Below are 139,077 nucleotides of genomic sequence, written 5' to 3'. Positions count from 1 at the left end.
TATTTGCTGAGAAACTGAATCCTTGGGTTAAGGATTAACTAGACTGACCAAAGTCAACTTCAGTCTCAAGGACTTGCATACTATCACTCACTGAACAACTTGCAAATTCGAGTTGTTGAGGAGTACATGCAATTTAAATGTTGTATTTTGTTCAGACAAATGTATGCAATTTGGAAGAAATCTCACATGTCCTTGCTTAAAACTTACAAAATGTAAAAAAAAAAAAAAAAAAAGAAGTTAAAAAAAAATTCAAAACTTAGGCCCTATTAACCAAGAGGGGCTGACAATTGATTCCTCTTCCCCATCTATTGTGTGGCATAAGGATTATAGAGCCCAAAAGAAGGTCAGGAAGGTTACAACCATGTTAGAGTTCTCCTTTTTGCTGCAGTTCACATAGATATAAGATAGATTTTAAGAAATTGTTAAGGAGGCAAAACAGGATGGGGAGTTGGATGATTTGAGGTTGCATCCACCGTATCTTTTTCAGAGATTTTTCAAGAGTGGATAGTAAAATGTTGTAAAATTAGAGAATATAATTTGTGGCTAGGTGTCACCTTTCGCCGGCGGGTCCGTCCGAGGGGCTCCGCCACTGCCGTGCATCCGTCTCGCGTACGGGAATCCCGTAGCCAGCAACCGTGTACGTCATGCTAGGGGGCGGGTCCTCCTGCTTTTTATCTGATTGGTTCATTATTTGCTTCAGCTGTTTGGCACCAAATTTAAACCCCTTGCTCGCTCTACTCTGAGCCCTTGTGTGGTACATACGTTATCACTGTCTCAGTGTGTTATATTCTGATTTACTGGTTTCCTGACTCCTGCTTTGTTCCTGACTACTCTCTGATCGCTGCCTGGATTGACTTTGGATTGCTTTTTTAACTTTGCCTGTTTGATGCCTGCCTCGACCTTGGACTGTGACCTGTTTATGCTATTGGAGCTTTCCTGCTGTTGTCCCACTATTCCTCCTACGACTACCTGTCCTTATAGCTCACCATTCTGCAAACGTCTCTCGTTGGATTGTTACATTAGGAAAATGGTGTCAAGAACAGGCATGTGGTTTTATTTCCCACACCAGTTTAGAGATATGTACAAATTAATAAGATCCGCTACTGCAGGAGTAACAAGCGAGAATGTGAATTTAGTAGCAATTTCCAGTAACAATGAGAAAAATGATGTCATACCCAGATACAGGGTATACAGAATGGATAGAACAGAATGAGGGTTGACCTTTATGTCTCAAATGTTAATTTGATACAGGGTAAAGAGAAGAGCCTAGACTCTGGAGCCTAGGGTAAGTATAGAATTTAAAGAAAATGGTTGCCTGTATAGGTGTGATATACAGACCCCACTAGACAAGCAAGAGAGTTTGATCATCTGCTAATAGGAGACAGTTTTAGGTGTAATTTAAAGGCAAGGGCATCATTATGGGGGCTTTAATCAACCTGATATAGACAGAAAGACATGCAGGTGGGTCAGGTAGGTATAGTGGGATTGTGTCTTAGACAATTCATAGAACACTCATCAAGGAAAGAGGTTGTTCTAGCTTTCTAATTTACAAGAAGTAGACTCAGAATGTGATGACTAACAACAAATATAAAGCTAAGCTTAAGCAGGCAAAAAACACTTGGGTATGCCAAAGCAAAGAAGAAAATGTAATTTCTTAAACAAAGACGCATGGCATCTACTTGACTGAAGAAGAATGCAGTAACATTTCACCGAAAAAGGTATCAGTACGTCTAACATCTGTAGTTCAGAAAATGAATGGAAACTATGTTAAAGGAACACATTGTTAAATATATGCATGTATATAGTTTGCAAGCAGGGAGAGCTTGTCAAATTAACACTTTTTTTTACAAATAAGTGATGCGGAAATCAAATATAAATGTGATAAAGTGAAGTGCAGCTAATAATTACAAAATAAATCTCCACAATTATTAGTAATTCACTAAAAAAAGGATACTCCTTGAACGCTTTAAACTGTATCTAAAACCTCAAAGGATTATCCTTCCAGTTGGAACTAAAAGGGAGCAAATGGGTGTTCCTGCTTGTTAGGCTCCCCCCGATGATGTCACCACACAAATGCGTTCCACATAAAGCTTCTACAATTTTGCATTTTAAAGCCTTATTTATTCTTTATTTGGGGAAGGTTTTGTGGACAATCACTTTTCTGTATTTAATTTATATTTTCGCCTAGGTATCTAAAATAAAAGACCAAGGAGGCGCAGTAAATATAGCCTATCTAGAAGACAGTAAACTGCAGGATTTGGATGTTAAAATAGTTGACTGGATTGTTTAAATGGCAGAGTAGACAAAAGGTCTGTAAGTAATGGTGTATATTAAAAGGGAGGAACTTGTTACTAGATGGGTACCTCAGAGATCACTACTTGGACCTCAATATTTTTATTAGTCTTTTGGAGGCAAAGGTGGGATAAGTCAAATAAGCAAATTAAAAGAATGCATTTGGAATGGATGAAAAATATAAATAAAGAATATAGCATTACGATACTCTATTATCAGCATGGACAAAAGGTAGAGAATTGGGAGTAATTATTTCTGAGAGCTTAAAGGTAAACATGCAATGCAACAAAGCATTGGAAAAAAGTGAGTGCTGGGTTGTAAAGCTAGAGACATTAGTAGCAAAAGGTGAAAGTTGCTTATGGGATATCTATGGCCAGATCTAACCAAGAGCAGTGTGTACTGCTTTCAGGTTGTTTATGTCAAATTCTGACCCTGCTATCTCGATGTTGCAGCTGGAATCGAGACTCATCAGACCAGGCAACGTTCTTCCAGTCTTCCATTGTCCAATTTTGGTGAGTCAGTGTGAATTGTAGCCTCAGTTTCCTGTTCTTAGCTGACAGGGGTGGCACCAGGAGTGGCACCAGGTGTAGTCTTCTGCCGTGTTGTGCGTTCAGACATGGTATTCGGCATACCTTGGATATACTGAGTGTTTATTTGAGTTACTGTTGCCTTTCTGTCATCTAGACCAGTCTTCCCATTCTCCTCTGACCTCTGACATCAACAAGGCATTTTAGTTTACATAACTGCTGCTCACTGGATATTTTCTCTTTTTCAAAACATTCTCTGTAAACCATCCTAGAGATGGTTGTGCGTGAAAATCCCAGTAGATCAGCTGGTCTGAAATACTCTCACTCTCTCTCACCCTACCTCCTCCGATGACCACTGAACATCTGAAAAAAATGACGGAGCTTCCGGTGACATCCTCTCCCTGATTGGAGGATGTCACTTGAAGCGCCGCCACTTTTGAGGAAGTAAACCAGGAGGCCATGTCTGAGGACATGCAGATGTAGAAAGAAAACAGAATACAGAGAGAGAGAAAGAACAAGTAGATAAGGAAGATGCTAGCAAAACTTGATTCAGTTTCAGCCTCAGTGACCATTAATGGCGACTCCCCTATCATATGGGATTTAGGGTGATGGTCTTCTATGCTGGATTTGGGTTAATCTTAACAGATGTTTGTTAAGATGTAGTTTGATATGTGTGTCATACTAAGGGCTAGGCCATAGATGTCTCTCTGTGACACCGGAGGGGCGAAACAACTTACCATGGGATAAAATTCACTGTTTTTTTTGAAAATCAAAGAACCTCTCCTGGAACTTTCTATGGATTTGAAACATCCCTGAAAACCTCCAAGGACATGGAGGTTCCTGCAGATGACCTATATGGGTTTTGTATAATTAGGGTTTTCTGTGTTTTTTCCTTGTTTTATTTTTTACAAACTGTATTGTATACTCTGTCTAAATTGTTATCACCTTTGTTCATGTTATTTTTATACATAAAGGAACTGTGACATTTGCCAGATTAAACTATAAATGAATCCAGTTTCTATCTCTGTGCTCTAACCGAACTCTACCTTCTGTGAAAACTGGAATAAACCACGTTACTCAATTGTTTTACTTAAATTGGGTTTTATAAATTTTTGATTCTTTCAGTGTGGTATTGGGTGGTACTGAAGCACCCATAAGCTGTAGTCAGCTTAAAACATAACTCGGTGGTGGCAGCGTATTGCCAGTCTGGTGTGGTTTTTGTGGTGTGTTTAAGGGTTAAGTGAGTGACCAAAGGGCTGGTATTGTTAACCCTTGCACATCCACACCCTATGTGTCCGGTTATCCAATAGTTAAACGTGACACACGTCTACTCTCTAATTTAGGTTGGTGTTTTGGTTAAGATTTTTAAAGAGATATATATAGATATATATATATATATATATATATATATATATATATATTAGACTTGGGTACCGGCAGAAAGTTCCTGTTCATTTTCGAGGGCAACAATTATTTGTATTCGACGAACTTCATCCGCCATCATCTTCGCATTCGACGAAATTCGTCCAACATTTTTGTTTTTCAAAATCCAATTCGTCCGTCCAGGTTGCCAACAAGAAATAAATGCATATAAAAAAAATGAATTAAAATGGCAAGATTCTCCTCCTATTAATGTAGCTAAAATGGCTGTCGCAGCGACGTACGAATGGACGTACTAGAATGGACGTTTTTTGTACATTTGTTTTTTTGTGTTTCTTTCGTCCAAAGTCTAATATATATAAAATTCCATCAGCAACTGAGATATAATTTAAATATATATATATATATATATATATATAATTACCGGTATGTGTATCCGTGTGCATATGTATTTGTGTGTGTGTATACACATACATTTAATTGTTATCGGTGCTTACATTGTCCAGGCAGCAGGAGAGTTGGCAGTGGGAGGTTCCAGGTGTTTATGAAATGAATAAATACCATCACCTTCACATCCTTCTTCACATGTGTCTTTCCAAGAAACTATAAAGAAGCCTAACAACACTGGTGAGTACAATCAGTAAATCATCGTCCAGCAGTTTAATATGTCTGTGTTAAAATGTGGTATTATTTTAATGTGAGCACACGGATAAACCTTGTTTGTAGGCGAAGGAACAGACAGTCTATCAAATTATTGAGCCTGATCAAACGGATGCAATAGTTTTTTTATTAGAATGCTGCCACTTTCATTTTACAACATATATGGAATCGGTTACTTCATATCATAAATGTAACAGCATATACATATATATATATATATATATATATATATATATATATATATATATATATATATGTTAAGAATGCCTCAGGTTGCAATGCAGATGTTGGCATGATGAGAGAGAAGGAAGAAGGCAAAAAAAGCAAACAAAGGTAATGTACCTGTAACAAGAAACCTGCCCGAAACAAGGAATAACAGACCAATATGAATACACACTGTTACAGCTTTCAAATTTTCAGACAAAATTGCACAGGCTATTATATTAAGAAAATTCAGGAGAGCTGTCATTTTAAATCATATAAAATCAACATCTAAGTCACCAGTATAAATAAGAAAGTGGCATTTTTTACTTGAATAAGGAATCTAAGAGGGTTTTTTTATTGTTTGCAATACATTTTCCATTACTGCATTCAATTGATCACATTCATTAAAATCCTGAAACATAATCAATACCGGCATTGTTTTTTAAAGTTCTAAGCAAATATTGAACAAAGCAAGAATTCAGCGCTAATCCAATGAATACCATTCAAAGAATAAATATTGGGATTCCATCTGACTATATGGCCATATATTGCTTAGCCAACCACTATGTCAAAGTACCCCAAGTTGGAGTCCTGTCTAATTTTTCGGTGCTATATTGTTTACCAAGGACCTGAATCAGTGGGACTGCGCTGCATTGTGACCTTAAATGAGACAATCAAGCAGTTTAAAGCCTTCTCTGGGCACCATTAATAAGGCACCTGTGTGGCAGGAGATGGCTCAACCATAAGTTGGTCAGATTCCTGGGCTGCTGTTGAATAATAATAACCAATAAAAGCAAGAATTTTGTGCATACCCAGCGAAAACTATTCAAATAACACCTATCTAAGGTATAAATATTGGGATTCCGCTACAGTATATGGCCATATATTGCTTAGCCCGCCACTATGTCAAAGTACCCCAACTTTAACAAGTCCTAAATAATTTTTCATGGCTATATTGCTTACCAGGGAGCTGAAACAATGGAACCGCATTGCATTGTAACCTAAGCATATATTGTTAGTTTAACAAATGATATAGAGTTTGGTACTTGTATTAACTAATAGTAGACACATTTTAATGTATTTTATTGGATACATTAGTATCTTATCTTATAGAAAATAATAATAATATTAATAATAATAATGCATTTCTCATTCCACAGGTGTATGTCCATCATACGACTAGTTCTCCAAACAGGGGATGTTACAAGTGGAACACCTTCCTATGGAATTCGTTATTTCAAATCTATTACTGGCAAAAAAAAACAATAAACAAGCAAAATAACAAAATCAAAGAAGTCTCACAATACGAAGAAGCAAATCACACCACAAAATGGATTTATGTTTCATCATAAAAGGGGTCTCTTTTTTTGTACAGACTAGTATTGGTATAGTTAGTAACTGGGCTATCTTGATATCCTACTTAAATATGGTTTGTCACCGCTACAAGCTGATGCCGGTTGACATAGTCCTATCTCACTTAGCATTTGTTAATATGATGACCCTGTTGACAAGAGGTGTTCCTCAGACCATGACTGTTTTTGGAATGGTACATGTGCTGAATGATGCAGGCTGTAAAGCCGTTATATATTCCTACAGAATAGTGCGTGCATTGTCTGTATCTGTTACATGTCTACTCAGTGTCCTGCAAGCAGTCACTATCAAACCAACCCCAGGGAGGTCCATCGCCAAAATCAAAGATCTCAAGTACTTGATTATGACACTTGTTGTTATCTGGCTTATTAACATGGCTGTGTGTATAGCAGCCCCATTTTTCTCTGCAGTTCCTAGGATCGGAAAAGTCCCTAAATTCACCCTTGACCTGGGATTTTGCCATGTTTATTTTCCTAACCAACTGGGTTACATTATAAATGGTTTTGCCGTCTCAGCCAGAGATTTTACCTTTGTCGGTATCATGATTTTTGCCAGTGGTTTCATTATGCAAACTCTGTACAGGCATCGAACACAGGTTCAGAATTTAAGGTTAAGCAATAGTCGCAATGGGGCAGCTGAATCCAAAGCTGCTAAAAATGTTCTCAGGCTAGTTTTGCTTTATGTCATATTCTTTGGTGTAGATAATATTATATGGATTTACATGTTAACTGTTTCACAGGTACCTTCCATTGTCAGTGATATGAGAGTCTTTTTCTCCTCTTGTTATGCATCCCTAAGCCCAATCTTAATAATCCTATCTAATAAAAAGATCAGAAGTTCCATGAAATGCACACTGAGACAGCAAATAACCCAAGTAGAGATCTATGTATGCCATGTATAAACATAAAACAACATTTTTAAAACTTAACTTTAGGCTAAATGGAATTGAGTGCACAAAGGTCTGCACAAAACTGTCACATTTCATATAAAACCAGAATGGAATCCAGAATTTACCCATTTTACAAGTGTGATATTGTTATGTTCATGTAATCTTCTTTATTGTTAATTACATTTATATTTTTCATTCCTGACATCCTTATGTATTGCAATTTTCTTCATTTTCCACAATCTTACTGAAACACTTCTTTGAAATATGCCTGCCCAAAAATGAACATGGTTCCTGGACTCTACCAGCATTGTTTTAAGACGAGTGTCTACTAGACTTGTGTATTCGTATCCGGGCGAACATGAAAACGAACACGAAGGGTGCGTTTTTTTGTTGTTTAGCCAAAATACCAAAGAAACAAACATGTCGGGGGCAAAACGTACACGAAGACACACAACATTAAGAATCTTTGTGTTTGTCTTCGTTAATCTACTCATCTCCCTGGTCTCTACCCCATCTAGCCTACCTTATCTACGCAGCATCGTAGGGGTTAACGGGAGCGGAAAATCTATAGGTTTGCACGAGGAGTTAAAGGTCCATGCGAGCAACTCTATTTGTCGCCTGCAGTGCCCTCTTCTGGCATCAAGTCTATGGTCGCTCGTACGGACCTTTAACTCCTGGGGCAAGGAAAACTTTGGTCTCACCAGTCGGAGTATCACCGGCAGGAGTTAGAGGTCTGTACAAGCTACTCAATTGGTCGTCGGCAGAGGAGCTCCCTGCCAGTTACCAATAGAGTCGCTCTTAGGGACCTTTAACTCCTGGAGCAGGGAGACCTATGGTCTTCCCAGGCGGAGTTTCGGCACCAGAATTTTAAAAGTCTGTAAAAGCAACTCTATTTGTCACCAGCAGGGGGCTCGTCTGCCATCAACTAATGAAGAGCAGGTGCACTTCATTGGTTGACGGCAGAGGAGGCCCCTGCCAGCGACCAATAGAGTTGCTTGTATGGACCTTTAAAATCCTGGCGCCAAAGCTGCTGCGTAGTGCGTTCCGCGTCAACCCCGTATTAACCCCTTCTTTAAAAAACTGCAAAAATTGAACACGAAGAATGTGCACGAATATTCGCCCAAACCGAACACGTTTTTTTCCCCACAAAGACGAACACAAATAGTTGGGCGGCGCCAAAGCCATTATAGATTTTTTATGATTGCGTAAAGGTCTTATCATAAATATCTTATGGCAAGGGACAAGTTTAAGATGTTTAGCAAAATACAAAATTGATATGTTTATATTGTTATTTCTATGAAAAGGAATGCATTATTAACTACTGTAGGACCGGTGACATGCCGGGTAATATCATTAAAAAATGTCCCCAAAGGATCAATGGCGTACCTGGTCTTTTAGCTGGGACTTTTAGTCTTAGTACCTGGCCACTCAGACAGCTGCAGTGGCATCTGAGTTAATCAGGCACATTGCACCAATCAGATTTATGCCTGTGGTCTTATGTGTCCTGCTCCTGATAACCGCAGCACCCAATGGGGTCACAAAGTTACATGACTCCACAAGACAAAGAGTGTGAGCTGTGCTGAAGGTAAACGCTATGCACAAGGTAGGAAGAAGTGTGAGGAGAGATGTGATGGGACGGAAGGAGGCATGGAAAGCTGGGAGAGCGGGAGAGTGAGAGAAGGAAAGATGTGAGAGTGGGGGACCTGTAGAAAGGAGGGATAGACAGCTGTAAGAGAATGAGTGTGTGTGCATGTATGTAGAAGTGTATGGTGTCAATGTGAGTGTGTATGTGTGTTACACTATGGTTTTAGTGTGTGTAGGTGTGTTACTGTATGAGGGTAACATGTGTAAGTGTTTCATGTTGCTGTATGTATGATGTTACAGTGTGAATGTTAGTGGATGGTGTTAGTATGAGTGTGTGCTAGTAATTGATGTTAGTGTGTGAGTTTTTATATATGGTGTTGGTGTGTTTTAATGCCTCAGATTCCATTTAATATCACATCCTGGCACCACGGTGAAGCAGTGCAGCTTTTGAATGATTGAGCAGAATAAGCCATGGAGATAGAATGAGAAAGATGTTTCTTATGATGCATTGCACACATGATTAAATTCTCACAGCTTTTTCATGCCTATGTTCATGTTTAGTTGGGCCAGCTCCAGAGGCGTATCTAGGGTATGGGAGCTATGGCTCGTGCCATAGGCGCCATTTGAAAGGCGCCAGTGAGCGGCTTTTAAACGCCGTCTTTTTTTTTTTTTTGATGCGGAGGAGAGAGAGGGGCGCCTAGCAACGGCTCGGCGCCCCTCATTCTCCTCCACGAGCCCTCTACCCAGTGTCGTCGCTACAGGGGGGCAAGGGGGCCCCCCTAGGTTAATCCTTGCCCCCCAGGTTAATCCTTGCCCCCCCTGTTGCCCCCCTGCCGAATTCGGAATAAAGTCGCAATGCGACTTTAAATCCCGTCTGTTTATTTATTTATTTTTAATGCAGAGGAGAGAGAGGGTGCGGCCCGCTTAAGATCGGCAGCCAGGGCAACCTCGAGCCCTGCTACTTACCTGTGGGAGGGTCTTCTGTACTGCATAGAGGAAGCGGAACCTAGCAGAGTTCACGTGACATCACATGACTCTGCTCCAGTCCTGCTTCCTCTGTGCAGTACCAGAGAACGCAGAGGGAGGCCGCGCCCTCTGCTGAAGTCTTTGAGCGGCATCGAGGAGCTGCAGTGCAGGTAAGGGGGTGGGGAGGGTGTTTGAATGAGTATGGGTGATTGAGGGAATTAATCTGTGAATGAATGAGTATGAGTATATGAATGAATGAGTGTGTGTGTGATAGCATGGATGTGTAAGTGCTGGAACCTAGGCATGATGGGACTGTGATTGCTGTTAGCAACCACACTCCTATCATGCCAAGTCAGCCAGTACATGCTGAAACCTAGCTAGCTGCCCCCCCTTTTGTATTGATGCTGCCAGCAGTATGGAGTCTGCACATCACTTACAGCCACCCTGTACCAGCATGTACTGGCTGACTTGGCGTGATAGGAGTGTGATTGCTAACAGCAATCACAGTCCCATCATGCCTAGGTTCCAGCATTTACTGGTTGGATGTGTAAGTGCTGGAACCTAGGCATGATGGGACTTTGATTGCTGTTAGCAATCACACTCCTATCATGCCAAGTCAGCCAGTACATGCTGAAACCTAGCTAGCTGCCCCCCTTGTGTATTGATGCTGCCAGCAGTATGGGGTCTGCACATCACTTACAGCCACCCTGTACCAGTATGTACTGGCTGACTTGGCATGATAGGAGTGTGATTGCTAACAGCAATCACAGTCCCATCATGCCTAGGTTCCAGCATTTACTGGTTGGATGTGTAAGTGCTGGAGCCTAACAGCAATCACAGCAAGCACAGTCCCATCATGCCTAAGTACCAGCATTTACTGGTTGCCTGGGTATGATAGGAGTGTGATTGCTGTGTGGGCAGTGTGGACGCCAGGGCTGGCTTTGGGGTGTGATCTATGCCTGTAATTTAGGGGGTTTTAAATATACCTTTTAATGATGTGTTTTTATGTGAATTCCAATTGATCTATGCCTGCAAAGCTGGGTTTTTGCGTTATTCTGTAGACCGATATCTATATATTTCCATACATTATTTGTGTATACCTGAAAATACAGTGTTTGTATGTCTTATTCAGTTGATTAATACCTGGAATGCTGTTTCCATGTATTTTTTAGTAAAGAGTGTGAATTAATGTATGGAAGTTTGGACAGGGGCGCAATTTCAGTGCTTGCCATAGGAGCTATTTTCACTAGATACGCCTCTGGCCAGTTCCTCTTTAGGACCAAATCCCTGTGCCCTTTTCACCTCGCCATATTCCCTTTTTTCTAGCGCTCAGAATGTTTGCTGGGTATGAGGGTAACATGGTGTTCTACAGCCTTAAAAGACAAAATTATTTTTTATAGAAAAAAAACAGAAAAGCCAACTGACCATTCACCACATCAAATACGCAAGCACAGGAAAAGTTGCATTGAAGTCATAAAAGCGTTGGTACTGCGTTGCCCGCTGAAGGTGAAAATGTTATTTTTAGTAAGTATTTAGGGAAGCAGGTTGCAGGGCATATCTGAATGATGTGAATATTTTGTAGTTATATACATTCTGCTGCAGAACATCTTGAATTATTTGATGGTCTATCTTAATCGTTCATCAGTTAATCAACTGTAGTCAGCTTTAATAATAGGGCAAACCATGTTTCACATGACAATATTTACAGTTTTAAAAGCAGAAAAACATATTTTTTTCTTAAAAGCTGTACTATATAATCATCACCTAACCTGAATAAATGTCATTTATTTTTTCTGCATATCTGTAGATTACCTAATTAAATCTATAGCTGTATTGCTTGACAACAGCTATTTAAAATATAAAATTTAAGGCTTCTTGTATATCAAAAATAACTTTTATAAATTGTATTATTATAATAATATGCATTTAATATATAATTAATATTTATATAGTCATGTTATTATTTCAATATTTAGATGTAAGGTAAGGAAGTTTTACTGTACGAAAAGGGTGGTAAGTGGAAGAGCCTCCCATGTGATAGAGGCTGACACAATAAGAGAATTTAAACATGAACGGGAAAGATATAAAGCTACTCTGAATCCAAGACAAGACCAATGGCTAATTAAGGTGTGAGTCTCTATATTAGGCAGACTAGATGGGCCAAATGGTTCTTATCTGCCATCAAATTCTATGCTTCTATGTCAGTTTTTACATTTACTAGGGATTCTATTTTTCTTATACAATAGCTAATTGGATTTTTCATGGCAGTTTTCACGTTCCTTCTGCCAAATCTGCTAGATGTCTCAGGTAACCACAGTTTGTACGATTAGATCAGTCATGGTGTGGCCTTCACTTCCAAAAGGAGAATAATGCGTCTGTGTCAGTGATTGGCTATGGCTGACTGAGCAAATCCCTTTTTTGTTAAATGTTCTACTCATTATTTAGATTTATATATTCCATGCACAAGTGTATATTTCCATTATACCAACGGAAATATGGGATCTCCATCATGCGGATATGTGTTTCAAAGAGGTTAGACCCTACTGAAAATGGTAAGAACTTTTTTTTCTCATCTTTACCAAAAATAAACATGAAGTGTTTAACTTAAAAGTAAATTTATTTTACAAATTTTTTGTGACTAGTCAATCATAATTCTAAAAACATAATGAAAAAAGAATAAGAAATGTATGCATAAAACAGAACAGAAAACTCATAATTAAACAAAGAAAACATTTAAAAATTTGTAGTAACAGTAATATATGTATGAACACAAGGCACAGACTAAATTGTAGAAAAATACAGTAGATTTTTAGATCGATACATATATGTAATAATGTTTTTTGTATTGAATATTGCCCTTATAATAGTATAGTATAGTGTATGTTGTTAAAAAGAATGTTTTTTTCTATTTGCAATACATTTCTTTTTCATCCCACCAAGTACAGCAAAATATAATTTAAATGTATGCTAAGCTTATGTATGAGTTCATGAGAGGCTTCGGCAACATTTTTTGAGCCATACCAATGCTTGCTTATCCTAAAATGTCAAGTATATTCATTTCTTAAGCATTCTTAATCATTTCAAAATATATAATAACTCATTATTTAACTCATCTGCTCATACTTTTGACAATACTGACACATATTTGCTGATACCATTTGTTATGGTTAAATGCTTGTTTTTAAAAAAAACAGCATGAAATAGAGAGTGGCGTATATTATTACTCATATATAGAAATGAAGAATCATTATCTTAGTTTATTTCTTGGATAATTTTCACTGGCGTCAATTATGGGTTGAACAGGATCAATTTTGCTCATATTTTACAAAAGCAGTCAAAAGTTTAGAAAAGCTGACAATGAAGACATCAAACAATGATACATGATACAAGTTTGGACATCATAGAAGACCAGGATTTGAATGTCATTTCCATTGTGTGATTAACTGGTAGACAATTTTATATTGAACCTTGTATTCGAACTTCAAATCTTTTCATGCGAAAGCTTTGTCAAAGCTAAACAATGTTTAAACTGGATCATTGAAAGCATACTTTTTATTATTCTAGAAGGATGTTCCCAAATGTAATTTATTAGCACAGAACAGTTAGACAACTGACTGAAGTCTTCACCCGTACATTATAGCACAGTGTCTCTCATACCTTTTGCCACCTGATCTGTAAGAGATCCTAATATAACAGTACATGTATATGATGAATGGTTTTACAGTTGTTAATGGACTATGGATTAAAACAAATGTATATGCTTACTGCCTTGATTTATCTGGACTGCCTCACGGGTAATCGAAGTTGGAGAGCATCAAAGTTGCTGGAGAAAAAAAAGCATAAAGCTTGTGACATTGTAGGAGAATCAGCCTTAAAAGAGATTGATAATAAAAAAAATTGTAACCCACCTGCATGTAATAAACACAAACATCCATTAGACTCCCCAGAACAGGTGCAGGAATATCAGCGTGAACTTAAAAGGTTTTAGGTTACTGAGATGCCTGAATAACAATGGTCAGATGCGAATGCTTAGGAGATCAAAATACTAGCTACAACTTGTAGTAGCTGTAAAATCTTTAATGAAGACTGTGTTCCAGATACAAAAAGTTCTACGTCTGTAACATCTGAGTGGCTCATTTTCAATTGGAAATAAACTAGGATAATATAAGTCAAAACAGTCTCAAAACAACACTTTGCCATTATTATTGAACAGAGGGCCCAAATACTGGACTTCCCAGGTCAAACGTAAAACATTAGTTAGTGTAAGCTTAAAAATCTGGACCCCATAGACTTTGTTTTTGCTTTAGAAGGGGAATTAAATATACAGACTTGAATTTCATATCTCGAGTGGGAAAAGAAGAGTTTTCGTAGAATAATAAATTCTCACAGTTTGACCATAAACTGTGTCAGAGCGAAAATTCTTAAAGTGAATTTATAGTGGGGATTAGGCATAAAAAGTTATTTTGATGCAAAGTGAAGAAGCAACCATAATTGTCCTGCTTAATAGATGGTTCCATTGGTTGGTACTGGGGCTGACTCCTGCATGTTACACATACATCTAATCTATGATCCCATCAACAGCCATTTTACTTCATGGTATGCCAATGCTGAAATCCCCTGTTGACTATAGGCAACTTAATTAATTTGTATTAGAAGTATTCATTTATTTATGGTAATAATTATAAATGATTACTTTTCCAGGCTGTTAAAGTGTTAATACATTGTATTAAGGAAATATGTCTTGTAAGGAAGCAACTGGAACATTCTACCTAATTGCACATTTCAGTTTAATTAAGATCTCAGAAAAAGAAAGAAAAAATAAATACTCAATGTACCGAATAAATGGTGAGAGGTTGTATCATCTTTTGCGATACCACAGTAATTATTACCATTCATCACCCTTTAAGATGCGTACTTAGTCTTACGTCAATTCTCAAAGGAGCAAGGCCAGAAGTATAAAAATCTGATATTCAATCAAGTAAATTCAGAGGAACCATACGGAAAAGTAAGACACACCTAGAAGACTGAGGTTGCAGGTGAGTTGCTTCCATCTATGTATTGTAGGTTAGTAAATGTTACCATGTACTATCATGTGGTCAACTTTTGGTCTGTACATGCATATTTCTTTCCAAAATAATAATAAAAAGAATACAATAATGCCTCAAGTGTTTAGCAGTAATTTTTTATAGATTTGCCTTGTGATTATGAAGTGGTTTTGCTTTGAGCGACTGCTTACCCTCTTGTTGCAATGGAGGGTCAGTTTTGATTACACAATATTTTGGTTGGATACCTTTGTCATGAACAAACATATTCTAAATGGAACAAAATGGGGCATAGCTAATCTAGAACAAGAATAACATGGTCAATCTAGATGGACCAAATGGTTCTTATCTGCCATCAAAGTGTATGTTTCCGTGTTTAGTGCAAAAAAAACCCACTTATTAGTTAAAGTTATATTTAGAAGTTTTTAATTAATGTTAAAAAAAATAACCTTATCTCTTACATTATTCGTCTATATGTTTCTATAACTATTGGTTAAAGTTCCTTTAAAACCATTGCATTGGTTGCTACAGTGATAAAACCACTTTATTCTCTACTCTTTACATATCCCCCTAAACAGTCTTAGAGAAAAAACTGTTTTGTTGACATATACATCATTGAGTGTACAAAGTTGAGTATTTCATCCAATTTTTCACTCTTTATTTACCTTTTTATCCTATATACTCTTCTCCATGTTTATACTTTTCAAATGTATTTACGTTTAATGTATAATTTATTTAAGTTTATTTTAAAGGGTTGTTATTCGCTATTGAATTTGTAACTTTACATTGTCTTCAAATTAGTACTATTTAAGCCTAATGATCGCTGTTGGCCAGTAGTTATAAAGGAGCTGCAGTGAGAGGAACAAGATCAATCTAAACACATCAAGTTTGTAATGCGATGGGGGAGATTATGTGGTAAAATGACCACATAATCCCAACATAATTTACTTTAGGGTCACTGTTTAGTTTGGGAGTAGATTGGGTAAAAAGCTGCCTTACACTTTTATTTTTTTTATAATAGAAGCAGGAATATCAAATTATACCTAAATTGCATAATATGTACTTAATGTTTGAAGGTTTCTTTAGCGTTCTCTCACTAAGTTACCTATTCATTATCATCTCATATTACAGTGCACCCACACGGGTTGGCGCTTAATAATGCTCAAAATGTTCAACACTCGTAGTTTAGCAAATACACCTTAAAGAATACTTGCACGTATTGAAGTAGCCAAGATCGGTAAGCACTGTGTCCACTGACTGACTGGATTCAATAACTGCTTACTGATTTTAGAGAACACAGGTTTTCACTTAGAAGCAAGAAACTAGGAACAAGTGGAACATATTTAATCATAGATCAGCTATTCTATGATACAGAACCATAGACCATAAATAACATAATGTAAAGGTGCTCTTCTACACGCTTGACTAAATGAAATACCTTTAGAACCAAATCAGAAACATTATTACTAGTACTATCAAATGCACAAACCAAAACTTGGCCTCCATCATATTTTTTGCCCGCAACACTCAAATATTCTGTGAATAAAAAGCAGGAACAGATAGCAGCTGCTTAAGGTCCCCACTGATCTAAGGGGCTACTCAACATTTGTGGTAGGGATATCGAGTTTTAATACAGTATAATGTGTCCTTTTTTGAAAAAACAAGCTTGTGATTGGAAGTTATTTGTTTCATCACGAGCATTACAGATGCCCCCTTTAAATTTTTTTGCTAAGTGCCCCTACAATTCCAGAGTCACCCTGGTTGTTGCTTAAAAAATGAAAAATATTTAATAGAGTGTTATTATAAGGTTTACTTGCTTAACAACTAATAATTGTCTTGTCAAGGTGGAACAGCACCTTTAAATGCAATTGGATAGATTGTTTATTGCTTATTTTCATCAGCTATTTCTAATAATTATTAGAATAATTATAGATATGTTGCATGCATACAATTAAGAAATTTGTCATTTTTAATAAAAGTGAAAATTTACACGAAATCCTGAATTTCTGTCTCCCAACCAGTTTTACTTTGCAGGCAACTGAAACCTAAACATTTTCGCAGTTCAGAGAATGGGACCCTGGCTTATACTTGATATTGTTGGCTTTGTTTTTTTGGACGTTATAGGAATTCCCAGTAACCTGATAATTTTATTTGCATTTCTTCATACTTTTCACATCCAAGGTAGAGTTACCACCGGTGAAATAATTCTTGGTAAATTAGCTATATCTAATCTTCTAGTAATCTCAACTTGGGGTCTCCCAATCACTCTGGAAGCGACTGGAATCCACAAGGTGTATGGTGACTTGACATGCCAAATCAGCCTTTATTTTTATTGCGTAGGCAGAGCAATGTCTGTGAGCATTACCTCATTGTTAGGATGCTTCCAATGTATCTCTATTACACCATCTCCTCGACGATGGCTGCCACTAAGGAAGAAGCTCCTGGACAACCTGTTCACAATCATGATAGTGCTCTGGATTTTCAACCTCATCATTAGTAGCACCAGGCTGGCCTATTCAACAGCTTCTCTTGGTAATGGCACTTCACGGTACATATTGAGTTACAAGTTCTGCTTTGTGGTCTTTCCAAGTTATCTTGTCTACCTGGGCAATGGAGTTATCTATGTGGTCCGTGACTTGTTCTTTTTAAGTCTTATGATGTTTTCCAGTGGTTATCTCCTCTATGTGTTCTACCAACATGGGAAGCAGGTCAAGGGCATTTCAACGTTAAACACAAAGCATGCCGAGATGCGTGCAGCTAAAGCAGTGCTGACTTTGGTCATGATGTATATAGTCAGCTTTGGTCTAGACAATCTATTCTGGATACTCACTCTTTGTACATACCCACTGTCTCCACGATTTACAGATGCACGCATCTTTTTTGATTCTTGCTACTCTGCTATTAGCCCTGTTGTAATTATATTGACTAACAGGAAGATTCAACTAGGCCTCAACTGTTCAAAGAAAAAACAACAGCGTCAGGTTGTGAAATCAATTTCAAACTGTATCATGAGGAAAATGTTTTAGATGTAAATCCATGTAATAAATTTTGTGAAACATAATAAATCTTTTATTGGGAACTTTTACTTTGACTCCCACATATGAATACCGCAATAATGTTGTTCTTTCTCAATAAATGTTTCACCACAAAAAACAATCATCGACTGTCTCTTTTAATAATAATTTATTATAAATAGATTATAAATTATAAGCAACCAAACTGAGTAGAGATTAATCCCTTCTCAAGAATAAAAAGATTATCGGCACTATTCTTGTGAGTTCACGTGTGAACTCTTGTGTTCTTTGGCCCTAACAACATACGTTAATGTAAATTATATATTGTGAGCCTTTCTTAAAAAAAAAAAAATATTGCTCATGAAAGCAAAACTGATTATTCTGTTTATTTGTCTGTGGAGATACCGGTAATTACTGATAATTTGGTAAGTGTATACTGTTGAAATTTTCCAAAATGGATATCTAGCACAAAAGACACAAAATTATTAAAATACCTACTTTTACTATGAGAACCATGATAGAAATACATAGAAATTGTATCAGTCAGTGTGCAATCCTGCCTGTGTCCTGCAAGGCAAGGGTCCGAGTAGCCGGAGCTAAGAAGTTCCCAGGTATGTTTATACATATTAACGAAATTGGCAGATGGAATTGAAATTAAAATTCGTACAAATACGAAAGCACAAGTCTATAAGACAGTATAAAATAAATCTTTACATATGTCATGGAACCATGGAAGGCATAATCACATACATACAAACATACACACATGTACACATGTATGCCTTTGCAGCCACCTGCATTAATTCTGTGGCTAACGCACCCATTGAGGTATTTCATTATTTGACCAAGGACTTCATTTAAGCTTTTTTTGGATGCCTAGTATTATGTAAAAGTACCCATGTAGCATCTCCGGGAAACTCCGGGTCTGAGATACATCGGATAGTTTCCACAACATCTATCCTGATGCCCGTGTAGTCAGAATGGAACGGAAGGGGCCTTGACAGGGATGCAGAGCAGGGCTAGGTCAGGGGGTCATAGAAAGTTCAGTGGGGAGGGGGAGGAAGTGAAGGGGGTATATAAGGATGGGGCTTAAGGGGGTTCGGGGCTTTTTGTTGTGCCAGCATACCCGGTGTGTTTGTCTTCCTTCCCTGTGCGCGCTGGTTTTTTCTCTCTCTTGTCTCCTTTGCAGGTGCGGTGATGGATCCTGCGGTTGAACGTTTGCTGGAAGGTGTGCGGGCAGCGGTGGAGCAGAGAGGAGCAGCGTGGCTGGAGGGTCAGCTGGGGCCGATCCTGGGCTTGCCCGGTGCTTCAGGACGTCCGGTTCGTCGTTCCAGGCCTCCACAGCGGCTGAGTCCCAGTGCCCCGGATGGTCGGAGGGCTGACGGTGGTGGAGCTGACGGCGGCAGGAGTGAGCGGAGGAGCGGCCCGGCTGCATCGGCGGCTGGGGTAGTCCAGACGGGGACCGGCGTACCGGGTGAGAGAGGCCCGTGGCCTGGGTGGTCGCGGCAGGCTGATTCTGGTGCCCCTGCGGACAGCGGGGGTGAAGTGGCGTTGCCGGTCCGGAGCAGGAGGAGCAGTCGGGCTGCTGACGTCAGCCGGACGGGGAGCGGCGTCCCGGGGAGGAGAGGCCCTCGGCCTGCACAGCGTGGGAGCCAGGTCTCACCTGTGTGCTCGGAGCCTGGAGGAGGTGCGTCACGGCACCGTGCGGGTAGCTCCGGGAGCTTGTCTTCCAGCTCGCCGGTGCAGAAGAGGCTCAGGAGCGGCGACGGGACCCATTTGCGGCAGGACGGCCGTGCTCAGGAGGTGCTGCGGCCTGCGAGGTCTGGAGGCCGGCAGACGGCTGGTGCTGCGGCCAGGCAAGTTCGGGGTTCTGCGGATCGGGAGGGGTTGTAGGGGGGGCCTGTGGGGGGTTCCCCTTCTGGTGTGCGGTCTCGGGGGGGTCGGGTGGTTCGACGTCCGGCCCCCCGTGATTTGTCTGCATCCCCCTCCGGTCGGGGGGGGGTAGGGGGTCCAGTCCCTTATCTTCCAGGGGGTCCAGACGGCTTCAGGAGGATTCTAGGTCTGCGGATGGCGTGCAGGGGGGGTCTGACGGCACCCCTTCTTTTTCTGTGCGGGGGGAGCGGGGGTCTCCTTTCTCAGAGGTTAGGGTCGGTGGGGGCAGTATTTCTGGGTCTGCGGCGGTTTCTCGGCGTAGTCCTTCTGTTCGGCGGCTGTCCCGTGGGGCTCCTGTGCGTGGCCGTTCCCCTGTTCGGTCTTTCGGGGGTTTTAGGTCTAGGCGGGGGTCCCGTGAGTCCTTCCGGTCTTGCCGGTCTGGGTCTGTTTCCGTCGTGGTTGCCGGTGCTCCTACTGGTTCGCCGCGGGGGTATAGTCGGTCTCTTTCTCGGTCCTCCGTTAGGTGTGGGAGGTGGGAGGCGGGGTCTTTATCTGCAGGTGTATCCAGGGCCCTTTCTCGTTCCAGGTCTGGCTCAGAGGTTAGACGCCGGGATTCCTCCACATTGCAGCCCAGGGAGCAGTTTTCGGCACGGAGCGAGGCAGCTTCTTCCGGGGTTTCAAGACCAGCGGATCAGGATGTCACGGCTCGGCGGTCCGGCACGGCCGGGGGGTCTGGTGGTGAGTACCCTGGTTTATCTATTCGCGCTGGCTCGAGAGAGCGGGGGGATTGTGGCTCATTTGTGGGGTTGTTGGAGGGGTTGCGTTTGTTGGTGGATTCCTGGGGGGCTAGGCAGCAGAGTGGCGGCTCTGCTGGCGGCGTCGAGCGTGCGTGGGCGCCGGGTGTGGTTGCGCCCGGTGGGGTTGTAGCACCGGTTGTGGGTGCGCCTGTGGCGGTCGGTGAGTCGTCTTCGCCTGTTGTTGTTAAGCCTGCCAGTGAGGGGTTGGCTGGCGGTGCGGCTGGGGATGGGGTTGCGGTTGCGGGGGCTGGTGAGTGTGGTGTGCCAGAGTCGGCGAGACAGACGGCTTACGTCTCTTTTGCGGGGCTTCTTGGCGTTCATTTGAAGTCTGAGGTTAAGGAGAGGATTTGGAAAGGGGAGTACGTGGAGTTGTTTTCTTTGCTTCCTCTGGAGGAGTCGCTGGACTCCAAGGAGGATGACAAGAAGGAGGATAAGAAGAAGGAGGAAGAGGAAAAGAAAAAGCGGTATCGTAAGTTGCCTAAGACGTTTGGGAATTGGCTGCGGGCCTTTTGCATTCTGGCGAGTGTTATCGGGGAAAAAACTCCTGATAAGTGCTCTGCCCTGTTTTGTTATGTGGATGGGATTTGGGAGGCGTACCGCAATTATGGTGGATTGGCTTGGTGGCGCTATGACGAGCAGTTTCGTCAGCGTTTGGCAGCTAACCAGGGCATGCGGTGGGATCAGATGGATCTGCCGCTCTGGTTGAAGCTGATGATGGCCCAAAAGGCATCGCCCTTTCCGGGTGGGGCCGGCGGGGGACAGGGGGCTTCGTCGGCCGCTGGACGTAAGGGTACCTGTTGGTTGTTCAATGACAGCCACTGCAAGTGGGGAGCCTCTTGCAAATTTAAGCATGCGTGTTCCGGGTGCGGTGGGTCTCATGCCCTGTCCAAATGTTTCAAGCGTGGCCGAAGTGGTGCCGGGGGGGGCGCGGCTGGGGCAAAGGGGGGCGACCCCGGTGAGTCACGTCGCGATGCTACCGTGGCTAAGCCGCTACGGCAATAGGGCCGATGCTGCCTTTTTGGATGCGGGGTTTAGGGAGGGTTTTCGGATTCCGTTTGTGCCCAGGGGGGAGCGTTTGTTGCGACGTAATTTGAAGTCGGTAGCGCTGTATCCAGAGGTGGTGCGCGATAAGTTGGGTAAGGAAGTTGGTTTGGGGCGTATGGCCGGCCCTTTCGTGGAAATGCCGCTTGCGGGATTTCGGGTTTCCCCGCTGGGGGTGGTTCCCAAGCGGGAGCCTGGCAAGTTCCGGCTAATCCATCACTTGTCTTATCCGAAGGGGAGTTCGGTTAATGATGATATCGCCAGGGATTTGTGTTCGGTGTCTTATACCTCTTTCGATAAAGCGGTGGATTTGGTGCGGGATGCTGGGCCGGGGGCGTTGCTTGCTAAGGAAGATGTGGAGTCCGCTTTCCGGCTGCTGCCGATTCACCCTGACTGCCAGCATCTGTTGGGATGCTGGTTTGATGGGGCGTTTTATGTTGACTTATGTCTTCCTATGGGGTGTTCGGTTTCGTGTGCTTATTTCGAGAAATTTAGTTCTTTTTTGGAATGGGTTGTTCGGGAGGAGGCGGGTTGCCGGTCCTTGGTTCATTACTTGGACGACTTTTTGTGTGTGGGTCCGGGGGATTCCGGGCTTTGCTTGCATTTGCTCCGTACTTTGCAGTTGGTGTTGCGGTCGTTTGGGGTGCCGTTGGCTGAGGATAAAACTGAGGGCCCGACTACCTGCCTCAGTTTTCTAGGTTTGGAGATCGATTCTGTGGCTGGGATGTGTCGTCTTCCGGAGGATAAGCTGCGGACGTTGAGGGATGTGGTGGCTGAGGTGTGGTCGGCTCGGAAGGTGACTTTGCGGCAGCTGCAATCGTTGGTTGGGCGTCTCAATTTTGCGTGCCGGATTATTCCGGCTGGTAGGGTTTTTTCCCGCTCGTTGTCTCGGGCCACGGCTGGGGTTCGTGCAGCACATCACCGTGTGCGGGTCTCGGCGGCGATGAAGGCGGATTTAGCCGTTTGGGAGGTTTTCCTTGCTCGTTTTAACGGGAAGGTGTTTTTCCAATCCGCTGCGGTCACGGCGGAGGCGCTGGAGTTGTATACGGATGCGTCGGGGAGTGTGGGTTTTGGGGCATATTTTAGGGGACGTTGGTGTGCGGCCCGGTGGCCTGCTGAGTGGTTGTCTAGCCCTCTCATTCGGAATTTGGCTTTCCTGGAATTGTTCCCGCTGGTGGTGGCTTTGATGTTGTGGGGTTGGGGGATGCGGGATCGTTGGGTTGTTTTTTATACTGACAACCTGGCTGTTGTCCATTCGGTAAACTCGTTGTCGGCCCCCTCTCCTGCGGTGGTGCGCTTGTTGCGCTGGTTTGTGTTGTTGTGCATGGAATTGAATGTTTCCTTCAGGGCGCGGCATGTTCCTGGGCATTTGAATGTGATTGCTGATTCCCTTTCTCGGTTTCAGTGGGAGCGTTTTCGGCGGGTTGCGCCTGCAGCGGGCGCGAAGGGCTTGCCTTGCCCGGATGTGATGTGGAGGCTCGGGACCGCGTGCTTGCAGGATGGGTGAGGTCTTCGTTGGCCCCGGCTACGTGGTCTGCTTATGAGAAGGTTTGGGGGGAATGGGATGGTTTGGTGGTTGCCGCGGGTGGAGTGGTGGAGGAGAGGGATGGGCTGGATGTACTCTTGTGGTTCTTGGTGCGCTTGGCAGTGTCGGGTGCCTCCCTTGCACGGGTTGATAGATGCATGACAGCTTTGGCGTTTCGTTTTAAATTGATGGGCTGGTCAGACTTGACTAACCACTTTGTGGTGAGGCAGGTTGTGCGTGGGATCAGGAAGGGTCGTAGAGTTCCGGATTCCAGGCGTCCCTTGTACGCGGCCATTTTGCGGAGGTTGTGTGGGGTCTTGGGGGCGGTGTGCAGGGATGAGTTTGAGGTGTTGTTGTTTCGGGCAGCGTTCGTGTTGGCTTTTTTCGGTGCCTTTTGGGTATCCGAGTTGGTTAGCCCGCGTAAATCGGTGCAAGGGGGTCTGGCGGTTCTGGATGTGGTGTGTGGTGAGGGTGAGGTGTTGGTTTGGTTGCGGAGGTCGAAGACGGACGTCTTTGGTAAGGGGAAGCAGATCCGGCTGCATGCGCTGGTTGGGGATGAGATTTGTCCTGTGAGATATGTACATGCGTTCTTGGAGGTGAGACCGCTGGGTGGTGTGTCTTTGTTGGTACACAGGGATCTGTCCTCCCTGTCGCGTTTTCAGTTTTTGTCGGTTATGCGTCTTGGTTTGGCGCGTTTGGGTTTCCGGGAGTCGGAATTTGGGACTCATTCGTTCCGGATAGGGGCTGCTACGGAAGCTGCGCAGCTGGGCCTTAGCGAGGAGGTGGTGCTGCGTATTGGCCGCTGGGAATCCGCCTGTTTTAGTAGGTATGTTCGCCCTCACAGGTTGGTTTGTTGATGGGTTGCCTTTCGCAGGTTTGTTTTGGTTGGGTATGCTCTCTGTACTTTCGTTCCTTTTCCATTGTTGCAGGTACTCCGTTGGTGGCATGGATCGTCGGCCATTCGCATGTTTACTGGGCCCGAAGGAGAGCCGCAGTTAGGAGGAACGGTTTGAAGCTGGGCTTCTCTGCTGACCAGGTGCATGTGAAGTGGTTTGGTGTGAGGGGTATGTTGTGGGACGGTGTTCTATTGACTGTGGTGAAGTACCTGCGGTTGGGAGTTCGGCCAGATATTGTGGTCATTCACGCCGGGGGTAATGACATGGGGGTTTTGCCCCAGCGGGAATTGGTTTGGAGGATGCGGCAGGATGTGTTACGGTTGTTGGAGCTGCTTCCTGGTGTTAAATTGGTGTGGTCTGAGATGCTTCCCCGGGGGGCTTGGCGCTGGGCGCGGGATGCGGCTGCGATGGAGCGGAGCCGGGGGAAGATTAACAAACTTATGGCTGGTTTTGTTAGGAAGCAGCTGGGCGTGGTGGTGCGGCATGTGGATTTGGAGGGTGAGCGGACGGGCCTTTTTATTGCTGATGGGGTGCATCTGACGGATGTCGGGTCAGATCTGTTTAATTTGGCGGTTGCTGGTGGGATTGAGAAGGCCATTTTCTTGTTGTGTGGGGGAGCCCATCCAGCTTGAGGAGTCAAGGGATGGGCTTGTGGCGGTAGCTTGCCAGGTTGCCGGGGAGTGTTATGTGGTTATTGCCACTGGTGTTCAAGTCTCGGTGGGAGGTTCCTGGCTGGGCGGTTGCTGGAACCTCAGGTGGGGGAGGGGCATCATGGTATGCCCTCCCATACGGTTATGCTTACGGTTCGGCCCCGGTTGGTCCTGGCAAGCTTACGGGTGTTTTATGGTATTTGGGTCATTGCCGTGTTAATGCACCTTTTTATGTTTACAGGTTGCGTGGCAATGACGTTAATAAATTGGCTGTGGCTTTTATTCATCCCACATTTCGTGTCTGTGTTTTATTGGGGGGTGGTTATCTGGATGACATAGCCCGAGAGTCGAGGCTACCCCTGTCATGATGCCCGTGTAGTCAGAATGGAACGGAAGGGGCCTTGACAGGAATGCAGAGCAGGGCTAGGTCAGGGGGTCATAGAAAGTTCAGTGGGGAGGGGGAGGAAGTGAAGGGGGTATATAAGTATGGGGCTTAAGGGGGTTCGGGGCTTTTTGTTGTGCCAGCATACCCGGTGTGTTTGTCCCACCCTCCCTCCCTTTATTTTGTGATGTTTCATGTGGATATGTGACCTTGTTACTAATTTTCTTTGTTTTGTTTCAGGATTTTGTCACAGCCGAGGGGGCGGTAGCTTGCCAGGTTGCCGGGGGGTGTTATGTGGTTATTGCCACTGGTGTTCAAGTCTCGGTGGGAGGTTCCTGGCTGGGCGGTTGCTGGAACCTCAGGTGGGGGAGGGGCATCATGGTATGCCCTCCCATACGGTTCGGCCCCGGTTGGTCCTGGCAAGCTTACGGGTGTTTTATGGTATTTGGGTCATTGCTGTGTTAATGCACCTTTTTATGTTTACAGGTTGCGTGGCAATGACGTTAATAAATTGGCTGTGGCCTTTATTCATCCCACATTTCGTGTCTGTGTTTTATTGGGGGGTGGTTATCTGGATGACATAGCCCGAGAGTCGAGGCTACCCCTGTCAAGAACTTCCGCAGGTGTGGACACTTCCACCATATATGAAAAAAGCCACCTTTTCCTCCACCACATCTCCAACATCAGCAATGCTCTTAACTATCCTGTGCAGCGATGCTGGGTCCCTGTACCAACGGGTAAATATCTTATATACATTTTCTTGTGTCTTTGTCGAAAACATGCGTGTCAATTTGGCCACACATACACACATACATGAAGGAAGGGGGAAGGGGAGGATGGCAGGGAAAGGGCATCAGGGGTTAGGAGAAGAGGGGAGAAGAGGGAAAAAGGGAAAAAGAGAGAAAAAAATAGTGTATTTTTAATCGAAAATGTGCTGTCTAAACTAATTGTCTTTAGAGGGAATATGATAACATTATATAAATATATGCAGGGCCAATATAATATGTTATCAAATACATTAGATGCCTTCAAAAGGGGTCTGGATATTTTTTTTAGAAAGGCATGGCTATACATAATAATAATATTTTAGAGCTTCTTGATCCAAGGAGAAATCCGATTGCCTTTTGGCGTCAACAAGGAACTTTTTCCCCTGATGGCAGCATTCGCAGAGGTGTATCCAGGGTATGGCACCTATGGCTCGTGCCATAGGCGCAATTTGAAAGGAGGCGCCAGTGAGCGGCTTTTAAACGCCGTCTTTTTTTTTTTTATGCGGAGGAGAGAAAGGGGCGCCTAGCAACCGCTCAGTGCCCCTCATTCTCCTCCACAAGGCCTCTACCTCCGTCCCGGTGCCGGCATTTCATGCTGAGCGCCGTAATATGATGTCATATTTTGGCGCTCAGCAGTGAAGCAGCGGGCACCAGCGAGCGGCTTTTAAACGCCGTCTTTTTTTTTTTGATGCGGAGGAGAGAGAGGGGCGCCTAGCAACTGCTCGGCGCCCATCGTTCTCCCCTGCACCAAAAAAAAAGACAGCATTTAAAAGCTGCTCGCTGGTGCCCGCTGCTTCACTGCTGTGCGCCGAAATATGACGTCATTTTTTTTTTCCCTGATGGCAGCATTCGCAGAGGTGTATCTAGGGTATGGCACCTATGGCTCGTGCCATAGGCGCAATTTGAAAGGGGGCGCCAGTGAGCGGCTTTTAAACGCCGTCTTTTTTTTTGGGATGCGGAGGAGAGAGAGGGGCGCCTAGCAACCGGTCGGCGCCCATCGTTGTCCCCCGCATCAAAAAAAAAAGACAGCGTTTAAAAGCCGCTCGCTGGTGCCCGCTGCTTCACTGCTGAGTGACGAAATATGACGTCATATTACGGCGCTCAGCAGTGAAGCAGCGGGCACCGCAGCAGTGCAGGAAGACAGAAGACTCCTGCTCCCGTCACTGGACCTGGTGAGAGAACTACAAAGGGAGAGAGGGTAGAAAGTGATAAGGGAGGGGGAGAGGGTAGAAAGTGATAAGGGAGGGAGAGGGGGTAGAAAGTGATAAGGGAGTGAGAGGGGGTAGAAAGTGATAAAAAAAAAAAAGACGGCGTTTAAAAGCCGCTCACTGGCGCCCCCTTTCAAATGGGAGAGGGGGTAGATATTGAGGAAGAGGGTAGTAGGGAAAGGGGTTAGAAAGTGACGAGGGAGGGAGAGGGGGTAGATATAAGTAAAGAGTGTGAATTAATGTGTGGATGCATTGAATGAATGAGGGAGAGCATGAGTTATCTGAATGAGGGAGAGCATGAGTTAATATGTGGATGAGTTGTTGGAATGAGGGAGAGCATGAGTTAATATGTGGATGAATTGTCTGAATGAGGGAGAGCATGAGTTGTCTGAATGAGGGAGAGCATGAGTTAATGTGTGGATGAATTGTCTGAATGAGGGAGAGCATGAGTTAATGTGTGGATGAGTTGTCTGAATGAAAGTGTGAATTAGTGAGTGACTGTAAAAGTGTTTGTGTATCATAGATGTATAATTGTGGAAGGGCAAAGTGGGCACTAGCAGGAGGTTTGAGCCTTGGGGACCAAGATGGCACAGGCAGGGTGTATATGGGACAAAGATGGCACAGTCCAGGCTGTTTGGGGACAAAGTTGACTTGTGCTGGGCTATTTGGGGACAAAGGTGGCAAATCTTATGTGTGTTATCTGGGTGCTGGTCAGGTTCTATGTGGGCAGTGTGGACGCCAGGACTGACTTTGGGGTGTGCAACCTGTGATCTATGCCTGTAATTTAGGGGGTTTTAAATATACCTTTTAATGCCATGTTTTTATGTGAATTTCAATTGATCTATACCTGCAAAGCTGGGTTTTTGTGTTATTCTGTTGATCCATATCTGCTATGCTATGTTTCCATACATTATTTATGTATACCTGCAAATACAGGGTTAATATGTCTTATTCAGTTGATTAATAACTGCAATGCTGTTTTCATGTATTTATTTGATCTATACCTGCGATGCTACGTTTCATATATTATTATTGTATACCTGCAAATACAGGATTTGTATGTCAGATTCTGGTTATTTGATATATACCTTCAGTGCTGAGATCACAAGTGAATTTCAATTGATCTGGATTTATGTGTTAATGTGTTGATCTATACCTGCTATCGGCAGCAGGGTCTAATATTTTTATATATATATATATTTATATATATCGGCAGCAGGGACTAGGGACTAATATTTATATATATGGGCAGCAGGGGCTAATAAATGGGTTTTAGATATTTGGACAGGGGCGCAATTTCAGTGCTTGCCATAGGCGCTATTTTCAGTAGATACGCCTCTGAGCGTTCGAAGTAGCTTAATTAGGTTTTTTTTTGCCTTTTTTTGGATCAAGAGTAGGAAGGTTATGTAGAAAGGTTGAACATAATGGACTTGGGTCTTTTTCCAACCTTATGTACTATGAAATGTGTCAATTGTGCTTGAAAAAAAAGTAATTTCTCCATGCTCCTTGATCTTCCATCCTTTGTGTCAATATCTTAATCTTGGCTTAACTCACTATCACATAAATGTGAAAATTTAGGTAACCCTTATTTATAACAAATACTACAATGACGGTGGTCTGTACCCGCTGTGAACTGCTTGTTGTGTGAAAGTGAGATTTATAGTGACAGTGAGTTAATCAACCCCTGTGTTTTACTAATTTTATTCCATATCTCCAAAGTGACTCCTATAATAGGGTGTCTTCTAACCTTTCTATGATCCAATTTCGAATTGTTTCAGGGCAACAACTCTATCAGGACTCCTACAAACTCTTGCTCTAGCTTGCAGTAAGGCAGGTTTGCTGGTTTACCCCAACTTACTCTTTTAGTAACTATTCTTTAATTTTTAATCGAAAAAATCTGCAAAATGAAACAGCATATCAAAGCAGTGGAAATTATCTTTGTGTTTTATTTTGCCTTGGGGCTAATACAAAGACTTTGTTGTGTGTCACCTTGCTGTGATAATAAACTTTTTCAACTATACACATTGTTATTTCATACCGCCTAACAACATGGGACAGTCCAAATTTTTAGTCCAATGTCCTCCTGTCTTGAGTAGATGCCCCTCACTCCCGCTTTTTTGGGCAGTTGGCTGATTGTGGACATCCTCTGGTCTCTGACCGGCCCAGGTAGGTAAAAAAAAGAACAAACGATGAAAGTCTGTGTTGTGGCAGCATAGACCGCCTTTGAAGTTCCTACATGCCTCCTTGCTACACTAGGGTCACAAAATGGCTGTTTAGGGAATAAGGGTAACTACGTTCCTACCCCAAACACTTCTAGGGCTAGCCTCATCCCATCCTTGCCAAACAGCCCCAACACAGTTGTCCCAAATAGAGCACCTGAATTGTTGGGAAGGGTATCCTCCTATGATCATTGGGATTTGAAATATTTTGAAGGGCACCGGTCACACATATTTGCTTTGCATAGGTAATGAGAAAAAAGCACTTTTAATATCAAGGTACGAATTGACTATACTTAACCCTTACAGAGTCAGCTACACACCTGGAATGTAACTGGCAGACTAGTCGTGAGTCCTACTATGTGCTATGTGAGCAGTGGAGTTTACACTTGGAGCGGAAGTTCCATCTTGAAAAGAGAGAATAGAGCTCATTTATCAGTTCATTTGAAAGTCAATTAAAGAAATACGCATATAAAGTTATATAAATCAATTTATTGATATAAATCCATGTGCCCATGTGTATGTTTACTAAAAAAAAATATAGGCAAATACAGTTTTGAATGAAGGGGGCACCGGTGCCATCACGGTTACTGATATTTTTACACAAAAAGACTAATGAGCTTTTAAAAGACTTCAAATCCCATTATCCTCAACCATAATGATGGTGAGGGCAATGGAAATCCACTACTCAAGAGAGCACGTTTCTGCTGCTCCAGTCCAGTGAGTCTAGTGGCGGTGTGCTTTACTTCACTCCATCCAATGCTTGGGATCGCACATGGTTATCTTCAGCTTTTGTACAGCTGTTCAGTCATTTCAACAGGCACCTCCATAGGCAGTTTTGAAATGATTTTTGTTTTTACGGGTTACACACTTCAGCACTCAGCAGCTCCCTTTCTGGGAGTGTGCCTGGTCTACTGCTTCATGGCTGAGTTGGCGTTACTCCTAGACACTTCCACTTTACAAAACAACACTAAGAATGAACTGGGGTAGATCCCATGACAGCGCCACATTTAAAGTTATTGAAAACTTCAGTACAACCCATTCTACTGCTAATGTTTATCTATGGAGATGGCTGCCTATGTGCTTGGTTTTACACACCTGTTAGTGTGTAAGTGTATTTGTGTGTTAACATGAGTGTGTTTGTGCAAGAGTATGATCATACATGTGTAAGTTAGCATGGATGTGTATATGTGTTTGTGTTAGCATGGATGTGTATGTGTAAGTGTTTTCTGTGTTAGCATAAATGTATATGTGTGTGTGTGCAGGAATGTGTATGTGTTTGTGTGAAAGCATGGATGTGTATGTGTGCTAGCATGAATGTATATGTTTGTGTGTGACCTTGAATATGTATGTGTAAGTCTTGGTGTGTTGGCATGAATGTGCATGTGTAAGTATGCGTGTGAGGGACTGTGTGTTAGCATGAATGTGTGTGTGTTGAGTATGAGTAAATGTGTGTTAGTGTAAGTATGTGTAAGCATGTGCATACAGTATGTATAAACATGAGTGTGTAAGTTTGTGTATGTGTGTTTGTACATATGTGTGCAAGGGGTTTACTTGCCCTCCATGCCAGAAGGGGCCAGCACTCCCCTGCCCCTAAATCCTTTAGATTCCAGGAGGCTTCTTTGTAGCTGCTCACACATTGTGTGTTTCACTGCGGGGGCACATAACATTGCATTACGTGACCTCTCTCTGCATTAAGAGTTTTTTAAAGAGTTTAGGCCACTCCTGGCTGGACCGCTTAATTTAACCTGGCAGATATATTTATTGTTGAGTCATTGGTACAATGGCAACAAGCTAAGACAAAGGGAAACTTACTGGGTTTGACCCAAGTCTACCGATGAACCTCTAATTCTCTATGACTTTGGATCAGTTTCTTTGACCTCTCTATAGGGGAGTGGCATCCATGCCCTGTCTAGGCTCTACTCACTTTCCACCTACTCACTGCCCATTTCCTCCAGTCTTCTGCCCACTAAACTTCTACCACACCCTCAGAAGGGGGAGATCCAGGTAGCCAACACATGTGACTTAACACAATTATTACAATTATATTATCAGGGTTTTTTTTACTATTAACAACCACTGCAGATGTTATACATCACAACAGCAATACTAAAAAACATGAAATTCTCACTTTTCTAAGAAAAGTTGTCAGGTCTCCTTGTTTGCTTAGAGCATCTTTTACTTTTTTCCCCTTTTTAAGAATTACGTTAAAAGGGAACTGTAACCTTGCATTCATCAGAGACCATTACAAAGTTATCTCACCCATCCAGATACTCTAACTAATGAAGGTCTATGGAGGAACAGACTTTCATTGCCATACAGAATCACCCAAAGTATCTCATTAAAGGACGTTTACTGGAACAACAGGGGTTAAAATCATGAAATGCCAGCCTACATTACTTACATACATGCATATGTAGTGTAATTCATGCACATGGAAAAAAATCCTTGTGAGTTAGTTAGGGTTTTTTATTGGGTAATTCATGCACTTGGTAATGAGGGATAAAAAAATTAAAAAATGGGTAAGGTTTTAGTTACATTGTCAGGGTGGTTAGCGTGTAATTTTGGTAGACCAGGGTAAGGATTTAAAACACAAAAACCAAAATGTGAACAATTTAGTAATTAGATGTTTATATTGTAAAAGGACAGTTTAATGTCTCTGACATTTAAAAATACACAAATAAGTTTGGACACTGATTGAAACTTCAAGTCCCTTTTGACAGCCCATTGGCCATTATACTCTCACTTTACCGGCCCCCTTTTGTCTATGTCTATCTGCTTGTTTTACTTTACTTTTTTTTCTCCTTTTTTACTTTAATTTCTCCTTTTTTTGCTATTTTAAAGCACCACTTCTGCCATTAGCATGACGTCCACTTAAAAAAGAATGAAAAACTCAATATTGGATTATTTATGTACATGCATACAGAAGGTGTACTAATGAATTCCAAATCTATTAACTTAAAACTGTAAAAATCCATAAGTTTACAGTAGATCTGTAAAAACCCATTTACAACAGTAAAAGTTCATTCGTTATTTCTGTAAATATGTATTCATTTAGAAATTTGGTTGCAGACTACATAAGCGTTTAGGTTTCCTAAAGACTGTGACATTTTCCAAAAAACAAAGTCTGCTGGACCCATAGCCTTTCCACAGATTATCCATACGTTTTAATATATTTTGTCTGTAAATCTATGTGGATACTGAAGGAAATTATATTGGACTGCGGGACTGCATTTGAGATGGAGACATCATAACGCAGGTGGATGGAGGCAGTGTGATCCTGACAGGTTGCAGTAGTCTCATTGGGAAAGGGCACGCATAGCATCGCAAAACTTAAGGAAGTCACGCAGGTCAACAGAGAAAACAATGTTGGAGGGCGGAGTATGAACGCCTTGAGTAGAAGTGGTGGGCAGGCACGTAGCCCTGTGTAAAGAGATGGGTGTCACCTTCTAGTGCCCCTGTGGACACATCCGTGTGTCCTTGTGTGCAGTCCCGGGACGTGCTGTGTGCTGAGGGGGCATTTTAACTACCTACCTCTGATGATCGGGAGGTGCTGTGCGCAGATAAACCCCCCGGCACCCCGCTAACTGCAGCTATTACGGATCGCTCTCTATTATACATCGCTTGCGTTCCTCGGTAATGATCAATAAGGTCCGGGCAGCCGTGTCCGGGCTGGTGGAGTCTCTGTCCTACAAGCACAGCACGCAGCCTGCCACCTGCACCCCGGAGCAGCAGCACCCCGAGGCCCGGATCCCGAGTTCCACGCTTACCTGCCGGCCTGCCTTCTTAAATCTGACACCTGAGGAGCTCCAGGGATCCAAGGATCACACTGCAAGGACGGTACTGAGCCTCAAGTCCCCCGGCGACCTGCACTGGGGCACCGGCTATGCAGAGTGAGTAGTGCTTTAATACACTATTACAATACGGAGTGCCCTGTAATCCTATGCGCATATATAACCGGTGTTAGTATGTATGTGTGTGTATGAGTTTGAATTCTAATTATACATAAAGTGACCCATGTGATTAATCTTCTGTCCCTTTATGCTGTCTATTAAATATCAATCATCTGTATACCTATTCATCAAATACATCATATACAGGACCCTTTATAATAGAAGGTGGTGGGATCACCTATACACCTCTTCCATACCTTATAATGCCATGTTACAGCGACATGGACCATATAAAGTTTATCAGGGCATTGCCATGGGTTGACAAATGCATGGAGTAGTTTGTAGCTATTTTTGTATTCATGTTGATATTATATTTACATATATATATATATATATATATATTATTATTATTATTATTATTATTATATATATAGAATTTTCAAATGTTAGGTTCAGAAAGTAAAAAAATTATGAATCTCAGCTACACGGCAAGCAAATTTAAAAAACGAATGTCAAATGTGCATGTTCGCTGTCGTTAATTACTTGGAAGTAATTATTTACAAGGACTTAAAGGCAAGAAGGGTGGTTGGTTGTATAGCTAGAGGCATTAATAGCAGAAGGAGGGAGGTTATTCTGCCACTTTACAGATCTCTGGTCAGACCTACAGTGTTGTGGGAGACCCCATCTCTAGAAGACTATTGACATATTAGAGAGAGTTCAGAGGAGGGCTACGAAAACCTTGATTGGTTTGCAGTATAAAAATGATCATGAAAGACTAAGTTATCTCAATATGTATAACGTGCAGGACAGAAGAGAAAGATGAGGAGATTTAAATACTTAAAGAAATTTAACAAAGTCCAGGGGGAAGTCTGGAAGGAGAAGAGACATTAGAAGAAGAAACTAAAACTAGAGGGTCGGACGGTTAGATGTAAAGTAAGGATCTTTTAATTTACAGAGTGTGTGGCAGATAAATGGAACAGCCTTCCAGCAGAAGTGGTAGAGGCTTATACAGTGAGATGATTTAAACATTAATGGGATAGGCATGAAGCTATCCTAAGTCTAAGACAAGACCAAGGAGTGTTAAAATATGTAATTCAACAATAAGAGGAACATGAAGACTTATAACAATTATCCTACTAACCCTAAGTCACAAGACTTGATGTGTCATATATGTACATGGAAATATTTTGGTCTCTCCTGCCCACAAAAGGAAGTCAAAAGTCTTCGCTCTTAGTTTTTGTTGATCAGATTCGGTTTCTAAAACACAGCGTTGAAAGAACGTTTTCCAAAAAACGTTATCCTCTGGGAATCATTGCTTTTTCAACGCAGCGCTACAGGGTCACCTTATCTGAGATCCATCTGTCCTTCATATAGATACAGACGGTACTTGGAAAGGCTGACCACAGAGCCTTGTTTAGATATCTTTTTTTTTATAATAAAGTTGGTAGGGGCACCTGAGTCACAGAGGTTTGCCCCAGGGCAGTGCTCCTTTACATGCAGCACAAGGCAGCATTGGCAGAGAATGCCATACAAAAGGAAATGAGATGCTCACCAAGAACAGACAGCAGCTTTAAAGGCCTGTGTTCCTGTTTGGGAGCTTCTTAACCTTAAGGACAATGGGCGGTCCCTAAACCCATTGAAAACAATGCATTTTGAGCCCGTACATGTACGGGCTTTGTCATTAAGGGGTTAATTTTTAGCCCTCTAATGCCATTACGGAGAAAAAATCTCCCATCTACATATCGCTCCGATCCCACCCAAAAGGGCAGTCTAGAACCGAAATGAGAGGTACTTTTTCTCTGCACAAGGGAACCAACAACCCCAGACGTACGTTTCGAGAAGCCTATCGGTCAATCAAGTACTCAGAAAGTACTTTAACCCCTTAAAGTATATTTTTTAAGACTAAAGGACCAAAATGTTTTTTGTGTTGTCCATGAGAGGTTAATATGTGAGGCTGTCCCTTTAATCCCTGCATGTTGTAGACACACACTTGCTTTTTGTCCCATACTGTACATAGGGATATAAATCCGCCCAAGAGTCTCGGAACTCGGCCTCAGATCATGGTGATATCAGTGGTTGTTGTAACTTCCTGTTCAATCCGGAGAACGCTGCATTATTCGGCTGTTTTGAATTTTTTTCAACACCATCTAAAAAAATATGTATGTTTTCTGTAGTTTATTGAAAATCTAAATATATACTTTTAAACATGTGACTGCTAAGAAAACGTCACACAGGGAATAAAATGAGTGCAACGTTCCTTTTTGCTTTCAAGGCACTGGTTAGGGTTCAGTAGTTAGGACTAGTGAAGCAGAAAACCATTTTTCAAGTGTCAATAAAAGTACATAAAAGAACTAGAAAGCCTACAAAACTCATCTATTAATGGATAATCAGTATCCAGCATTTTTAATATAGGTTTGCATTGTACTGTTTGTAATGGTCACACATAATTTGTTTCTTTTTTTAGATGATTTAATGAATAATTCATAGCTATTTATGTAACAGTATACCATATATATTTAAAAACATCCAATCATGCAGCAACATATTAAATACCGGTACTACTTATCGCATCTTTTTTTACCATGTTATACAACCCCCATGGGTCAAGGAATGAAGGAGGAAATTGGATTTCAAAGAGTAATACTGTATCCCTAGTTATATTTATAAATGCAGTTTAAACTCTTGCCTTTGGGGGGCGCTGTGTCCTGCTGCCACAGGTTGCTTACTCTTGTACTCACTTCGTGGAAAAAGAAGCTCTTTTTTTTTCGGGAGAAAAATTACAAAATCACATTACCGGAGAAAACCTGGGGCTTTCTTCTGGAAAAAAAAAACTTGAAGTATCACACTATGTGAGTTGGCTATCTCTTTTTCAAAAACTTTCCTGTTTCTGGGGTAAGAACAAGGGAAAGCAGAAACAAGCACTATGCCACAAGGAAACAGGGTATAGCTCCCCCTAAAGGCAAGGATTGAATTTACATTTTTATTCATTATTTTTTCACATTTTATACGTCTCCACACTATGGTCTTTCCTTCTGTTTCTTTGGGGGGTGTTTTTTAGGTAATCGGGCATCCAAGTAGAGGTTTGGACCTACATCTCTTTTTATAATGCTGGTATTTTAATACTTTAATTCTATAAACGTATCCACTTGCTCATCTTGGACTGTTCTGTCTCCTTTGCGCATATATGTGTAAATTGTCGGAATGATTTGGGGTCATGCTTGACAGATCCACTTTTGGCTAAAAGTGTTAAAAGTCCGTGGTTGGTTGCTATTCAAATGTATTTATCTGCAGTAGTCATAGTTTATCTTGAGTCATATCTTTTTAAGAATAGGTGCCAATTAAAGCTAATCACTGCTATTTTCTCATGGTACATCTTGAACAATATCTTCCCTTCTATGTTAATTGTAGCAAATTAAACTCAAGGAAATAAGGGTGAAGAATGCTACGTAGAGTAGCGTAGGTGTAATTATAATAGGGTAGTTTAAAAAACAGTTGGAAATATTCTTTTTAAATACTTTAGGAGCTGCAGTAAAATGTTAAATTAACTCTGCTGAACAATTTAGACCTTTGTATATCCTGTTGTTCCTAAGCAAATTTGGGTTACATTGATATATATATGGGGGGCTGAGATATTCTCAGCTTTAATCATTGCTAAAAAAAAACCAAAATGTATATATCAAAACTCCTTATATTTGTCATTTATATTTTAACACATTATAATTAATATGTTTAATTTAGAGATGTTTCATTTCAAGGTTTTCCTCAAGGAAGCCGAGATCTGCGGCATAACTTCCACCAAAATGTTAAATTACTGGTATGTCACTTGCATGTTCTAATCGGATATAGTAGGCAAGCACCCCGACTCCTGATGGTACTGCCCATAGAATGGCTCAGTTATAATCACCCAGATGGACATTCTGACTATGGAGCGAAATATTTCATTGGAAAACAGGACTTAATTAGCATTGCCATCAGAAGTCAGCTCATCGAGATGTTTGAGCCAGGATGGGCACCTGAAATATCCCTTGACTGCCTACTGAGGCAACCTACAGACACAGGAAGTTTATTGGTACCTAATTAAACCCACCCTTACGAACCCACCCTTACGAACCCACCCTTACGAAACCACCCTTACGAACCCACCCTTACGAAAAAATACTGCAGTTTTTTGGTCATGAAAAAACTGCAATACTGCACTTTTACTGCAGTTTTCTGCATTTGTACTTCACTGTACTGCAGTTTTACTGCAGTTATTTTTGTACGGAAGTACAAATGCAATAAAGCTGCAGTACATTGAAGTACAACTGTAGGTTTGCAATATAAAAAAAAAAGTGCGGCAAATGTGCAGTAATACTGCAGTACAACTGCAGTACAGTGAAGTACAAATGCAGTAAAAGTGCAGTATTGCAGTTTTTTCATGTCCAAAACACTGCAGTATTACTTCAGAAAAACTGCTGTAATTTTTTCGTAAGGGCATGTCTAAACCACATTTCTATATAGGGTATTTAATTTTAAAACAATAATGTTTGTTTTCCCATTGGACTTTCCCTTTAACCAAAGAGAACGCGGAGGAATCACACAAAATCTGTGAACGGATTTCTTTAGTTTACTGAACAGTAAAACATAGTAGATTATGTTTCTCTTACCACTGAAGTATCTTTGGTATCCATTGAATACCAGGAGAAAAAATCTTCAATTATTCTTAATTTTCAATTTACCACAGGCCTTCCTGGTCTCCAAAATGACCCAAAATACATGAAGAGCATAATTTCACAGCATCTCCTTGGGGCTGATAACTTGCTCTCTGGTTAGAGACGATGTAGAACAGATGAAGGAACATAAGTTATCTCCCTCACTATTTCTTGAACTAGTGTATGTCACTGTTACGTGATAAGAATAACATGGATAACCTAATATTGATTTTCTGTCAGGTTGCAACTAAGGCCATTTATATTCTGAACCGGTTAGAGGGACAGGTATATCATTTTTTATAAGCTGTATTATATACATTTTGAAGTCCCCTCCATGTGTCACAGAGGGCCTCCCTTTTAAGCCTTGCCTTGGGCATTAGCTTGTCTAGTAGTGGATGTAATATAGCTGGCATTGAGCTCCACTAAGCCACAAGTGCAGAGTATATTGGGGAGGGCTAATTAGTGTTTCCAAAGTTTGTTCTTTTGGTGTTGCTGTCTAACCAACGTCATCTCTCTACCTGATATCATCCTGTGCTGTCACAATGATTTTTTTCTTGAGGAGGTGCTTCTTGCTCACAAATCTCAGTGCTTCCTGAATTGACTTTGGGATGCAGATGAGTCTCGTGGTATCTTGATGGTTGCCAATCTTACATACAGCTCAAGCTCTGGGAGGCACGGTATAAAAGCCGACAGGTACAGCATAGCCTTCCGAGATCTAGTCCATTCGGTGGCATGTGGCCTGATTAGCCATGATCACGGAGGAATGTGGGTTCTGTGATATCACTTGACCCTTTATACAGTATATTCATAATTCCAGTATACCAGTGTTGGCTTTGCTTCCCATACTTCCTAATACTGATGTTTGCCTAATTTGATGATTCTTGATCCGTTGCCAATGTTTGTCAAGTAGTGCTTGTATTATGACCTTGCTTTCCCACCACTTCAACGGTACCTTGTGCACTTGGTAGGCAGCTATGTTCCAGTAGCAAATGAGGGGGTGGGTTGAGCCGCTTAAAAGGGAGATCACTGATCTCCCCAACTGAGCCATTAACACTATGGATGGCTGTGTAGAACCTCCTTTAAAAATAACATATCCTAAGTCCCAGTAGACAGGACAGCCACATGGATGGGTGGCAAGTGGCATTGCTCTAGGTTAGACTTAGGACAGCGGGGAAAGGTAAATGTGCATCTGGACACCAGCGATCCTGAAATAGGGGAAACCTATGATGTCATGATGACATCACTGCCATGATAGTGCTCATAGAGTTCATAGAGCTCTAGCTTCTCCCATATATTTTGGCCCTAGCTAACAGTTGGGAGACCAGGAGATTGATTTACCATGCACAGGAAGTTATTTAGCCGTGCCGATGCTTAAAGTGCCAGGACCTAGTACTATGTCCTCCAGTGTCAACCGCCGCAAAGGAGTTAAGAGATTTTTTGCCCTGTGTGTTTTACTATCAATACCATACACAACCAATGGGATATCTAGTGTAAGTAGGACTTGTGACATTTACGTCTCACTTCTTACTAGCCACATATATTATGCGTCACTGTATTAATAACCATTAATTTCCATGACCTTCTCAGGCCAAATAATACCACATCACTCCTGCAAATTATTTCATGCTGTTTTTTTGTACCCATGCTTTTTCCTCTGCTGGGGTTTTGTTACAGGACCCTCAATAAAGTCACAAATCTCAGTAAAAATGCTATAGCTTTTTAACACAATGGCCCTCCTGTGCATATCTCTCACCAGCGTAATTTTGTGTCATTATATCTTTTTTTATTTTAGAGTGATCAATGCAGGAAAAAGTCAATATAATGAGGATCAGGCTTGCTGTGAATATGTAATTGTGCAAAGTAGAGATGAAGAATTCAATTACAATTGCGAAGAATCAGTGCAGCTTGAGCAGAAGAGGCAACAATCTTTGGATAAGGTTGGTACCTTGGATATATGCTTTATCATATATTATAGTACTGAATCCCATATGTGATTAGCTTAAACCTAATATGAAGCACATACAGTACGTGAAATATACACTATTACACAAAAACCTTACCTTTAAAACAAATAGTCAATTTTTTACACTACTGGATGTTTTAAGCTATCATGTCTTTCTTTTTGTTTTTACTTTATCGTTTTTTTTGGAGGCCGTCAACAATAGTAATGTCCTTGGAGGAAAAAAAGAGAGAGAGGGGATGTTATAGACACCTTCAAATTAGATTGCAAAGTACAGGAGGGACGTGTATTTCAAAGGTGGAGAAATGTTAGAACAAGAGGCTATAATCTGAAACTAGAGGGTCAGGGGCATAGATATAAGGTTGTTTTATTTTGATGAGGAGGTAGTAAATAAGTGGAACAGCATACCAGCAGAAGTGGTAGAGGCTAATACAATAAGGGAATTAAAACATGCATGGGATAGGCATAAAGCTATCCTGACTCTAAGACAAGACCAAGGCAAATCTGGTTCTTATTTGTCTATTCAATTAAAAGGAAATAAGTTGAAATAGCATTATTGCAGCTGTACAAAGGAATCTTCCATTATAGGCATCTTTAAAAAAAGTTATCAAATGCAATAAATCAACCGATCTTGCCCAAAACTAAAAATTCACTTAACATCTTAAAGGAACACCTGTGTCATTTTCTATTTATACAGTACTGTACATTTACTCTAAATATTGGCACACCAGCCTCTATGTGCTCTACAGATCATCTTTATGCGGAACACTTCGGAACTCATTTCAGTAAAACTTATTTTAGTTCGATGTCATTTAAACCAACTGTGTCTCCTTCCTCCGGGGGGGGGGGGGTGCATTGCATTAGGGGCCATAATGGAACATAATATAGGAGAGGGCATTTAAATAACACATATTAACAGGGTGTGTGTTTTGTGTAACTCAAGCATGATTACTGGTTCAGTGGTCTGCCAGGCTTTTACTGTGGGGCTAGATGATTGAATGGGCTGTCAAGGTTATATTACTTAAGCTGGCCGTAAAGACCCAATGGTAACACATGGGATGATGCTATTGAAGTTATGGGTCTCTCTTCCACCAATAACATTTAGTGATCAATCAGTATTTGTTACTAAAACTTGGAATGACCACATGAAAGGCATCCACCAAAGGAAACTGTAGATCTGTAACTTTGCCTTGGAAATACATTTTTACTTTACTTGTGAAATTTACTGCTGCTTCTGATATTTCAGGTCGAAAGCAGAATTCGTTTCTACTACTGGGGGCTCTTTGACGGTCACGCGGGTTGTGGATGTGCTTCATTCGCATCAAGGTTTCTCCACTATCACATTTGTGACCAGCTGAGGGACTTGGTGTCTATCTTGCAGCAGCCCGTCGATGCGGCTGCTCCACTCTGTCTTGTGCAGGAAACAACACCCGAGAATGTGGTGGGCACTCTGACTCATGAGAAAATGGAGCCACCCTTGAAGGCCACAGTTCGCTTTCATCTTGAAAAACAAGTCTTTCCTGAGAGTCTTGTCATAGGTGCACTTGAAAATGCCTTCAAGGAGATGGTGAGTATATGAAAGCAAATTAAAGTGAAAGAATGAAAGTAAAATTAGTTGAATAAGAGATTACATATTTTAATAAAGTAAAAGGAAACATAAGACCACATTTTGAAAAATAGGCCATCAAAGGTCAATGCTAAGTTATTTCAGTTCAAGACTATACAGCAAACATTTCTAAACACAAACACAGTATAGGAGCCACTTCAGGGAGCACACAGAATATATTGGACAGGATGCAAGTGATTGGTGATGATCCAGAGTGATTTTGCCAGTTAAGCTGCGGTGTGCTGTTTGTAAAAATGTGGGGATGGAAGCAAGGCTTCATGATCAATGACAGTCCTAAACACAGATCCACCAAGACAATTATTAAAGTGCTGTTTTGCAGTTGGATCTTAATTTTTTGCATAAAATTTTACTTACAATGGCTCTTTTATATGTTTTTTTCAATTACTCTTTAAGTTTTGCAAGTTCTTCCAGGAATACTTAAACATCAGCTGAAATGCAGACGTGTGTTTAATATATATGTTTACACATTACACAATTTGTAGCATTCTCAGTTTCCAGGATGAACCAGTTAAACACAAGATATCCCCAAGAGGTATGGGACAAAGCTGACAACGGGTTCAGTAGACAAACAGCTGTTCCACTGCTGTACAGAAATAGTTGCTTTAAAGGAGGGAGGAGAGTGGCAGTGTAGGTCCACTTTACCAGCCACCATGTTGAGTTTCAGCAGTAAATGTAACCCCTTATAGTACCTGAAAACTCATGTCTTATTGAGCAGACCCCATAGTACTTTCATACTAAAGCTTATACTGCTAAATGGTCCAGGCTTTAGCTGTAACAAATTGAAGGAAGCAGGGGATTGCCATTAGTTACAGTTTAGAGTTTGAAATTGTGCAGTCAGCACTTCATTTGTTTGCTAGTACCATATTTCAAACTTTGTCCTTAGAATCACCTATTTAATACATACCGTAATACTGCACCCATGTAAAATTAACAAAGATGTAGGAAGGACTATGGTATGTTAAGTAGAAACCTTTAACTTTTGTGTACAGCTTCAGATTTTTTTATGGAAAATGCAGTTGAAGTGTATTAATGCAATAACAATAATGTGTTAATGGTGTGTCAAAAGTATAAAAAATATTCTCTCTCTACTTACAGGATAAACAAATTGAAAGAGAAAGGACTATTTACAAAATTGATGGAGGTTGCTGTGCGCTAGTAGCTGTGTATCTAATGGGAAAGCTGTATGTAGCCAATGCAGGAGACAGCAGGTATATTTCTTTCCATGACCTATCATATCTGGGAACTCCCTGGGTTTTGCCGGGAGACTTGCATTCGTTCTCTGGTTCTCAGGTGGACACCCGAATCACCCGGGTCCCGAGAGCAGGGTCCTGAAACACCCCACTCCCGCCCATTTCCCCATTAAATGCGCGTGTGTCCCACGACATCAGCAGGAAACCCATTGACATAGGCGGGGCCACCCACAATGTCGGCAGGACCGCGCATTGACATAGTATGTCAACATAATTAATTGAATGGCTTTACACCAGTAGATATTTTATTAACATGCTCTGCACAGAGGCATGCAGCTATACTGAATGGCTACTTGGTTGAACAGTGGTCTCTCTGCAAAAACATTCCCACTTTTCCTTCCCAAACTACATCCAAAAGGAGATTAGCTTTGGCCACAAGACTGGGTTCCCCTATTTTTTTTACTGTCTTTTTTTTCTACTGAACACATCTCCTGCAGGGCATTTACCTGGGGGTGGGGATGGAAAAGGGGCAAATTCATTTGGAGGGTGCTACAGACCTAGATTCTTATCTACTTCTTTTTGTTAAACTAGTAAGTACCGGTACTTATTATGTTCTGTAGCTGCATACAGTTTTGGTTTGTTATTAATAATTCTAATACTATACTAGATGCCTCCAGGAAAAAAATTGATCCTTCTGCGTGTAATTACAGAGCCATAATCATCCGGCAGGGGAGAACCATTCCAATGTCACAAGAGTTCACTCCGGAAACAGAGAGACAGAGACTGCAATTTCTAGTAAGCACCCAATGTACTAGTTCCATCATGCATAAAATGTTGTATTTAGTGAAAATAGGAGAGTTTTTGATAGGATTGTAATGACTATTGCGATTTGTGGTATTAACTTTTTTCTTGGGTTGACATTTAGTTTTTAGGACAGGCTTTCAAGAGTCACAGAAGGCCAGGGTTGGCTGTCAGATCACTGGAATCCCAAAGACTGCTGCAGCTTGAGCCCTTGGGTTTGAGTAGCTTAGGGTCTTATAATGTTCCCAGATCACAGAGAACCTGCTGGTTACATTAACATCAATAGTCAGACAAGCCATAGTCAGAAGATGAGAAAACAGGATAACAATAAATGAGCTTAAGTCAGGACAGAGGAGCAATTGGACAATGGTAGACCATCTGAGGGCATACACATGACTGACCTGGAGGTTTACATAGCCAGGCCTACTAGATCAGTAGAAGCAGGTGTAGCAGTAGGTTTGTGCAAGAGCTAGGATGACCACGCCGTACATGTTTTCAAGGATACATATAACTTTTACATATTGCTGACCAGCCCAGATAAAATGCTGCATGGGGGATGCATAACCGACTAATTGGTTCCTTTCTATAAGTCTATACATCCCACATACTGCAGTGTTCTGGAAAGCATGGTCAATGTGACCATCCTAGCAAGAGTAGTATTACTAATAGCTGTAGTTTTACATGAGCAACATGATTTAAACTCTCCCATTCACTGTTCATAATTTAGGTCCACCCCAATTTTTCCAGCAAAAGGTTGAGCCAGCCCTGTATAACGCGTAAATCAAAGAGCGAAGAAAGCCCACTAATTTAAGTATACATTATACCGGGCCAGCCAAGCTTTTCCTGCAGCAGAAGCTCACTGGGGTTTGGAACTTTATAATCTGTAGTGAAGTTAATGAGTGGGAACACAACTCTGCCCTTAATTTAATAGACCTCAGTGAGAGGTGAAAACTGTGTTCTAAAAATTGTTAGCCTAATATTTTTGTATTTGACATAGGAGTACATTTTAGATGCAATAACATAGTATGTTTGTATAGCTTGTTTGCTTTATACATTGGCAGTCAACAGGTAGCTTACCAGCTGTTGTTTAAATACAGCTCCCACGGGTCTCCGCCACATCCAGACAAATATTGGCGAGAATCATGGTTGTAGTTTACCTGAAGCGGAACCAGAATCTTCTCTCCCCTGAAAAAAACAAAGATTCCTGACTTTTCAAATCCAGACTTTATAAAAAATATAATTTTGCAAGGATTAAAAGACAGATATATGGTTCGATTCTCCCACTTTCGGCCAACCCATATGTAATGAGGTAACCTTAGGTGATCTCAGGATACCATCAACTTTCAGATCTACGATAAGAATATTAAACATGTCCCAAAACATTACTTTTGGGCACTGTTCCATTGCATTGGGTAGCTGTCCCACTGGCCCATTTTTGCAGGCAGTGGAAGAGCATGGCCTGGTTGTGTAGGTCCTTTGGTCTCCTGTAAGAGATGTACAGTTGTGCTCAAAAGTTTGCTTACCCTTGGAGAATTGGTAATATATGTACCAATATGTGTAATAAAAATATATTCTCTTTCGACATTAGCACTGAATTATAATTTTTGAAGTTTTAAGAAAAAAGCTGATACTGGGGTGATGACTTCAAACAAGGTTGAGAAGCACTGTCAATTTGTAAATGTATCTGTTAAAGATATGTGTACAAACACGCACAGACTGCACATTTTTATTTAATCACCTATCATTCAATTTTAGGCTTTCTTGAAACCGGAGCTATTAGGAAATGAGTTTACATATTTAGAGTTCCCAAGGCGTATTCAGCAGAAGGAACTCAAAAAGCGAATGTTGTATCGAGATCACACCATGACAGGCTGGTAATATTTTGTGTTCACTAACTTCAGAAAACTGTACTTTGTGGTGACCTTCTTCTCCAACTAGCATGTGTTTTGACAGAAGTCTATCAGAGTCTATCATCTAAATCATAACTATAAATCATGTTGATTACATTTTGTTAAACTCCTCTGAACCAAGCTTCTGAATCACTGGCCTTTCCAGAAATTGAGGTTTCCAATAAGGATTTGACCCTTTCGATTACTGGTTTTTTTTACATTTATTAGTCAGGTAAAATAACTTTGGGATACAGTGGAAAAAAATGGGATTGTTATTGTTTAGGTCAAAATATGTAAATATATGTGGGGTTTAGGGGGGAAACGATTTAGCGGTTTAGAGAAAAAGTCTCCAATTTATTTACTTTGTAGCACTTTGCACTTTGCGAAACATTATGCCTATATTCTGATATATCTGGATCAAATTAACATGGATAAAATATCACAGGTTTCTTCCCCTTTATTTATGTTTTTATTAATAATACTTGATTGGGGGAATATACACTCACTGGCCACTTTATTAGGTACACCTGTTCAATTGCTTGTTAACACAAATAGCCAATCAGCCAATCACAGGACAGCAACTCAATGCATTTAGGCATGTAGACGTAGTCAAGAAAACTTGAAGTTCAAACCGAGCATCAGAATGGGGAAGAAAGGAGATTTAAGTGACTTTGAACATGGCATTGTTGTTGGTGCCAGGCGGCTGGTCTGAGTATTTCAGGAACTGCTGATCTAGTGGGATTCACACACACAACCATCTCTAGGGTTTACAGAGAATGGTCTGAAAAAGAGAAAATATCCAGTGAGCGTCAGTTGTGTGTCAGAGATCAGAGGAGAATGGGCAGACTGGTTTGACAGAAAGGCAACAGTAACTCAAATAAACACTCATTACAACCAAGGTATGCAAAACACGTCAAACCTTGAAGCAGATGGGCTACAACAGCAGAAGACAATACCGGGTGCCACTCCTGTCAGCTAAGAAAAAGGAAACCGAAGCTACAATTTGTGCAGGCTCACCAAAATTGGACAATGGAAGACTGGAAGAACGTTGTCTGGTCTCAATTCCAGCTGTGACATTCAGATGGCAGGGTCAGAATTTGTCGTAAACAACTTGAAAGCGTGGATCTATCCTGGCTTGTATCAATGGTTCAGGCTGCTGGTGGTGGTTTAATGGTGTGGAGGACATTTTCTTGGCACACTTTGGGCCCCTTAGTATCAATTGAGCATCGTATAAACGCGACAGCCTACCTGAGTATTATTGCCAAGTATTGTTCCAGCAGGGTAATGCACCGTGTCACAAAACTCACATCATCTCAAACTGGTTTCTTGAACAGGACAATGAACTGTACTCCAGTGGCCTCCACAGTCACCAGATCTCAATCCAATAGAGCCCCTTTGAGATGTGTTGGAACGGGAGATTCACAACCATAAAGACAACCGGCACTTCACCTGGAGTGTCCGGGCAAAACACGGAAAGTTCCGTGGAATTCATGTGCATACTTAATACCCTCTGTGCTTTAATTTTTACTCCTTGAAACAATAGGTTGCAGCAAAACACAACACTTTAATCTCTACACAAAAACCTTTTTTATGAAGGGTCAACTCTGCCCTTCTTGAAAATACCCTTTACATGTTTTGAGCTTCAAAGGGAATTCTTAACGCAGCAAGATACATTTTTCACCGCAGCTGTCAGTACAAGACCTACCTGAAAGACAGGAACCGAAGTGCCGGAATAACAACTACCCGATATTGTATTTGCTATTTCAAAGACTTTGTAAGGTCGTGAAGTACAAAAAAAATAATACATTTTTTTGGATTGAGCATAAAGTATATGTAAATTCTATGAAGTAATGTAGTAAAAACCTGGTTTTAACTCATTGTTGTCAGTCCTTTGATATTGTGGGTGCCTGTACAATTATCACACTGAGCTGATCCTTTACAGTAATCTTATGTAGTCCTTTGCCGTTTTTGACCATCTGAGTGATTAACAATGAGCCATTGAATTGTTTATGGCAGGCAGTATGATAAGTCAAGTTGACCGGCATAACAGAGCCAGAAAATTGCTAATATACACCTGCCTGAAAACACTATATTAAAACTAGAACTATTTTAAAAAAAAAAATAAAAAACACAACAATATTTTAAAACTTTGATCTGATACTGGGCTTGTACCATGAACCAAAACGTACCAGCTTTCCCATGCAAGCACATGAATTACGTCATGATTGTATGTGATATCACTCTAAACTGTCATGGGACAAAATGTTTGAAGAACACTGTTCTAGGACACATGAAATCCTCAGGGTACTATAGAACATGTTGCCTATAAATAATGGCTGACTATTTTATTTGTTTTAGCATTATATTGTCATTTTTATGGTATATCTATATGTGTTACTAAATGCAAAGTTATGTTAATAAATATCATTTGTGTTTAGTGAAATGTATCTCAATATCCTTAGAATTATTTTCAATTTTACAGGGCCTACAAAACCATTGTGGAAGACGATATGAAATTTCCCCTTATCTATGGGCAAGGGAAAAAGGTATTACCTCCTTGCTAATAATTACTGTTTAACCCCTTTAGTACAGGGTGGTCGGGATTTTTTGTGTCATTTTTACTATATGTATGATCAACCATGATTCCCTTTTCTCACACTATATATACATTATTTAGGCTAAGCAGGGCCTTATTTAAAATTATAGAAATACATAAAAAAATAATAATAGCGCTAATATGTCTGCTGAACAATGACCCAATTTATATTCAGACACCTTGCCTGATTACAGTAATACCACCATACATATTTTTCTATGTTCTATAATCATCTTTTGCATATTAACCAATATTGTATTTTTTAATACTACTAGGGGTTTGAGGGTGTTTTTTACATATTTTAGTTGTAGTACTAGGGTTAATGTATATCGTTAAATGCTCTGGGGGAAGAATAAATATATATATTCAAGGTCGTCTTGTAATCCAACCTCAAATAGAGGTCTGACTATAAGACTAATATCCAGATGCCCCGCAGCGCTGCAGGGGACCAGGATCCTCCTCTCTGGCAGCCGGTAAATATCTGCACGATGCACGCAGACAACCTCTGCTGCTGCCTGGGACTTTCGTCAGGGCTTCTATGGGTGACATGACCTTCCAGTGCTCATTCATAGAAGCCGTGGCTAAAGTGTTGGGACGCAGCAGAGGTTATCTACACACAGTGCGCAGACGTTCACCAGCTCCCCCCGCTAGACACCAGGGAGTCTGAATCACGGGGGACAAGTCTGGGGGGACAGAGTGGCATGTAGGGGGTATAAGGAATATCTAGGGGGGCTGAGTGGCATATAGGGGGTATAAGGCATATCCAGGGGGGCAGACTGGCATATAGGGGGGCAGATGAACAAAACTAGGGGCAGGTTGGCAAATAAAATGAAATCTCAATTTCAAATAATATATTAAGACAGAAAAAAATATTTTTTTATTTTAAATAACTAGGCTAGAGTTATGGCAACTATTGGAGTGACTCGAGGACTTGGAGACCATGACCTTAAAGTGTACAATTCCAACATTTACATCAAGCCTTTCCTTTCCTGTGTCCCGGATGTAAGTATTCTTGGCAATTTTTTTTGGGAGGGAAATATGAAATACAACACTAACAGTATGGTGGCTACACAGACAAACACTGCCTCTCATAAGCCTGTTAACAAACATCTTTCATCCATAGGTGAAAGTTTATGACCTTACAGTATGCGAGCCCAGCACAGATGATGTCATGGTCTTGGGCACAGATGGACTATGGGATGTTATTAGTGACCAAGAAGTAGCTGATATTGTACAAAGGGTATTTGCATCTCATGAGAATTACCTACCAAACAGGTAAGTACAGGTGGTGTGTTTTGATTTTTGTTTATGGTCCATCTTTACTGAACTTTATAACAGTGTGTCTGTGGTTATTACCTTTATTGGTTGTGCATTCACAGTTCACATAGGATCTTACAATGACGTTTTATGACCTACTTTGGTGTTATTCTGTAACCCTGTTAGTGCTGAGGCATGTGTTTGGTTTGAGGGCCAAATGTAGCCAGTATGAGAACTATGATTGTATCACGATGCTTGGTCTGTAAATAACTTTTCTAGAGAGTAGTTCCAATCCCATATAATGTACGTAGAATGGATGGGGAACATTTTTTTTAAAACAGTTATTTTTCTAATACAGGTATAGCCTTGTGGCCCAAGAGCTTGTTCTTCGAACTAGAGGGATCCTCAAGGAAAACAACTGGAGACTACCTAATGGTTCACTAGCCTCTGTAGATGACATTTCTGTTTTTGTTATTCCTTTGGCCGGACACCGAAGCTGAAGAAGAAATGATCATTGGTACACAGTTATAACAAGCCGAAAGCACTTTAATGTTTTGGGTTTTTTCTCATCTGTTTGTGTTTAATGGTATCCATAACAGACTTTTTTGTAGAAAAAAATCTATGATACTAAAAATCTATGACATTCTCCATTCCAATGTTACTACCGTATTTGCTCGATTATAAGACGACCCTAATTACCCTGGGAATCCTATCTGGCAGCCGGTGATGTGCGCAAACAACCTCCGCTTCTGCCCAGTACTTCCGCTGGGGCTTCTTTGATGGAGCACCGGAAGGTCATTTCATGGCGGCACTCCGTCATAGAAGCCCCAGAGGAAGTGCCTCCCCTTTAACCCCCCCCTGGGCCTGAATGGAGGGACCTTTCTGCTCTCGAGACGTTATGCTCCTATATGCTTGGACCTCAGATTTCACCCCTCTCTACATCATTGCTGACAGGACACCGCCCGTCTTAAATATTCTGTAATACTTGCAACTACGAAACTATGTTGATTCTATCCCGCAAAAGCATAGCCTTATTCATGCTTTCACATGGCATCTCTGCCTTATAGAGGCTCCTCATTTAGGTAGACGGGGACTCTTTGCCTTCTTTTGTAGGTAAATGGAAAAATGCTCTTGATGTGTCCTTATCCAGGGAAGAGTGGGTAATGATTTTTCACCTGACACATACGTGCTGTATTAACACGCGAACCCAGGAGCTTTCTTACAAGCCTCTGACACAAGCAAGCCGTCACGTCTCCATGCTATGTTTCCCGACCATCGCGATATCTGCTGGTGTTGTGGGTCGTCAGGGGGATCGGTTTTGCACAGTTGGTGGGAGTACCCCCTAATAGTATCATTTCGGAAAGCAATACATGGAGTTTTCCATAACTTTACTGACTCACTGCCCCCTTTCCGCCCTGTCAATTGTTTACTCCATCATACCTCTGTCTCGATGTTGGTTTACAAAAAGTCTGTTGTACGACACTTGCTGAATTAAGCCAAGGCACTGATCCCCATACATTGGGGCAAGTCATCGCCACCTTCCCTCAGGGGGTGGGTTGCCAGAGTGGAGGACGACCAAGTTCTAGAGGAGTTGGTGGCTCGTAGTGCTGGTCGGGAGGAGGAACACGGGAGAATGTGGTTTTATTGGTCTCGCTTTATTACTGATCTGTCCACACGAACCATCCTTGCTACCTAACTGTGGTTATTGTGGCCATGTATTTCTATGATATCCTTTGTGGGGTTTACGTGTCCCCCCCACGTTTCCTGTATCGTGTAATAATGTTGTCCTGCTGCGTCAGGGCATGATGTGTATTCCTTTTTTGTCCAACCTCCCTCCCGCCCTTTCTGTGTACTCCTTGTTCTTAACAATAAAATCTTGATTTACAAAAAAAAAAAAAAGAGAGAGAAGTAAGGAGGAATCAGATAGTAAGTTATTTTTTTACTGAATCCCTTAATGGCTATTCAGACCTTACTTTTCAAGTGACAAATGCTTAGTTGTTTTTTTATGAGAAGAGAAAAAAACGTGTCTCCCTCTTTTTGGGGTTAACTGATAATATGGCATTGGAGTCCATGTTGCAAGGAGCCCAGTGCATAAAAATCACTGAACTTTCATTAAAATCAGTGTAAGTAGCAAGAGGCAATAGCAAATATGCTAGCTAGACATCAGTGAGAAATAAACATGATTTGCTGCACCCTATACAATTTGTGTGTACTTACTGATGCAACTTCCTAAATACTAAAATAACGACCAAACTATGCTGGTTATTTCACCAAAGAAAAGAAGTAGCTATGTTCTTTGTCTGTGACTTCCTCTTTTTCCAAAAAATAAAGGAAACATATAATGCAGACTCGGGAGTATTAACACCTTAAGGACCAGGCTGTCCTTTTTCTTTTTGTACCCTTCTGGAGCTGTTATTTTCTTCTCTCTCACTTAGTGAACCCACACAAGTTATACATTTTCAGAACAAGAATGACTTTCTTTAGGTACCATTATTTTTTTATGTTTTTTGCAAGTTATAAGGCAATAAATACAGGTAGCATTTTGCTATTTCTAAACCATTTTTTTCAAATCAGGTAATCTTGTTCCCATGTCCTATTTGGGATGTCTTTAAAGCCGGTAGTTCAATTAACCTTCACTAAACCGTATTTTTTTGGAAACTAGACACCTCGAGGTATTTCAAATCCTGGTATTGTAACACTTTTCAGGCACTAATTTTACTCCCAGTCTTTGTGTTTTTTTCACACACATTGTACTTCAGGTATGAATGTATAGCTCCTGGTATATGTCACAGCCAAACACCCCAATATGTGTTCAGCAAATGTACAGCGATACCACCAATGCATTGGTTTGCCTGGTTGTTTGGGAGCTAAAAGATCAAACCATATACTTTTGAAAACTAGACACCCCAGGATATTTCAAATGTTGGTATTTTAACTTTTTAATGTGCTAATTCTAACACTATCTTTTGTCAATGATTGTATTTTCACACACATTGTACTTTAGGTAGCAATTTAGAGCTCTTGGTATATGTCACTGTCAGACAGCACCCCAATATGCGTTCTGCCAGCAATGCATAGGTTTGTCATGTTATTTGTGGGCTTAAAGGCCACATTTGGGAGGTGCAGATTTTTTTTTCTTTCATTTTGACAGCTGTGCAGTCTGCACACCTCTTTAAACACAGCCAATTTAATTTCTCCCATCCAACCATACATTTTTTTAAGCTAGACACCCCATGGTGCTAGTATTTTAACTTATTCAATGCCAGGACTTTTGGGAAGATACAGCACTAGTTTTAGCACTTGCTCATAAAAATAAACTTTGGGGGGTTTTTTTAGATTTTTTTACTTTTTTATATTTTGTTGGAACTGGATGGTCCCCCTGATGGTGACCACATTCTTATGTCCCGGAGCGCCGGGCAGGCAGCGGGGTTAGGATACAGATCCTACTCTCGGATGTTCTCAGACAGCCTCCCCCGCCAGCACTTTCCACGGGGGGGGGGGTGTCGGCACGGGAGGTTGTCTAAGCGCATCGTGCGGACAGTCACCGGCTGACCGTCCGCACAATGCGTTTTACCTCTGCCCCCAAGACTTACCAGAGAAGACTCTCGGGTGTCTTGCGGGCCGGCAGGGGACATCTACGCAATACGCGTATACAACTTCCGGTGCTGGCACATCCGCTGAGTTCCGGCACCGGAAGTTGTATACGCGTATTGCGTAGATGTCCCCCGCCGGCCCCGCAAGACACCCGGGAGTCTGCTCTGGTAAGTCGGGGGGGGCATAGTGGCAGCATATCTCGGGGGGGGGAGAGGACAGTGGAAGCATATCTCGGGGGGAAGGAGGAGGACAGTGGCAGCATATCTCGGGGTGGGGGGAGGAGGACAGTGGCAGCATATCTCGGGGTGGGGGGAGGAGGACAGTGGCAGCATATCTCGGGGTGTGGGGAGGAGGACAGTGGCAGCATATCTCGGGGGTGGAGTGGCAGCATATCTCGGGGGGGGGACAGAGTGGCAGCACGTTTTTTTGGTGCTTTTTTAAAGAAAAAAACATTTTCTTTAAAAAAGCACCAAACTTTTAGGGTGCGGCCTATATACGGGGACGGCCTATATCCGAGCCAATACGGTATGTAAGAAAACAAATGCTGATTCAATGCGATGGCACATTTTAAATTAGTGCTTCTGGGTACCACAGTGGCCCTAAAAGTCACATTAAGCCACTGATGAAAGTGGGTTTTAACCCCCTAGTGACCAACAGCGCCACAATATGGAAAATTAGGTTCCTATTCTCCGATCCAGTCTTTCTTACTCACTTTTTGTGGATGCGCATAACCGGTGGACATTTCAGTTTTTTTAACAACTGGTGGACATTTTCAATATTTTCAGTCATGGCAGTTGACGATATACAGTTTTACAAAGTTGATTTGCTGTGCCATCAAAGCAGAATTGTAACAATAAACATATAAGATGCATGGCAAAATCAAAGATGCTGAAAAACTTTTTTGTAGTCTGTGTACATCAAGAAGGGGTGTATGGATGCATGGCCTTCCTTTCAAAAGTTATACGTAATATTTGAACACAAAAAGACATCTTCTTGAATGATCATGATAGACTTGGTCCAAAAACAACCCCTTAATGACAAGACTGTTTCATACTCGTAGTACATTTTGGGACAAAGGCTCTTTTAACATTTTTCAGTGCTGCTGTTTAGCTGTGATTTTCTTCTTTCTCATTTTGTGCACCCACATATTATATATTGATTTTTTTCAGGACCATATTATATATTGATTTTTTTTAGATCCCATTATTTTTATCATATCATCTAATTTACTATAAAATAAAATAAAAAATATGATTTTTTTTTAAATAAAAAATCTTTTACTCATCTGCAAAAACTAATGAAAACACCTGCTAAATAGATTCTATTTATCCTGAGTTTAGAAATACCCAATCTTTTTGTTTTTTTGCTTTTTTTCTGCACGTCATGGGGCAGTAAGTACCAGTAGTGTTTTGCTATTTCAAAACCATTTTTTCCCCAAAGCTGGTCATTCTGACCCATGTGCTATTTCAGGTATCTGTGAAGCCGCCCAATGCAATTTACCCCATCAAACCATATATTTCTGAAAACTAGACACCCCAAAGTATTTCAAACGCTGGTATTTCAACCCTTTCCATGCACTAATTCTACCACCAGCCTATTTCTTGCATTTTTTTCATGTTGTACTTCAGGTATGAATTTACCCCAATATGTGTTCAGCAACAATCACCTGAACACAGTGATACCCCACATGCATGGGTTTGTTGGGAAGTAAAAGGCCACCTTTGTGAGGTGTATTTTTTTTTGCCATTTAGACATCTGGTCAGTCTGTGCCCACGTCCCATATTTGGGACATCTTTGAAGCTGGCCAATTCAATTTACCCCATCAAATCATACATGTTTTTTAAAGCTAGGCACCCTATGGGCATTTATAATGCCAATATTTTAATATTTAAAGGAATTTTTGTGAAGATATAGCACGAATTGTAGGACTTACTCAAAAAAAAAAAAAAAAACATGCACTTTTTTGGTGACAGTGGGGAATAATTTTTACATGTTACCATATTTTTTTTTATACTAAACACACTGATTAGTGAGCTGAGCTCCATTGACTTTGCATGGTTGAATGGAGTACCTGCATTCAACCTGCAAGAGGAGCTCGAGAGTTCTCAAGATGGTCTGGATAGACCCTCTGAACTCATTCATTTTTCAGTTGGCCACGCCATCTTGTGAGTGGCAGCAATGTCATTTACATGATTGCGCTTGTGGTTGCTCTTCGGAGCAATCACAAGGCGATCGGGGTAGGGAGGTTGTGTTGCTTCAAGGCATGTCAGCAACACCAATTATGCTTAGGAAGATTATGTTTTAGCCGGCCATTTTGTTTTGTGGGGAGGGCTTTCCTCCCCGGGTCCATGGTCAGCCTCACATGTTGCATTGCAGCGCAAGCCCGTACATGTCGTTAAGGGGTTATGGAAAAAGAAAGCAAAGCAAACATTAAACTGTAAAGTTATCATCCCATGTATTTAAATGTATAAATGTAAATGTTGCTGCCTCTTTATCAAGGATATTCCCATCAATAAGCTCATGAACCCATGTCCATACCTTAACCCTTTAATACCTTACACATACACCAATGCCCATTGCTTGTTGAAACGTTAGCATTAACCAATTAAGAAAACAAGACACCACATAAGCTGGATAACAATGACTGTAGCTTTATTAAAGGGTATAAGAGGGATAACACAATTATAACATAACCATACACTATAACATCAACCAGTTAATCTGTCAATAACCGAATACATTCTTAGCTAAATTGTATTTAAAGGCCTCTGTCCACCCCAAATTAAAGGCAACCTTTATCCTATCAAGCAACTACCACAGATAAAAGAGTAGGGAGGGTGGTATGCTCCCACTGTACGGTGATATTTCAACTTGCACTTAAGCACTGAAAATATATCTGATAAAACTAAACATGTTTACTCCATCCATGATGTCTCAGCCACTGCCTACAGAGAAGCTGATGGATCTTTTCTTTTGTCTCAAAGTAATGTAATTCTTACTAGGTAGTCCAGCGGCTCCTACAAGAACAAGTGAAATATACGAAACAGAAAAAAAGTTTGAACATAAGACAAGGACTAAGACAAAAACAGGTAGGAAAAATGGTAAGACCAAATGGTTCTTATCAACCATTATTAAAAGCCTGCTGCCATCTTCCACAGGCTATCAGTAGTGACATCACCTAATGGGTTGTTGGTGGGGCCTATGTAAATAAGATATCTAAATTTATTAAGATGGAGTACCTGTCCATTTACAAACAACCCATTTTTCTGTTTTGGGGTTTAAAAACCCTCACTTCACTATACATTATGGAGGGCCAACCCCAGTGCATTTTTGCTGGACAAAGTGCTTGACTGGCCGTTTATAATGTATAGTTATAAGAGAGGTTTTCAAAGTCTACCCACCCACAGAACTTTGCAGCAACCTGCTCCGGGCTTCTTGTTGGAGAATCTTGGCAGAGTCGAAGGGAGCAGAAACTGGAACTCTACATTGGTGAACACCCCCTTGGTCATACAATTGTTTTAACCTACATACCAGTTAGACATTCACAACAATCTTTTATTAAAATACTATAAGAGTTTATAAATAATAGGGCGAATGTTTGGACAGTCAAGACATTTACAAAAGCATTTCATAGAGCAAACCACAACCCGAAGGTAACAGTGAGAAGGAACATTTCCTTCCTCAGAACTTTATACCTTATAAGAGACCATCTCTCAAGTTTCTCCTGTTATGCTTTGGCCAAAAACAGACCAGGCACCACATAGAAGTCAAGGAAAATGGAATTTTAGAGATTAAAGAAAATACTTTAAATATTTGATTTACTTTCTCAAGTCTAGAGTTTAATTTGATATTTTTCTGATGTTACTGGAACATATAAATACACTCATATCTCCAGACATGATGTGTGCCTCAGTAGGTCACATGTTACCTTTTGGTAAGGTGTTACCTGGCAAAAACTATAGATTGTAAAGCATTCCTTAAAAAGCTATAGTAACCAAGAGTTGATTGTGTAAAAATTAAGTTCTTTATGTTACTGTGTCTACTGCTAAAATATGGGTATGGCCTATTTCTTGGTTTATAGGCCGGGGCGAATATTTTTGGTGTCTATCACCCTCCAGACATTTTGTATCAACCCTTAAATTTGGGTGTTGTGATGCTAGCACAATAATCTACGTGTTCTTTATATAGTAGCAAGTTTCGATATCATCACATAACATAATATAAAAAGAGCATAAAAGGTTTGTAAAATTGGTCTACTGCACACATACCGCTGATCACGTTGACACAAATCCTTCGACACGGCACTACGTACGGGATTGCAAATGACGAATTTGCCCACAGCTGGCAAGGCAGTAGCTTGTCTAGTTATCTCCATGGGCAAACACCACTGCCCCCTAACTATACAAACTACTACCTCAGCCAGCTAATTGAGCCTCTTTTATCGAACGTCAAAGGAATCTGTTAAAATTTAAAGTGGTTAGTACAGCATTTATTAATTTTATTTTTTTTAACGAATAAAAAACAAAAATCCATTTTATGCTCCCTCTCGTTAATGTGCACACAGAAAATATATACTTATTATTATTTCTTAATGGGCAGTCTGTATAAAAGGAAATAAAAATGATAAAACAAGGTATTCGTTGTGCTTTCTGTAAGTTCCCATCTCCCAAGCGTGGAGCATTTTTGAATCATTACATTACCACAAACTTCACCGACATCTCGTATCCTCACAGCAATAGAGTCCGACCACAACACGGCATGGTGACAGATTGGGCAGTTCTGCCAGGGACTAAGTAGCCACATTTCCGGTGCCTAACAGCGATAGCAATTTCATAGTTGACGAGAAGTCAGCATGATCAGGAGCTAAAGAGACGGGGCTTCCTAGCACTTCTTGAAAGACGCATACGGAAGACATTTGTTCCCACACACTCTCTTAAAATTAAGTAGAGCTTAAATAATGTGGAGAGGCCCCCCTATCAGAAGTGATAGAAGCTAACACATGGAGGTAATAGGCATAAACCTATCCTGAATCCAAGGACATCAGGAGAAATGGGCAGACTAGACGAGCCAACCGGTTCTTATCTACCACAAAATACTTTGGTTTTACGTTAATAAAAAATGAGCCGACTTGATAACATATTGGCTTAAATAATCTTTTTCTTCCAAAAACGTACCAAAAAAAAGTGTGACCTATCATCCCAACTTTACCAAAAGCACTCGGAAGCCAATGACTATTCTGAAATACATCTGAGTTAATGGGTGCGGCCTATACTCAATATTAATACGGTATAAACGAGTCGAGGGAAAAATTACAAGCGGATGGCAAATGGTTAGTTATTCTTTAGGGACTCGTCATCGAAATGATTTCTATTGAGATTAGACTACTAATGGCATGTTTAGTTTCTTTCTGAAAAACGAAGGGTTAAGAACCCTCCCTTCTGTGGCTCAGCCACCCTTAATGCAAAAGGGGGAAAAGGGTTGATTTGTCAGACAGCCTTTTCAGCAAATGATAGGATCCTTTCCTTTCAAACGCCAGACTCCCAGCCAATAAAAAATCAGGGGTGGGATATAGAAAGGTTAGGTTGTCTCTTGCTCTGCCACGCGTGCACCCATCAGATCAGATACTGCTGCAGAACAGGCCTGTGAAGTACACGGGATTAATAAAACCATGTGTTATTACAGTTCCATGAAACACGCCTAAGACAATCACGCAACCAATGCTGCTGCGGTTCTTACGTATCTTAATGCAGTATATATATATATATATATATATATATATATATATATAAAATATTAACCCTTGCATGTCATTCAAATACAGGAGCGTGCATGAAGAACATTAAAAGAATCAATGTCTATTTTGTCATTCAGCTATATAGAAATCTATAATCAATCGCACCTAAAAGCACACATGCATGCCTTTGCTTTATCTGAAACGCATTGGGAAAATAAGTCAATATATATGAGCTACTGTGCGGAATTACTTGGGGAGAGTGGGCGTGTACGTGTATATATATATATATATATACACACATATATATATATATATATACACACACAACCTTGCAATCTAACAGCATAGAGCCTGTATTATATATATATATATATATATATATATATATATATACACACACACACACTATATATACATACATACACAATCTAACAGCATATATTCTTGTGTACGGCCAAAGGTCATACAGAGGCTGAGCCATTCCTTACATTTGAGAAATTATATATATATATATATATATATATATATATATATATATATATATATGAGAGAGGCAGACAGACAGACAGAATGTATTGCCTCCTATCATATGAAGAACACGTGGGCACAGCAGACACTGCAGATCTAAGTATTCCTTTGATAAGCCTACGCTGTTGCCCTTGGGAACACGTGCTGGGGGGCATCAGCAGCAGGTAAGTGACGTGTGACAATGCAAAACGAGCATACAGCCGGCACATTAGAGGGTTTATACTCACGTTTTGGAGCCGTCCATGTGGCAGGTGGGCTGCGGGAGCCCGCGAGCTGTCCTCCTGAATGACCTGTCCTCCAGCACATACGTTCCTCCCCCCACCTATGGGCAAGGCACATTCTTCAGTGCCAGCTGGGAGGATCGCTGGCATCCCTGAGAAATGATGCTGCATTTGCACTAGCATAGAGGGGAGATCCTGCACTCATGAAGCTTCCTCCTCACTTACTGACTTCAATCTTAACTCGCTCTCCCCCCTCTGCACAAAAAATAAAATCCTTTCCCAACCCTGTGACGCAATATGGAACTGAACCAATAATAGTCGAGTTCTTGTTTTCTCCCTTTCTTTCTTAAAGGAGTAGGAACATAACTTCCCAAGGCAGATGTGCTGTCATTGGAGGGAGAGGAATTCTAATGGAAATTACAGTTTTTAGATGGCATGTTTTTTTTACTGCATATTCTGCATTCCCAAGTGTTTTTTCCCTCATTTACTGCATGGCATATAGCTGGGGGGCAGGGAAAGGGGCAAATACATATGGGGCAATTCTGCAAATCTCCTCATGCGTTTGTAAGGGGGAGGGGCGTACCAAAAATGTAAAGGCACCACGCAGCTATCATCTGCATTAAAGTGCATATGATGGCTGGAGTGTTACTTTAACTCATAATAACATACAAAGCAGGGAGCGTCAGACTGAAATCCTAGTGAGGGTAAGAACCCCCTAAAGTCTAGATTCCCAAGTATGTCCATGAATGTTACCAGGGCCGTCATAAGGGGGGTACGCCTGGTACTTGTGTACCATGAATGGCGAAGTAGGAGATGCTGCCCTCCTTGCTCTTTCCGGAGGCCAGCATCTCCTACTTCGCCGTTCATGGTACCCAAGTATCAGACATACCCATCCTCCCCTGGTAACTTTCTGGCTCTGGCTACCCAGATCCCCAACTTGGGGCTTGCCACAACACCATTCCAATGACCTGGAGTTTCCCCGTAGTGACCCAGAGAAGTGGTGCTTAACCTGGAGTAATCAGGTATGGCATATTGGTCGGCCACCACCATTGGACGGGTAATTGAGGAGCCCAGCTGGGTCACATAACATGCATTACATGACCCAGAGAGCCAGCTACAAAGGTCTCTGCAAAGTAAAAGAGGGAGGGAGGTAGGTGGAGTAGTATATGTGTACTGTACCGTAGTGTTACAGTCAGTGTCTATGCTTGTGTATATGAAGTGTCAGAGTCAGTGTGTATGTAAAGTGTATGTTATATAAACTGTTGTTTATTGCTCAGTGTGCATTTGTATACAAGTGTGGTGTTAGAATGTGTGAGAGTATGGGTGTGTGTGTGTAACCATGGCATTAGCATGAGTGTGTATGTCAGGATATAGTGTTGGGGAGTGTGTGTATTGGTGTATGGTATTAGCATGCGTGTGCATGAGCCTATGGTGTTAGAGTGTGTTACTCTATGTTGTCTAAGATGTTAGTGTTAGCATGTGTGTGTCTGTTTGGGTGTGTAAGTGCTAACTATTGTACGGTCTGTGTGCATTAGTATTTGGTGTTAGCATATACTGTATTTGCTCGATTATACAAAGACCTCCCATTTTTACTAGTAAATATTAATTCATATGTAAACTATTTTTTCATATTTAATAAAAACTATAATTAAGAAAAGTACATTTCTTGGGTTTTTTTTTGCCAACCTGCCCCCCAGTTATGCACATCTGCCCCAGTTATGCCTTATACCCCCCTATATGCCACTCTGTCCCCAGATATGCCTTATACTCCCTAATATGCTACTCTGTCCCCCCAGACTTACCAATGTATCCCCAGACTCCCTGGTGACTAGTGGGGACAGCCGGTCTATGACGGAGCATGGGAAGGTCATGTCATTCCGTTGCCCCGTCATAAACGCCCCATCGGTAGTGCTGTGCAGCTGCGGAGGTTGTCTGTGCGCATCACGCAAACGTCCACCGGCTGCCAGAGAGGAGGATCCAGGTCCCCTGCAGCGCTGCAGGGGATCTGGATCTTAGTCTTATAGTCAGACCTCTATTTGAGGTCGGATTACAAGATGACCTTGAATATAAGGCGAGGGGTATAAAGGCGAATAAAAACCTTGTCTTATATTGGAGCAAATACGGTAGCAGTAGGTGTGGGTGTGGGTGTATGGTGTTATTATGAGTGTGTGCGTGTGTCTGCGCATGGTGCTGCAGCAGGGGTGAGTGTAGGATTAGTGGCATCTGGGAGTTGGAGAAATGGAGCAGGATATAGGCTGCGTGTGTGCGTGGATGTAAGTGTATTTTTCTGTTAGAGTGGGGGTTAAAGCGAGTTAGTATATATGTGAAGAAATATGGCACACAAAAGCCACTAACCCTAGTTTCCCCGGCTCTCATATCGGAGGATAATAAGTCAGGGAGACAGGTGGAACATAGGCATGTTGGATGGACATATTCAGGCTTTAAGTCTGTTCTGGTCCAAAGATTTATTGTGGGGGCACTTAATATTACATAACATTTATGTTTATATAGCGCCAGCAGATTCAGTAGCGGCGTTACAGTAGGGGCAGTGATAATATTTAACAACCAATTTATAATAACATTAACTCAAGTTAAAACATACTAGTGCAGAAGGAGAAGAAGGTCTTGCCCTTTAAAGCTTACAATCTCTTAGGCATTTGAGAGGGATGGGACACTGTAGGAGAGGACTGCTTGAGTGAGTTATTGTCATATGGAGAACTCTATGTTGATCTTGCAGGTGGGCATGGTGGATGATTTTATTACTATACTGGGTTTTTAGTGAGAAATTAAACTTGAAGTAATTAGTGTCTGGTAGAACAGGGAATGACATTCCAGAGATGTGTACAGCACAGGTGAAATCTTGAATACATGAGTGGAACCTTGATCTCAGGTCTACCTCAGCTTTCTTCATGGCAGTGGGGTATTTAGAGCTATGTCACACAGCAAATCCCTGGCATTGAGAGGATGTGTGCTTCTCAATGTGGCACAGATCAAGGCTTTCTCGGTTGACTAACAGAGATCCTGGTATGTATACATTCTTTTATTCTTTTTTATTCAGGTTTTCAAAAGTATCAGTACAAACAAATAAAACAGGAAACAAAAAAAGAAGAAGGTTGACGCAAAAAAGCAGCATGTAATTTATTCACAAAGAGATTAGGCAGTCCCCATCATATCCCACCCTTTTACCGTAATTAAAACATCTTTTGGATACCACCCCCTCCCTGAAATACCACTCCTCTCCGCCAAACCCCCCCTCAAAACATTTTAAACACAAATAAATAAAATCTCTCTACACGTCTGATGTTGGTCAGTTGTCAGTCAAGGGGTCTTTAGGAATTGATAGGTATGTTATATTTTATTTGCTGAGTACAGTACCATGACGTATACAGGAATGTGTTTTTAAGTTGCTTTTTAAGTGTGGTATCCAAGGTAACTATAAAACCTGTCCAGGTGGTAGGGATTTTTTTTTTCTGTCATGCTCAATATGTAAAGTTGTATTCAGCCAACCCATATGGAAAATATGCAGCATCTTATTCTGAAAAAACGTAGTAGGAGGAGCAGGTGAATCCAACAGTGGAGGATCGTTTTGCATGCAACAGCTAAAGTTAGACTTTTGAGGTTGCGACCCCCTTCTAGGGTGATTGTATATCCCCCAAAAACTCTAAAGCGTGCATAAAATGGTCAATGTCGGGCCAGAAATCTTTAATTTGTGGACAATCCCAAAATGTATGATATAGGTCCGCATTAGAGTTTTCATTTTAGGCATTCATCACTTATTAAGAGATTAATTAACATTTTGTGACTTATGTGAGGCTTGACAAGACCTTACATGAGTCCAGCCTGCCTTTGAGGAGGTACACGTATTCTAGGTGTGGGGAGTGTGTGGGGAGTGTGTGGTATACTGTGAATCTTTCAAAGTAGATCGATCTGTACTCCTCCAGTGAGTTTCCTGGATAAATGTTATAGTTTTCTGCATGTAACAATTTATATATAGCATTGGTGCTAATGTGTCCCATCAGTTTTAATTAATTAGTTTTAGACATGTCATCTAATGCGTTGTTCCAGTCTATCTCTTCAAGTGTGATGTCCAATAAAACTGTATTTGTAAGTAAGCAAACCAGGGAACAATGATACTGGGTAGGGTTTGTTTAACGTCTGACAGTGATTTTCTTTTGGGGAAGGTTCAGTAATTGTAGTATGGTGCGATCCCCTTGTGTTTCCCACGTTGTGTACGGTTCTCCAATCTGCAATGTTGGAATGGCAGATTGTGTCTAATATGGGGTAACCAGATGTCCCCAGTTTCCAGGGACAGTCCTCGGATTGAGGACACTGTCCCCGGACAAATTATGTCCCCGGATGTAGGGCAGGATTAATGTTCACTTCTGAAGGGGCCTAGCAATTTACCTTAGGGGAAGCAGGAACCCAGCAGAGTCACATGACTTTATGTCACATGACTTCGCTCCTGCTTTTCCTGGGAGGGCATGATAAGTTGTTCACACGGATCTGCAGTTCAGGTAAGGAAGTGGGGGAGGGTGTATGAATGAGTATGCGTGATTGAGGGAATAAATGAGTATCTGTGATGATTAGTATCTGAATGAATGAATAAATGAGTGTGTGTGATAGCGTGGATATGTAAGTGGGGGGCATGGCACAGGGAGGCTGTAAGTGATGTGCAGGTATTGGCTGCTTTTGCATGATAGGAGTGTAATTGCTGTATGAAATATATATGATTGTTAACAGCAATCACACTCCTATCATGCCCAGACATGCCCAGGTTCCAGCATGTACTGGCTGACTTGGCATGATAGGAGTGTGATTGCTTTTAACAAATATATATATATATATCAATATTGATATTGAATTATTACTGGCTGACTTGGCATGTAATTGCTGTGTGAAATATATATGATTGCTAACAGCAATCACACTCCTATCATGCCCAGGCATACCCAGATTCCAGAATGTACTGGTTGCCTGGGCATGATAGGAGTGTGATTGCTGTTAACAATCATATATATGTTAATATTTAATTTTCTGTCCATTTTTGGTGTTTTACTTACCTTTAATAAGAATGTGGGGTTTTTTTTGTTTTTTTTTTAAGTGGATGAGTCATTTGCAGTTTTGGTCCAGAATTTTCATTTCGGTGCACCCCTAGTGTCATGAGCAACGCACAGGTAAGTATTGTGATCCTGCAGAAGTGAGTGGCGACCCGGTTTGCAGTTGCAACCCCCTGCAGCTCCATCAGTTCCTACGTTAATCCGGCCCTGTGTGGGGATTAGTTGGTTGTCTGTCCAGTACTGTCCAGTCTAGGGTCTAGTACAGTGTTGAAATCTCCCTCTAGAATTATATCATAAGAAGGATATACAGTTAGCATTTCATACAAGGCACAATAAAATGCAGATTATTCGGGTAGTTTAGGGCATAAATATTAACCAGGAGTAGATGTCTCTGATCAACAGGATAATATATCTACCATTATTTTCTATGACTTTATCATGAATTGCGTAAATTGATGATCTCTGTAGTATAATTGCCACCCCCTTGACTTAGTGTGGTAGGAGGCTGAAATACAATCCAGGAATCTTTCAAAGTAGATCGATCTGTACTCCTCCAGTGAGTTTCCTGGATAAATGTGATGTGTGGTTGTGATTTCTTAAGGTAATTGCTAACTAGCTTGCATTTTAGGAAACCGTTCACATTCCATAAGCAGATCTTTAGCTGGTTGGGTACAGTAATTGGTTGTCGGGATCCCCATCCAAGACCCCAACAGAGTTACTCACCTGAGTACCCACTAACCCCGGGTACCTGGTCCAGTGCCGCTTCTCCTGCTCCTTCCTCGGTCGCTTCCCGCATGGCTGCTTCTGGGGCATATGCATATGGAAGACGGAATGAATATTTGAGAATGAATAATTGTGTGTGATAGCATGGATGTGTAAGTGGGAGGGAAGCATGGCACACGGAGGCTGTTTGAGGCAGCAATGGCACAGGGAGGTTGTTTGGGGGCAAAGATGCCACAGGGATGCTGTTTGAGGGCAAAGATGCCACAGGGATGCTGTTTGGGGGTTTCGTATGCTTATGCATACTTATGTTAAGTATGCAAATGGCCCTTGGCCCTCCCCTAACCTACAGAAAAAAAATGTTATTGAGTGTGTAGCCTCCTCCTCTGCAAAAATATGTTTATAACATCCCTCAACATTATAGGGACTACTTCTTTGGGGGGGGTATATGTGTTGAGGTGTCAGGGCAAACCACTTTCCTAACAACAATTCAATGTACTGAAGCAGAATGCCAGTATATGATGTCAATTTGCATTGCTTGAATACTTCGCAGCATGGGCATGTTGGAACTGCAGTTGAGATTGGTGCTGCAAAAGCAAAACCAGAAGAAACCAGATTTTGCTTGACATGTCCTTCTTCAATAATTTTTCTCAGTGCTCCAAAACTACAGCAAGCATTGCTAATATCTTTCTTGCCACGAGGTGGCAGTAAAATTGAAGCTATCTAAAATTAACTGTCCATGCTTATGTGGAGCATACTGAAATTTTACATTTGATTTTATTCACATCTCAGAACAGAAGGAAAATATGACGTAATAATGGTTAGTGGAATTTATAAATGGTCTCATTGGTAAGCAGTAAATTCCCCTTTATGTAAAGGGAATTTCCTGCTGGAATATTGTCTAACAAGTAACCTAACCACTCACTCTATACAATTTGCTATGAACAGGCAAAATAAGACGGGACTGTTTTTCTGGTTATCTAAACTCCAGTATGTATTTTCCACTGTCTAACTCTGTCTTCCAAAGACAGCAGAGTAAATGTAAGGGTTTCAGTTAAGATAACCACATTTTATTTCTGCCATTTACAGACACAATATGGAGGGGATGAGATTACATACTGTAAGGACTCACCTCAGTCAACGTCCTGCTGCTGTTGTCCTCCTCGGTCATTCCGAGAGGTTCCCCAATGTCATCCGGGACAGCTGGTTCTCACTGCAAGCCCACTACCCCTCACCGCAGAAAATATACAGTCACTATGAATGATAGGCACAGGACTCGGGAACTCTTCTGCAGGCGAACAATACAAATGGGAGAGATCATCCTACTAAGTGTTTTTGGACCCAGGACAATATGAGATGATAAAGTTAAATTTTGACAGAAATAGGGCCCAGTGGACTTGACACAGATTGACACTTTTCAATCTTGTGCCCTCTTAGTTGGTTCAACACTTTTTCACATGTTCACAATGTGAGGATAAGTCTGGGCAGTGAATAAGGATGTCGTTCAAATAGACAATGACAAATTGCTGCAAATAATCTCTGAAACAGTGGTTGACAAGCTCTTGGAAAACCACTGGAGCCTTACAGAGCAATATTGTTGTATATTCCTAAAGCCCAGATCTAGTATTAAAGGCTATTTTCCCCTTGTCTCCCTCCTGGATGCGAAAATACCCAGGGAGCCACATAGCCTGTTGAATAGCTCTGTGATGAATGGAAGTGGGTAATATGGTTCAGACCCCGGCAATCAATGAATGGTCTAAAAATACTGTACTTTTTGCTACAAAGAGGACTCTGGCACCTGCAGGGTATAAATTATTCCTACAAATTCTCCCGGATACATTGTTCCATAGCTTCGGTCTCAGGAGGGGATACAGGATTTACCCTGCTAGGTGGTGGAGATGTCCCGGAACGTAAATCATCTGGGCAGTCATAAAAAAAAAGTAGATGGAAGGGAGTCAGCTTCTTCTTTGTTAAAGATTATTTATATTTCAGAAGAACCAACAACTGATGTAGGGATATGGTTGCAAGTGAATTAGCGGAAGACCGGTAGGAGATGCAGGAATTACAACGCCAAGACGTAAAATCATGAGTGGACCAGTCAACATTGTGCAATTGCAGCCAGTGCAGCCCCACCAACATACACAAAGGCAGGTAACAGGGGGTGGTCATCGATTGCTGTGGGAAAATAAGCTAAGACTTTGCGACAAAAAGGCTTCTCTACCTCAGATAGATGGGTCGTGCCAATGTTAATGGGAAAAGAAATAGTATCCGATCGGGGACCCAACTTATATCCCATTTCTGGAAAGCCTTCTGTGAGAAGTTGGGAGTTTAAGTATCTTATTCTCTCGCTTATGGAGCCACTGAGCCAGCTAACCAGAATGTGGGACAGCAGCTAAGAACCTACATTACCGAAAACAGAACAACTGGTCTGAACTCTTATGCTTGGCTGAATTTTCCTTAAATAATACCCTTCATGGCATTTGTACCTATTCCTTCTTCTGCAGGCACTCGGGAACAGGCATGAGACATAGCACTAAACTCATGTGCGGGATGCTGCAGGCTGGGAGTGTGGAAGCTAAGCAGAGTAATAGCTAGAACATAGTGAGCAAGGGACAGGGAGACTAGGCAAGAAACATAACCGGACAAGATATACATAATACAGGTCACAATAGGGGACAAGACAAGGAATAAAAATAACTAGACAAGATATACGTAATACAGGGCACTACATGGAACAAGACAAGGAACACTCAAGATCAGACATGAACAAGACAGGACACCCCTCTAGCGGGGATACACGACAGGACAGGACACCCCACAGGTTACATCACAGACTGACACACATAAATACAGCAACTAGCCTAGGACTATATGATAACTATTGGAGATTCCGTCACATCTTATGGCCATAGTATAGTATGCTTAGCCCACCACTACGCCAAAGTACTCCAATGACAGTGGGTCCTAACGCTAAACCCTGCTTACGGAGGTACGAAACAAACCAAACAAGAAACCTAAACACATAACAATGAGACATACCTTTAGACTGCAGACTAAGACAAACACCTATGAGGGGAACACCTATGAAGGAAACAGAGCTGGAGCCAAGAACAGAACTAGAAGCAAGGAATGGAAGATCAGAACAGAGCATAAGGAAATCAAAAGCAAAACAGAGAAACTGAAGCTAGATTGAGATATGCAGCTCCACAGCCTGGGTAGAACGTGACAACCTAAACCTACCCCGTTATCTCCATATTCCTCGCACCTTCCTTGTAGAAACCATTACTCTGTAACAAAATGTTTCACCTGTTCATCCTGGTCTCATGACGGTTGATTCTGGAGAAGAATTTGAAATTGAGTCCATTCTCAACCCCAGGTTCTTAAGGGGTAACCTTCAATATCTGGTGCACTGGACTGGATATAAACCCAAAGAAAAACTGTGGCTACCAGCCACTGATGTCCATGCTCCCCACTGCCGCCAACAGTTCCATGACTACTCTCATGAGTAGTTTCAGAGAATTAACTCCTCTATTATTAGACATGAGCAGTTTAAGGGATATAACCCCTCGATTACAAGACATTAAACATACACAGTTACACAGACAAACATAGTCACATACACAAACAGTCACACACATATATATCACGCACAGCAGGTTTCTTACCTGGTGCTGGCTGCAGCTTACACTGAGCTCCGTGTGAAGGAGGGACTCACCCGATCAGGAGAGGCTTCTGAACTTGCAGTTAATCAGAAGACTTGAGAGGTCTCTACTGATCGGCTGAGACCTCCTTCACTCAGAGATCTTGTACTGGGACAATGCATTGTCCTGGCTTATGGCTACCCGGGACCCAGGAAATGAGGTCACCCTAGTATCATTTGGTGTGCATTTAACTGTGCTATGCGTTCTGATACTTTCCTTTTTATTTGCCGACCTTGTGGGTGCCTGATGTTAAATTATCTACAAGTAACCTCATTCCCTGCTGAAAAAAAGAGATACACAACCTCAACAGTGGACAATGCTGAAGTGCTGCCAGGTAATGCATAATTGACAGAAATCTGGAGCAAATGCTCATAATGTTTGTAGAGACACCCTACTGCTTTGTAATATTAACATCAGTTACAATGCATAGTTTAACTGTAACCAAGAGAGCATTGTATGGATTATGCTTTTTATACCCACTGCGAACTGATGTAGCTTTACCAAGTTGACCGTTTTAAGAATCAGACCCCTGGAGTTTTATTCAGCTGGGCAAAAGAGCCTAACTTTTTTTAAAAAAACACTTACTAAACCAGAAAAAAAGCTGTTAAACCTGTATTCTTTTCCAACTCCCATCCAGGTTTTTACTTTCCAAAAAGGTTACCATCAGTGCAGTGAAATTGAAACTTTACATTCTTTCACAAGTCTATTGCAAAAATGTCAAGTGTTTGATTTCTTTTGAGTTCAGGACAAATAGTGAAGTTTTTGGAATTAAGGCCTGCATGTACAATGTCTTGAATGTTGTCTCCCATGTGTTTCTCTCTCGCTTCTCTCTTAACACACTTTTTCTCTTGAGAAAATAATTAACTCATCTCTAGATTTTTAGATCGCTAATATACAAGTCGGTGTTTCTTCATCTGACCTCTTATTTTTTTACTTTCCTTTTGACTCATTGTGTGGTAATGGGCTGTGCAGCCTGAACCCAAACAGGTTCATTCACATACAATGCCTGACTGGTGAGTGTGAATCTCACTCAGGCAGCTGTATGGTATTGTGGTGGGCTGGTAGGCAGTGTTTTATCTAATAAGCAGGTGGGCACCCATGTTAATACCAGGTAACATGAAGAATGTCCCACACATAATAGTTCACCTAAAACACTAGAAAATCCTGGCCTGGCTCTGCCATAATAAGGCACTTTTCCATGCGTCCACTACCCTTTCCATAAAGTAATATTTGCTGATGTTACCTTTAAACCTTTGCCCCTCTAGCTTATGACTATGTCCTCTTGTGGTGGTAATTCTCCTTTTAAATAAACTCTCTTCCTTTATCTTTTCTTCCTATGTTTCTATGCCCTAGATGCATTACTTTGCATTTATCCACATTAATGCCAGTTGCCACATATCTGACCATTTTTCCAGTTTACCTAAATCATTTGCCATTTGGCTTCTCCCTCCAGGAACATCAACCCTGTTGCAAATTTTTGTGTCATCAGAAAAAAGACATACCTTTCCATAAAGACCTTCTGCAATACCACTAATAAAAATATTAAAGAGAATGGGTCCAAGTACAGATCCCTGAGGTACCCCACTGGTAACAAGACTACAACCCTCTGTTGTCTGTCACTCAGCCACTCCCTAATCCATTCAACAACATTGGGATCTAAACTCAGAGATTGCAGTTTATTGATCTTCTATGTGGCACAGTGTCAAAGGCCTTACTGAAATCCAGATACGCAATGTCTACTGCACCACCTTGATCAATTACTTTAGTCACCCAATCAAAAAAATCTATAAGATTCGTTTGGCAAGATCTTCCTGAGGAAAACCCATGTTTTTGATCTTGAAACCCATGTGACTTCAGATGTTCAATGATCCTGTCCTTTAACATAGTTTCTATTAATTTCCCCACTACAGATGTAAGACTTACTGGCCTGTAGTTGCCGAACTCCTCCCTACTTTTTGTGAACGGGCACAACATTTGCTAATTTCCAGTCCCCTTGGACGACTCCCGTTACCAATGATTCGTTAAATAAATCCGTTAATGGTTTTGCTAGTACGCCACCAAGCTCTTTTAATAACTTGGGGTGTATCCCATCAGGCCCCATTAACTTATTTGCCTTTACCTTAGACAACCTTAGAACCTCTGCCTCGATAAACTCACATATTTCAAATGACTCAGTCTTTTTTCCTAACTAAGGTCCCTTTCCCTCATTTTCATTTGTAAAAACTGAACTGAAATATTAATTGAGGCAGTCAGCTAGACCTTTATCCTCTTTTACATACATTCCTTCTTCTAACTAATCCTTGTTTTACTTCCTCACTTTGGGTATTTTTGTATTTACTAAAGGCTAACTTCTTGTCTTTTACGATTTTGGCCACTTCTGCAGAGTACCACAGCAGTTTATTAAATTTTTTACTCTTACTGGCCAGCCTAATACAATTTTCTGTTATCTCCAAAATTATAACTTTTAAATAGTCCCTTTTCTCCTGGACTACATTTAACTAGCCCCAGTCTGATAATGACTCTACACATATTCTCATTTTGGAAAAGTCATCTTTTCTAAAATCTAAAACTCTTGTTTCTGTGTGGTGTGAATCAGTCACTGTTTGTATATTAAACCACACAGACTGATGATCACTAGATCCCAAATTTTCACCTACAGAAATATCCGTTAACAGATCTCCGTTTGTGAACACTAAATCCAATATGGCCTCCTTACGAGTTGGCTCCTCAACTACTTGTTTTGGAGACATTCCCAGTAGGGAGTTCAGAATATCTGCACTCCGGGCACAACCAGCTACTTTGGTTTTCCAGTTCACATCAGGGAGATTAAAGTCACCCATGATTATAACATCCCCCTTCACTGTCATTTTAGCTATTTCCTCCACTAGATTATCTAGTTCTTCTACTCCTCCCCCACTGCAACCCCATCTTACTGTCACCCAGCTATGCACCTGACTCCCTTCTGACTGATCTCCTCCCTCATTGCTAGGGGCCCCCATCTAAGCTCTGCTCAGTGACCAAGAGACTCCTCTCAAGATTGTCAATCTCTCTTAGTGTTTCAATGTGCCTCTTCAGCGCTCCAACCTCAGCTTCCAGAGAGACCAATTGTCCACAGTGATATGGACCCAGGAACTGCTGTTCCAAGCTTGCATACATCTGGGATGATGTGCACTGTGTGAGATCTCCAAGCTTGCTCATACTTTAGGGAGGGACGTGAGCACTTACAGAATTGAAACAGGATCTGGCTTACCTTGGTTTCTCTTACACCTCTTGTGTTGCACTAACTGCTGCAGTGCACAAACTGGCCACTTACAGAAAGCAAATCACTTAATGCAATCCCCTTACTATGAGCAAGCTATGAGTTTAACCACTTCCTTTATGCAGAGCAACACAGTTAATTGATTATAAGCCCCACCCTTAACTAATTACACTCTAGAAAAGGGGCAAAAAACAGTTAAGCAAAACACACAAATTTATTTTTCTTGTCACAAACCCTTTAACCTTCTTGTTGCTGGTTGAGATACAACCCCACTGTTGGTATACTTCTTCAAAAAATGCAGGCCCCTTAAAATGCCTCAAAACTAGCAGCTCAAGGGTATTATTAGTTACAACCAACAAGAACAGGTCTCCTATGAATTGTACCAACTACAAATCACTTCTATAAGAAGAACACTCATTGCTTTTTTTATTTTCATTAATACCCATTGCTTGTCATGTCTATCATTTCTATGTCTCAAACTTACTCCATTGCAGTGTATTAGAAGGTTTTTATGGCAATCCACACAATATGCTTGTTAACCCCTTCACTCTCCTATAGACGTACCGGTACTGCCCGCATTCCCTTCCGGGTCACGTCACTGCTGACATCACCTGGAAGGTCATCGGAGGACATATAGTTTACATGGGTACACTATTCGCAGGAAAGGGGAATAATGGCTGAATCGACATACCGCAAAAATGGCAAAATTGCTCCAGGCTTTGAGGTACCAAAGACCCATGGGACTGAAGGGGTTAAACCATCGTGAAACATATTTATCAATATTAATTTTAAAAAAACCACATGAGATAGCAGCTAAACTTTATCCTGTTATCCTTGTAATATTGCAAAATGTTATCTCTTAACCAAATTTAAACAAATGTGTGCTACTTACAAATTACTCAATAACTAAACATGTTATTGAGTAACATTTGGTGTAATTATACACAAGTGCTTATAACTTCAGACCCTAACTTTATAAATTTATAGACAAAAATGTATGTTATGGAAATACTGAAAACTGTTTACAGCTTCAGTTACACATGTTCAAGGACGTGCATAAAATAATGTTTTCTTTAAGACAAAAAACACTAGAAAAAAGGTTGTTATTCTACTACAGCAATAATATAACGGTATAACATTTTACCCAGTCTTAAGGGTTAATTTCATCTATTCCTTTTGGATATATTTATTTTAAAGTAATTATAGCCACCAGTAGAACTTTTTAAAACAAAATTGTTCTGTGCCTTCCGCATGGATCTGGGGCTCGTAATAGTCGAACCTCAAGTGTTGAATTAGGACAAGAAATTGAACATGCTTTTCAGTATATCTCATCTTCTCAGCTTCTGTTTGGGAGAAACCTATTAAAGTTCATACAATAAACTGAGCATAATTGGTAACAAGGAACTATGGGGGACCAGTGGACTTTATGAGTAGAGGCCTGGGGGGTTGTAGTTTAAGTAATTAGGATAAATATGGGTTTATACTGTTTAATTTTTTGAAAAATTCTGAAAAGTGTAAAATCACTCCTCTGATCTACCAGGGAAGCATAGGATCCGTAGCCACGACAAGCCTACATTCTTTGTTGTTTTGAAGGGATTTTAGTAATCTCAAAGTAAAGAGTGAAAAATGTATAGATGTCGTGTTTCAACTGTAATAGAAATGGCTGTTGTCTCTTTTTTTCTTCAGCACATTTGTTGTTAATTGTCCATGCTGGCTGGATGTTTGATAAACAGTGTTTGTTCAACCCTGGAAAACAATAATGAAAAATGTTTAAACATAATGTGATTATAGGCTGTCTCTCTGCATTTTCATACTGTGAAAAAACCCGGTTATGTTCTCCTCATAGCTACATATTCTATTCCTGTTATTGTGTTACTCATTTTTAAACCTTTCTCAACCCTACTTTATTTTTTGTTGGTGGCCATAATTATACTCTATCAACCCCTCCCACCACCACCATTTCAAGGTTCCATAGCAAGACATTTGTGTTGGCAAGCGGCAAGGGCGGGCCAGCGGCAAAAGTGGATGAGGCTGGAAGTGTGGTCACCCACCCACATTACCAGAAGAGCCACCTGGCAGCATTTTGCTTCAAGGGATCACAAGGTGGCCACTTTCTGTACTTTCCTGGACCAATCAGGGTGACCAGAGGATCTCCCTGACCCGATCATAATCCCAACTGCCCGCAAAAGAATGAGAATGTGGCAGCTACCTGGAACACTGTAAGAGAATCAAGACTGTCCCACAAAAACTGGAACTGTTAAGAGGTATGCTCTGCATCTTAAGTAAAAAATTAAATTTGCGCTGTCTGTGTATCATGGTTTGCATCTAAGTGGATGTTTCTTTAAACATGTAACTGCACATGGAGGAAACTGGTACTCGTGCTAGAGAACAAATAAACAAAAGGTACCAACTTTGGACAAATAGAAGACGGTGGCATGATAACAAACATTTTGTGCATACCTTGTAGTCAAGGGATGGCTGCCACCTTAGCCAAGTGGTCCCATCAGTCCCTTGCCCCTCCCCAGTAATTAACATATGTACTGGCAAATATATTTACAAACACACACTCTCTTACACAAAAACTTACATACATACACTTAATAGCATACACATAAACTTAAACACTTGTGCTAACATAATTGTACATATACACTCGTGCTAAGACACACATACTCACACATGTACATATACACTCATGCTACTACTACTTATACGAACACACAGTTTCACACTCATGCTAACACTTACACATATATACTCATGCTAATACACATATGCACATAAACACTCATCCTTACACACCAACACTTGCTCTAAGACACACATACACACAATCATGTTAACACACTCACTCTAACATACATACGCACCCACCCCCTACATAACTTTCTTATCCTCTCATTCACTGCTCCCCCCTCACCTCCTTACCTTCCCAAAGTCATCTGTGCAAGCAGCCATGCTTTTACCGCAAGATCATATAACATTGTGTTACATGACCAAGTCCTGTTCCTGGCTCCGCAGCTGTTAATGTCAGACTGGCCCTTTTCAAACGGGGCCCTTTTTCAACCAGGGGTGGGGTGGCCCTCCGGTTGCAGGTAGAAAAGTGCAATTGAAAAGTGGACGTGAATATTCAAAAGTAAGTTTAAGGGATTGTGTTCATTTAGAGAGCACCACTTAACAAAAGAAGACACAGAAGGACCACATAGAAAGTAATCATTGAGTGATCCACAAGAATAAAATAACCAGAATGGGGAAAAAAAGTATTTATGTCTTATCATATTAACAACCAATGGAATGGTCCAATCAACAGCACAATTCCATTGCTTCTTATGGTGATAAAACTTTTTCAACCTTGCACCAAACACTCTTTTTAAACAACCCCTTTCGAGATTAGGTTAGACGCCTACAGCTATAGAAGACTATTCCGAACCTAATAAACCTAAAGAGGTTTTAGCTTTGTAAAAATACTATACTGTTTCTTGTGGAATACACTAAAGATCCATTTATAACCAGGAGTCCTAAAAAAGACCTTCTCCGGTTTTCTAACAGTTATGAAATATAAAACCTTCTAGATAGGGACTTTTAAACTATCCTAATTTTTCCTGTGAACGTCCAAGGCAACGCATACAACTGGAACTGTGATATCCACCTAGTTCTAGACCGTATACTGTTAGCAATAGGGAATTAAATATAACCACAGGTGATATAATATATTTGTCTCAAAATATTAAGCAATCACTGGCTGCAACAGTAATCAAGAAAAACTGAACGCACTGAATCCAGCTCTTTCCTTACACCACCTAGAACTCAATTTAAAACGGACACCCTATTATATAAATCAGTTGGAAACAAAGTTGAAAAGTTGGACCTCTCGCATGCACAGTTTTAAAGGGAGTCATAACCAGTGAAACATTCCATCTGATTGGACCATTTAAGAGATAAGGTAAAGGACCACTTATCAAAAGAATATTTTTAATACATAACCCCCGTTACGCCACAGTGTACCAGCTGGGCATTAGGGCACGCCGCTCTCCAGCAATAAACCAGCTATGCGTAAGCATCAGCTTAGCCAACTGAGTTAGTAATGTACAGTATATAATACCTGCCAACAGTCCAGAATTTTCGGGTACTGTCTCACTATAAAAATAGTGCCTGTGCACAGGCAGCATTACGCTTAAGCTGTGTATGTTTGAGAGACACACACGGCCTAAATGCTGTTAAATTAACTCCAGGCACCCTGGGACAGAAGGGGGTGGACAATAAAGTAGGTGGAGCCATAAGCCCGCCCACCCACTTTAGGGCCCACCCCCATTGTGTATTGGCATTGCAAGAAAAAGTTGATGGTATATCTGTCTCCTGGCGCCTTAAGTGTGATATATGCCGTATTGGCTCGATTATAGGCCGCTCCCTAAACGTTAGGTGCTTTTTTAAAGAAGAATTTAGATTTTTTGAAAAAGAATACACATTGGTGGAATAGTAAAACAGTATTCTAACTAACACACTGTATTTTAACATTTTTGGTATCTATTATGCAGTTAGTAAACTGCATGTTCCGGGCGCATTCCTGCCCTAAACCCCGATTATAGGCCGCACCCCCACTTTAAAGACTTAAAGTGGGGGGGGTGCGGCCTATATTCAAATACGGTACATTCCTTCCAACTGTGCAGATTTTGCCACTCTATCTACCTTATAGACGTTGGCTGAACAGTGGGATTCGGTACCCAGACATGGCACAGAATTGTGCGCATGTACAGTAGTGCTGACAGTTTCAGTGACACTCTACCTCCCAAGCTCTACCTTCCGGCATCAGAAGTTGAGAGGTATCTTTACGCAGTGGCATATTCCTTTATATACCAACTATGCCTAAATTGGTAGCATTGGTGGGCCACGGCTCCATTGGCTGATGGAGCGATTGTCTGCTATGTCTAGTAACCACCTCCTTTATATTACAAAGGTGGGTGTATAGGCAGCACACACCACCGCACTTCTCCCCGCAACCCCCAACCTTCTGAGCAATCTACTAAATTCATCACTAGATATATAACTATATAACAAATAGGATGGGACTAGGTTGTCCGTTTTTAAAAAACACGTGTAGATTTTACATGCTGCTGATTGGCGCATGTAAAGTTCTGCCCCTGCAGTATGTGTAATGTATACCTGAGTAAGGATTCCCTTTTGGGTTTATACCTTCCAAGTACTGCAGGGGGCAGGAGTTTATATGCGCCAGTGAGCAATATGTGAACTTTATTTGTGTCCTGGAAGAAATGCCGACGTGGTCACCCTAGTGGTGACAGCTGACCAGAGGAACATAGATGATGCCACCATTACTGCTCTACCACATCGGCTAGGACGCTTGTCCACTTATCTACCACTCTTTCATTAACGTGATACTCATTTTGGTGAAAATCAGGACACATACCACCTCTAACAATGCGATCCCAAGACCTACCATATATTATAAGCTCCTAAATAAAGGGGTACCAGGCTAGATGAGAAGGACATATGGTATTTGGGTCTCAAAGTGAAATTGTCCCACTGACCACAAGACCACAAAAAAAAATTTCCACTCTCTTTGCCATTATTTTACACTTCTCAAGCGTATAAAATTTCCAGGGGCCCAACTTTCAATTTGTCTGGCTACAAAACAAATGAAAATAAATAAATAAAATAATAATAATAATAATAATGATCAACAGAAAGACTGCATTAGCTAAACATAATTATTATTATATAATGTATGAAAGTTGAAAATGACATAGTTTAAAATGGCCTCTAGAAAACTGTCAGCACTAAACAGGTTAATTTTTTTTTTCCACCTCCTCTCCCATAATCCTTTGACAATGATGTCATAGTGAACCCTGAGGGGGTGGAGGATTTAATTCTTCCTCTAGCACAGAGTTGCCCCTCCTTCCACCAGTGAAGCCTGCAGTCTAGAGGGTAGGGAGTGGGAGCTTTCTTGCCAATCCACAGTTTAGCTCTGCTATATCCAAGCTCAAGACACTGCAGTCCTTCCCTAAGCCAGAAAAGAAAAAAAGATTCTGGATTCTTCAACCAAGGGGGAAAAAAACAACCAAACATATAAAACAACAACATTTGGAGTCTTAAGGTATGGAAACTGAAACATCCCCACCTTGCTATCCCAAAAGTGGAATTCCCTAGGGTGTCTGAGAAACTGTCTCTTAACCCTTTCAGTAACAGAGGGAGGTGGGGCTGCAATGCACTGTTTTGCCAGTGAAGGGGGGGGGGTGAAGTTACCCTAATCCAGAACAACAACCTTACATAGTATTTCTAGATCATGCTGTTTTTTATTATTATTATTTATTTTTTTCTTGCAGTGAAGTTTTAAGCACATTATTTTGGGATGGGATGTGTGGCTGATTCTTCTATTGGGGGTGCAGTGATCTAGCCTAATACAAAACTTGTTTACACTTTAATGCAGAGGTCTGTTTTTTTTGTTTTGTTTTTTTGTATGTTGCTAGCTACAGGTTCTTGTATAAATATTTACATGACATTGAATTGAGCTGGATCTGGCTGTCATGGGGGATTGTTAGGCTTTGGGTCATGAACTAGATGATCAATTAACTTAATTGGTAATGTTTGATTAATTTTTATTTTGCTTAATTGTAAAATTGATGTGATCACTTAAGTGCTCATCCATGTAAATCCTCATTATAAATAGCCAATATGTAACCGTTTTTGCAGTTTCATGATCTTGTGTATTATTTTTTTTCTTTGCCTTTACTGAGAGGCTGATGGATAAGTGGAACCGCCTCACATCAGAAGTGGTAGAGGCTAATATAGCTAGTGAAATTAAGCATGCATGGGATCGGCATAAAGCTGTCCTAAATATAACACAAGGACTGATTAGGGTCTGAGTCCTTATATCGGTACATATGGGGAGACTAGATGGGCCGAATGGTTCTTATCTGCTGTCAAATTCTATGTTTCTATTTGTGAGTTGATTCCGTCAAAGGATTAACTTCCCTCCATGCAAAACCATCTTGGTGATCTGACACCCAGCAGATATTCCTAACTGTAAAATGCTACTTTTATTTGAATATGGTGTTTTGTGTGTATGGCTGACTATCCCTGTGGATAAACAGGAGGTAGCACACACCCTGATCTTTATAAAAAGGCTCACACGGGCTCCTGAAACCAGTTTGCCTTGTGGTGACGAAGGGGACAGGAGTGTCCTGTTTGGAGGTGGCATCCAGGGTGATGGGAGTGTTTGTATAGAGGGGAGGGGCAGAGGAGGCTGTGAGTTGTTCTTAAGAGACAATCAGCTTGGGGAGCTATCAAAAGGTTCTGTGTTCTAGTTCCCATGGCAACCTGTTTAAATAACTTTTTTTTAAACCATTGTGTTTGGTGTACTAGAGGTTAAAGCTGTAGATCGTAGAATTTTTTTGTTTGTTTTGCTATGGTCTTTTTTTTTTTTTTTTTTTTTTCTTCTTTTCTTGTATTCAAAAATTGCCAGTTCTTTGTATCATAGTTGTGTTTTTAAAAAATTAAATAACTAACAATATAATTTCAGTGTGTTATTGCAACCGTGATGGGGGTATGTAAAGTATGGTTACCACTCCAAAAAATCGGCTACAGTTACTGCTTCTATGAGGTTGTTATTTGGTATCGTTTTTAATGGACTATAAGGTTTTACCAATGCCCCATAGTTTAACTACATTACATTTACTTATAGAGGCAGATTCCAGAATAGGGGGGGGGGAGTGAAAATGAACAATAACATTAAAAACTATAAAATACAAAATGTACAATTGCGACCTTACAAAGTTGAGGAGGGAACCTGATGTTTGGTCCTGTTTGAGGGCAAATGGACATGCGGTCACCGTACTGTGAGGCTTTTGTAGCCTTTTTGTGGTCTTTTTTGATACATATATCTGGTTAGTGATGGAAACCACTCCATAACAACGTATTGTCTATCAATGTACTGAACCTGCCCCTGAGTTTCATTTCTTCTTTACTATAGGAGGTTAAATTGCACTTTCTATAGGCAGCACCTCTCAGCATATACAATTTACATTTTCCCTGAGATCTTTCAGGATCTCTGGGAGAGCAATCGATCTTGTTGTCTGGTATTTGAGGATCAATGGAGAGGTTGGGAAGTGGTGTTGTAACTATAGTAACCAACAGAATGACACAGTAAGCAAGAACATTCCATGATTGGTATGGTGATCAGATCACTTTTTAAAACTTTCAACCACTATGACTTTTTTTAAGCATCTTTGTATTGGGAAGCAACCTATAGATTTAATGCAAAATGAATGACCGCATTTTATACTGTCTGGGGTGCACCTTATTTGAAATCGGTTGAATATTAAGCACATTTTAGAACTCTTAAATATGTAAGAAAATGTGAAGGGGCAGGATCATGTGTCAATTAAGAAAAACGTGAAAAAGCAGACTGCCAAATATATTTTTTTGATACTGTGGTCTCGTTAAACACAAAGCGTAGGCATCCTCGCCACATTTTTTACGATTTTCAGAAAACGGCCTTTTTCTTAATGTCGTATTGAATAATTAATGTAAATAATCTAGGAATTTGCTTCTATGAAAACAAGTTCTTACAGAAACTATAATTTCTGGAAGCCATCAAAGGAAAACTGTTCTAAACTCCCAAATGGACATCCCTTCAGATTTTGTGTAGTCGCGCTTCAGACTGTAGTTTTTTTAAAAGGCTGATGCAAAGGCTGTGCTCTCCATGCTCTGGGTTTTGAGAATACTTTTGCTCCTGGTAATGTTCCAACCGGGAGCTTGAGTTAGGTGAGCATCTGTTCGCTCTTTGTGGTAACGGTTTAAGGAGCTTCTCTGTGGTCAGAAAAAAATTAGTTTTCCTATTAATTATGCTTGTTACGCCCTACCCTACATTTTATACCCATGTGCGACATTTGTTTTTCTTCCAACCTTCTCGATTTTGTATCAAAATTTCTATATTTGTTGCCCTAATTTGTGAAAGCCACCATCTTCTTGTAACATCGCTTGTTTAAACACAAGAGTCCATGAGGATCTGAACAATCTCTAAAGCCTCAAGTAGATGTTCAGCCCGCTAAAATCAAACACACAGCGTACAGGAAGTGTGTTTAAACTTCCTGCAGGGACTGTCAATAGCAGTACAAAGCAAAAGATCTTTTTTGTCAACCTTACCGACCCTTTTCTCCCATCCATCAGGCCCTCCTGCGTGTTCCTCAAGACCTGACTCCATAGAGAAACAATTTCCCCAAACGAGTTTTCTCACTCCGAGGCCCCATGTGATTTGCGCATGACACAAACATTCAACGGCAAATAATTGACAAAAATTAATTGACAAACGGAGAAACACATTGTTTACATAAATTATAGCCGGTTCATTTGATTTTGCTTTTAACAAAGTTAGGTTGACAATTTCTAGTGGCATCTCAAAAGCTTTTAAAGACAGCCCCTCTGTCTGACCCAAAATCGTTCCGTTCCCCCCTTTTCTGTTCCTTTGTGAGAGACGGAGACGGTAGAAAATGGATCAATGAAACGGCGTGGGTCCCAAAGTCGCAATCTTGGTAGAACAGCTACCCCGTAGTCGCGTCCCGTAAGTAACTGTCCCTTTGGCCAATTGAAAGGCCGGCAGTTATGCTGTTCTACATACTCCTGTAAAACATATTAAGCTGGAAGACTTATTGAAGGCACTTAATACATAACCCATTATTCTAATGGTTTCCTTCAAAAGATCTTCAAAAAGGCTCCTGGCTCAGTAAAAAGTATTATCCAGTCTCACAGGCGGAAGAACACTGCTGTGATACATCTAAGCATGTGTCAAATCCACGCATGTGCCACTGTTTGCCCCGTGTACACAGTGAATCATGCGCAACAAGATTAATTGTGTTCGTTCTTTTGAAGTAACATCAATTTACAGCTGGTTGCCATTAAAGAGCCATCTAGACAGACAAGGTTTGCTAGTATTCTGTCATCAATTCGAAATGACACATCTGTCTTATTCCAACCATGAGACATTGAGAATGTTAGAATAGTTTGGATTTTAATAAAAAAAAAAAAAAAAAAAAAGGATTGAATTAGGACTTAAGTGTAATAAAATATGGCTGAGCGTCTCTGGTTTATAATATTAAACAATTTTCATTGTCCCCGTATTTTGAAACTCTGTCAGAATTGTTAAGGTCACAAAATAGTCCAAATATGTATTTTAACACATTTTATTATTATTGCACCTTTTTGTGATAAATCTGTTGATACAGTAACATTAATATGAATTTATTGTAGAAATGTCCATTTTGTATAACAAAAAAAATGAATGTGTGTGTGTGTATATATGTATATATATGTATATTTTTTTATTTTTTCCACCCACACCCTCTTTCCCCAGCGCTACCCTGTCTGGGCTTGCCAGGACTGGATGGGTGAAAGACTTCTTTATCACTGCAGGCCCGCTATCTTCACTTATGTATGTTCCTCTGCTATAAGTTGAAGGGACGTATTCATCTTCCGCTATCAGGAGTTAAAAGTAAATCCTGACGGAAAGGCCAGCTGCAGAGCTCACGCTGTTCTTAAACTACCATCATCCATGATTCACATCCTTACTTGAAGGCTGATATGGGAAATGTATGTCAAAAGCTAGACCTTTTCATTTGTGCTGCTTTGCTTTAAGAAGCCTTACGTAACTGTGTTTGCGCAAAAAAAGAGTAGTTTAATACCTAAAACAACGTCGGTCAGTCTTACAGATTTTAGGATTTTGGGACCACATAGTTGCATTTCAAATGTGAACCTGAGACCCTGTATTGGGTTTATTATATAATAATGCAGCATTAGGCCACTCGGGCCCAACTTTCTGAAGCCATGGTTTACTTCCACTAAAACTAATTTAGTATGGTATTTAAGTATTAATAATTTTAGTATAGGGTCATCATATTCTGCAGCACTGTAATGGGTAAGACAAAGCAAGTTGTGAATCGTATAAGGATTTTGACTTAAAGAAACAAGAGTTCTGTTCAAACAAGCCTAAACATGTGAGCATTATCTCCAGATTCCTATGTGTCAATTTATCCATAAAGATCTCTTTGGGAGCACTGAAGAGTTAAAATAACCCGACATGCACAGATATGTCTGGGCCACCATTTGAAAGCTAGAATGGCATGTATTACATTTCACCTTGGCAAGTAAAGCATTACTGTAGGATTGTGTTTTATTGCTTCGGTGGCACGTGGCTGCTGTCATTTACTTCTCCAATTTCATTCTTAAGCGGACACCTGTATACATATTATATAGAGTGTGTGTGTGTATGTACACCAAGCAGCCATAACATTACGATCACTGGGTGGATTATATTAGGCAACAAGTGAACATTTCATCCTCAAAGTTTCTGTTAGAAGCGGGCAAAATGGGCAAGCGTAAGGACCTGAGCTACTTTAAAAAGGGCCAAATTGTGATGGCTAGACGACTGGGTCAGAGCATCTCCAAAACTGCAGCTCTTGTGGAGTGTATCCGATCTGCAGTGGTCGGTATCAAGTGGTCCAAGGAAGGAAAAGCGGTGTACTGGCAACAGGGTCATGGGCGGCCAAGGCTCATTGGGGGGCGAAGGCTGGCACGTGTGGTCAAATCCAACAGATGAGCTACTGTAGCTCAATTTGCCCCCCCCAAAAAACCTTTTGCAATTATTTAGCATTGCTCGAAATGTTTTACGTAAAAACAGCTGGGTGACCTTAAACGTTTGAATGATAGTAATACTGTCATATGCATTTTTCTTTAGTGGGCCAGTTAGTGACAATAAGCAGTACATTAACCCCTTCAATCCCCTATAGACCTACCGGGACATCCAAAAAACGCCCACTAAGAAACCCCTATGGAGGTACCGGTACGTCTAGCCCTTCGTGCAGCGTCAGGGACACATCCCTGCCGCTGCACGGGAGACCAGGCTGTCGTTTGACAGCCTGGACTCCCCCCTGGCAGCAGAAGCCAGCGTCGGGCATTTCTATCTGTAACAGTTTTCCGGCTTCGCGCCGGAAGCTGTTACAGGAGATCGGGCAGCAGAAAGCCAGCAACGCTGGCTTCTGCTGCCAGGGGGGAAGTTCACAGGAGGATCGGGTATCCCTGCAGGGTCTGTCTAGACCCTGCTGGGCTACTCGATCACTCCGATGAGGGAGTTTGAGGTACCAAAAACCCCTGGGATTGAAGGGGTTAAAGAGGAAGCTTTCGATTGTTTAGGGTTAAATGTAGAGAATGGCAGTACACTGCAAACATTGATGGAATCTGTCCCAGGGTGCATAGGCATGCGGTGGTTCTGGGTAAGAGTCCCCTTCCACTGGCCTTTGAACTCTTTGGATTTTTAGCCTGTAGAGAATTCCTGGATTGCTCTGCACATGGGCCGTGGAGCTGCTCCCTTCTGAAAGTAGAATCAGCTTACAGAAACACTTTCAAACAAGTTGTAGCATACAGCAGATAGAAGGTAAGTAAGTTACTTCTTTGTGTAGAATGACAAAGATTTCATTTTTCTTAGGATTTCCTTGACGTTTATTTCCTGCTGATTAGCAGTCGAGAGAAAAAGTCTGGTCACCGTGGGACGTGTCTTCATCTTGCAGTGTTTGCTTTTTCTAATCCTATAATGGTTAGGCTTTTGTTTACTTAATTCTTGGGCAATGAGTCGTGCATTCCAATATATCATGTGTCTGTATAGCTGAAATAGCTCAAAACAAATGTGAGCCATGTATGTATGAAACGACCCCACGTTATCTATATCTCTCTTAACTCCGCCTCCCTGGCTAAGAAACTACTGGAAGTAGAAGCAGGAAGCATGCTTGAGTACACTTCCTGTACATGCTTTCTAAAACTCATAGTAGTTAATGGGAGCAGTGGCACAAATGCTAATTAAGCAATACATTTCACTTGTGCTGTATATATGCAGGAAGCGTATGCTTACTGCTTTAGCAGTGGCAGCTGGGAGAGTTAAGACATAAGAATAACTAAAGAGTGTGTGCAGTAAAAACAAAAAAACATTGTAAACCATACAAAATAGACTCCAGTGTAGATTTTACTTGAAAATTGGACTGGAGTGTTCCTTCAATAGCGAGCCAATGTTTTCTGTGGTTGTTTCATGATGATGAAACATGAGTTGCAGAAACCAAGCCTAGATAAGACCGTGTCACATCTGCTTGGTTCTTGGATCAGTAAACCTGGCTTTCTGGCTTGTTAAAATACTGCCAAATACAGCAGTGCAATGCAATTTAAACTTTTCTTTTTTAAATTAAATACATTTATGGTGTGACTGTCAAACTCAGAAGCAGGTGGCATCCGTGTTTGTTATAAAACTCCAGGTTTTAATGAGAAACCATTGGAATGAGTCTACTTTAAATAGATTATAGTTTATTAAATATTTTGACAGCGAACAGAATGAATGAAATCATATTTGTAGACAACATTCCAGAATCCTAACTGTCTCAGTAGTCCCGTTGAATGGGAATATTTGCAGGTTCTGTTCGTAACCTTATGCATGTAAATGTCTAATTGAAATTCAATTTATTTTCACCATATGCACGTTGTTTACAACATTCTAATTAGAGAATAATATAAATGTAGTTTGCTGGGAATGATCTGCATAATTCTTCACCCATTCCTGGATATCTTATTCTTATGTAGGATCAGGTCAACCATGTCGCATTTAGGTACTTCTAGATGCCTTCACATTACGCTACTTGCTTTAACGTTTTTTTGTCTTTCAGTCAAATTACCAACATTTGACATTTAGCTGTAATGCTCATAATAGCTGTGTGGTCCCTCTGAATTTTCCTGGTGTTGCTTTTGCAAATATGTTTGGGGGGGATTCTGCAGAATCCATCCATATGCATTTATCACTTACCACAACCCCAAGCTATATTGCTTGCAGGACACGTTAGCCCAAACGCATCTCCCTGCACGTCATTGATTTTAATCGGATCACTGTCCTGCCACTGATGTATGTTTTTAAGCTGCCAATCATTTGCAAGAACATATCCATACATGTTCCGGACTGTAACCCCTCTTCTGCTAGTATCTCTTGTTTGTGTTCGTGTTGTTGTTGACTTTGAATCTTGCCTCCAAGTAGATCGAGCGATACGGAAGCCATGCTACACATATGATTACATTTGTTCCCTATGTTGCTTTGATGGCTAGGCATGCATAGAGCAGCACACCATGGCTTCCATAAAAATTAACAGGCTAAAGTCAAACATTTACTTTGGTTTGTTAAGTAATTGAGAACAGTTTCCATCTGAATACTCACTCCATATGTGCTTTATGTAATATGTTTGATCAAGTAAAAACCGATGAGTTAAATGTGCATGAAAAAGAGATCCCGTTGTGGTATACGGTTTGGATTACTAATGGATTTTTGGAAGAATCCATCTGTTGGCGATTAATTTAAAAAAAAAAAAAAAACGTACTCAATGATGCCTCAAAAACTAAGGGTTAATTAAAACAAGTCTATTACAAATATGGTAAGAATATACAAATGGCGTGTATATTTTATTTATATATATTTTTTTTTGCTTTATTGCTTTACAAAAATATATATATTTAGAGCTCCCAGTGATGGATAAATATATCTTTAATTGAAATTTATGGAGAATGGTCAGACTTTAAAAACACAAAATACTAATTTCCATAACAGGACAACTCTTCACATTTCAAAGAAGCATGTGACATGTAACCTATTGATGGCTACTTATGTGTAAGACAGAAGAGAAATAATGGATTTTAATAAACCAAATAATCTAAAAACTTATTTGCCTCTTACTGTGGAGTATTAGGGAGGTGCCATACTGTGACGCCTGTTCCCGACAAACATTCTGAGTTAAGAAAGACTGACATGCAAAAGGACACAGATTTTGACATTTTTTACCAGAATAAACACTTTTTTTTCCTTTAGCGAAGAGGGATAGGTTGATCATAAATTAACAAGGGTTAATTTAACATTATCAGACCCAGATTCATAACTCTACTTTGCAACAGATAAACAAGGTGGTGTTTTTATTCATATGAGAGCTGATTAATGTAAGAACACTGTAAATATTTGTTCAAGGTGCCAATTAAGCACTGCTCTTGTTCTGCTTCTATGTATAAACACATCATTTAGTACAAATATTGCTTAACTACTTAGGCCCAGAACTGGGATAGTTCTCCACCCCATGTTCAGGAACATTATATCTTAGGAGTATATGTGTTTACAGATAAGACTTTATCGTTGGATAGAATGGGGTTTCAGTTTCTCCCCCGAAGCTAATACAGGTCGGTATTTTTGAGCATTGGTATACCAGTAATGTGAACGGATGATGGAGTGATTTCTTGGCTAAGGGAAATGTATATGAACTTAGCCCAAGTATGTATCAGCAATTTAACGTCTTCTGAGTCATCAGATCACATGTGCTGTACACGTTGAAAGCAATATATATATATATATACATATATACACACACACATACATATATATTTATGGGGCTGTTTACAAGGAAAAATAAAAATTTGGCATATGGTGAAAATGTTACATTTTTTACAACCCGTTAGAGGAAGTTCCATTGTAGACACTCAATAAATAAATAAATAAATAAATAAAAAACGCAATTAGAACTAATTAAAATTAAGGTGTCCATGGCTCCATTACTATCTGGAATTTACCCTTAATTGCATTAATCATGGCAGATTCACTGGACTATAAAAGTCGTTTTGGAGCCAACACTCTGTACCCAACGTTGGTTCAGAAAATATTGCCATTGCTTCTTTTTTGATTTGCTTCCCCCAATCATATATCCTCCTTACTCCTATAGTTCCTGTGCAGTCCTCCTCGGCATTAAAGGAATGTTGTGGCTATTTTTATCTCTGCTTAAGTATTCTAACCCTACAGTGGTTGGTATGCGGTGCTCTGTATTCTCTTATATGGGCTATAGTTTTGGGTTTAATTTTTTCCTTCCATCCTTCAAATGCAGAGATGCCTCTTGTCGCATCCGTTGTTTAGACTACATGGCATAACGGTATGTGTGTGTGTATCCATACTTACTCTATATGTATGTACACAGGCGCAAGCACGCTGTTTCTGGTCTAGCGCAAATAGGTTATCGCACAAGAAGAATAAGACATAAGAAAAATGTGAAGGAATGAATGGAATGGAGGCAATGATTTATAAAAATAGTAATATATTAGACATTAAGCATTACACGCTCGAAGAGTGGGAAGGATAATTATCTATGAAATCACTAAGCATGGTTTCTATTGTATAAGCTGACCGGTTCATGGAGCATGTGACCAGGTTAATTACCTATAAATCTAAGCCGGCATCCAGTATTTCTGGTCCCTCTGCATACCTTTGGGTGTTTCTCTGGCAAATTCATAAGGTGGTTCAGGCCAGTCATTTTCTTTTTCTTTCCACCCGATAGAAGCGTATTGGAGAGTAGTTACAATTTCCTGAGTGCAGAAATCTGAGCAGTGCTGGGTGGTAGATACTTGGCTCCTATAATTTATTTAATTTTCTTGGGTAATATGAAGTTTGATCCATAGAACTTGGGCCATGCCTTCCTCTGGTAGGTCTAAGTGGCTTACCTAGTCCACATAGAAGATAGAGCTCCATGAAGATTCATCATCCAAATCATGGTGTACTGAGATTGGAAACTGTTCCCACGTCAAAATTATTGGTATTTTTCACAATAATAGAGCATCAAAGACTTTATCTCTGGTGCTCTCTAAATTGTCATGCAACACAGGCAGGCACTTACAAGTTGTTGCAATAGAAACCAAACGGCCCTCTAAAAGTTGTTTTTATCTATTTAAACCTTCCAAGAAACTGATGTGACAGATCTCTAAAGGTTTGTTTTTCATGCTAAAGAATTCACTAGAGTAGGTGGGGGAAGAACATCTTAAGGAAAATTGTTTGCGTTTCATTTGTACCTAGCTGAAGAACACCATCCCCCATGATATATCTAGCTTAAAGGGTCCACACGAAGCCCAAGGGCAGCGCGGCAAACAAATGGCGAATGTCACAGGTGGGTCATTTGGAAAGACAGGGCAACAAGTGTGCTTAGAAAACGAAACCTGATCTTTAAAAGGTGTAACCTTACATTGACTGGTAAATGTTCCTTCTATCTGTGTAGTTGTCTCAGTTCTATCTGGATTTTAATTTTATTTATATATAATATATATATATATATATATATATATATATATATATATATATATATATATATATATATATATATATAATTTTATTTACTTTTTACATGGCTTGACAGTTTGTATATTTTGAGACACAAGGAGTTAACAAGGGCAGTGGGGATGTGACTGTTCCCTATAACGTCTCCCACAAATGCTGACATAATCGGGAAGAATGCATTCCAAAACAGCAGTCCCTGTGACCCATCCTTTGTTTGGTGGATGTAGGACTGCTTTCGTTCCTATATACTAAACTAAGGAGACATTCAAAGCCTGCTGCATTTGCACTGAATCTGCCTTCATTGGACCAGGTTGGAAGGTCATTTGACAAGTAAGTGCAAGAATAGGGAAATAACATCTCATTTAACTTCTGCGACTAGTTTAAGACCTTTAAAAATGATGATAAAAGTGATGGTTTGCAATTGCTCTCTGTGGTTTAGTACTAAACAGAAGATGCTGTGATTCATTTAAATAATCCATTTGTTGGTTTGGTGATGGTGTTCCTTTAAGTAATCGGTGAATAAGATGTCAGGTTGACAAGCGGTGCTGGATGTACAAGAGTACACTACCTCTTTACTGATAAAAGAGCTGAATTTCTGGATTCTTTGTGTGGCGAAGGCTTTTGTGTTCTCTGTGGTTACCGTTCGCTCGACACATATCCATGCTAATTATAGCTGTGACAGAGAGAGGAAGCAAGAGCAAGAAGAGTCCCTCACTTCTCTTTGCTGCTCCTCAGTGGTTTCATGGTTTTGGGCTGCCTGCTTACCTAAGTTCAACCCTTAAATGACCACTGTATTATAATTCGCATTGTGAACCTTAATGGGGATAGGCCCTGGTGCACCAGGGCATCTATTGTTTGTGGAAATAGCATCTCTGAAGGAAAAAAGTACCGGCAAATAAGACAGAAGCATCCATTTCAATGTCCAGAGGTCTGCAAACAGTAAACAAGTTTAAGGGATGTCCACAAGTCATTACCCATGTTCTTGTGCGATTAGTTTAAGGAGGGATGTTGAGCAGTCTTGGCTTGTTTTGTGGTTTCATAAACAGTTATTTGATGCCTAAGTTAGATGTATAAAAATGAAAATAAACATGTGGAATTTGGAACATACCATAGACTGACTGCAGGATCATTTAATGTAGGAGTCATGCAGATGGCGAAGTCATGAGCTTGTTTCCAGCGAATGCTGGTTGTGGAGGGGTTGTTATGGAAACTTGGCCTTGTTTATACCGATGGTCCATCTTGATAAAGGCTTGACTAGCAACCAAACCTAGAGGCTTGGCTATGGTGGCATCCCCGTGTGACTGTTCCCTTTGAGGTTCACAATGGTTACATTTTCTAAACTATTCCTTTCATAATAATTTGGAGCGTTCTCTGTCTTGAAAACAATTTAACAAGCACTTTTTTTTTTTAATAAATGTACTTTAGATTATAATTGCCGTGTACTATTTCATTGCAGCTAATAACCATTTAAACTGTCTTTAAATTGTTTGTTTTCTGTGCTATAATATAATTGAGTAATTCAACTAAGAAGGAAACGTGGAAATGACACGGGCGGCTTGTTGGGGAAAACGTAGAACACTTCTGCCTGCATGCGATCCTAATTCAGAAATCTCTAAGGGTAAAAATAGTTTAATATTGGTAAATGCATTTGAAAAGTCTTTACAACTATGTAAGAACAGATGTCTGTCCCCCTTGCTTGTTGGACGCCGCACAGTGCTAGGTTACGGCATCAAGTCTTCATGAAAGGCCGCGTGTGGGCAGCTTGCGTGTCCATATAATGGTGATGCTCGAGGGGTAAATGAGTTACTAATTTCCAGAGTTGGCTGTTCTAATCGAAGAATCATACCATGAAATACATGTCCCATTTCTTGCTGCACTGTATATGCCCTTGTTCCTGGTTAGCTGCCCTTTATTTGCTGTAAGGCACCCAAGTTGGTGAATAGAGGAGCGGCGTATGTATGTCTGGACAGTCTCTCAAAGGGAAACTGTGCCAGCGTGACATAAACATGAGATGAGGTAACCAAAGCGCATGTCCCTAATCTGTAATATGCGACACGTGTAACAAATTTGCCTAAATATTTGACAAAAATAATATATTTGTTAATAAGTTTTTTTTCTCTTTCTTTCTTTCTTTCTTGACCTAAAAACCCAAATGTATCAAGGTGATGAACATTATTGAAAGAGGGAGCATGTAATGACGAAGCAGTTTCTCTAGTTAGAAGAGCACCCCTCGTTGTGGAAGGGACAGCTAAGGAAAGAAACGTTTTATATTCCTTACGTGTCGCCGCCTGGTATCATTAACCTTCAACTTTTCTGCATTTTTCCGAATTGCAGGATTCCTTATATTTTCAAAATTTGGAGATTGGAGGATTGATAAGGTATTTTTGTTGGTCTAGGTCTGGCCATTTTTCCCCTTCAGTATGTGCCTAGTTGCACAACTGTTTTATTTAATATTCACATGAGTCTTTTCTTTACCTGTAATCGCAACAATCTGAAATAGTACATTCCCCTGTGCTTGGTTATTCATGATTTATCATTATTTGGAAAGACTTTAGATGTCTCATGTCCAACTCGATCATATTCGGTAGTGGGTAATTTGGAGACTGTGCATGAGTAGTTTTAATTCTTCCAGTTTCAGAAAAGACTTGGTAGTTTTTATTGTAAGACGGACACTTTGACACCCTTGAGTATTACTGTACAACAGATCTGTAAATCCAGTTTCCACTTACCCTGCAGGTTATTCTATAGGTTTTGGTCATAAAGATTTTTATAGCAAGTTCCAGGGACGTTGGTTAGAATTAAGCATATTATTGGAGGTGCTGAAATATCGGTTTCTCAAAAGCTTGATACATCTTCGAAGAACAATGAAACTGCAATAAAACAAAATTACAAATCCCCAATCAAAATAGCAGTCTGTGACTGCTTCGGGTATATGGGAGGTTCTCTACGCGCTCTACTTCAGGGTTTTGTTCAGTAAAATTATTTCTGTAGACCTTGCTGCTTCATGATTTGAAATATAGTTAGGCTATTCTGATCATAAATGATGCTTAATACTTCTTGCGGTACTTGGGCCTCGCATCAAGAACTTGTTTTGGAGAGGAGTGAACCAGGATTCAAATTATAGTTGCTTGCTTAGCCTCGGTTAGGAAAGTCCATGGGATTTCATTGGGTAGATGAGAACATGGCTATTTGTGAAAATAGATACCTGTGTTTTTATAAAATCCTGGCATTCAGGCATGTTACCAACCTTTTTGTTCCGTTGATGCAGAGAATGGGTCTTGATTTAGTGCTCAGAATATGTCTTTCTGTATATAATATAAACATACACCTGGAAACGTCCAGGCTCTACCCGGAGCCCTCCCTTTCATTGCTTTTAAGTAATAAAAGCCTCATTAAATAATATTGTGCCTTGAGTTTAAAGTACTATGTTGTATACAGTAAGGAAATTGTTTTTTTTTCCACTTTGTTCCAATACTTTATCTGACGATCTGGAGGTCACCATTATAGGCGGTCATGTGATATTTTGCTTACATACCAAACTTGGTCACGCACCACACTTAACTGATTTTCTTTCTAGTAATGTAATGAAGTCTTGCATATGGTAATGAAGTGCCTTTTCCCCATAGAGCTTTATTGGTCAACACCTCTCTGCGTGTCGCACATTCACGCCAAAAGGCTGTGCTGTAGGAACTTGGGTAGTAGGCTGGACCAAACTAACAGACCCACCTAAAATATGTATGTTAAACAGTTTTGAGTCCATCTTTAAGAACCAACTGAATTTTGGCAGTGATGGTTGATCTCACACTTCTCAATGCTGCACAATGTCTGCTGTTTGGCTTGCATACTACCTATAATTTAGTCTGAGTACAGTTTACTGCTAGAACTATTGAGAATGGAGCAAGCCATGTCTATAAAGAGGAAGTTGGAGGCAAATTTGTACATGAAGAATCATAACTGAACCCAATGGATTTACAATATAGCCCTTTTATAAATATGGTCCGGTATATTAGAGAGACTGCTGTACTAGATAAGCAAGGTTGTGAGCTGGTGATAGCGGCACAGCAGGGAGTGGTTCCTAAGTGTCTTTCCAACAGAGCCCAATTGGTTTCACTGGAGAATTGATATAGTGCAAACTAATTCCTGGTTTGGATTAGCTGCTGTTTATTTGTTTTACTTGTTTGGAAATACATTGATATAAACCATTTACTTAACTCATCTGCGTATTCTTAAAACACTGAAATAAGAGTAGAACACTGGAGTATATTAGAATATGCCAAGTCTACATTAGTAAGTGGGGAAAGGCCTCTATAAAGGCAGTCTAATTAAACATGCCTGCCAGGTTTCTGCACGTTGAGAGGTTGGTTTCAAGGGAGAAACTGCCTCTAATTATTCCCTCTTTAAGCCCCAGCGTTTTGTGGAAGAGACTGAATTGGATACGTTGGATCAGTAAAGTGTGTTATAAGTAGACACTAATCGGCTTTCTAGAGGAATGTGGCTTGAATTCTCTGAATGCCTCTCTCCCTCCCTCCCAAACACCAGTACAGATTTGCTTCCCCAGTATGAATAAATCACATTGATGGCAGTTTTTTTTTTTCTTAATGGTTATCGTTATATCATAATTTTTATCTAATTTTTTTTTTTTTTTTTTTTAAAACCTCTAATTTATTTCTACTGATACTAATCTCTATCACATATGCTTGGAGTGTGTTTAATTCATTATTTAACTAGGGTCTACAAGGAAACTGTGCCTATTGCTCTTTTTTCGTTCCATAAAAATAAGCCTGTACACACGGAAGCTGAGTTTTTATTTTTTCTACTTCTCTACCGTCCTAAACCGGTTTTATTCTGATTCTTTTAAGATCTTAGAACTCCCAACCTACACCACATGATGTTAAGCGGATTTCGCAACATAAAGTAGGGTTAAAGTCATCGACAACAGGTGACTTGCCACTTCTAACTCAACAACGCCTCTGCTTTTACAGTGCAAAGTGAAATGTGTAAAGGCACGCACACTTTGTTTTGTTAGCATGAGATGAGTGTTGCCATACGGCAAATCTGCAATTCCTAATTCCCGGAACATCCAAATTGCTGCCATGGTTTATAATAACAGGATGTGTCTGCATTTCCTCAAGCTTCTGATTGTCTTTGTCACCTTACAGCAAAAAAAAAAAACCCTCGTAATAATAATGCCATGGATTTTTACATGTAATGTTAGGAAAGTTTTTACTTCACAGAGAGAGTGGCAGATAGGGATTGTAGCAGAAGTTAATACAGTGATTTAAACATGCACAGGATATACCTACATCTATATTAAATCTAGGTCCGGACCAAGTGTTCCAAAAAAACTTGAGAACCATTTAGCACATCTGCCCCTAGTTCTATCATGTTAGCGATCCATAATAATTGCAGAATACATCTATTCATTTGACAGCTAGGACCGTAAGGCTTCCATTTGTATTTTGAGATGCGTCCTTGCTTTGTAATATGACACAGACGCTGGTGTTTGAGTTCAGTAAAAGTAGAAGCTGTTCCGTTTCTTTATTCTAACAGGCTACTGCACAGTGACTAAATCTACTGCTAGCCCCCTAGTGGTAGATAAACAGATGGCATACAATGAGCGTAACCACGAAAAAGAATGCTATTACATTACATTATAAATAAAATGTAAAGCGCCGGCAGATTCCGCAGCGCTGTTACAGTCAATAGAACAATTTCTAAACACATACAATAACAAACTGGTGCAAAGGAGAAGAGGGCCCTGCTCTCGCGAGCTTACAATCTAGTCGGTGGTTGAGTGGCAAGTGAGTCAATAGGAGAGGACTGCTTGGATGAGGATGAGTTGATCTGGTTCCGATGTGCTGAAGCTGTTGATTGTTCAAATGGCTTGATTATGATGGTTGGGAGTAATCGGAAGGAATGTTGTACGCTTCCCTGAACAGGTTGGGTTTTCAGAGAGGTTTCGATGCTATGTATATTTGAGTTCTTTTTACTTGTTGTATAGCTGTGAGCAAGATAGGAATTTGTGTTGTATGATCATTAGTAACACACAAGGCTACAATGGTGCCAGAAAAATCCCAGAATTCCCCATATATTTGTGCTATACTATATATATATATATATATATATATATATATATATATATATATATATATATATATATATATATATATATATATATATATATATATATATATATATATATATATATATATATATATACACACACACACACCAGCTAATTGGCTTGTTTAATGCACAGAAAGTGCTTCCATTAACTCCTATGAGTGTAATTTAGGTGGAGGCATTTTGTGAATTGAAAGATAAGTTAGAATCTGAACTGCCTGTATATGGTAATTAAAGTTTTTTTTACATAGCCTGAGGCATTATTAAATAAGCATTTGCTACATAATAATTCTCTTGTCTCTCTAGTGATGGCAGCGATTCGGAAGAAGTTGGTTATTGTCGGAGATGGTGCGTGTGGAAAGACCTGTCTACTCATTGTATTCAGCAAGGATCAATTCCCAGAAGTCTATGTCCCAACCGTCTTTGAAAACTACATTGCAGATATTGAAGTAGATGGAAAACAGGTATGTTCACCAGATTACCAAGTGGCATGCTTCTTCATCAATAGCTGTGTGTGTGTGTGTGTGTGTGTGTGTGTGTGTGTGTGTGTATATATGTATATATATATATACGTATATATATGTATGTATGTGTGTGTGTCCTCACAATTCTTAAGTGGGAGCATCTGCATCTTATTCCCCATTTATTTTCCCTTTTGAAGGATATATCCCTATGCCCTGATCAGGTCCTGACTACGATGTTCCATCTAAAGCCCTTACAAAAAAGTATTCAGTCCTGTGGGCCCTACTGCTAGGGGCCCGTAAGAAGCGGCTTTATGTAATTTCAGTTGCATTAAGTTTTTAGAATTTACTGCAGCTTTAATAGGTCTAATAAAGAAACCAGAAATTCAATGGTACTGTTATAATTAGATCCTGCCTTTTGCCTGCTGGTAGATATAATTGTACAGCTCTTAGCTGTGAAGTTTCTAATTCTACTTGGTATTTAGGGCAGTTATACAATCAGTGTCCTAGAGACCGAGTACCTCTCCAGTTCCACTCCTCTCTGCCTCTCCTGCTTGCTCCTAATCCTATAATCCTTCCTTTCCTTCTGTGCAAACTAATTAGGTTATTTCACCGTAGGTGGAACTGGCTCTGTGGGACACGGCCGGGCAGGAGGATTATGACAGACTGCGCCCTCTCTCCTACCCCGACACAGACGTGATCCTGATGTGCTTCTCCATTGACAGCCCAGATAGTTTAGGTAAGCATATGTTGTCATATATCAATCGAGCTATTTATTTCTTTGTGAATTGTTTTATGATTATATTCAGCCCATAGCAGTAACATAGGATTGGTTGGGGTGAAGGGTTTGCAATGGTGCCACAAGTCCTGAGGTTGGGTACCATGTCCCTGGACTTGTCTACTTACGGGAGCAGGCACTGTTGCAAATATGGATCACCTCAAAAGAACATCAATGTATCACGTAAATAGGAGAAACAAAGTAGAATTATGTGAAGTGGAAGATCTGTTAATTTCTTGCCAGAGAACATTCCTGAGAAATGGACCCCAGAAGTGAAGCATTTCTGCCCTAATGTGCCCATCATCCTAGTTGGTAACAAGAAGGATTTGAGAAATGATGAGCATACACGGAGGGAACTGACAAAGATGAAGCAGGTACTTTCTTCAATGCTTGGCTTACTTTTCTTGGGTGTAATATAAAATGTTACATTTGTGATGTTGAGGTATTTTGGTGAAAACTTTGTATTTCAGTTTACAATGCCTAGCATGACCTCCAACATTTTCCTGTTTTGCCTTTTTGTAGGAGCCAGTTAAACCAGAAGATGGAAGAGAAATGGCCAACAGGATCAATGCCTTTGGATATCTGGAATGTTCTGCCAAAACAAAAGACGGAGTGCGGGAAGTTTTTGAAATGGCCACACGGGCCGCCTTACAAGTCCGAAAACACAGGAAGAAGCAGCGTTGCACTGTCCTTTAAGAAGGTTCTAGGGCCTATTCAGAAAGACCAAGAGAAGAACAAAGTGGGTAGCTCAGTTTGCTGCTGCACCACCTGCTGTCCAATGCCAGAGACTTCAGTAGCAAAGAGCTGTATGCACCGTCTGTACTGTAACTGTCTGTATCCATGTTTTGTTTAATTGGTTTTCCTCACCTGTAGATCCATCTATGAATAGGCACGTTCAGGGTGCAACACAGGAGGAAGCTTTACCTCCCCGCTCCACCCTTAAATCAGACCTTTTTTTTCTTGTTTTAGGATTGATAAGCACATGTGGGATTCTGGGACATTTTTTTTGTTTTTCTGTGCCATAGTCTTAGACTTAAATCTGAACATTTTTTTTTTTTTGTCCTAATCTGTCCTCCTGGGAATTTCTATTCATCCTTCATAAATAACGGCCATCTTGGCTGTCCAAACATCCGCTAAACATATCTACAATATGGCTTTTGGCAAGTATCTGTATTTTTTTTTTCTTTTTCCATGCCCAGCACACTATGATCTACAAGCAAGTTGCACTATTTTGTTACTCATGTTATGGCTTCTATGCCCAGCTTTGTATGCTATAACCCAACAAACTGCTTATGTGATAACTCATTCCACACCTGGAGTGTGCATATCAAAAGTCTGCTATGCTTATTTTTTATTTATATTGCAGGAATTCCTCCAGGCTTTGAAACTGGTCTAAAATTATGCACATCCCACATTTCATTAATGACCATTATTTTATGTACATCTCCCCTTTCCTATTTCTGCCTGGGGAAAAAAAAACTTGTTAGGCTGTTATGGTCCATTTCTGTCCGTCACAAATTTGTAAGTACTTTCTTTAAGACCAAAAAACATACATTTTTATCTAAAGATATCGTAATCTGTAGGATAACCCACAGTTCAAAGTAAAGTGGTTCAGAATACTGCAGCACAAGGTGCTTAAAAAAAGCATTATATGTATACACCTTGGAAGGAGACTCTACGGGGCATCTCTAAACTAAGATGATAAATATCCATTTCTTGGTAATGTCCGACAATAGCCTTCTCAGTTGTCTGCTTCTCGCTAAGTCCAGACGTGTGCCAAATTCTTCCATTTCCCCACATTTATTAGGTTCCACATTTAATTTCAGGACACTACAACTTTGGCTCAGCTCCTGAGGTTATACTGAACTCTTGCACAAATAATGTGATGTTAAAACTCCAAAACAGCACAATACTATTAAGAAGCACATACATCCAACGGGACATGTCTATGGGATGGTTGGGTGGGCTCCTGGCTTTAATGGTCTTTATCTTCTCACATGATGTGTTGGAATCGCTTTGCGTTTCACCCACCTGCACCACCATATATTGTACAGTGGTGGAAAATCTATTTGCGCATTCATAAATCCTGCATTTCTCTCAGACTTAATGGGTTAACATGAATTAAAAAAAAATGTCTTATTCCGCTTTTTTCTAATTAAGAAAAACTTTATAACCCAAAACATTGCTATGAAAATGCAAACATTCTACACCAGCATTTTTGATAATCAGAGTAACTTGTTCTGTGAACCCACCTGTCTGTGCTTTGTCTACTGAAAACTTTGGACTTGCTTTTTACAGCAAGTCCAAACATCTTTATCTTCTCTCATGACCTTTACCTTGTGTCCCACACTTCTGCCTTTTTAAATTCCTTTATTGAAATAAAGCCTTTAACATTTTTTTTTTATTTTTGTTTCTTTTTTGCCTGACTGCCTGTTAAAGTTGGAATTTGACACGTGACGTTTCGAATGTAAAAAGAAAATAAACATGTACAATGAGAAAATAAATGCAAACTGGTATTTTAATGTCATATATATTATGGACTTTTCAACACGATAAAGAATATTACTGTAAATGCTAGTTTAAGCCCTTCTGAAAAGATATAATAGTATATCCTTAAAGCAGAACTGCCACCGTTTTTTTCCTTCTAAAATATTGTGCTTTTTTCCCCCCTCTTTTTTTAGAGAAAGCGCTTTTATGTGTTCCCGTTCTGTTGTTTTCACGCAAATCAACAAGGCAAACACACGTACTGTCTTGTAGTAAACAAACGAACGGCTCAGTCTCAATCACCCAGACCCTGAGCACCCTCAGATACTGAGGATTTTGGTGGGCCTTTTTTAAAATTAGACAATCTTAACTCCTCGGCATCCATGTGTACTAATCAAGCGGCAGATAATATATAGGATAGAATCTTATGTGATGAGGCTGGGAGTACATCTGTACAAAAAAAGTCATCATACAAGGGACGCCTGAAGCCACAATTTAGTGCTAATCCGTTTTAACAAGATATACAGTTTGAAATAGAGAAAATAACACTTCCTCTTGCTGACTTCTCGGCCTAGAAAGTTTTGTCTGGAAGTGGTCTACAAATTCAGGGGGGCGTTGTATCTCTAGAGAAGTAAAAGTTAAATTGTTCAATTTAGTCCTACAATAAGTAAAGTGCCAGCGAACTCTGTCACACCGACCCCCAAACACACTCACTCACACGCACACAAACCCACCAGGACAGGCTCTGACATGTGCATGCACACATGCGCGCTACAAAAATAAGAAAAATATATATATATATATGAGAGAGGGTGTGTTTTTCCCCCACAATGCTTTGTTGTTGACCCCCTTTTCTGCTTTTGTCCCTTTTGCATTGTCCCCAGCCTGCCCCTTCATTTACTATTGATTTATTTGATTTATTTAATGGCCCCAGCTGCCCCTCCCTGTGTATTGATGCTGCCAGCCCAGATAAAATGCTCCCGTGTGGGAGATGTATATCTGACTAATTGGTTCCCTTCTGTCTGTCCCACATACCGGAGGGCAGCATTTTATCTGGGCTGCTCAGCAATATGTAAAAATTGTGTCCTGCAAAACATAGCTGATGTGGTCACCCTAATGCTCCCACACCCTTGTGTTCCCCCCAGCCAGCTCCACATTGTATATTTATTTTTCCACCCAGCCCCCCCCCCTTAGTATTGCTTTATGTGATTCTCCCAGTCAGCATCCACTTGTGAATTAATGCCCCCACACCCTTGCGTATTGCGCCCACCCCCTTTAGTATCACGTCAGCCCTGCAGGTTGCATCCACAGGACCGGCCTAGCAACCAGATTGGGGAAGCATAGCACCCATTCCCCCCCCCCCCGCAAACAGCCTCCTCGTGGCATATTTGTCCCCAAACTGCCTCCATGTGCCATGCTCTCCCCCCCCCCTCCCCTTACACATCCATGTATTCATTCATTCCCTCAATCACACATACTCATTAATACAACCAGGGCCGGACTGGTCCACCTGGATACCTGGACATGACTGTGTACAAAGAGAGGTCCATAAGGTCCATGAGTTTGGTGTGGCGTTAAATAAGCTTAGAAAACAGCAGCAGAGGCCCTGTGCGTCAATGAGGGGGTCTCATTTAAAAGAGCCTAGGAGGCGATCAACGATAGCAAGGCATTCAGCGACAACGAAAAACCAACCCCATGGCGCCCTGTGACCTCTCCAGAGAAGTCACAAGCGCCATTGCGAGAGATTTTCCCTCTCACAAGATGGCGGCGACCATTAAAAAATAAGCAACTCCGGTACTGCATTCAACCATGGAAGTCAATGGAGCCCAGTTTTCTAATTACAATGTGATTAGTAAAATATATTTTTTTTAAAAAATGTAAAAATTAGAAAAAAATACAAATGTGGTAACATGTCAAAATAATTATCCAGTGATGTCACCATCATGGGAACCATTTAGTTCCAAAAAAATTGCTAAAATTAGTACTGTATCTTCCCAAAACTCTTGGCGTGGAAACAGTTAACATACTAGCATTTGAAATACCCATGGGGTGTCTTTTTTTAAAAAAAAATATATGATTTGATGGGGTAAATTGAATCGGACATGGAGGCAGGATGACAAGTTGTCAAAGTGAAAAAATGTGGACTTCCAAATTATGGCCTATAATCAACCCAAATAACCTGACAAGCCCATGTATGGGTGGTATCACTGTACTTGGGAGATGTTGCTGAACACACATTAAGGTGTTTGTAAGTGACATGTACCAGGAGCTGTTAATTTATACCTAAAGTACAATTTGTGTGAAAAAAATCTGGTAAGGGCTGGTGGTAGAATTAGTGCATGGAAAGTATTAAAATACCGGCATTTGAAATACTCTGTATTTACTCTGTGTTTACAAAATATATGGAGTAAATCGAAATTAGCAAGGTTCAAAGGTGTCCTAAATAGGACACGGGGACAATACCAGATTTTTTTTGGGGGAAATTTGAAATAGCTACTTATACCTTTTGCCAGATAACTTTAAAAGCCAAAAACCATAAAAACTTAGGACAAATTTTATAATCTATTAGCAGGTTTTTTTAATTAGCTTTTAAATAAAAGATTTTTCTAATAAAAGTAAGAAGAAGTTATTTTGCAATTTTCCATATTTATTTCATGGTATCTAAAAAGCCCTTCCTGTTCGGGGGGGGGGGGGGGAACAATATAAAACTTTATATATGGAGGTCCCTCATTTTTTTTGTTAGGCCACCGACTCAGGTCTCCTTGTCCAGCATCAGTGCCTGACCTCACAAATGCTGAATAGGTACAAATTCCAACAGATGCTCCAGAATATTGTGGAAATCCACAAAGTGAAGGCGGTTATAGCCACAAAGGGGTGTCTACTTATATTAATTACCACATCTTGCATTTTTTCTAATTTAGTACGCTTGGAACGTCAATGTTGCATTAATGTCCAGACTTTCAGGTATTGACCCACACAGCTGCCCTTACATGTATTTGGAGAAAATCTCATTAACCAGGAGATCTAATGCACAACATTCTCCCTTCGTCCTGGACCTCCAAAGTGCTGAAACGTTTAACAATTGTCGAATCCTATCTCTTTACGCCGACTATCTGGGTGACCCTTTTCAATCTGGTTTCTATCCAGAACACTATACTAAGACCGCCCGTACCAAAATTACTAACGCTCTCCTATCTGCAGCCTTTGATACTCCTGACCACACTTTCTCTTAGAAGCCTTTCCCCAAATACAGCTCTCTACTGGCCAAATATTTATTCCCCCAATGTACCTTCAGCATCTCCTTCTCTGGTACTTTTTCATCTTCTCCACCACTCATTGGTGTCCTTCGGGGCTTAGTTCTGGGGACTCTACTCTTCTCTGTCTACACCTCCTCCACCAGTACCACCCTAGGCTGTTCACATACTAATGTATACTCATTTATAAATGTAAAAAATGTACAGATTTCAGGAACAAAATAAGAGACTCGAGGTGTCTATAGTTGTATTTTTATTTGTTACAAAAACCAAAGCAAATAGCTTTAAATACACAAAAAACAAAACATCGATGTCAAAGTTATAGAAGAGACCCCAAACGACTCATTGAATAAATTAACAAAGTGTAATAGCAGCAGAATATATAATTAAATAAATCAATCCATTACTTATACCTCCTCTTGTAATTTAAAGACCTTTAATAAAACACAAGCACCTGAAAACTAAATAAGTGTTTATCTTACTGATGCTTCACTTTCACAATGTTCATGCATGAGCAACTTGGTTTGTTCCAGAAAAATAGGCTTAAACAGTTAAATCTAATCAAGGAATGCCCCAGTGTTTTTTTTTAATTATATATATATATTCATAAGTGAATTAGTGATTTGTTTTGGTACTGTAAGATACTTATGGAAGAAAATCATTAAACCACCATTTGTGTAATAATATTTCAATAAAGTCATTTTACTACTATCCCATAATTTAAATAAATGCCACGTTGAAATTTTTATCACGGTTACAAACAAAAAAAAAAGAAAACAAAATAGTAAAGAGAACCAAGTGAGGAACTGAAACATAATTTTCTATAAAAATTATCTATGACATAAACATGATAATAGGACTTGGCCTGTGTAGTGCAAATGCTTCTTTTGTAAAGTACAAACATCAACCATGTGTCTATTAAAGCCATTTAAACAATTTAACAATGGCAGGAAAATGTTGCAGAATAAAACATGCTAATAAAATAGCCAATGAGAGTGTATTAAAAGTTTATTACCAACAGAGAATGGTTAACCATTGGCATTTTTTTGCTTGTAAAATTAACCCTGATAGTCGCACCAAAAATGAAAACATGCTAGAGATTGGATTGGAGTATCATTAATTGAGGATGGGTAATCAAAATAATGGAATGAAAGACAATTATAGAGTTTCAAAGCATGGCTATTAGAGGCTGGTCCCTAGAGAAACACTGTTATGATAACAGTTAGATCTAACAAGCAAAAGAGAAATTTAGCATGGCATTATTGCTGCTTCTAAGAGTTAGGCATCTGCAAACAAACAAAAAAAGTGCTTTTAAACAAACAAACGTCTCAACACGGTTCTGTGTTTTAGATCTTTGGTTCGGTAGGTTGATGGTGAAGGCATCAGATCAGATATCAGATCTCCAGCCTGGGTCTACGTGCTGCTGGACAAAGCTCTCACCAGTATCTTGTCCTAAAGCATCAAAGAAAACACAAAGTGAGCTTCATAACACAATAAAATCTGATAAAAAGGAATAAAGAATGTTGATCAGCGACTGTTCCTTTTGCTATGCATTCTATACAATATATTAGACAAAGACCGTTATTTAAACACAAAATGCAGCTTTTAATTTTCTTATCGATAAAATTGATAATGAAAATCGGTGACAATGATTTTCATTATCGATTAGTCAAATCGATTATAAAAAGTTTTTTTTTCCCCCCAGAGCAAATGCTCTGAAAAACTCCTCTCCTTATATAATCCGGCCTCAAACAGAGATCGGATTATAACACCGGAATCCAGATCCCCCGCTACGCTGCAGGGGACCTGGATTCCCCTCATTGTCAGCCGGTGGGTGTCCGTGTGATGTGCACAGACAACTTCTGTCTCTCCCCTCCACTTCCGCTGGTGCTTCTACGATGCAGCGCTGGCATCACATGATGTAGATGCCTCAGCGTAAGTGAAGGGTAGTAACGGATGCTGTCTGTGCGCATCGTGCAGACCCCCACCGGTTGACAGAGAATCGAGGTCTCCTGCAGAGGATCATCCTCCTTCAGCTGGTGGGTGTCTGCGCGAAGCGCACAGACAGCCTTTGTTACTCCCCTTCACTTACGCTGGGGCTTCTATGAAGCTCCAGTGAAAGTGCCTGTCAGAGTTATAGTGGTGTATGGGTGAGTTATAGTGGTGTATGGGGGGGTATAATGAATTTCAGGGTAGCAGTGTGGTGTATGGAGGTGTAATGAATTTCAGGGAGGTAGAATGGCATATCTGGGGGAGTTAGAGTGGTGTATAGGGGGAGGTAGAGTGGTGTATAGGAGTATAATGAATTTCAGAGTGGCATATCTGGGGAGGCAGAGTGGTGAATCAGGGAGTATAATGAATTTCAGGGTGGTGCAGGAAATTTATGGGGAGCGGAGTGGCATATCAGGGTGCACAGTGGCATATAGGGAGGTATAAGGCATAAATGGGGGCGAGTGGCATATTGGAAGTTATAAGGCATATAGGGGGTATAAGGCATATAAGGGGGGGCATAAGATATCTGGGGGTAAAAGGTATATCAGGGGGCTCAGTTGCATATCACTGGCATATAAGGAGTATAAGGCATATCGGGGGCACAGTGGAATCTCTGGCATATAGGAGGTATAAGGCATATCTGGGGCAGAGTGGCAAGCTGGGGGTCAGATGTGCAGTTTGGTAAATAAAAGAAAATATAAACAAGGCTTTTTTCTCAGTTTTTATTAAATATGAAAAATAGTTAACTTTGTATTAAAACCTAGTTTGAGAAACACTGTTTGGGTTCTTGTAGCTTTTATTATTATGTCAGTAAAATAAGAAGGTGAATAGAGAAATGCCATTGTGATAAAGAGATGAGTTTATTACATTATGTAAAAAAAAAAAAAAAAGTGCATTTTTATCCGATTAATCGAAAAAATAAAATCGGCCAACTAATCGATTATTAGAATAATCGTTAGTTGCAGCCCTAATCTTAGCTTTCTTATTGTGGAATAGTGAACACTGGCCTTAACTAATACAACCGAGGCCTGCAGTTCTTTACAAGTTAGGGGAAAGAAAAAATGTCGGTGCGCTAAGCTAGTCACAGGCTCAAATAATACAAATGTATAATACGAGGCCTACCAAACAGGTGTAAGCATTGGCCAATTCATATAACCAAAACCTCTCATTTATATTATGTTTATACATTTGTTGCCAACTTTATTAGGGTAAGAAGCGCAGACAGTTTTTGTTCTTTACAAGTTACCCAGGAAATCATAAAATAACAAAGACTGTGTGGTTTATGCACTCTTTGGAGAAAGCTTGGAACAGTGGTGAAATTAACCATTAAAAAAATCCTCCATTTGTAGCGAATGACCTTCTTAGTGGTTCTTAGCCTTAGAAATGGATAGCTGAATTGCTGGTTAAGATGAGTAATCACGTTATAGTTTCCCATTGTTCCATTTGTTATTATTTGTTTGAATTTATATTTATTTTATTGGCAGAAAAGATGGGCCAATGGCTCTGATATTATGTTTCATCATCAGCCCACATGTTCTCAATGTAGAGACATTGGTTTGAATTCATTGAAAGTTTTGTTGCGAATTAGCTGGAGGGATTGGTTTCCCCAGGAGGGGACAACTTAAAAATTGTGAAACTAAATGTCTTGGAAAAATATGGAACTTTCTCTGTAAAACTTATTTTACAAGATGGTGAAAAGATTAGAAGACTACTTTTCTCTTCCGAGGTCAATTTAATTATTTTAACATAAAAAGAATAGCGATTCATTTTTCTGTAGGTCTGCATGCGTGTGCAAATTCTATGTCCGTTTTTACTTTTTGTAAATTTTGTTCACTTAAGGGTGAAATTAGTTGCAGTTCGAAGGTTTGACTTTCTGATGGGAATCGGATTTAACCCTTCTGTGAGAGGAGATTAGGGGATAAATCATTTCCTGACGGAAACAGTGTTAAACAATAGTTTGTCTGCAATTTATGGTCTCGTACACACCTGCAGGTGGTTCATTAACGTCCAAGCCACTGAAAAGCTCTGTAAGTTCTTCATCATTTAGCAGGTCGTCACAATCATCCAGTCTATTGCCTGTGTACCCTCCAGCATCAGTGCAATACTTTAGAAACCTACGGATAGAGAATGTAAAATGCTTGAAAACAAAATGGGATTAATTCATTAGAGGTGGATTAACGGAAACGAAACGTTTCGTGCAAGGGCTGAGATCGCTCCACTTAATTCATAGTTAAGGTACCATTCCACTCGCACAAAACATTCATTTCACCATCTAGTATGTTAGGGATAACATCTGCTAAGGTTTATTTACATTTCTGTGAAGGTTCAATTCCATCAGAACATTTTCTGATATTTTGCAACCAGAATGAATTATGAATGAGTCAAAATGTTACATGGATTAAATAATTTGGGCATTTTTTTTTTTTTAGGTTTTCCGCATTAAAGTAACAAAAATTTTAGGGCAACCTTGCGTACCAACTCCCCAGCCCTATAACCGATAATGTAAATTACTTACGCAGACCAGTTGGGATCCTTGCAAAGTATTATTGGGTTGCCCACCACAATTAAGAGCGCCTTTGCTCTTGTTATTGCCACATTAAATCTCTGCAGAGGGAATCGGAGAACATGACTTTAATGGAAGGAGCAGCAACAAGCAAAACAAAGACCAACATACAGCTACTACATGTTTTGTAATACAAATGCACATCAATAAAAAGCCTGTCACTGGACATGTAAAAAAAAATATACTGTAATTTCACAGATTTAAGTTTTCTGGTAGCCATTACGATCTAAATACCTTTTCACTTGCACAGTACATGACATATTTTCATTTCAAGCCTCTCCAACATTCTGTTAAAAATAGGTCTTCATAACAAGTTCCCTACCCATTATAGACTAACATCGTCCTGGAATGAAAAGGGTTAAGACATAATACTAGACAAAGGGAATATGCAGATGCGGACATGGGGGAGCCCTTTCCATTCTAATGCGCACAATCGAACCTTTAGTCCTCAATAATTCAAGATAACCCTGAGATTAAAATTATGGCGTAAACCCCCTTGCTTTTAACCCCTTCATGGTCAGAGGTTCTCTCATCCTAGTGACCAAAGCCTTTTTTGCCAATTTTACTAGATGACAGTTGAATCACAGCTTTCTTTTTAGGCTTTGTTTACCCAACAATTGATACACCGTTTACATTTTAGATAGGGAATTCTTTGGAAACCATATTTTTATGCTCCACAAGCCCTGCACGGTTAATCACAATACCCGTGATCAGTCTGCAAGGGGGTTCAGAGGTACCAGGTTGGTCTGCATAGACCCGCTGGGAACTCTTTTACATTGAACGTAGTTTCTGGCAACCACAAGGACAGGAATTCCTTGTTATTTCTGTGTAACTGGTGCTTGCGCCAAGCACAATTACAATGGATCCAGTTTTATTCCTGCTCAGAGCGTGCATCAGAAAAACCTCCCGCCGATGCAAAGATTATAGGATGTATTTTGTCCTTATGTTCACCTAGCATAGTCCCCTATCTTCTTCCACACCACAACAATCACTGACCCGCGTAGCTTCATACAACACGTTTGTAACATTTAATTGAACACATGATATCTTTTGTTCCTCATCCATAAACACTCAAACTTTTCTATTTAGTCTTTTTTGGTTGAAACAACAGACTGCCTAAAGCCTTCCAATTCTTCCACCGAAAACCCCCACTTGCAGGTGTAGATCTATACAGTTCCTTTCATTCCAAAAGACATATGCAACACCTCAACCTTGGCATGTTCTTCCCAAGCCTAACACGTTCAGTGACACGTTTCCCGTTGGGGAATTTCTGCAGCTGTAAGCGTGCATTCCTGTTTTACAAGAGTTATGGTAGGATCCTACATTGATGTCACCAGCAACTGCATCTCCCATGACAGAATCAGGATTTCTCTTTATTCGTTTTTTCCCCATCTTTTCAGACTTACCTTGGGGTTCTTCAGAAAGCCCAGACTGAAATCTTCATCAAACTTCACATAATCTTTGGTGCTTCGCACTGTGGATATAATAATCACTTTCCGTTCCTGACCTTGAAATTCTTCGACTGAGCCGACCTGCAGGAACCAGAGGGTTCTCAATTGGAGTTCAGCGATATACGGTTTCCTTAACATCAGCCACAGCACAACATATTTGGCACTTGGCAATGTGGTTAATCACAGGATACAACTAGACTGTTACATCTGTGCGTGAAAAGCGTGTTTTAACATGGAAAACATGCCTTAAAATAAAAGGCAGAGACAAAATGATCTCCACAGCTATATTCTGTAGAAGCTAGAGACACATTATACTGACTTTTCCAATCAGAGCAACTACTTTGGGGATATTTGGCTTAAAAAGTAAGCGGTTTTTATACTTGTTAAAAGTGGAGATCTGTACTAAAGGGGAATAAGTATCGTTATCAATTAAGGCTACTTTTAAAGAGGGGAAATAATGTAACATCAGACAAAGCACAGTGATTTAATGATGAGATATAGTCATTACCTTCAGGTCTTTGATATCAGACACCCCTTTAAACTGGAGGTCAATAGCTTTTCGGATTTTTTCAACCTGAGGGAAGGGAAGAGTAACTTGTTTTCGACATGCCAAAAAAACAAACAAACAAACAACACAGTACCAAACCCGGTAGTTTATCATTTCTGTCTGGTTAACACAATGTAATTTATTTAGCTCATTTTCTGAGCTATGCAATTGAAAATTGCTTCCCTATTATATTCACAGGGCATATGCCTACTCATGTGTCAACCTGCCAGCCAGCTCTCTTACTACTAGCCTCTTCGGCTTAATCATGGTATGCATTCTGGAAAGCGTCTTTATACTTATTTATCCAATATTCTAGAGCCTCGCAGATGTAAAGTTTCAGGGTACCGTCACCGCAGATTTTAAGGATGCCGACCAGGTCCAAACTTTTCTCGGTTACTTTGCATGCACTACATGGAATTAATAAAAATGCTACAGGGACAAAAAAAACCACCTCTATGATCAACGACCTCTACCAGATCATCCAGACCCCATCAACTCGCCCCCATCCAAGCAGTCCTCTCCTACTATTTCACTTCCCCCTCAACACCGACTAGATTGTAAGTTCACAACAGCAGCGCCATCTTGTACCAGTTTGTTATGGTGTGTCATTTTAACCCCTTAAGGACAATGGGCAGTCCCTAAACCTATTGAAAACCATGCATTTTGAGCCCGTACATGTACGGGCTTTGCCATTAAGGGGTTAAACTATGCCACTGATTGTAACAGCGCTACAGAAATCTGCTGGCGCGATATATAAAATGGTTTGGAAGTCTAAAAGGTTTCTATTTCATTTTATTAGACATTTTGGTAAGCTGCCATCTTTACCTGTTTCCTGTAAGGAGAGATGATACCGATGTCTTTAGGGGAAATCTTAGCCAGTCCATTCCTCCCCTGCGTTTCCAGCAAAGCTGTTAGATATGATAAAAGCGCATCAATTTCATTGCGGTTGAAGAAGGATGGGCTGTTGCCTTCCCGCTCATCTTTCCCCATTACACCATGGAAAATGATTGGAAAGCCCTAACAAAACAAAAACAAAAAAAAAAAACAATTAGGGTAACAAATGTAAGAAGCTGCGCAGAAATGAAATACCTGTTTATACCCAACAATGTACTGTCACATCTATGAAAAATGATAATTCAAATATATAAAGTTCACATATCACAAGAGATATATTCAAGAGATGAATGGTACACGGTCCCTTTAACTTTATATAGGGTCTCTTTTGCACATGCAAGCCGGTTACTTCGTGGTGGAGGAGCAGGTTAGAGTAGAAATGGCCTTTCACAGTAACCAGACTGCTCAGTCGCACATTACCTTACGAGGCAACTTTTCCCATGAGCAATAGGAATTTGACAGCAGCTGATCTGCACATGGTTGAAGCTCATTATCATAAAACAGCTCGTTCGGAATCTTCAGAATGCTGGGATGCGATCTATGGAGGAGATGTTGAAGGAACAAAGATTAGCTCACCTACTTTTGAAAGGTAAGGAAAAAAAAAAAAAAAAAAAAAAGCCTAATTTCACATACACTATGTGGACAAAAGTATTGGGACCCATTTGCATAGGTGCATAAAGTCAAGCACCTAGCCATGCAGTCTGCATTTACAAGCATTTGTGAAAAGAATGGGTCTGATGGGCTTTGGGGAGTCTAGGTTTGGTGGATGCCAGGAGAACGTTACCTGTCTGCATTTGTGCCAACTAACATTTGGCAGGAGGCATAATAGGATGGGGCTGTTTTTTCAGGGGTTGGGCTAGGCTTAATGCTTCAGCATACCAAGACATTTTGGGAAATGCTACGACTTCAACTTTTTGGGGACATTTTATATTCCGGCTTGACTGTCCCCAAAGCAAGGTCCATAAAGACATTGTTGGATTAGCTTGGTGTGGAAGGACTTGACCTCAACCCCATCGCACACCTTTGGGGTGAACCGAAATGTAGACTAAGAGTCAGGCCTTCTTCGTCCAACAACAGCGCATGAACTCACAAATGCCCTACTGCCTGAGTGGGCAAAAATTCCCACCTAACCAGACAAATTTTGTGGAAAGCATTCACAGAAGAGTGAAAGCTGTAAAAAGGGGGGGGGGGCGCAACTGCATATTAACATCTTTGTAATTAGAATGCAATGTCATAAATTTCCCTGTTGGTGTAATGGTCAAGTGTCCCAATGATTTGTCCATATAGTGCGAATTTTTATAAATACGTCCTATTTCTATGAGACGTAGCGTACATGCAGCAAATCTAATTTCAACATTGTATCTGCAAATTTGATATCTGCTTGGAAGGATATATTTGGATTTGAAAATATTTCTTTTGACTGTTTAGTAACCGGTTTCTGCCATAACAAGGTATTGGAGCTTTAAAGGCAGTTTTACATTCACAAGGAGTAATTATTCTCAGTGGTAGGCAGTTTGGAACAGACTCCAATAATAACTAAATAAATACTTCCATGCCTTGTGAGCAGTTATGCTGAAAATGTCATTTTTGTTATTTAAGATTACCACCAAGATCCGTAATGTTGTTCATATATGTGAATCTACACGTATAACTTGTTAACCAGAATATATCTGACCATATTTACGCTGGGAGTTAAATCACTGCCTAAGCCACCAGCGTGATACCGTTGCCATACCTATTACATACCAGCACCCACACAACTAATGTTATTATAAAGGAATTTAAAGGCAGCAAAGTTCTTCCATGCACTCAACATTTTTACAATTTACAAGCTTTTCTCAGTAAAAAAGACATAGTCTTCATCGGTAGAGAGGATCGTCATAAGGTCTTGACCGGCCTGCCGGAATACTGGTACCGGAAGCCTTTTCCACGTGGTTGACCGCAACAGATCTATGATCGTGTCAGGCATTTATGACACTAAAAATGTTTAGTTCCTATAGTAAACATATCGTCAGAAAATCAGTCAATTTATATCATAATCTGCAGAATATGAGACACACACCTGTAGTTCTTCAGTAACTTTGTGACAAACTGGGAGTTGTAGCCTTGATTATTTTTTTGGTAAAGAGAATTCTCTGTCATCAGCCTTTCAAGCAGAGACTTATCTGCAGGACACAAACGATAACAAAAAATGTATTTTAAATTATAAAAAGGAGGTTTAAAGAATGAAAGATTGTCAACAGAAAATATATAAAAAGTGACTTTGGCAAAGTGTAAAAATGGTTACCAAGTTTGGCATGGCTCTCTTATAGTTCTGTAAAGGTACAGTTTAAAGCTTTGGTTTAGATGCATATGTTGAGTTTGAACCCAAGCTGAGGAGGTTGAAGCATTCACCGATAGACAATTAATTTGGTAAAATCCATACTTGGGAGATGGAGTTAATTCAGGACACCAAGCATCATAAAATTGAACTAAGTAATCAGGAGTTAAAGCCATTATTTTGCATACTACAAATAGTAAGTAAAAAAAAAAAAAAAAAAAAAACGACATGTAAATATCAAGGAGCGGAGAACGGAAGATATACATACATCGATCAAATACATATATTATATATATAAAAATTAAGGACAGATCTCCATGTCTTTTCTAGACAGGCAAGCTTAGCTTTCCCCACTGACCTAATCCATGCTCAATAGCCAACGGGGACCTTAATATTGGTCCTAATTGTTTCGGATCACCAGCCAGGACCAGCTGCCCTCCTTTGCTTTGTGGATTCATCACATTTAAAAGCCCTATAAACAAACAAAAAAAAAACATAAGTGAATAACCATTATATCTACTCATTGTACAGTGCTACAGAATATGATGGCGTTACATAAAAATTATATGTAATATATGTTGGTTTTGTGTAAAATAAGTGGGCATCGGCCACCACTAGGGACAGTGGACAGGTGTTTAAAAAGGGAGAAATTACACAAATAATTATTTGTAAGTTAAATAAATTATTCATAAATAATGAATAAAATCCTCACAGGGCATTAGGAAGGCTGCTAAACACATAAGGTGAAAAGTACTGCTGAGAAAGCTGCACAGACCTCGAGTTTGTAAGTAAGCTTTTTTGAGCAAGACCTTTTTTCCTGCAAGTCCACATTTTCATGTGATACACGTATTGTTACGTAGCGTTGGCCTATTGCACTGCAGAATACAATGGCGCTATAGAAATCAACAAATAATATCAAAGCTGCCGTACCTGCTATTGCTATCACACACTCAGGCTCCACTGCATGTCCAGACTCATCAATAAACACATGAGAAAAGTGATCTTTTGGGAAATCGGCAGACACCAGCCTGAGGAAAAATAAAAGAAAGTTAAAAAAAATACAAAAAAAAAAAAAATTTACAGACTTGCTTACCAGCTTGCTCCTAACCAATGTGTATAGTCCGTGTTAATTGAGGATAACCCCAAATCCTTAATAGTTTGCCAAGACCCAAAAACAGTCTTCCTGCAGGGGCTTACCTTCCAGCGGTTGTGAGTGTTGTGATGATAACTCTGTATGTCTTGAGCTTATCTTTACAGGGGTACACATAACACCCTTGCCCATCGTCCCAGTTACAGCATGGCTGCAGAGATAAATGAACAAATGTAATCACACTGTATTACTATTACATACAGTACACTCTAGCAATGAAGTAATTTGCATGCACTGTAATATGCATTCTTTACTAGTAAGAAAATAAAGCCACTTACAGTTAGAAGGAGAAGCAATGTACCAGCCCCTCCTTACTCTGCTATTTGCCCTTGTTTGGCTGCTTGGAGCGGCAAACCCTGCCAAAGAAGCACTCCTACTAAAGTCAATGGGAGCCCATTGTGGTGGAGACCCCCTGGAACTCTTGGGCAAGTCACTGCTATAGGCAGCTGGTAGTCACACCGATACGGCCAAAAGCATGTCCTGCAAGCCAACTGAGGGTGGGGGAATCTGACAAATTCCTTCATGCAATCAACAATCAAGTCCTTATATGCATGAAGAGTCCTTATGGCTGGAGTGTCACCCTGCTCCCTCCCCCCTCTAGCCTACCTTGTCTACACAGCATCGCAGGGGTTAATGTGAGCGGGAATCTGCAAGGAGTTAAAAAGGTCCATAAGAGCGACTATTGGTCGCCTGCAGGGGCCTCCTCTAGCATCAACCAATTGGCTAATGCTAGAGGAGGCCTCTGCCAGTGACCAATAGAGCCACTCTTATGGACCTTTAACTCCTGGAACCTCCCAAGGCAAAGTTCCGCCGTCAGGAGTTAAAGGTTTGTACGAGCGACTCTATTGGTCGCGCGTACGGACCTTGAAATCCTGGAGCGGGGCGACCAGTGGACTCCCAAGGCCGAGTTTCGGCGTCAGGATTTGAAAATGCTATTGGTCGCCGGCAGGGGGCTCGTCTGACATCAACCAATAAAGAGCAAAAAAAATCAAGTTCCCATAAAATGTGCTTCTACCAGGAATTTTTGCCTTCATTGGGTGCTGTCCAAATAGTTTTTTTTGTTTCTTGTTCCTGGCTCTTTTCTATTCGTTTACAGCCTTAACACTGCTGCAAAAGATCGGCGTAGCAATGCAACTGTATTGTACGCCAGGCTGTGTGCGCAGAGGGCACCTTTCACATGGTGCCCGCTGAAACACAGGTTAGAAGGATAGCCGGGCAGACAGGCGTTAACGTAATGAAAAAATTAAAGACTCATTGTCACGGTCAGGACTACTTGCCATCCGTGACTGTGTGGAGGGCGTGGGCATGAAGGGGTTAATAGCACCAGGCCTCTGGATTTACTAACTTCACCCCTTAACAGGGCATAAGTTATACCAAATTAACCCCCAAATCCTGCCTGTATCCCCCCAGGTAGTCTGCCACCACTCACGATTTTGATACCGGATTCGTGAGAAATCCGAATTAGAGCCTTTATCTCTATATATATATATCAACCCACCCCAGGCAACCAACATATATATATATATATCCTGTAAAACTTAATAACAATATGGTAACGTGTTATACTCTCTTAGGGTTCGTGGATATCGATACTAGAGCCCAAAGACAGACTTGGATTATGAATATTTTAATAACAAAAAGACAAAGATTACACAGTGCCAGAATTACAAAAAACAAGACATACAAAATAAAAGTAAAACAGAAACAGTTCTTAAAAACAATGGGACTTAAACACAGGACCCTCACTCACGAGTTTCTCCAATAAGTAGGCCTGCGGGAACTCCTTAAGTCCAGAAGGTTTCTTATGATGTTGTTCCGATCAGAGTATATCATGGAGTTCTGCTTTTCGGACGCTGCATTGTCCCTAAATCACACTCTGTTTCAAGAAAACCCCCCTCTGACCACATGACCGATTATATGACACCATCCCCAAGAATCGGGTCCCATCTTTGATGTGCCAATAAGTTATGGTGGGGTAAAGGTGATGGAAACCCCTCCACTTAAGATAGGAATGGAATTCCTATAACTAAGGATCCTTATCTGTTAGGCCATGAATCACCACAGGGGTCCTTTGGGAAGATGACACCTCTAGCCAGAACAGATACAGAGGGCATGCACAAAGAAACACATTAAATCAACCTCAGATTAACTCATTGAGTGCTGAAACAAAGAAACTAACCACCTCTGCTGGGTTACCCTTCCATGCATCCACTACATTAGATGAGTTAATCATGACACCTCCCCCTTTAAGATGGTGGACAGAGGAGGTCAGCACACGCTGATCTACTATGTCTGCCTAAATTCTAGTCTCCCCCTGACAAGACAAACTGTCAGCATTCTCATAGAAGCTGACTTGTCACACCAGCCAGTAGAACAATACTGCTGTAGCACCGGCCTCCATCTGAGCAACTTGCTAAGCTTCCCATCTACTCTATCCGCCTGAAGAGAAGGGTTGTGATAGATTATAACAGTGAAGTCACAACCATACAAGCATGGCTGTAACTCCTGCAAAGCACACACCATAGCTAAGCACTCTTTGCCAACCCTTGAGTAAGCCTCTTTCTTTGGCGATAAGTTACTCCGATGTTTCAAGGCCTCATCCATTTGTTTCTCTGCCCTGCTTAGGATTGCTAAACGCTGCCCATTCCCAAGCAAGACAGCAAACGGGTGTCCATTGTCCTGGGCTTCCTGTGTGGATCCCAGGCTCTTGGCTTTACCTACACCCACAGGGCTAAGGGTTTCTTGCTGACTGGTCAATGTAGCTGTCTTTTCATCATCCCATACTATATTATCCTCTGTAGCTGTTACCCCAGCATCTTGCTGGTACGTCACTACAGCTACAGGGGAAATATTCTGCCCCTCACACTGCCCACTCAGTGAACACACAAAAGGGATATCAAGGTGTGAATCTTCCTCCCCCTCCTCCTTATCTCCAGACTTTACAGCTTTAGGGGTCTTCTTAACCTCCAGCACTTTAACAGTTAAAGAAAGCCTTTCCTCTGGAGCATTAAAGCTGAGTTTTGGCTGTTGACCCACAGAAACATCACATTCCATATATCCCTTGTTTTCCCTTTGAGCAAATTCAGTAACAGGAATATCCACAGACACCCCTACATCATGAATACTTTTTCCTGCACCGTGATTTAAGTACTCAGGTGCTGTAGACACGGTTGGGCACACATCCCCAGTTCCCTTTAGTTTTCCAGGGATAATACCTTCAGGGCATACAACTTCTGAAGACACGTTGACAGAGGTATCCCCAGCATGCCCAAATCCCTTGGCTACCTGATCACCCATAGTAACACTATGCTTTTCCGTATCAGGGGGCATTAAACCAGAAGAGCCACTACAGACTCCCTGTTCCTGAAACTCTGCCCCTCCAAAGGTCAAACCACAAGTTTCCCCTAGAGCTTGCTCTCTAGGTCTGGTCCCTTGGTACACATCCCCCTCCATCTCTTCAGGAGACAATATCCTGGGTGCTGGTTCAGACAGGCATACCTCTACCTTCCGGGCTCCCTCCCAGCTACCCACTACTCCCAAAGTTTCAGACAGTACCTTAGGTTGGACAGGGCTCTCTACCAGCCCTCCAGGTTTGCAGGTTTCCTCAACTGGTGCATACTGGCAAACAAGTCGACCCAGATCCTTGCCCAGCAAAACATTAACAGGAATATCCTCGGATATCCCCACCTCCCGCAAACCCTTGCCCACACCCCAATCAAGGTACACACGTGCCACTGGCACTGCAGGGCGCACCCCGCCAATTCCATGGATGGACATGGTCTTCCCAGGGATATGATCCTCCAATTTTACCATCTCAGGCCGCACCAGAGTGCAAGCAGCCCCCGTATCCCTGAGTCCCATAGTCACACAGTCACCTACAGTCACTCTTTGTAGGTTCTCATCTTCATTCCCCTGAACCTTGGAAACAAACAAGACAGCTGGGTGTTCCCCAACTGCTACACATTGCAAATTGTCTCCTTGTGCCTCCTTTGGTCTAGCCACAAATAAAACAGGTGCAGCTCCCCCAGCTGTACCTCCATTTCCATTTGTCTGTGGAGATGGTCTCTTAGAAGGGCAGGTGGCACTCAAGTGCCCAATCTGGTTACACCGATAACACCGGCGGGTATCCCCCTGGCCCGATGTGGCCCCTGCTCTGTTGGCTAGAAAAACTGTTGGTGATAATCTCCCGGCTGGCTTAGGAGTTGGTGGCTGGTAGGCTGCTCTTTTCCAAGTAGATGGTCCTTGTGATGCTTGTACCCGCTTGGTTGTTGGAGTACGGTTGTTGGCATAATCGTTAGCAAGATCTGCCGCCTCTGCCGTGGTCTTAGGTTTTCTGTCCAGAATCCACTCTCGGGCCTCCGGACTTCGTGTGCTCAGGAACTGCTCCAAAATCATCAGATCCTCCAGGGCCTCATATGTAGTAACTTGTAGGCCTCCAGCCCATTGCCGGAAAACAGTCCGAAGCTGTCCCGCATATTCGGTGCAACTATCTGATGTAGCTTGCTGCATCTCTCGAAACTTTTTCCTGTAGAATTCAGGGGTGAGGTTAAAACTTTTTAACAAGGCAGATTTTATGGCCTCATAGTCCTGGTCAACCTCCATTGGTAGGGAAGCAAACACATCCAGGGCTTTCCCCTTCAGACGTGGGGTTAAATACTTTCCCCACTCTTCCTTGGGCAGCTGGTACTGCCAGCACACTTTCTCAAATCCTCTCAAAAACACATCCAAGTCAGTGTCCTTTTCCAGCATTGGAAAGTGTTCCAGGCGAGGTCGGTTAGCATATCCATCCCCGTTAACAATGCTTTGGGGAGACGGACTATATTGCTTTAACCGTAGAAGTTCCAGCTGATACCTCCGCTCAGCTTCTCGTTCAGCAGCTGCCCGCTCCGCAGCTCTCTCAGCAGCCTCCATCTCTCTCTCTCTCTCTCTTTCCGCAGCCTGCCTCTCTTTCTCTCTTTCCGCAGCCTCCCTCTCTCTCTCCTTGTACTGCAGAATCAGGTTGAACTTTAGCTGAGGATCCACGCTCCCCAGATCCTTTAGTAACACTTGTAACTCAGAGTCCATTACACTCAAGGCGTTAACTTTATCAGGAAAACATCCTTGATCCACAGGCTCTTCCAAAATCACATTTGCTCCGATGGCCTGCTCTGCACAGAGTTTATCATGTTCCAGGAGATCCAAAATCAGCTGCTCTTTGCTTTTGCCAAAAATTTGTATATTCCTTTCTTGACAAACCAGCTCCAGAGATTCTTTTGGCTGTCGTCGATATGCCTCCATAATGCAGTATGGTAGAGAAAAATAAAAAGGAGAGGAACGAACTGTTTTGCACTGTATGTCTGTAATTAGGCACTGAGTAATGTCTTTGGGAAATTACACAAAACCCATGTAATTTCTTCTAGTACTAAAATCACCAAACCGGGCAATATAAATAGCACTAAAAAACTCTAGATATCCCACCTAGCTGCCGCCAAGTTTGTCACGGTCAGGACTACTTGCCATCCGTGACTGTGTGGAGGGCGTGGGCATGAAGGGGTTAATAGCACCAGGCCTCTGGATTTACTAACTTCACCCCTTAACAGGGCATAAGTTATACCAAATTAACCCCCAAATCCTGCCTGTATCCCCCCAGGTAGTCTGCCACCACTCACGATTTTGATACCGGATTCGTGAGAAATCCGAATTAGAGCCTTTATCTCTATATATATATATCAACCCACCCCGGGCAACCAACATATATATATATATATCCTGTAAAACTTAATAACAATATGGTAACGTGTTATACTCTCTTAGGGTTCGTGGATATCGATACTAGAGCCCAAAGACAGACTTGGATTATGAATATTTTAATAACAAAAAGACAAAGATTACACAGTGCCAGAATTACAAAAAACAAGACATACAAAATAAAAGTAAAACAGAAACAGTTCTTAAAAACAATGGGACTTAAACACAGGACCCTCACTCACGAGTTTCTCCAATAAGTAGGCCTGCGGGAACTCCTTAAGTCCAGAAGGTTTCTTATGATGTTGTTCCGATCAGAGTATATCATGGAGTTCTGCTTTTCGGACGCTGCATTGTCCCTAAATCACACTCTGTTTCAAGAAAACCCCCCTCTGACCACATGACCGATTATATGACACCATCCCCAAGAATCGGGTCCCATCTTTGATGTGCCAATAAGTTATGGTGGGGTAAAGGTGATGGAAACCCCTCCACTTAAGATAGGAATGGAATTCCTATAACTAAGGATCCTTATCTGTTAGGCCATGAATCACCACAGGGGTCCTTTGGGAAGATGACACCTCTAGCCAGAACAGATACAGAGGGCATGCACAAAGAAACACATTAAATCAACCTCAGATTAACTCATTGAGTGCTGAAACAAAGAAACTAACCACCTCTGCTGGGTTACCCTTCCATGCATCCACTACATTAGATGAGTTAATCATGACACTCATGGAGTTTGTTCATACAGTTTTAACCTACTCAAGGGATGTGGTTTATCAACACAACAAAAACAAAATAGGAATAGATATTGGTGGCAACGGTATTAGAATAAATTCTAAACACTTTGTGGATTTGTGACACATGAAAAGTTAATAAAAATATTTAAATAGTTATATTTACATTTATAAAATATTTGGATACAATATTTTACGGGGAGAGAATAAAAAAAAAACAAAAACAAAAAAACACCTTTTGCCACTAGAGAGCAGCTTCTTCAAAGGTAACAAGTCAAACATTAAACAGTATCTTGATATATCCACTTAATGGGTATTTTGTGGTCTCCTTTTAAGGATGGTAATTTAGAGTTACATCAAGTTATAAATCCTAGTTCTCCTTCACAACTTAAAATAAATGATCAGAAAAACAGGGATTCTTGTTCCCGATGGGAAAGAAGGAAAAAAAAAAAAAATATATATATATATATATATATTAAAAATAAACGTGGTAGGGTTTTGCTGCCGACATCTGAGAGCTTAGTAGGAAAACAGGTAATGCCTTTTCATTCAAGTTATGGAGGAAGACCAGTAAAAGTTTGTGTATACACTAGGGCTGCAACAACTAATCGATAAAATCGATAATAATCGATAATGAAATTCGTTGGCAACGAATTTCATTATCGATTAGTTGAATCGATTATTATCGATTATAAAATGAGGGTTTTTTCAGAGCAAACGCTCTGAAAAATCCCCCTCATTATATAATCCGTTTAGTCTGACTCACCGTCTCACAGCAGCAGCTCCTACTTACTCCCCCTCCCTGTAATCACTGTGACAACTGGCCCCGCCCCTTCCTTCTCCAGGCCAGAACCACATGGCTGTGACACTCATCTAACTGTAAGTATATGTACATGTACATGTATATATATATATATATATATATATATATATATATATATATATATTTGGGCTACTGAAAGTTAGGGGAGGTGGGGGTTAATTTAGGGGCAGTTATGGTTAGTGGGGTGTTTAGGGTTAATTTAGGGGCAGTTATGTTAATAGGGTGTTTAGGGTTAATTTAGGAGCAGCTGTGGTTAATGGGGTGTCTGGGGTTAATTTGAGGCAGTTGCGGTTAATGGTGTGTTTAGGGTTAATTTAGGGGATGCTGTGGTTGATGGGGTCTTTAGGGTTAATTTAGGGGATGCTGTGGTTAAGGGGGTGTTAAGGGTTAATTTAGGGGCAGTTATGGTTAGTGGGGTGTTTAGGGTTAATTTAGGGGCAGTTATGTTAATAGGGTGTTTAGGGTTAATTTAGGAGCAGCTGTGGTTAATGGGGTGTTTGGGGTTAATTTGAGGCAGTTGCGGTTAATGGTGTGTTTAGGGTTAATTTAGGGGATGCTGTGGTTGATGGGGTCTTTAGGGTTAATTTAGGGGATGCTGTGGTTAAGGGGGTGTTAAGGGTTAATTTAGGGGCAGTTATGGTTAATGGGGAGTTTAGGGTTAATTTAGGGGAATCTAAATCCTGGGGGCAGTGAAGTGACATATCTGGGGGTATAAGGCATATACAGTATATAAGGCATATGTGGGGAGGGCAGTGTGGCATGTCTGGGGAGGACGGAGTGGTGTATCAGGGTGTATAAGGCATATCTGGGGGTAGAGTGGCATATCTGGGGGTAGAGAAGTGGCATGTCTGGGGAGGATGGAGTGGGGTATCAGGGGATATAAGGCGTATCAGGCACAGTGGTATAGGTGGGAGGCAGCGTGGAGTGGCAGATGTGGGAGGCAGCGTGGAGTGGCAGATGTGAGAGGCATTGTGGAGTGGCAGATGTGGGAGGCAGCATGGCGTGGCATATGTGGGGAGGGCAGTGTGGCATGTCTGGGGAGGACGGAGTGGTGTTTCAGGGGGTATAAGGCATATCTGGGGGTAGAGTGGCATATCTGGGGGTAGAGAAGTGGCATGTCTGGGAGGCAGGGTGGCATGTCTGGGGAGGATGGAGTGGGGTATCAGGGGATATAAGGCGTATCAGGCACAGTGGTATAGGTGGGAGGCAGCGTGGAGTGGCAGATGTGGGAGGCAGCGTGGAGTGGCAGATGTGGGAGGCATTGTGGAGTGGCAGATGTGGGAGGCAGCATGGCGTGGCATATGTGGGGAGGGCAGTGTGGCATGTCTGGGGAGGACGGAGTGGTGTTTCAGGGGGTATAAGGCATATCTGGGGGTAGAGTGGCATATCTGGGGGTAGAGAAGTGGCATGTCTGGGAGGCAGGGTGGCATGTCTGGGGAGGATGGAGTGGGGTATCAGGGGATATAAGGCGTATCAGGCACAGTGGCAGATGTGGGAGGCAGCGTGGAGTGGCAGATGTGGGAGGCAGCGTGGCATATGTGGGAGGCATTGTGGAGTGGCAGATGTGGGAGGCAGCGTGGAGTGGCATATGTGGGAGGCAGCGTGGAGTGGCAGATGTGGGAGGCAGCGTGGTGTGGTATATGTGGGAGGCAGCGTGGAGTGCTGTGGTAGGCAGCGTGGCATATGTGGGGGGGCAGCATGGCATGTCTGGGAGGCAGCGTAGCAAGCCTGGGCTCAAATGTGCATATATTGGGGGGCTGGTTGGGAAATAAAGACAAGAAATTTATTATCAAAGTTTTTTTTATTCTGCGGTTTGTATTTAACATCATTTGTTTAGTAAATTATTTTAAATAAATGAAAAATTTACATTCATTTTTTTTATGCGATTAATCGAAAAAATAATCGGCCAACTAATCGATTATTAAAATAATCGTTAGTTTCAGCCCTAGTATACACTGAATAGGCCATGTAGTAAAAGCTATATGTATAAACAGTACATTTCTACCTGGCAGATTATTAATATACTGATCAATCACAATATATCCAATAAATAGTCAACCCTTTATTATTCTTTTGGATATCTACCTTGATGTCTTCTGGCACAGTGCGGAATTCTCTGCTGCTGGCTAAAATTCTGTAAATGCCCTTCTTGTCCACGTGTTTCATCAGACGCTGGCAGATCAGGTCGGCTGCGCTGTTAGAAGGGGCACATGCCAGAACGTGGGACGTAGGAATGCATTTTAAAACCTGCACAAACAAAAGCAGGGGCGGTTGTCAAGATGAAGGCATATATCCATAATTAGCAGGGGGGGGGGATATTTTTCCTCGCAGTAAAAATTAGTAACATAGCAAAAATAAGCATCCTGTACTACTGGCTTTATTTTGTTCTACAGTCACATGTACACAAATTCACGTCTTTTCACACATAAAACCCTTCGAGCTATATTCTACAGATAACGCTAGGACAGAACACAAAATATACTGTAGTAGCTCTACTTAATGGGCCACCCTAGGCCTGAGTAAACTGTGAAGCCGCCCTAGGCGTTACATGAATGCAGGTCCTCACGCTACGTGTCCACAACACAAGACACCCCTCGGATCTCTACCACTACAGACAGTGCGGATTGGAGAAGGTGTTACAGAAGATGTGCTATCTAGGCATGGCTCTCCATAGTGCAATTACAAGGGAGAACTCTGATCTTTCCAACTAGCCCATTGAGCGAGCAGAACACCAGAGATCCCCCAGTAGTGTGGCACAGGTGCTACAACCCTCTCCGTACTTGCCAACACAGAATATGCCGATGTGTCCCATGATCTTTGGGCAGGAACTAAACATCAGGGGAACTGCAGTTTAACAATGGCTGGTGTTAGTTATCATGGAAAAGAGAAAAAGCCCATAAAAAAATAATACTAATCAATGCCTGTAATTTAGGGCTATTAGTTATTTTACCTTCTAATTATATTATTTTAAAACAGAAAAACCACTTACTCTTAAGGCTCTTACCTGTTTGATCGCTTCAACCAAGGTGACTGTTTTTCCAGTTCCTGGTGGGCCAAAGATGAGGTAAGGAGCAGGCCTAGATAATCCACCCACAATCTGCTTTACTGCATTGTACTGTTCTTTGTTGGTCTCAAGACTTCGGTCATAAAGGCTAGACAACATTGAAGGAAGGAAAAAAATAAAAACCACCACAATAAATGTGCAGCTTAAAGAGGTCTTTTAAAGAACCAATAAATATGTTAATGGTGGACAGTGTAACAATTGCTTGTGTTCGGCCTTTAATCTAGGGGACCATGCGAACCAGATAACCAAGGACTCCCATTAGGACAGCCCTTGACATGAGCCTGTGCTCCCTTTAAAACTTACATGTAATCCTTTTTCTAATGCATGGGGTGGGGGGTTCTGCAGGCTACATTAATATGGATATTCCCTTATAGGGCGGGTGTTGGGAACAGTAAATTTTATTTTTCATAAAAAGGTTCACCAGAACTACTCCCCCCCCCCAGAGGGTGATTTATACATGGAGTAGCCTTACATAAGAAGCGGCTTGGATAAAGATGATGCGGGAACGGAAGAAATGATAGCATAGGTATAATATCTATCACATAATGAGGGGCTTGGCTGATCTTCCTTATTAATCATGCAAAAAAAAACAAAACTAAGTTAGATGCTTGGGAGGTATTACCTTACCGATTGCTTGTCTTTTACCACTTTGTCCAACAATTAGTATTCAGTATGCCAACCCCCCCCCCCCAAAAAACGTTTACATTGTGCAGACTTACGTTAGCCTTTCTGTATCGGTGACTGCTTGCCCATAGGAAGATGTTGGAAACAGAAATTGCTCAATGTTGGACGATTTAGCCAGGCTAACAGCTCTGTGCTGAACTTTTAGCGGTAGTCGATTAAATGTAAACATGACATCAAATTTCAAGCCTGTTACAAATCTTTTTAAAAGGCTACATAATGAAAGGGAGAAAAAAAAAACAATTAGCAAGAAGATTTAGATTGATCCATATAAATCACTCATAGACCCTCCCCGGAAATCCCAGAAGATAGCTACCATGGCACCTAAAGTTTTACTGCTGGCGCTAAACTTTTTGTGATATCTTATGATCTCTATGGACACGTGTATTCTTTGCCTTGAATCATAGGAAGAACTTACTTGACGGAGAACCCCAGTCTGACTTTCTCCAGTTCAACTCCATGCACGTAGCCCTTGTAGTTGATAGCGGCGGGATTTGTGCGCTCGTCAGAAAGGCAAACAAAAAGGTGATCTCCCCGTAATACTGAAGGCCTGCTCTCCGCAACACCAGGTACCTGCGAGCAAAATACAAGAATAAAGCGGGGAGACAATGCTTCCTATTCTGTGTTCCTTTTCAGTTTGGCACGAAATTATACAAAATATATATTATACATGTGACTAGGGCTGCAACAACTAATCGATAAAATCGATAATAATCGATAATGAAATTCGTTGGCAACGAATTTCATTATCGATTAGTTGAATCGATTATTATCGATTATAAAATGAGGGTTTTTTCAGAGCAAACGCTCTGAAAAATCCCCCTCATTATATAATCCGTTTAGTCTGACTCACCGTCTCACAGCAGCAGCTCCTTCTTACTCCCCCTCCCTGTAATCACTGTGACAACTGGCCCCGCCCCTTCCTTCTCCAGGCCAGAACCACATGGCTGTGACACTCATCTAACTGTAAGTATATGTGTGTGTATATATATATATATATATATATATATATATATATATATATATATATATATATATATATATATATATATAATGTGTATGTGTGTTATATATATATATATATATATATATATATATATATATATATAATGTGTGTGTATATATATATATGTATGTAATATATATATATATTTGGGCTACATATATATTTGGGCTATATATTTGGGCTACTGAAAGTTAGGGGAGGTGGGGGTTAATTTAGGGGCAGTTATGGTTAGTGGGGTGTTTAGGGTTAATTTAGGGGCAGTTATGGTTAATTGGGTGTTTAGGGTTCATTTAGGGGCAGTTATGTTAATAGGGTGTTTAGGGTTAATTTAGGAGCAGCTGTGGTTAATGGGGTGTTTGGGGTTAATTTGAGGCAGTTGTGGTTAATGGTGTGTTTAGGGTTAATTTAGGGGATGCTGTGGTTGATGGGGTCTTTAGGGTTAATTTAGGGGATGCTGTGGTTAAGGGGGTGTTAAGGGTTAATTTAGGGGCAGTTATGGTTAATGGGGAGTTTAGGGTTAATTTAGGAGAATCTAAATCCTGGGGGCAGTGAAGTGACATATCTGGGGGTATAAGGCATATACAGTATATAAGGCATATGTGGGGAGGGCAGTGTGGCATGTCTGGGGAGGACGGAGTGGTGTATCAGGGTGTATAAGGCATATTTGGGGGTAGAGTGGCATATCTGGGGGTAGAGAAGTGGCATGTCTGGGAGGCAGGGTGGCATGTCTGGGGAGGATGGAGTGGGGTATCAGGGGATATAAGGCGTATCAGGCACAGTGGCAGATGTGGGAGGCAGCGTGGAGTGGCAGATGTGGGAGGCAGCGTGGAGTGGCAGATGTGGGAGGCATTGTGGAGTGGCAGATGTGGGAGGCAGCATGGCGTGGCATATGTGGGGAGGGCAGGGTGGCATGTCTGGGGAGGATGGAGTGGTGTTTCAGGGGGTATAAGGCGTATCAGGCACAGTGGCATGTGGGGGGTAGAGTGGAGTGGCAGATGTGGGAGGCAGCGTGGCGTGGCAGATGTGGGAGGCAGCGTGGAGTGGCATATGTGGGAGGCAGCGTGGAGTGGCATATGTGGGAGGCAGCGTGGAGTGGCATATGTGGGAGGCAGCGCGGAGTGCTGTGGTAGGCAGCGTGGCATATGTGGGGGGGCAGCATGGCATGTCTGGGAGGCAGCGTAGCAAGCCTGGGCTCAAATGTGCATATATTGGGGGGCTGGTTGGGAAATAAAGACAAGAAATGTATTATCAAAGTTTTTTTATTCTGCTGTTTGTATTTAACATCATTTGTTTAGTAAATTATTTTAAATAAATGAAAAATTTACATTCATTTTTTTTTTCCGATTAATCGATTAATCGAAAAAATAATCGGCCAACTAATCGATTATTAAAATAATCGTTAGTTGCAGCCCTACATGTGACCCAAGGCAAATTTTCAAAATGCTTCTTAAGGACCACACCGTGTTATGGTCATCTGTCAACAATGTCTTCTAAATGTTTATTTTTTTGTTAGTTTTGTCCTTAAAAGTTTATGGTGGAAACGTATTCTATAACTTTGAATCAAGATTAACTCTATGGTAAATTACTATTTGCATGGTACACTATAGTGTTTTTATATGTAGGCATCTTTATATGTGATGCCTTTGAGGTCACTATAATAAAACAAGCCACATATACATGCTCACATGAAGAAGCAGAAGCCGTTTGTTCCTTGGATCACATTCCATTTGCTCCCCTGTTTTATCATATTTTCTGATATCTATCTCCATCTGTATCTCCTCGAGGTGTAGCAGCAAACTGAACCGCTTATCATAGTTGCTGAAGTTCAGGGCACTAGATAGGAGATTCCTGATAGAGGAGAGAATGGAAACAAAAATTCAATTTCATTTCCAAACATGTAGGTGACACCATACTACAGTATTTGCTCGAATATAAGACGACCCCCCAAAATCTGAATATTAATTTAGGAAAGAAAGAAAGAAAAAGCCTGAAGACAACCCTATAGGAAATAAGTTTTACTAGTAAATGTTAGTTTACATAAATTATGTAAGCCATTTTTTTATTTTTCTTAAAAGCTATGATTGAGAAAAATATTTTGTTTTTATTTCCTTTTATTTTCCAACCTGCCCCCCAGTTATGCACATCTGCCCCCAGGCTTGCCACTGTGCCCCAGAAATGCCTTATACCCCCTATATGCCACTGTGCCCCATGATATGCCTTTTAACCCTCGAAATGCCACTGTGCCTCATGGTTTGCCTTTTAATCCCCTATATGCCACTGTGCCCAATGATATGCCTTTTGACCCCCTATGTGCCACCCTGCCTCCAGAAATTCCTTATACCCCTATATGCCACTCTGGTATTTAGGGGGTTAAAAGGCATATTATGGGGCAGAGTGGCATATAGGGAGGTATAAGGCACTTCAGGAGGCAGAGTGGCGTATAGAGGGTTAAAAGGCATTTCTGGAGGCAGAGTGGCATAAAGGGGGTTAAAAGGCATATCATAGAGCACTGTGCCTACAGAAATGCCTTATGCCCCCCACTTAACAACCCCCCCCAACTTACCGGTGTGTTGTCCAGGCAGCGGGTAGAGGTATACGCGATTCGCGTAGGCAACTTCCGCTGCAGCCGGAAGGAGGTGCGGTTAGCAGTGGGGGTTGTCTGCATCCATCGCGCATACACGATGGACGCAGGGGAGTCAGTTTGTAAGTTTGGGGGGGGGGGGTACCAGACAGGAGGATCCAGGTCCCCCGCAGCGCTTGGTCTCAGTCTCTATTTGAGGTCTGATTATAAGAAGAGGGGTATTTTTCAGAGCATCTGCTCTGAAAAAAACCTTGTCTTATAATCGAGCAAATACGGTACTACGGTAGGAATAAAAGCTTCACCCACAAAGAGAGGGCTCCGTGCGCAATTTACTTTTGTCCCACTTTGTCCTGTTCTGCATTTTGGTATATTTAGGGATGCATTGTGGGTACCAACATCTAGTATTAAAAATAGCAGTTAATGGTTAAACTACAAAAAAACGAAATGGTTTATTTCACCATATCAATTTTATCTTGTGGCAACTGACCTAAGGAAAGGCTGCAGATTGAAAGGCAGTCAGATCATACCTCCATAGAAAGTCTGGTTTCCTGAATAACATTAGGTTTTTGGAAACATGGTAGAACAATTAAAAAAAAAAAATAAAAAAAATAAATAAAAAAATAATAATAATAGAGACGTTAAGAGTTTTCTCTATTTTAATTATGCTAATGAGTGCATTTACTGGTTTAATACTGGAAAAAAAAGCTCCATGCAAAATGGACTCCACTATACATTGAACACAAAAGTTGGACTGGAAAGGACCTTTAATTTACCTGTCCTGAGCATCTGCTGGGAACACTGTACGTGGTCCTGTTTTGGAGAACACTCCTGCACGGATGCTGTTCCTCAGATGGTTAGGAGGAGTGGAATCTCCAAGTGGAATCTTTCGTTCTAATTCATACTTCAGGGAGCTGAAAATATATAGAGTTGGTGGAGTAGAGTTGCAAATAGAAAGGAAAAAAAACAAAAAAAAAAAAAAATTATTTACTCTGAGCAAAGTAAATGTTTTTTGTGCACCAGTGAGACACATTCCAGTGACCCTACGCTGCCCCACCAACAAATAACGCATTTATATTCGGGTAACAACTACTATATATATATATATATATATATATATATATATATATATATATATATATATATATATATATATATATATATATATTCAAAACAGAAAGGGACTATGGTGTTTTCCCAGACAAGAGGAGGACCATAACAGGCCATCAGTTAAACTTGGACTAGTTAGTCACTGTTAGTTTGGTTTTATTCAGTTAAATTCCAGTGAATTTCCTTTATCTACAGACCAATATGACTTTCCCAGCTCAAACACTACCGTGAGCAGATTCTTTATGGCAATGATCATAAAGTCTGTTCCTCTATAGACTTTCATCAGCGTGTCCAGCTGGGCGTTTAATACTAAGCCATTGTATTTACCACAGACTAGTCTAGACCCTGACTCTTTAGCATACTAAGACTATCGGGCTAAGACAACCAAACTAGAACATATACAAATGGCTAATTTTACAGTTCTCTTACTTATCTGGTGGGAACCCCTCATCTTCAGTCCTCACAGTTGGTTTCAGTAGGTCTCTTTGGTACGGTACGTAGCTTGATGTTGGAGCCAGGTCATCATATAATCTACTGTTAGACACAACAGATAGAAATCGCCCAATAAAAAAGCCATTGGGTGCATCACTTTCTCTCAGGAATTCAAACACCATTGTAACTGGGAAATATCCATAGTAGGCCGTTGAACAACGAACATGGATATGGTAAATATCACCTGAAAGAGTATAAGAAATCATGACTAGTACTGTTATGTTAACACACACACACACAACATCTTAATGAGATTTTCTTTATATAAAAACCTCAACATTTTGACATCCGACAGACTATGATACACCCTGCTCTTTCCTTAGTAATTCAACACCCACTTTGTCTTATTTTCAGCCCCTCCCCTCAAAGAAAAAAAATAATAGTATGACCCAAAATAACTTTTGCTGGTGCCCTTGACACTCCCTCAGTTACTTGTTTTACAAGTTGTCACAATGTACAGTTGACTTGTAAGTACTGTCAAATGTCAATGAAAGCCAAGAACACTGCAAAATAAAATAAATGTACTAATATATATGTATTTAAATATAAGTGTATTTTAGGAACTTATTGTGTGGTCTGAACCGAGAACTTACAGATTTGAGACTTGAGTATTCAGCAAAAAATTTAATTTCTGTACTTAAGTTCCTGCTGCATTTTGTCAGGTCTAAGGAATTCGCATCTTTAACTTAATGGATCAGAGTTTGCAAGGTATTCAAATAATCTTTCTGTAAATGCTTTAGAGAATGGTAGATAACCAGAGGTTCCACAGATATTGTGGAACTACAACTCTGATGATTCGCAATCCATAAACCAGCTAAGCATCATGGGAGCTGTAGTCCCCTATCCCAGCTACCTATTGCCACCTCTGGTTTAAAGTGTGCATCAGGAGCCATATATGTTTTAGAAAAAAAATGAGAGATCTAGACAAACAAATAAAAAAAAACACACAAAATATATCAGCCAGGTATATTTATACACATACATACATACATACACATACACACATACCCTGGTATATATGAAAAAGCATTTTTACCTGGTTTCAGCACTAAAGGCTTGGACTTGGACACACTGAAATCGTCTGTGAATGAGAAGACCTTCATTCGACGCAACACTTTATACTGAACAAGAGTCACCGGGTTATGAGAATTATTCTTAATGCGGATTGGAAATGTTTGGGGCTCATTTGGTGCCAATTTAATACGGATTTTCCCTTCATTCAGGTCATAATCTGAGTCTATGGCAATCTCAACATTGTCACCGATGAATTTGGACCTAAAGGGAAATAAATAAATAAATAAAATAAGCAGTAGCATTAAGACTGGCGCTCTCTCTTCTTGTAGCTTTCCTGGAACCCCACAACACCCTCTGCTAGTCACAATCAGGAGGCAAGAACTAGCACATCCACCCACCGGTTCATTTCATTTACCACTTAGTCCTAATTATGGCTACAAGAGAGCTACTGCTTCCTCTTACCCATACTATTCCCTCAGACTGTAAGCCCATGAGCATGGCCCTCGATAGCCCACCATTCTTGCCAGGAAGTTTGTGTAAGAGTACCATAAGGCTGGACGGCAAAGCTTACGGGCAGGGTTCTCAACTCCTGATGTATCTGTATACATTATTGTATATTTGTTGTGTGTGTGTGTGTGTGTGTTAACTGCCCCATTGTACAGCGCTGCGTAATTTGTTGGCGCGTAATAATTATTGAAATGTTGCTTTAACCATATCTCTGTACGGTCCACGCACCTGTTTTGCTTCATCCACCGAATTATCTTTCTAGCTTGTCCTTTACTACAGTTGACGCCATTGCCAGAAAGCGGCACCGATAGGAATTCTTGTTTTCGATCTCTCCTCTCAGCCACATATTGATCAGTAAGTAACACTGGTTTTGTCACAAGCTACCACCATAAACAATAAAACAAAAGACAGAAAGAATTACAAAGCTAATAAAGAAGGACAATCCCCCATAAAAAGCACTGTTCCATAAGCTGCGGTGGAGAGAAGACCACTTTCCAAACATTTCACAAGAACATTATTCAGAACTAGAGAAGTTGATGGAGCCACCACCTCCCGCCCCATCCCAATTCTTAATTTATCATTTTAGCTGTAGACTGTATACCCCCACAAAGCGGTCTAGGTATGGGGTAAAGTTTGACAAGCTTTATGAAAGTGTCACGGGATATACCGTCTCATTCACAATCTACGAGGGGAAAGATCCCCCTGGATGCCCAGACTCACTAACCACAAGTGGCAAGATGGTGAGGGGACTTCCTCTTGCCCCATCTGAATAAAGCCTGCCGCCACTGGGTAGACTATTATAGTACCCCAGAACTTATAGAAATTTTTTTTTTGGTGGGGGGGGTGTTGAATTGGCACAAATTCTATCAATAGTTTCTTGTCCTGCAAATGGCCAACAAACAAAAAAAAAAACCCGCAAAACCCTATGTAAGTGGGGTCTTTCTGTAAGATGGAGATACAGCAAACCAATTTTGGCTGGATTTTTGTGGAAAAAATCATAAGCAACACAGAAATGTTTGCAAAAAAACACACACACATTATATATATATATATATATATATAAATAATTTGCAAACTCAGCATTCTAATTGTAAAAATTCACATATACCCTATAACTACTGGGAAAATATGGACATTCCATATACATTTTTGCATTTCCAAAATCAGGATTGAATTGTTACATTTTAAGGGCATTCCTGTCCATTTAATAATAATAATATAATTTCACAAGGATTCAGAGAAGAAAATTTTGGGGGGGGGGGGGTTGTTTTGTTTTTTTAAATTTCATCTAAAAATTACTGAACTTCTGGCTAATCATGTAATTATGGTATCGAAAGAAAACTCTCTCTCGCTCTTAAAAAAAAAAAAAAAAAAAAAAGCCCCAGGACTTACAATGCCAAAACTAAAGGGGTTAAAATTAGAGCACATGAAATGATGTAGGGTAGTACTGCTCAGCAACCCTTACAAAAAGATATCGATCAATCAACAACAACTGGCATTATATTACACTTACTGGGAACCAACAGATTCTATGACATTATGGTATAGACATATTACATTTAAACAGAAACATAGAATGTGCTGGCAGATAAGAACCAGTCGGCCCGATTTCTGAATAATTTTCTTTAGTCTATGGATTTATCTTAAATCTAGGATAGCCTTGTGCCTATCCCACTTCTGCTGGAAGGTTATTCAATGCATCTACTACTCAGTTTCCTGATATAAAACCTAAAAAAAAATACCCACACACAATTATATACACACACACACACACACACACACACATTATATATAGCCATTTTAATGCAAACATCATTACACAAGTTTATGTAATATACTAAACAACAAAATGGAGCATTTTGTAAAATGGCAAATAGGCTAAATAGAACTTACAGCTTCATATGAAGTGTAAAACACGGCCAAAAAGGAGATAAAGATGTTATTTATTATGTTATATATATTATATTATTATAAGAGGCCTTCGCATTCTTTGGAGTCTATGGAACTGCCCCTATAGCCTTGAAACTAGCCCCAAGATGCTTGAAACCGCCCGCATGCGCAAATAGGGAAGCCCGACCTTTTCAGGGTAAAGATATAAAAGGGTGGAGAAAATGTTTCTCTTTAGAGCTTGCATATTACTGGTGCGTAACCTGCGTGCTCTCTTCGCAAATCCATTTTCTTCCTGTTTTACCGAAAGTTCACTCATCATCTGTTGCATTTTATGTTTTGCACACAATAAAAAAAATAAAAATTAAAAAGCCCGGTTTCTATTCTTAGGAACATTAAGGGAGTTGATATAAAAGGAACTTTCTACTGTAAAACTGTGACTCACTTTTGACGTATGATGTCACCACAGACCGCACCTATACAGACAAACACATTACTTCTAGGAGACCATAACCATCTGTTATGACAACTTGCTAAATGTTTAGGGTCCCTTTTTTGCCACAGTAGGTGAAAAAAAAATTTCTTTTTTTGTAATTTTTTTTTTTTATTTATTTTTTTTAAAAAAAGGTCCAATTCAGAACTGAACTGCAAGTCCACCACTTCTTTTTTTTCAAATCAAGGGAAAACATGGATTTATTATCGTTTTAGTTGTTACTTTGAAATAGCTTAATATATTTTTATATATTAAATATTTATATATATTAAAAAAAAAAAAAAAAAATACAAAAATAAATGACGTGTATAATTATTACATACCTTATACAATTTTGTATAAAGCTATAATATTTTAATTTTCCAAATTTGACAGCTGTGGCTCCCCCCCCTAATTTAATACATGTACAACTATAAAATTGATTATACCCATTTTGGTATAGAGATGCTATTAACCCCTTTGTAGTTAATTAATAGTGTTAGAGTATTCATAAGGTCTAACAATCAATTTCCTTTTGTCATATGAATTATTCATACCACAGGGCAGCTCTTGCCTTTTTACATGTGCCAGTGAGAAGCACGTGAGCTTTATAGTGTGAATTGTAAAATCCATTTTATCATAACTTTTTATGGAACGTCCCAGGAATTACTTACCTGGTTAAAAGTAATAGAGTTAGAAGTTACCAAAACCTTCCTGCCAACCCGAAGGCCATAGACTGCAGCTGAAAAACTTGGTTTTCTCTGATCATCACTGCAAAAAGAAAAACACACAAACCCATTAAAGTTTCCACGAAGAAGAAGACGGACTGCTCAACCCAGCCAGCATCTTACCCAAAACATAAAAAATACTCGTGAAGGTAGAAGATCTTCAGGCTTACCATACACAGGACCAGAAACACTAAAGGGGTCACATTGATCTGAAAACATCTAAAATACTGAAATTGACTCATTCCAACGACTGCGTGTTGGCACCTGCATTTCTGAATCTAATAATGATATATTATACAGCAATCACACACCCAGACCTATGCAGCATGCAATCCTTGTTCCAGGGCCTCTGTCCGATTGTGGAGTAATGCATGGTGGCCGGCCTGATCAGTGGGCTAACTGACCCCCCCAGTACTTTCTGGCACATGCTATTCACCAACTTTTGTTCACAAGACGGACTCCCACAATGCACTGCGCTCACTAATTATCAGCACCTGAACGATGACTTTGAGCAGTTCACAAGTGGTATTTTTGCACCTAACTCTCACTTTAGGGTCTATTCACTATTGTGTTTGTAATTGTCGCCCTTCACTAATCATTTGAAAAGGCTACCGCTAGTAAGATTCTCCAGTGTAAGGGGCTGAGCTGGCCCTGCATAATGCAGAATTTAGACAGGTTACTGATTTAACAATACATTACACAGGGCTAGCCAATCTCTTCCTGCAGCAGAAGCTCCCTGAGATTGGACCTTCATAATGTATAGCGATGTCAAGGAGCTGAAATTCAACTATCCTGTTAGTTCTGCTCCCTTTAGGGAATAAACAAATTGAATTTAGAATGGAAATATTAATCAATAAGGATATTTTAGAGCCGTATTTCGGCTGGCAAATCTGGGTTTAATTTAGGACCTATGCAGATTGATGGAGCAACTCTCCATCTGTTGAACATCTACAACTCCTATAATGCTTAGCCAGTAACATCAAAGAAAAGGAGTGCAGTGGCGGCTGGCTGGCAATCATGAGAATTGTAGTGGCATAACAGCTCTCCTAATTATCCAACCTTAGTACCTTAGATTATACCCTTATTCATCTTTAAATGGCATTAGCATATAAATGATGTCAGTGGCAGCCTGTTTGCCAGCCACAATGATGATATAGGGGATAAATGTAATGGCCACCAGCCTTTTCATCTACCCTCTGCTCCCTGTACAAAAAGCAATCCCACAATATTCACCACCATGTCCAGTTTCCAGACACTGTCCCACCAACTTGTCCCTGTGTTCATCTTTAGTGAGCAGTAGGGATCATGCCACGTTTTGAGGCAAAGTGCTGCAATATGACATCATATCTCAACGTATTGCTTCAATACAACTCAAGGCGCGTAGTGGATGGGGCCCCTATGCCTGCCTCTTACATGCCCTGACCAGACCACCCAAAAAAGATGTCCCGCTTTGGACACTTGAAATGTTGGGGGTATGAAAGTGCACCGAAATGTGTACGTATTGCTGGTTGTACACTACAGATGGATCCACTTCACAAGTTCTAACATAACTACTAGATTTGTTCGCCGCAAGCAAAATCGTTTCATTTCGTTTTTAGTGCCTGGCAACCCTTGAAATTCCAGTCCAATATTTTCAGTTGGAAAGGTCTCTCTCTCACATCCAAACTGACAGACGGATAATGAATATACATTCATATACATTCTTTACTTGCTTTGTTTGAGGTCCCTCCCTTTTTTTTGTACAGGAATAAGGAAAACTTTGTTGTGACTCACACTGCGTGACTCTTTGCCTGACTACTAAACACCACAAGCTTCATTTAGGGTCTCCTGACAAAAGCTATCGGTTGACCTTAACATAAGGCTTGGGTGATTTTCCTAGACAAATAAACTAAATGGATATATTTGTGGCAAGCAGGCCATCCTTCTCAGATACGTGACTGCAGGGCTGTCATCAGAAATATTTAGGCCCAATGCAAACCTAAAGACAGGGCCCTCTGCCCAGTCTCACCTCATGCTCCTCATTGCCCTGCAACTGGGCCACAGGGCCTTAACCACCACTTTGTCAGTTCATGGCATCGGTTTTTTTTTCCATTTTTTACTCGTGAAACGGGTTCTGATTTTATTTTGAGCTTGACTGTGTCCTTGAAACGCTTGACTTCACCATAAGACAGCCCTAGCACTATCTTTAATGTCATGGATGGATGCCTTTTGAGACTTAAGAACTCCAATTTTGATAACGTTCTTGGAGGGATGTCCATTGTTAAAAAACCACGGTACAAAAATACCAGAAACTAAGTCAATAAAATACATGTGTATGGCACAACAGTGAACTGTAAAAGTTATGACAGAACTGTGAACTGTAAAAGTTATGACAGAAGAAAACCAGTTTCTTCTGATGAACCTCAGAGGTTCGGTGCACACTAGCGACCATTGCTTTCACGAAATTAAGAAATTTCAAAATGAATGCTTGCCCCAGTTGATTAGATACTCGCATACTTCAACGTTAATTCTAAATATCTATATCCACTCACTATTATATTCCTTTCCCCTTTCACTAGGATTCATTTTATATGTTGAAATATTCAAAAATATGTGAGAACATATTATATCATATTAATAAGTCCGCATGTAACCTACAAATTACACGGACACCATTCACAAGGGGACTATAAAACCCGAATACTATAGATCCTTACACATATCCAGAAAAAATAACTAATAATAAAATAAATATATGATGTAATTTCATATTATCACTAATTTGTAAGGAAAACATAAACATTGATGTTGCACTTGATGTTAATTTTTTCATTCAAAAGAGGTGTTCGTAAAAAAAAAAATTAAAATCAATAAAAAAATTAAAACAACAAATGTACAAACCCTAACCCACATATTAAACTGATTTAAAAAAAATAAAAATAAAATAATTATATAGTTTATAAAGGGATACTTAATACATAAAATATATTCACTTTTAAAGAAAATGAACGACCTGCAGAATATGATTTAATATTTCATCAATAAATAATAAGTATATAGTCTCACCGGTTTTTGAATTCTGAATAAATACGTCTTAGTTCTTCTTTGTCTCCTACATTTTCTCTCCCAGTATCTGTCAGGTATTGGAGAAACTTCTCTCCCCAACATCTTAGTTCCTTAACTGTAAATTTTGGCATCTTTTTTCTTCTAGGCCTTTTTTTATCCTGTAGATGTTGCTTTTTTTTTCAGATGACAGGGTAAGAAGAAGTGCTCTAATGAAGAGAAAAATCCTTTATATACTGAATGAGGGAGGGGAAGAAAACCAAAACCTAAGGAGGATAAAGAAGAAATGAAAGTGAAACTCTCTGCTGGGTAATAATAGTGGAGAGGCCAATTGCTCTATGGCTGCTAGAAAGCATGACCTTTAAACATGTTTAACAAGTTTTTTCTATATTATAATCTGCATTTCAATTGGTTACAGTTTATTCATAACCCCAGTTGTGACATCCCTTGATCCACACCTCACATGATACATGATTTATATGCACATGATCCCACTTCCCAAAAGCAGCAAAATAACAAATATTTCTACATGCAATGTGCCGCTCTTTTATCTTTATGCTTGGTTTTCATTCAAAGATCTAACTTTTTACTATCCCAGGCAATCATATAGTGTTTTTTTTTCTTGTTGTTTGCATGTTTGCCAACAACCTTCATAAATCAGCCTCATCGTTGAATATTCATCACATAGTAACTGTTTTAACCCCTTCAGGACCGGATTTTTTTTATTTTTTTACCATGTTTGTGCTAAAAGAAGACCAGAGCAGTTTTTGTATTTGTTCCAATGTCTTTCTTCAACTGAAAATTCTCTCTTCTCAATTAGTGGACCCACACAAATCATATATTGTTGTTTTTTTCAGCGCAAGTAGGGCTTTCTTTTGATATAATAATTATATATATATATATATGTATATATTTATATATATATACCATCATTAAGTATGAAAAATATCTAAGAAAGGGGGGTATAGGAAAAAAAAAAGGAATTATTTTCACAGTTTCACCTATAAAAACTATATATAACCAGTGCAAATGGGGGGGGGGAACCTCCAAAAGTGTATTTAGGTATTTGTCCTGTTTTGGAAACACCTCATATGCCTGGTATTTACATTTATTTTGGCACTTACAGGGTTAAATATGAATGACGTGCATCGCTGTTTCTAAACAAGATTTTTTTTAAATGTGGTATGCTGGGAGTTGTGCCCGAATAGTGGCCAGAAAAAGAAAAACTGCTAAAGAAAAGTATATATTTTTTGAAAGATGACATCCTAAAGTATTTTACTTGGGGCATTTCAACACTTTTGATTTAACCATTTTACTTCCAGTCTGTCCTAAACATTGCAGTATTTTTTTTTTCATTTTTAACAAACCCATTCTATCCAGAGTATTTCAGGTTTTTTTCCCCCTGGGTACATGAAATATTTGAATTTGTATTTAGAAACACCCCCCCGAGTACAGCGATACCCCACATGCATAGATAAGTCATGTTTCTCAACAATTGTGGACCCAAAACTGGAACTTGCGCATTTACATTTTAAACTTTTTTCAAATTTTTTTTTATCAGATCACTTGTAACTGACAAGTTTGGGCCACTGACATTGATCAGGGAGACCGATCAATAATCAGTGACTTCAAATGTCACTGACAAGTGATGAGGTAATAATTATGTATTTTTTTTATTAATTCATAATTACACTAGATGACCCCTCTCTCTTTCTAAAGCAGGGTCATCCAGGGGCTGCCATAATGATCAGATCACTCCTATTGGCCAGGAGTGATCTGATCATCAGCCCACTTTTGATTTGTTCTAGAGCAGTTTTTAACTGCTGCAGTTACCAAACTCACAGCATTTGACCAGAAAGCACCCTGGACTTTCAGGTCAGTGCTGTTAGTTTTTAAATTATTATTTTTTTAAAAAATTGACACTTTCAATGCTGATGTTCCATTGGAGCACAGCATTGACTGATATTAAGTCCCTACAAGCTTGTGGGGACAAATATGAACCCCTGCATATTTAACAGAGCAGTCGG

At 40.6% G+C, this 139,077-nt stretch overlaps 4 protein-coding genes across 4 annotated transcripts; 3 read left to right on the top strand and 1 right to left on the bottom strand.

Moving 5' to 3' along the window:
- Nucleotides 1–6,393: 6,393 nt before the first annotated feature.
- Nucleotides 6,394–7,335, top strand: LOC128473639 (olfactory receptor class A-like protein 1). Its single transcript, XM_053455890.1, has one exon. The coding sequence runs from the start codon at nt 6,394–6,396 to the stop codon at nt 7,333–7,335; it is 942 nt and encodes a 313-aa protein (XP_053311865.1).
- A 25,401-nt stretch (nt 7,336–32,736) lies between these two features.
- Nucleotides 32,737–49,833, top strand: PPM1J (protein phosphatase, Mg2+/Mn2+ dependent 1J). Its single transcript, XM_053457592.1, has 10 exons — nt 32,737–33,176; nt 39,660–39,804; nt 41,074–41,394; nt 42,550–42,662; nt 43,355–43,439; nt 45,201–45,319; nt 47,817–47,880; nt 48,825–48,932; nt 49,054–49,205; nt 49,546–49,833. Exons 1-10 carry the CDS (start codon nt 32,923–32,925, stop codon nt 49,685–49,687), a joined length of 1,503 nt encoding a protein of 500 aa, XP_053313567.1. The 5' UTR covers nt 32,737–32,922; the 3' UTR covers nt 49,688–49,833.
- Nucleotides 49,834–77,886: 28,053 nt separating this feature from the next.
- RHOC (ras homolog family member C) lies at nt 77,887–97,328 on the top strand. The gene is made up of 5 exons (XM_053457607.1): nt 77,887–78,110; nt 95,595–95,752; nt 96,368–96,488; nt 96,771–96,901; nt 97,050–97,328. Exons 2-5 carry the CDS (start codon nt 95,597–95,599, stop codon nt 97,221–97,223), a joined length of 582 nt encoding a protein of 193 aa, XP_053313582.1. The 5' UTR covers nt 77,887–78,110; nt 95,595–95,596; the 3' UTR covers nt 97,224–97,328.
- A 6,232-nt stretch (nt 97,329–103,560) lies between these two features.
- Nucleotides 103,561–137,224, bottom strand: MOV10 (Mov10 RISC complex RNA helicase). Its single transcript, XM_053457585.1, has 22 exons — nt 137,054–137,224; nt 133,955–134,051; nt 131,150–131,301; nt 130,437–130,675; nt 129,338–129,584; nt 128,575–128,712; nt 126,906–127,068; nt 124,633–124,787; nt 124,253–124,426; nt 123,474–123,621; nt 122,555–122,716; nt 113,230–113,333; nt 112,963–113,060; nt 112,391–112,504; nt 111,775–111,877; nt 110,133–110,250; nt 109,644–109,835; nt 108,780–108,845; nt 108,227–108,352; nt 106,773–106,861; nt 106,244–106,371; nt 103,561–103,717 (listed from the first exon to the last, which is right to left on the bottom strand). Exons 1-22 carry the CDS (start codon nt 137,182–137,184, stop codon nt 103,653–103,655), a joined length of 3,009 nt encoding a protein of 1,002 aa, XP_053313560.1. The 5' UTR covers nt 137,185–137,224; the 3' UTR covers nt 103,561–103,652.
- Nucleotides 137,225–139,077: the final 1,853 nt, after the last annotated feature.

The sequence above is a fragment of the Spea bombifrons genome, chromosome 2 (assembly GCF_027358695.1).
Source record: "Spea bombifrons isolate aSpeBom1 chromosome 2, aSpeBom1.2.pri, whole genome shotgun sequence".
NCBI classification, from domain to species: domain Eukaryota; kingdom Metazoa; phylum Chordata; class Amphibia; order Anura; family Pelobatidae; genus Spea; species Spea bombifrons.
Note: the sequence above shows the minus strand (reverse complement) of the source record. Positions and strands in the feature narration are given on the sequence as shown.

Excerpts from the sequence above, each read along its gene's own strand:
- RHOC (XM_053457607.1), top strand. The coding sequence starts at position 95,597 with ATGGCAGCGATTCGGAAGAAGTTGGTTATTGTCGGAGATGGTGCGTGT. Across the intron at positions 95,753-96,367 it reads TTGAAGTAGATGGAAAACAG|GTGGAACTGGCTCTGTGGGA; the intron begins GTATGTTCACCA and ends ATTTCACCGTAG. Across the intron at positions 96,489-96,770 it reads TGACAGCCCAGATAGTTTAG|AGAACATTCCTGAGAAATGG; the intron begins GTAAGCATATGT and ends ATTTCTTGCCAG.
- MOV10 (XM_053457585.1), bottom strand. The coding sequence starts at position 137,184 with ATGCCAAAATTTACAGTTAAGGAACTAAGATGTTGGGGAGAGAAGTTT. Across the intron at positions 128,713-129,337 it reads GAGGGGTTCCCACCAGATAA|CTCCCTGAAGTATGAATTAG; the intron begins GTAAGAGAACTG and ends ATATATTTTCAG. Across the intron at positions 106,862-108,226 it reads GCTTTCTGAAGAACCCCAAG|AGATTTAATGTGGCAATAAC; the intron begins GTAAGTCTGAAA and ends TTCCCTCTGCAG.
- PPM1J (XM_053457592.1), top strand. The coding sequence starts at position 32,923 with ATGATCAATAAGGTCCGGGCAGCCGTGTCCGGGCTGGTGGAGTCTCTG. Across the intron at positions 41,395-42,549 it reads AAAATGCCTTCAAGGAGATG|GATAAACAAATTGAAAGAGA; the intron begins GTGAGTATATGA and ends CTCTACTTACAG. Across the intron at positions 48,933-49,053 it reads TCCTTTCCTGTGTCCCGGAT|GTGAAAGTTTATGACCTTAC; the intron begins GTAAGTATTCTT and ends TTTCATCCATAG.
- LOC128473639 (XM_053455890.1), top strand. The coding sequence starts at position 6,394 with ATGGATTTATGTTTCATCATAAAAGGGGTCTCTTTTTTTGTACAGACT.